The following is a 134,407-nucleotide window of genomic DNA, read 5'->3' as shown; positions in this document are numbered from 1 at the left end:
CACTTCCTTATTGAGGAAGTTAACTGTACCATACAGGATGCAAATACTTCAGATGGCTTTGTTACAAACTGAGGCTTAAGACTCTATGTAGGCCTGTTAACAGAACAACATTTTGTTATCTTTCAAGTCTACCATTGCCTTATTCTATTTGTCTGTGTTATTTATTAGCAGTGATGTAAAGTACTTGTCATGTTCGTCGTACGAATGAGACCAAGGCGCAGCGTGGTATGCGTACATTCTAATTTATTAAAAGAATGAACACTGAACAAACTAACAAAACAACAAAATGAACCGTGATGCTAATATGAATAGTGCAGACAGGCAACTAAACATAGAACAAGATCCCACAAACACCCAAGGGAAATGCCAACCTAAATATGATCCCCAGTCAGAGACAACGATAAACAACTGCCTCTGATTGGGAACTATAACAGGCCACCATAAACATACAAATCACCTAGACCTACAAAACCCTAGACATACAAAACCCTAGACATAAAAAAAATACCTAGACATAAAAAAAAACCTAGACAATACAAAACCCCTAGACAATACAAAAACTAGCGTACCCGCCCGAGTCACACCCTGACCTAACCAAAATATTTAAAAAACAGGCCGCAAACCTGAACCTATAGGGGAGGGTCTGGGTGGGCATCTACCCTCGGTGGCGGCTCTGGTTCTGGAAGCCACCCCCCTCTTTACGCTGATCCCTCCGCCTTTGTAGAACCGGACCGTGGATCATTGCCGGAGGCTCTGGACTGGGACTGTCGCCGGAAGCTCTGGACTGTGGAGGTGCACTGGAGGCCTGATGCATGGGACCAGTACTGGTGGTACCGGGCTAATGACACGCACCTCAGGGCGAGTGTGAGGAGCAGGAACAGGACGTACTGGACTGGGGAGGCGCACGTCATACGAATGAGAGCAAGGCGCAGCGTGGTATGCGTACATTCTAATTTATTAAAAGAATGAACACTGAACAAACTAACAAAACAAACCTTGAAGCTAATATGAATAGTGCAGACAGGCAACTACAGATAGAACAACCCTAGACATACAAAACCCCTAGACCAGTGGTTCTTAACCTTGTTGGAGGTACTGAACCCCACCAGTTTCATATGTGCATTCACCGAACCCTTCTTAATTGGAAAAATAAAATATGATTTTTTCAAATTCAAAACCGAGGTATATATTTTACTGGTGCACAAAATGAACCGTGCATCAACATCACTGTGTTCAAAGAACAAAATCATCAAAACATGATTTTCAAACAAAACCATAATAATGAATATTTGCTGCAAATCAGTGTGACTTCTGCTGTTGCCTTTCAGAGACCAGTTCAGAAATGTGCGGCTTCACCTTGGCAAGTGCCACTCTCATGTCATTTTCGCAACAAAGTCTGTTCCTTTTCTTCGTTTTTATGTCCAGCATCCTCGAAAAGGATTGCTCGCAAAGATATGTTGTAACAAATGGTATGAAAATCTCCAGAGCTTTCTTAGCAATAACAGGGTACGTTACCATTTGTTGACACCAAAACGTTGAAAGCGTTGTTGTTCTGAAGAGTTGCTGTTGAACCTGGCTCTGCTGAATTTCAATGATTTCACCGAGGTATTCATCATTGACATCTGTTGTCTCAACACTAAACGTGAACGGCTGTCTCACCCATGCTGGATATGACTCTCTTGTAGGGAAGTATCCGTCGAGAGACTTTGCAAGCTCATCTAAGTGCGTGGCAATTGCTTGCTTCAGTTCCGCGGGTACAGAAATGTCTCCGATTCCAGATACATCTTCGATCTTACTTACACAGTTGTCCAGCAGGGGAAAGTTTGCGAAGTTATCGTTCTCTGTTTGTCGTTTCCATAACGGTAGCTTTTTTTTAAAAGCCTTGAGGTTTTCCCCCGCTTCGATGATGTTGACTCCACCACCCTGCATCTTTTGATTGAGATGATTGAGAGCTGCGAAGATATCGGCCATGTACGCTAAAATGAGAATGAACTCAGAATTTTTGAAGCAATCTGCATGACAATGTTGGTGCTCTTGCAAAAACAGGGCTAATTCCACACGCACGGCAAAAACACCTGTCCCCGGGGTAACCACCGAATGATAGAATGGTACAGAAGTACATCTTTACAATTTTTAAAAAAGTACAATTTTTAATACTTCTGCCAGTTTTGGAGGCAAGGTTTTTGTTGTCAACGCATGCCTGTGCAGAATACAATGCGTAACAATGATGTGTGGTGCACCGGCTTTCACTAGCGCACCAAAACCAGACTTTCTTCCCAGCATGACTGGAGCTCCGTCCGAACAAACTGCAGAAACCATATCCCACGAAAGATTGTTGTCTTTGAAGAAGTCATCCACAAGTTTCTTCACATCGGCTGCCTAAAAAATCTTCCTTTATCACATCGTCTTTCACATAGCACACGAATACAGCAAGCTGGCTTAGTTTGGAAACGTCTGCGGTCTCGTCGAGTTGAAGGCTGAATTTTGCCGGGCTTGAAATCAGATCTGCAACTACTTGAGCCAAGATGTCTTTGCTCATGTCCTCTATTCTGTCATTGATGGTGTCATTTGAAAGAGGAATTTGGGATAATTTAACTTCAGCCTCTTTTCCCAGCATGATATTCGCCATCTTCAACACAGCTGGTTTTATGAGTGTTTCACCAATGGTGTGTGGTTTGCCCTGCTTTGTGATCAGGTAAGCAACTTCGTACGATGCTGTGAGGATCGGTTTGTTGATGGGTACAAAGCCGAGAACAGGCAGAGTAGCCTTTTCATCGAATCTGGCTCTCTTCACCTTGAATTCAGCGAGCGTTGTGTTCTTGTATTTTCCATCTCCATGCAGCTTAAGGAAGTGTTCTCTTAGTTTTGCCGGTGCTAGACTAGAATTGCTCAACTTGGCATTGCAAATCATGCAGTTAGGACGCTGACTCCCATCACGTTCCGTTATACATGTGAATCCATATTGTACATATTCGTCCGACCACTTTCTTTTTTTGCTCGACATAGTAAGTATGAAGGGATTCAAATATTAAGAAAGAAATCACAAGACGTACCATCACGACAGTCACAAGTCGACTACTGAGCGCACCAAATTCCCTGCAGCACAGATAGGTCTAGCGATGTAGCGTGATCACCTGCAGCCAATGATGGCCAAGCGGGGCATGTCATCACAAATCATATGAGTCGGATGTGTGTCTTGACCTCCGCCGAACCCCTGAGACTGACTCACCGAACCCCTGGGGCTCAATCGAACCCAGGTTAAGAACCACTGCCCTAGGCAATACAAAAACTAGTGTACCCACCCTAGTCACACCCTGACCTAACCAAAATATGAAGAAAACAGAGATATCTCAGGTCAGGGCTTGACTTAAGTAAAAATACTTTGAAGTTCTGCTGCTTAAGAGTTTTTTTGAATATCTGTACTTTACTTTACTATTTATATTTTTGACAACTTTTACTTCACTACATTCCTAAAGAAAATGTACTTTTTACTCTATATCTTTTCTCTGACACCCAAAAGCACACATTACATTTTCAATGCTTAGCAGCACAGAAAAATGGCCCAAAGGTCCACTTCACACACTTATCAAGAGAACATCCCTGGTCATCCCTACTGCCTCTGATCTGGCGGACTCACTAAACACACATGCTTTATTAGTAAATTATGTCTGACTGTTGGAGTGTGCCCCTGGCATACATAAATAAATAAAAACCAGAGAATTGTGCCGTCTGGTTTGCTTAATATAAGGAATAAGACATTATTTATACTTTGACTTGTACTTTTGATATATTTTAGCAATTTCATGTTCTTTTGATATTTAAGTATATTTACAACCAAATGTTTTTAGGCTTTAACTCTAGTATTTTACTGGCTGACTTTCACTTTTATTTGAGTCATTTTCTATTAAGGTATCTTTACTTTTACTCAGGTATGACAATTGAGTACTTTTTCCACCACTGTTCATTAGTGATTCATTAGTGCCGACACATTGGGTTTAAGTTGTGGATACAGTCAAGTTGGAAATCAGGTGGAAACATTCCAAAGCAATTGTAACATACGCTTGCCGATTTCAAGATGTCATCCTTGCATTCTAAATGGGTGTGACAGACAGTATGTTATTTAGTCAACTGAGAGACAAAAGGAAGAATTACACATCTCATTGAAAGGAACTGAGTCCCATGATTATTACAGAGGCTTGCAATGAGACAGACACACAGCTCTGTTGCAAAGACTGTCAGCTCTTTGAGAATGATTGCATGTTGCAAAGATATAGCACCTGTATGACTGATTTGACTGGTGAGATGTTGCTGTTAGTGTACCACGATGACTTGACAAGTTGTTGACGGATAATTATCTGCATTTCCCATCTTTACGATTTCATTAACTGACCCCTCATCTCACTAACCCTCAAGCCCCGCTAGCTGTAACAGTTGTGGTTACAGATGTAGCTGTTTCCTGGTCCACTGTTTTCTGTGCAGGAAACTTATGCAGTGACTTTGTACTTTTTATTCACACATAGAGTGGGGAAGACTGTAACCTACTCCTTTAATGTACCCTCCCCTAACTCAATCCAAACAATGAATGAAATAATAGTTTTGTTTGTGGTGGAAGATTTCCCTTAAAACAGTAGTATAGTATCCCATGTTTTTACATTTACAGTATGTCCCCATGGTAACCAGATAAGAGAGACACGCCTGTGTTCTGGGTTAACACAGACAACAGCCCACACAATGATTTTTATTTATTTATTTTTTATTTTACCTTTATTTAACCAGGTAGGCAAGTTGAGAACAAGTTCTCATTTACAATTGCGACCTGGCCAAGATAAATCAAAGCAGTTTGACACATACAACAACACAGAGTTACACATGGAGTAAAACAAACAGAGTCAATAATACAGTAGAAACAATCTGTGAGCTGCTCTGACAGTTGGTGCTTAAAGCTAGTGAGGGAGATAAGTGTTTCCAGTTTCAGATATTTTTGTAGTTCGTTCCAGTCATTGGCAGCAGAGAACTGGAAAGAGAGGCGGCCGAAGAAAGAATTGGTTTTGGGGGTGACTAGAGAGATATACCTGCTGGAGCGTGTGCTACAGGTGGGAGATGCTATGGTGACCAGCGAGCTGAGATGAGGGGGGACTTTACCTAGCAGGGTCTTGTAGATGACATGGAGCCAGTGGGTTTGGCGACGAGTATGAAGCGAGGGCCAGCTAACGAGAGCGTACAGGTCGCAATGGTGGGTAGTATATGGGGCTTTGGTGACAAAACGGATTGCACTGTGATAGACTGCATCCAATTTGTTGAGTAGGGTGTTGGAGGCTATTTTGTAAATGAAAGTCAGTTCGCCAAAGTCGAGGATTGGTAGGATGGTCAGTTTTACAAGGGTATGTTTGGCAGCATGAGTGAAGGATGCTTTGTTGCGAAATAGGAAGCCAATTCTAGATTTAACTTTGGATTGGAGATGTTTGATATGGGTCTGGAAGGAGAGTTTACAGTCTAACCAGGCACCTAAGTATTTGTAGTTGTCCACGTATTCTAAGTCAGAGCCGTCCAGAGTAGTGATGTTGGACAGGCGGGTAGGTGCAGGTAGCGATCGGTTGAAGAGCATGCATTTAGTTTTACTTGTATTTAAGAGCAATTGGAGGCCACGGAAGGAGAGTTGTATGGCATTGAAGCTTGCCTAGAGGGTTGTTAACACAGTGTCCAAAGAAGGGCCGGAAGTATACAGAATGGTGTCGTCTGCGTAGAGGTGGATCAGAGACTCACCAGCAGCAAGAGCGACCTCATTGATGTATACAGAGAAGAGAGTCGGTCCAAGAATTGAACCCTGTGGCACCCCCATAGAGACTGCCAGAGGTCCGGACAACAGACCCTCCGATTTGACACACTGAACTCTATCAGAGAAGTAGTTGGTGAACCAGGCGAGGCAATCATTTGAGAAACCAAGGCTGTCGAGTCTGCCGATGAGGATGTGGTGATTGACAGAGTCGAAAGCCTTGGCCAGATCAATGAATACGGCTGCACAGTAATGTTTCTTATCGATGGCGGTTAAGATATCGTTTAGGACCTTGAGCGTGGCTGAGGTGCACCCATGACCAGCTCTGAAACCAGATTGCATAGCAGAGAAGGTATGGTGAGATTCGAAATGGTCGGTAATCTGTTTGTTGACTTGACTTTCGAAGACCTTAGAAAGGCATGGTAGGATAGATATAGGTCTGTAGCAGTTTGGGTCAAGAGTGTCCCCCCCTTTGAAGAGGGGGATGACCGCAGCTGCTTTCCAATCTTTGGGAATCTCAGACGACACGAAAGAGAGGTTGAACAGGCTAGTAATAGGGGTGGCAACAATTTCGGCAGATAATTTTAGAAAGAAAGGGTCCAGATTGTCTAGCCCGGCTGATTTGTAGGGGTCCAGATTTTGCAGCTCTTTCAGAACATCAGCTGAATGGATTTGGGAGAAGGAGAAATGGGGAAGGCTTGGGCGAGTTGCTGTTGGGGGTGCAGTGCTGTTGACAGGGGTAGGAGTAGCCAGGTGGAAAGCATGGCCAGCAGTAGAAAAATGCTTATTGAAATTCTCAATTATGGTGGATTTATCAGTGGTGACAGTGTTTCCTATCTTCAGTGCAGTGGGCAGCTGGGAGGAGGTGTTCTTATTCTCCATGGACTTTACAGTGTCCCAGAACTTTTTTGAGTTAGTGTTGCAGGAAGCAAATTTCTGCTTGAAAAAGCTAGCCTTGGCTTTTCTAACTGCCTGTGTATAATGGTTTCTAGCTTCCCTGAACAGCTGCATATCACGGGGGCTGTTCGATGCTAATGCAGAACGCCATAGGATGTTTTTGTGTTGGTTAAGGGCAGTCAGGTCTGGGGAGAACCAAGGGCTATATCTGTTCCTGGTTCTAAATTTCTTGAATGGGGCATGTTTATTTAAGATGGTTAGGAAGGCATTTAAAAAAAATATCCAGGCATCCTCTACTGACGGGATGAGATCAATATCCTTCCAGGATACCCCGGCCAGGTCGATTAGAAAGGCCTGCTCGCTGAAGTGTTTCAGGGAGCGTTTTACAGTGATGAGTGGAGGTCGTTTGACCGCTGACCCATTACGGATGCAGGCAATGAGGCAGTGATCGCTGAGATCTTGGTTGAAGACAGCAGAGGTGTATTTAGAGGGGAAGTTGGTTAGGATGATATCTATGAGGGTGCCCGTGTTTAAGGCTTTGGGGAGGTACCTGGTAGGTTCATTGATAATTTGTGTGAGATTGAGAGCATCAAGTTTAGATTGTAGGATGGCTGGGGTGTTAAGCATGTTCCAGTTTAGGTCGCCTAGCAGCACGAGCTCTGAAGATAGATGGGGGGCAATCAGTTCACATATGGTGTCCAGAGCACAGCTGGGGGCAGAGGGTGGTCTATAGCAGGCGGCCACGGTGAGAGACTTGTTTTTAGAGAGGTGGATTTTTAAAAGTAGAAGTTCAAATTGTTTGGGTACAGACCTGGATAGTAGGACAGAACTCTGCAGGCTATCTTTGCAGTAGATTGCAACACCGCCCCCTTTGGCAGTTCTATCTTGTCTGAAAATGTTGTAGTTTGGAATTAAAATGTCTGAATTTTTGGTGGTCTTCCTAAGCCAGGATTCAGACACAGCTAGAACATCCGGGTTGGCAGAGTGTGCTAAAGCAGTGAATAGAACAAACTTAGGGAGGAGGCTTCTAATGTTAACATGCATGAAACCAAGGCTATTACGGTTACAGAAGTTGTCAAAAGAGAGCGCCTGGGGAATAGGAGTGGAGCTAGGCACTGCAGGGCCTGGATTCACCTCTACATCGCCAGAGGAACATAGGAGGAGTAGAATAAGGGTGCGGCTAAAAGCAATAAGAATTGGTCGTCTAGAACGTCTGGAACAGAGAGTAAAAGGAGGTTTCTGGGGGCGATAAAATAGCATCAAGGTATAATGTACAGACAAAGATATGGTAGGATGTGAATACAGTGGAGGTAAACCTAGGTATTGAGTGATGAAGAGAGAGATATTGTCTCTAGAATCATCATTGAAACCAGGAGATGTCATTGCATGTGTGGGTGGTGGAACTAATAGGTTGGATAAGGTATAGTGAGCAGGACTAGAGGCTCTACAGTGAAATAAGCCAATAAACACTAACCAGAACAGCAATGGACAAGACATATTGACATTAAGGAGAGGCATGCTTAGTCGAGTGATCAAAAGGGTCCAGTGAGTGGAGAGGTTGGTTGGGGGTCACGGCGATTTAGACAGCTAGCCAGGCCATCGGTAGCAAGCTAGCATAGGATGGAGGTCTGTTGTTTGCCACCTCTTGCGTTCGGTCAGTAGATTAGTGGGGTTCCGTGTGGTAGAGGGGATTAATCCAAATCACACAACAACAACACAAATAAGAACAATAGATATAGTTATTGAGGCCCAAGAAGAAACATAATAATAATAAAAATAAATAAATTGTCCGATTGTCTATTCAGATAGCAGCCGGTAAGACAGCTAACGGTTAGCGGGCCGCAGATGGGCGTTCAGGTAACGTCGCGACGGAGGAGCCAGCCAGATCTCCTTCGGGTAGATAACGTCGGCAGTCCAGTTGTGAAGGCCCGGTGGGGCTCCGCGTAGGCAGTAAAACGGGTCCGGATAGGTGACTGCAGCCCAGGAGTGAATGATGGAACTCAGGAGTGATTGACGGAGCTGGCTAGCACCGGAATAATTGATGTTTGCTCCGGAATCGACGAAAGCCGATTGTCACACGGATAGCAGCTAGCTAGCTGTGAGATCCGGGTATGAATGTCCAGAGAGCAGTTGAAATCCAGGGACATGGAGAGAAAAATTGGTCCGGTATGTTCCGTTCCGAGCCGCGCTGCGCCGTACAAAACTGGCGATAGATTTTCGAGCTAAAGGATAGCTGATGACCACAAACCGTGGTTAGCTGAATACTAACGATTTGCCAGTAAAGAAGGTAACTAGCTTCTGGATTAGCTTCTGGGCTAGCTCCTGGCTAGCTTCTGGCTAGCTTCTTGGAGTTTCTGGCTAGCTTCTTGGAGGATTACAGATCTGAGGTAAATAATACTTTTTTATAAATATAAATTGGTGAGGCGGGTTGCAGGAGAGTGTTTTGAAGATGACTTGATGGAAAATAAAAATAAAATGTATGTGAAAAAAAAAAAGTTGTAAATATATATATAAACAGGACACGACAAGACGAGGACAAAATACGTCTGAACTGCTATGCGATCTTGGAATGAAACAAGGCACTTGTCCTTGAACAAGGCACTTTACCCAAATTTTCTCCAGGACTGATGTAGTCATATCATTAAATAATTTATGAATACTGTTATGTGAGACAGAAAGAGACAGTATTCTCTCATGGTCTAGCAAGTCAAGTTTGTTGGGAAGGAGCCAACTTTCTCACAGAATATCAGTCATGTCACCACTGAGTCATAGAAATGTCATAGAAATGTCATGCTAAGTGTTTTATACAGGCCCCAGCTGAGGAAGGACAATTTTCCCTGAAAATGTGGTATATACTGAGCCTACACTCCTTCAATTAAGACCAGGCAGACGCCATAGACTGAAGGGTTTTTACTATTGAGACCAAGGCAAGGCATTCCATTACAACATATTCCTGCATGCAGCCCTCATTTGATGATGATCCTCACACAGTTGTGATTGGTTGAGCTGGTATTGGGTGATGTGGTGCTAAGGTCTCTAAAGTTACTATTCTTTAGAAAGTTAAACTGAACAGTGCTGGAGAAGTGATACACACAACCTACCTTCTATAAACTGCAATAATACAAAATGGTGAAGGAGGAGCTAATGGGGAATCACCTGAAGCACAAACGTAATTGGTCAAGTTGGTGTGAGGTGATTTGATCCTTTAAGTTTGTCAGGAGCTGGTTGTGAAACTGACACACAGACTAGAATAGCATACTCCAAACAAAACAGACATACAAGCAAAATATTAATATAAAACTGGATGGAAATTAATTGGGGTAGTTGCTGAATAACCTAGATTTTGCATGATTTATAAAAGAAACATGCTTATTTGTGATTGGGTGTAGATGCATAATACATACCACCTTTCTCATATTTTAAGAAACTTGCCTGAAACTTGCTTGTTGATGTGGTTTTTGCGTTTCCAACTTCCTGTTCAGCTTAGCTGGCGGACCAGGGAACTTAGCAGTGCATGAGGCCTTTCTAATCGCCCTGGCCCGGGTATCCTGGAAGGATATTGACCTCATCCCGTCAGTAGAGGAGGCCTGGGTATTCTTTAAAAGTGCCTTCCTCACCATCTTAAATAAGCATAAATAAGCATGCCCCATAAGCATGCCCCATTCAAAAAAAATTGAACCAGGAACAGATATAGCCCTTGGTTCTCTCCAGACCTGACTGCCCTTGATCAGCACAAAAACAGTTAGTTAGGAAGTTAGGAATCAATAAACACAGGCAGTTAGGAAAGCCAAGGCTAGCTTTTTCAAGCAGAAATTTGCATACTGTAGCACAAACTCAAAAAAGTTCTGGGACACTGTAAAGTTCATGGAGAATAAGAGCACCTCCTCCCAGCTGCCCACTGCACTGAGGCTAGGAAACACTGTCACCACCGATAAATCAACTATAATTGAGAATTTCAATAAGTATTTTTCTACGACTGGCCATGCTTTCCACCTGGCTACCCCTACCCCGGTCAACAGCCCTCCACCTCCCACAGCAACTTGCCCAAGCTTCCCCATTTCTCCTTCACCCAAATCCAGATAGTTGATGTTCTGAAAAAGCTGCAAAATCTGGACCCCTACAAATCAGCCGGGCTAGACAATCTGGACCCTCTCTCTCTAAAATTATCTGCAGAAATTGTTGCAACCCCTATTACTAGCCTGTTCAACCTCTCTTTCGTATCGTCTGAGATTCCCAAAGATTGGAAAGCTGCCGCGGTCATCCCCCTCTTCAAAGGGGATGACACTCTAGACCCGAACTGCTACAGACCTATATCTATCCTACCACCATTTTGAATCCCACCGAACCTTCTCCCCTATGCAATCTGGTTTCAGAGCTGGTCATGGGTGCACCTCAGCCACTCTCAAGGTCCTAAATGATATCATTACTGCCATCGATAAGAGACATTACTGTGCAGCCATATTCATCGACCTGGCCAAGGCTTTTGACTCTGTCAATCACCACATTCTTATTGGCAGACTCAACAGCATTGGTTTCTCAAATGATTGCCTCACCTTGTTTACCAGGTTACCAGGTTGACCTGGTTTACTTTTCCGATAGAGTTCAGTGTGTCATATCGGAGGGCCTGTTGTCCGGACCTCTGGCAGACTCTATGGGGGTGTCACAGGATTCAATTCTCGGGCCGACTCTCTTCTCTGTATACAGCAATGATGTCGCTCTTGCTGATGGTGATTCTCTGATCCACCTCTACACAGACGACATCATTCTGTATACCTCTGGCCCTTCTTTGGACACTGTGTTAACTAACCTCTAGATGAGCTTCAATGCCATACAACTCTCCTTCCTTGGCCTCCAACTGCTCTTAAATGCAAGTAAAACTAAATGCCTGCTCTTCAACCGATCGCTGCCCGCACCTGCCCGTCTGTCCAGCATCACTACTCTGGACGGTTCTGACTTAGAATATGTGGACAACAACAAATAGACTGTAAACTCTCCTTCCAGACTCACATTAAGCATCTCCAACCCAAAATTAAATCTAGAATCAGCTTCCTATTTTGCAACAAAGCATCCTTCACTCATGCTGCCAAACATACCCTCATAAAACTGACCTACCGATCCTCGATTTCGGCTATTTCATTTACAAAATAGCCTCCAACACTCTACTCAACAAATTGGATGCAGTCTATCACAGTGCCATCCCCATATAGTATTCCCATATACTACCCACCACTGCGACCTTTACGCTCTCTTTGGCTGGCCCTCACTTCATACTCGTCGCCAAACCCACTGGCTCCAGGTCATCTACAAGTCTCTGCTAGGTAAAGCCCCGTCTTATCTCAGCTCACTGGTAGCAGCACCCACCCGTAGCACGCAATCCAGCAGGTATATTTCACTGGTCACCCCCAAAGCCAATTCTTCCTTTGGCCACCTTTCCTTCCAGCTCTCTGCTGCCAATAACTGGAACAAACTGCAAAAAACACTGAGGCTGGAGACTCATACCTCCCTCACTAGCTTTAAGCACCAGCTGTCAGAGCAGCTCACAGATCACTGCACCTGTACATAGGCCATCTGTAAATAGCCCATCCAACTACCTCATCCCCATACTGTTATTTATTTATATATCTTGCTCCTTTGCACCCCAGTATCTCTACTTGCACATTCATCTTCTGCACATCTACCATTCCAGTGCTTAATTGCTATATTGTAATTATTTCGCTGCCATGGCCTATTTATTGCCTTACCTCCCCTATTCTACCTCATTTGCCCACACTGTATATAGACATTTTCGACTGTATTATTGACTGTATGTTTGTTTCTTCCATGTGTAACTCTGTGTTGTTGTATGTGTCTTACTGCTTTGCTTTATCTTGGCCAGGTTGCAGTTGCAAATGAGAACTTGTTCTCAACTAGCTTGCCTGGTTAAATAAAGGTGAAATAAAAATAAATAAAATAAAACACATGTAGTGACTTGGCTCTTTTTATTCATGTAAAAATATTCATTTATTCAGAGCCACGTGCTCTGCCACAGATACAGTTACACACACACGTCACACACACAAACAAACACAAACACACATACCACACACAGACAAATTCACACACACAGTTGTAGGCGCAGTGACCGTACGTACATACCCCAACCAGAAGCCATAGATTACAGGCAACATTCGCACTGAGCTAAAGGGTAGAGCTGCCGCTTTCAAGGTGCGACCCCAGCCACCCCAGTCATAGACTGTTCTCTCTACTAACGCATGGCAAGCGGTACCGGAGTGCCAAGTCCAGGACAAAAAGGCTTCTCAACAGTTTTTACCCCCAAGCCATAAGACTCCTGAACAGGTAATCAAATGGCTACCTGGACTATTTGCATTGTGTGCCTCCCCCCAAACCCTCCAACCCCTCTTTTTACACTGCTGCTACTCTCTGTTTATCATATATGCATAGTCACTTTAACTATACAGTCATGTACATACTTGCTCAATTGGGCCGACCAACCAGTGCTCACACACATTGGCTAACCGGGCTATCTGCATTGTGTCCCGTCACCCACCACCCCCTCTTTTACGCTAGTGCTACTCTCTGTTCATCATATATGCATACTCACTTTAACCATATCTACATGTACATACTACCTCAATCAGCCTGACTAACCAGTGTCTGTATGTAGCCTCGCTACTTTTATAGCCTCGCTACTGTATATAGCCTGTGTATAGTCTTTTTACTGTTGTTTTATTTCTTTACTTACCTATTGTTCACCTAACACCTTTTTTGCACTATTGGTTAGAGCCTGTAAGTAAGCATTTCACTGTAAGGTCTGTTGTATTCGGCACACGTGACAAATAAACTTTGATTTGATTTGAGCGGGAGCACAGCATACCAGGGCAGCGTGTCACTACACTCTGCATTAAAGAAACACAGGGCCCCTCTGATTCACAGTTATTATCTGTTAAGCTGGTATATGCTGATCACTGATATAGTCCTGAGGTCACTATAGTTTACCTTCCCCAGTGAGCCAAACAACCTGGAAAGGAGTGCAGATAAACAAATTCACTGTCAAACTCATTTTTGGTTTAACAAGATTCCCTGTGCCCAAATGTTCCGAGTGTGATCAGTAGGTTTATATTTCATTTTTCTTGGTGTATCTCACGCACTATAGTGTCCCTGTTTTTGCATTCCTCCTCTTCTCTCCCCTCCATGTCCATGGTAACCTGCTGAATAACAGACACATTTCTGTAACCCCAACCCTCCTTAAAGGCTGCACATTCAGGCTATAACCCTGGTTATTTGCCCTGATAGCTCACACAAGTCTGTTATCCACGGCTATCTGCTCACTGTTTCCAAAGTCTCTGGCAATGTGAAAGTTGTGAGTATAATGTTTTAGATCGGGGCTTTCCAACACTATTCATAGAGAGCTACCCTCCGGTAGGTTTTCACTTCAACCCTAATCTAGCACAGCTCATTTTAATAATTATCTGCTTGATAAACTGAATCAGGTTAGTTACAACTGGGGTTGGAGTGAACATCTACAGGAGGGTAGCTCTCCAGGAAAAGAGTTGGAGAGCCCTGTTTTAGATTATAGTCTTGAAGAGTGTTAATTCTTCTTTAGTAGTTCGTATGCATTTAGCTCAGACTGAAGGTACTGTGAGGTGTCATGTTTCAGACTGGTGTCAGAGAGGGACAGCATTGTGATCCAGAACCTTCTATTTAACTAAACAGTCTGGTACATCATCTTGTGTGGGGTGTGTGTGGGAGGGGGAGGCTGAGAGTGTGGCGTGACTGCTGAGAAGAGGGGGGGGGGTGAGGATGTGGATGTGGTGTGACTGCTGAGAAGAAGAGGTGGTTGCTCTTCTCTTCCTGCACCTTGGTTGGAAGGAGAGGTAACAACAGTATTCTTCTTCTCCTGCACAGATTGTTAGCTGGAGGTGGAGTAGTAATGTAACCAGAGGAAAACTGTTTATTTTGTTTGGTTAATAGAGTGTCAGGAATGTTTACGTGCCACAGGGTGTGGTTTTGCTTTGGACATATTTGTGTTGTCAGAGCTTATTTGCTTGACATGCTTGAAGATGCTTCTCTTAATATGCAGTAGTAGAAATATGTTATCCCAAAGGGGAACTGGTTTAGTTGCATTGCTGTTTATTTAATCATTCCCTGGAGGTTTAGTTAATATTTGTATTCCAACTTGTCAGACACTCCTAACCCTCCTCATAGGCTACCCTGTCAGGCTATAACCTGTTTATTAGCCCTGATATCTGACAGTAGTCTGTTGTCCACAGCTGTCTGCTCATTGTTTTCCAAGGTCTCTGGCAAAGTGAAAGTTATGAATCTAATGTTTTAGATTATACTAGTGGAGAGTGTTTATTCTTCTTTAATAGTTCTTATGCATTTAGCCCAGACTGTAGGTGAGGTGTCATGTTTCAGACTGGTGTCAGAGAAGGACAGCATTGTGATCAGAACATTATACTTAACTAAACACTCTGGTCTGGTTGACTTGTTATGCATAATGATCTGGTCACTGTGGCTTTTATGTGAGCTGTAAATGTACAGGATAGAATGATCAGATGAAGTTTTTTTTTTGGGGGGGGGGGGGGGGGGGGCTGAGAGTGTGGCTTCACTGCTGAGAAGTTCACAAGGAGGGGGGGGCAGGGGGTTGTGTTAGGGTGTTGTCTTGAAGACACTTCATCTCTCTCTCTGGAAGTGCTATAATATTCAGTTTGCTTTACATAACTGGTCTGATATTCTGTCTGTTTCTGAGAAATGTTTGAACTGAATGGGGAAGTAAGAACCCACTTGTTCACTGTGTCACTCCAATTCAAACTGTGATTGTTGAACCTAGACTTAAGTTACTGCTTCTTCTGTCTTGTTGATGTGTTATGTTCGTTTCTGACAACACATTTCAGCCTACTGTCTCAACAACCTCACACCCAGTCCTGTCCAGACCCGCTGACCCCAACAAATCCTTACCACATCCAATGAGCATAACTGGGTAGTTTTCCAAATGCACCTCTCTCTCTCTCTCTCTCTCTCTCTCTCATGCTCTAACACATTCTTTCTGTAGGGGTTTTCCTGTGAGGAGGGCTGGATATGCTTTATTTTCTCTACATGCTTTAAGATGCTCCTCTTTAATACATAGTAGTAGAAAACTATTATCCAAAAGGGGGAACTGGTTTAGTTATAATGCTGCTTATTTAACAATTCCCTGGAGGTGTAGTTAATAATTTCATTACAACTTGTCTGATTTCTAACTGAATCCTACCCTTCCTTATAGGCTACACATTCAGGCTATAACTCCGTTAATCGGACCTCTTAAGGTATAGGGGGCAGCATTTTCACTTTTGGATAAATAGCGTGCCCAATTTCAACTTCCTGCTACTCATGCCAGGAATATAAGATATGCATATTATTAGTATGTGTATAGAAAACACTGACGTTTCTAGAACTGTTTGAATCATGTCTGTGAGTATAACAGAACTTATGTAGCAGGCAAAACCCTGAGGACTAACTGTTCAGAATATTATTTTTTTTGCCTCTGACTTTTCCCTGAGTTGTCTTTGCCAAGGGATATTTTCAGTTCCTACCACTTCTACTGGATGTCACCAGTCTTTGGAATTTGGTTGAGGTTATTCATTTGTGCAACGAAGAAGAAGCACATCCTGGAACAACGTTACACTATTGAGAGTTGCGCAAGACGTAAAAAGGAGCATGGTTTGTTTACTTGCTGTTGTCACGGTCGTCCTCCTCTTCATCTGAAGAGGAGAGGCGAGAAGGATCAGAGGACCAATATGCGGCGTGGTAAGTGTCCATGGTAAAATCTTTAATAAAGAAAGACTGAACACTATACAAAAGAGTAACAAAAACAATAAACCAAATTCGACCGTGAAGCTACAAAATGAGACCTGTGCTGACACAAGCCACTAACATAGACAATCACCCACAAACAAACAGTGCAACCCAGGCTACCTAAGTATGATTCTCAATCAGAGACAACTAATGACACCTGCCTCTGATTGAGAACCATACTAGGCCGAAAACATAGAAATGCCCCAAAACATAGAAAAACAAACATAGACTGCCCACCCAACTCACGCCCTGACCATACTAAATAAATACAATACAACGGAAATAAAGGTCAGAACGTGACAGCTGTATTGAACACAGATAGCCCCGTCTACAATTTGATCGATTATTAACGTTTAAAAATACCTAAAGTTGTATTACAAAAGTAGTTTGAAATATTTGGGCAAAGTTTACAGGCAACTTTTGAAATGTTTTGTAGTGACGTTGCGTTTTTTGGCAGCTGTTTTTTTCTGGATCAAAGGCGTCAAATAAATGGACATTTGGATATATATGGACGGAATTAATCGAACAAAAGGACCAATTGTGATGTTTATGGGACATATTGGCGTTCCAACAAAAGAAGCTCATCAAAGGTAATGCATGTGTTATATATATTATTTCAGTGTTTTGTGTAGCGCCTGCAGGGTTGAAATATGCAACTCTCTTTGTTGACATTGTGCTATCATCAGATAATAGCTCTTAATGCTTTTGCCGAAAAGCTTTTTAAAATCTGACATGTTGGCTGGATTCACAACGACTGTAGCTTTAATTACATGTGTGATTTAATGAATGTTTGATTTTTATATAATTATTTGAATTTGCCGCGCTGCATTTTCCCAGTTTTTTTCCCAAGTGGGACGCAAGCGTACCCTATACCATAAGAAGTTAATCGGACCTGATTTCTATTTTTCGTTTTTTTATTTTATTTTTAAAATATTTTTTATTTTTGTTCATGTTCAACATTTTTTATATTTTTTGTACCCCTTTTTATCCCCAATTTTCATGGTATCCAATTTTCTAGTTACAGTCTTGTCCCTGCAACTCCTGTACAGAATTGGGAGAGGCGAAGGTCGAGAGTCCTTCGAAACACAACCCAACCAAGCCGCACTGCTTCTTGACACAATGCCCACTTAACCCGGAAACCAGCCGCACCAATGTGTCGGAGGAAACACCGTACAGCTGGCTACGTGCCCGCCACAAGAGTCGCTAGTGTGCGATGGGACAAGGACATCCCTGACGGCCAATCCTTCCCCTAACCCTGAAGACGCTGGGCCAATTGTGCACCGCCCCATGGGTCTCCCGGTCGCGGCCAGCTGCAACAGAGCCTGGACTTGAACCCAGAAACTCTAGTGGCATCTCTAGTGGCACAGCTAGTACTGTGCCAGTCGGGAGGCATTTGCCCTGATTAGAGTTGTGAAGTGTGTTTATGCTTCATTAGTAATTATTATGCATATATCTCAGACTGTAGGTGTCATGAGGTGTCATGTTTCAGACTGTTGTCAGAGAGGGACAGCATGGGGGGAGGTCTTAATCTTAATGTACATGCTCATTGTATTCTATTCTTTATGGTGTTGAGGGTATGTTTCTGGTTGCTGTTGTGGAGTATCTTCATCACTTATCTATAGCAGGACAGCACACTTTTGTTACAGTCCAGCTTTATGGTAAAACCCTGCTTCAAACTGCTTCAAACTAATCGTGGCCTAGATTGAAGACCAATAACAGTCAGTTGATTAGTTGAAATAGTTGTGTTATAGATAGTTTACCTAAGCAGCCCGTATATGCTACAGCTCAGCGTTCAACACCATGGTGCCCACAAAGCTCATCACTAAGCTAAGGACCCTGGGACTAAACATCTCCCTCTGCAACTGGATCCTGGACTTCCTGACGGGCCGCCCACAGGTGGTAAGGGTACGCAACAACACATCTGCCACCCTGATCCTCAACACGGGGGGCCCTCAGGGTTGCAAGCTTAGTCCCATCATTAAGTTTTCTGACGACACAACGGTGGTAGGCCTGATCACCGACATAGATGAGACAGCCTATAGGAAGGAGGTCAGAGACCTTGCAGAGTGGTGCCAGGACAACAACCTCTACATCAACGTGAGCAAGACAAAGGAGATGATCGTGGACTACAGGAAAATGAGGGCTGAACATGCCCCCATTTACATCAACGGGGCTGTAGTGGAGCGGCTCGAGAGTTTCATGTTCCTTGGTGTCCACAGCACCAACAAATTATCATGGTCCAAACAGACCAAGAAAGTTGTGAAGAGGGCACACCCTTCCCCCTCAGGAGACTGAAAAGATTTGGCAAGGGTTCCCAGATCCTCAAAAAGTTATACAGATGCACCACCGAGAGCATCCTGACCAGTTGCATCACCACCTGGTATGGCAATTGCTCAGCATCCGACCCTAAGGCCCTACAGAGGGTAGTGCATACGGCCCAGTACATCACTGGGGCCAAGTTTCCTGCCATCCAGGACCTACAGTTGAAGTCATAATAATCGGACCTCTATCCACCGGATGTGTACCAAACTCACTAAAAGTGGCAGTAATAAAGCCTCTCTTGAAAAAGCCAAACCTTGACCCAGAAAATATAAAAAAACTAATCGGACTATATCGAATCTTCCATTCCTCTCAAAATTTTTAGAAAAGGCTGTTGCGCAGCAACTCACTGCCTTCCTGAAGACAAACAATGTATACGAAATGCTTCAGTCTGGTTTTAGCACTGAGACTGCACTTGTGAAGGTGGTAAATTACCTTTTAATGGCATCTGTCCTCGTGCTCCTAGACCTTAGTGCTGCTTTTGATACCATCAATCACCACATTCTTTTGGAGAGATTGGAAACCCAAATTGGTCTACACGGACAAGTTCTGGCCTGGTTAAGATCTTATCTGTCGGAAAGATATCAGTTTGTCTCTGTGAATGGTTTGTCCTCTGACAAATCAACTGTAAATTGCGGTGTTCCTCAAGGTTCCGTTTTAGGACCACTATTGTTTTCACTATATATTTTACCTCTTGGGGATATCATTTGAAAACATAATGTTAACTTTCACTGCTATGCGGATGACACACAGCTGTACATTTCAATGAAACATGGTGAAGCCCCAAAATTGCCCTCGCTAGAAGCCTGTGTTTCAGACATAAGGAAGTGGATGGCTGCCAAATTTCTACTTTTAAACTCGGACAAAACAGAGATGCTTGTTCTAGGTCCCAAGAAACAAAGAGATCTTCTGTTGAATCTGACAATTGATCTTAATGGTTGTACAGTCGTCTCAAATAAAACTGTGAAGGACCTCGGCGTTACTCTGGACCCTGATCTCTCTTTTGACGAACATATCAAGACTGTTTCAAGGACAGCTTTTTTCCATCTACGTAACATTGCAAAAATCAGGGCTGATTTCAAGGTTTTACTGCTAACATACAAAGCATTACATGGGCTTGCTCCTACCTCTCTCTCTGATTTGGTCCTGCTGTACATACCTACACGTACGCTACGGTCACAAGACGCAGGCCTCCTAATTGTCCCTAGAATTTCTAAGCAAACAGCTGGAGGGAGGGCTTTCTCCTATAGAGCTCCGTTTTTATGGAATGGTCTGCCTACCCATGTGAGAGACGCAGACTCTGTCTCAACCTTTAAGTCTTCACTGAAGGCTCATCTCTTTAGTGGGTCATATGATTAAGAGTAGTCTGGCCCAGGAGTGTGAAGGTGAATGGAAAGGCTCTGGAGCAACAAACCGCCCTTGCTATCTCTGCCTGGCCGGTTCCCCTCTTTCCACTGGGATTCTCTGCCTCTGACCCTATTACAGGGGCTGAGTCACTGGCTTACTGGTGCGCTTTCATGCCGTCCCTAGGAGGGGTGCGTCACTTGAGTGGGTTGAGTCACAGATGTGATCTTCCTGTCTGGGTTGGCCGTGGCGGAGATCTTTGTGGGCTATACTCGGCCTTGTCTCAGGATGGTAAGTTGGTGTTTGAAGATATCCCTCTAGTGGTGTGGGGGCTGTGATTTGGCAAAGTGGGTGGGGTTATATCCTTCCGGTTTGGCCCTGTCCGGGGGTATCATCGGATGGGGACACAGTGTCTCCTGACCCCTCCTGTCTCAGCCAGTAGTTTATGTGTCGGGGGGCTAGGGTCAGTTTCTTATATCTGGAGTACTTCTCTTGTCTTATCCGGTGTCCTGTGTGAATTTAAGTATGCTCTTTCTAATTCTCTCTTTCTTTCTCTCGGAGGACCTGAGCCCTAGGACCATGCCTCAGGACTACCTGGCATGATGACTCCTTGCTGTCCAGAGTCCACCTGACCGTGCTGCTGCTCCAGTTTCAGCTGTTCTGCCTGCGGCTATGGAATCTTGACCTGTTCACTGGACGTGCTACCTGTCCCAAACCTGCTGTTTTCAACTCTCTAGAGACAGCAGGAGTGCTGGAGATACTCTTAATGATCGGCTATGAAAAGCCAACTGACATTTCCTCCTGAGGTGCTGACTTGCTGCACCCTCGAAAACTTCTGTGATTATTATTTGACCATGCTGGTCATTTATGAACATTTGAACATCTTGGCCATGTTCTGTTATAATCTCCACCCGGTACAGCCAGAAGAGGACTGGCCACCCCTCATAGCCTGGTTCCTCTCTAGGTTTCTTCCTAGGTTTTGGCCTTTCTAGGGAGTTTTTCCGAGCCTGCATTGCTTGCTGTTTGGGGTTTCAGGCTGGGTTTCTGTACAGCACTTTGAGATATCAGCTGATGTACGAAAGGCTATATAAATTGATTTGAAGTAGGAAGTTTACATACACTTAGATTGGAGCCATTAAAACTCGTTTTTCAACCACTCCACAAATTTCTCATAAACAAACTATAGATTTGGCAAGTCAGTAAGGACATCTACTTCGTGCAAGACACAAGTAGTTTTTCCAACAATTGTTTACAGACAGATAATTTCACTTATAATTCACTGTATCACAATTCCAGTGGGTCAGAAGTTTCCATACACTAAATTGACTGTGCCTTTAAACAGTTCTTGCTTGTTTGTAGGTGACCAAATACTTATTTTGCACCATCATTTGCAAATAAATTCATAAAAAATCCTACAATGTGATTTTCTGGATTTTTTTTACTCATTTTGTCTGTCATAGTTGAAGTGTACCTATGATGAAAATTACAGGCCTCTCATCTTTTTAAGTGGGAGAACTTGCACAATTGGTGGCTGACTAAATACTTTTTTGCCCCACTGTATTTCAAGGCCTACCTTGAAAATCAGTGCCTCTTTGCTTGACATCATAGGAAAATGAAAATAAATCAGCCAAGACCTCAGACAAAAAAATTGTAGACCTCCACAAGTCTGGTTCATCCTTGGGAGCAATTTCCAAACGCCTGAAGGTACCATGTTCATCTGTACAAACAATTGTACGCAAATATAAACACCATGGGACCACACAGCCGTCATACCGCTCAGGAAGGAGACGCGTTCTGTCTCCTAGAGATGAACGTACTTTGGTGTGAAAAGTACAAATCAATCCCAGAACAACAGCAAAGGACCCTGTGAAGATGCTGGAGGAAACAGGTACAAAAGTATCTATATCCACAGTAAAACGAGTCCTATATCAACATAACCTGAAAGGCCGCTCAGCAAGGAAGAAGCCACTGCTCCAAAACCACCATAAAAAAAGCCAGACTATGGTTTGCAACTGCACATGGGGACAAAGATCGTACTTTTTGGAGAAATGTCCTCTGGTCTGATGAAACAAAAAATGGAACTGTTTGGCCTTAATGACCATCGTTATGTTTGGAGGGAAAAGGGGGAGGCTTGCAAGCCGAAGAACACCATCCCGACCGTGAAGCACCGGGGTGGCAGCATCATGGTGTGGGGGTGCATTGCTGCAGGAGGGACTTGTGCACTTCGGAAAATAGATGGCATCATGAGGTAGGAAAATGATGTGGATATATTGATGCAACATCTCAAGACATCAGACAGGAAGTTAAAGCTTGGGCGCAAATCAGTCTTCCAAATGGACAATGACCCCAAGAATACTTCCAAAGTTGTGGCAAAATGGCTTAAGGACAACAAAGTCAAGGTATTGGAGTGACCATCACCAAGCCCTGACCTCAATCCTATAGAACATTTGTGGGCAGAACTGAAAAAGTGTATGCGAGCAAGGAGGCCTACAAACCTGACTCAGTTACACCAGCTCTGTCAGGAGGAATGGGCCAGAATTCACCCAACTTATTGTTGAAACGTTTGACCCAAGTTAAGCAATTTAAAGGCAATGCTACCAAATACTAATTGAGTGTATGTAAACTTCTGACCCACAGGGAATGTGATGAAAGAAATAGAAGCTGAAATAAATAATTCTCTACTATTATTCTGATATTTCACATTCTTAAAATAAAGTGGTCCTCCTAAATGACAGGGAATTTTACTAGGAATAATGTCAGGAATTGTGAAATGAGTTTAAATGTATTTGGCTAAGGTGTATGTAAACTTCTGACTTCAACTGTATATACTAGGCAGTGTCAGAGGAAGGTCCCAAAAATTGTCCAAGTCTCCAGTCACCCAAGTCATAGACTGTTCCCTCTGCTACCGCACGGCAAGTGGTACCGGAGCGCCAAGTCTAGGTCCAAAAGGCTCCTTTACAGCTTCTACCCACAAGCCAGAAGACTGCTGAACAATTAATCAAATGGCCAACCGGACTAATTGCATTGATACACACCCCCCCCCCCCCCCCCCCCCATTGTTTTTGCACTGCTGCCACTCGCTGTTTATTATATGTGCATAGTCATGTTTACCCCTTGCCTGCATCTAGCTGATCTAGGGTGTAATCATTAGTCTTTCCAAGCCAAACTTCTTGATCATCTTGATGGTAATAACTTGTATTATAAATCACTACATTCCTCCCTCAGCCATGTGCAGACCAGAAGTGTAATGGTTGTTATAGAACATGTGTAAATTATAATTAATTGGTGGGATAAAGGGCATCAACTTTAGAATAAGCTCATCTCTGCTTGATTAATAACTGGCCATATTTTCCTTTTTTGCCCCATTCAAAATACCCTGGTAGATGCGTCATGGGTAAAACATTTGTTTTTCCATACTTATTCCTAAGAATAAGAGTAGGCTTTAATAGACTGGTGTCAGTATTAGAGGACCAACAATTATCCAAGGCACTGGTTTAATGGTACTGATTGACAAGAATCTGAATGTGAAAATGTATTAAAAGATTACAACTTTAAGAAGAGTTAAAGTGATGGAATTAAGGCAGAGATAATGCAGCAGCATCCTGATCTGGGGGTTTGGGTAGTCCTGAGTGCTGTCCCTGTCTCTGGTGGTTGTGTCCAAATAGCTTGGTTAAGGGATGGGTAGTCCTGAGTGCTGTCCCAAAAAAGGAAAGAGATAGGGAAGAGAGAATGAAAAGGATGTAGCAAGCAGTATTTACAAATGTCTGGTGGTCAGGTCCTCAGTGACAATCACAGTATCTACGAATGTCTGGTGGTCAGGTCCTCAGTGACAATCACAGTATCTACGAATGTCTGGTGGTCAGGTCCTCAGTGACAATCACAGTATCTACGAATGTCTGGTGGTCAGGTCCTCAGTGACAATCACAGTATCTACGAATGTCTGGTGGTCAGGTCCTCAGTGACAATCACAGTATCTACGAATGTCTGGTGGTCAGGTCCTCAGTGACAATCACAGTATCTACGAATGTCTGATGGTCAGGTCCTCAGTGACTTTATAATATATAGGCAAGTCTGTTGTTACAGCCTGATAGAGAACACACTCACCCTTATATGACAAGGTTTTCTATTTTGCGCTTTTTGATACACCTGTAAGCAATGATGCCAATGCAAACAACGACCAGGACGAGTATCAGTAAACACCACCACAGTTCACCCCCTTAAGAACAACAGATAAAAACACACAATTATTGAATAAGTATGTATCATATTACAATTGGAGGACAAATTATTTACAATGAGGAATCATAAAGCAATAATCAATCAAAGGATTAATACAATTACAAAAGGGAGACGGTAACAGTTGCAAAGCCACTGAGGAGTAGATTCGTCTGTCAGAGGGAAATTGTCAGTGTTGAGCAGCATTGCTGCGCTGTGCATTTCTGCACTCACCAGGACGTCCATATTGAGCAGCAGCTCCCGTGAAGTCTGAACCTGCCACCAAGACAAACAACTCAACAGCCAGACTGCAGATGTCTTTGTTAGGGATTCACTCAACTGTACACAGGACAATTAAGTCTCACTAACAAAGCTAGGATGGGAATCAATCTGAGTGTCAATTTGGATAATGCTCCATTTTAAGGTAATTTTCAATTGAGCCACCGTGAATGTGATCTCCACTAAGGCAGAAACATTGCCTTTAAAAACGTGCATTGTGGGCAAAGCTCAATCAGACTGAATCCCGGCCTTAGTGTTCAACTCAGCAAGGGATTCTGCATAAATAGTGCTGTGTAAAATGACCATAACATTCTCTACAGCCAGTTTGTGAAAATAATACAGAATGTTTGAATCAATGACTCACCATTCACAGTAGTTGGTGCGATGCCGATGACAGGGCAATCTGAAATAGCAGAACAGGGCTGATTAGCCTACATGCAACAATTGACAGACGGATCACATATGGAAATGTTTTTTTGGTGATAGATTTTTTTTCTCATACTCTATAATATAGGCGACTGGTAACTTCCTATAGCCCCCTGTGTTTATAGACACCCAGGACCATCGATTTGTTCACTCTACCCACTAGCATTTAGTTCACGTTGTACTATTGTGGGCCATCACAGAGACACTCACTGGCTTGTTCATAGTTGGTAATGGCTGTGCTGTTGGCCTCCAGGGCAGGCTGGATGCTCTCTGAGACGTTTCTGCACACAGTGTAATAATAATCCAGACTACAAATGGTGCACCTCCCAGAAGGAGGATAGGGGGTGGATGTGCATTGCTGGAAAGGACCTGGCATCGTCAGCAGATTCTGGTTCAGGTCACCATTATGATCAAAACATTTCGTCACCTCTGGGCACTTTGTGTCGTTACACAGGAAACACATGTCCTTCATTGCAACTGAGAGAAACAGTGAGATGTATTCACACAAACAGGCAGAGGAGGATTACACTGTTGGCCAGAACAGGGGGGGGGGGGGGGGGGCATTAATACTGATGAATGATAGAGAGTGTGTTAACATAGCTACCTTTTTCCGAATCCAACCTGTGAAATAATGGACCAGGAATATTAGTCGAACTCAAAACAATACAAATTCCTGCAATAATTTGTCATGACATCTCTTCGAGTATGAGTTTCAGGGTGCCATACAAGCTAGAACAGCTACATACATTTGAAACAAATAGTCAAACCGAAAACTGCAGACAAAAATGCTATCTTCCACTAAGATCAGTGGGTTAAACTGACAACGGAGTGAAGAGTAGAAAGGGGGGCAGGGGGGAGATTCTCGGTACAACACCGGGACATGTGGTTCGAAGTATTCTAGTATTATTCTGCAGGTTGGCATTTATTGTCATGAATCTTACCTTGGAGGCAGTTCTGCTGGTTCGCGCCCGGGTATGGGCGAGGGGACGGTCTGAAATTATACTGTTACACATACAGGGCAAGATTCATGACAAACGGCACCCTGCTCCCTATCCTGGCGCGTAAACTCTGAAACCGCAACAAGGTTATCGAGTTAAGATAACTCGATATCGAGTTATCGAAATAAGATAAAATACTCTACGTCTACAAGCGTGGCCGATACAATTCCATAACAAGGTATAGAAACACCATGAAAGACAGCGGTAACAACATTCAACGACCCAACCGACACAATGAAAATAAAAACTCACCTGGCGGTTGTATCCTTTGGTACCGGCGCAGTATTTTCTGGCTACTGTTATCTACCGGTGCGTGCAGCCCTACTTTCTACCCTCTCCGCCTCTAGCCTACTTCAAATTACATGCTGAACAGACAGCAAGCGTGCTTTTTTGTCCACCCTGGTGTCTGGTACCGGTCCAGTATTTTCTGGCTACTGTTATCTACCGGTGCGTGCAGCCCTACTTCCTACCCTCTCCGCCTCTAGCCTACTTCAAATTACATGCTGAACAGACAGCAAGCGTGCTTTTTTGTCCACCCTGGTGTCTGGTACCGGTCCAGTATTTTCTGGCTACTGTTATCTACCGGTGCGTGCAGCCCTACTTTCTACCCTCTCCGCCTCTAGCCTACTTCAAATTACATGCTGAACAGACAGCAAGCGTGCTTTTTTTTGTCCACCCTGGTGTCTGGAAGGTCTGAAGTTACACTGTTACACATACAGGGCAAGATTCATGACAAACGGCAACCTGCTCCCTATCCTGGCTCGTAGACTCTGAAACCGCAGAGTCTGGTGTCAGACAAGCTCAGGACATGCAGGTTGACATATAAAAACAAACTCTGAACCACCTATATTAATTTGGGGACAGATCGAAAATAATTAAACATTTATGGCAATAGCTAGCTTTCTGTTGCTAGCCAATTTGTCCTGGGATATAAACATTGGGTTGTTATTTTACCTGAAATGCACAAGGTCCTCTACTCCAACAATTAATCCACAGATAAAAGGGTAACGTTAAACCGAGTTCATTACTAGCAATCCCTCCTCATTCAGGCTTCTTCTTTGGACTGTATCTACTACTACTCATGCAGGTCCAGGATTTGTTTCAACCTGTGTTCGTTTGCGTTTCACACGTGTTTTATAGCACCAAACGCTCCAGGATGAGATCTAACAAGATATGCGAGAGCACAGTAGCTGCATTGCTCAGGACTCCTGGCAGTTAGTTTTAGCTTCTTTGGTTCTGCTGCCACCTTCTGGTCAGTCGAGCGTTGGAAATGTAAACTGATGTCTTGGCTCTTCTGCCACTGGCCCTGGCTTTGGCTGCAAGTGGTGAGTTGTCCTGTAATGCCATTGCTGCAGACTCTGTAGAATGCACCACTTATTTCGCTACATTGTATGGATACTCAACTATTGTTGTCCATGTTCTAAAGCAGGCTACTGCACCTTGCATGTAGCTTGGTAGCCGTAGCGTTTCTGCTTTAGCCAGCAACTCATCATGCATGACAATGCCAAATAAGTCTTTAAAGCAGGAACAAGCTGGTAAATGTGCTGCAGGTACTGTTCCTTTTCCCAATGAGTGTCATTATTACTGCTAATTAGAGATGGGTCCTGGGGGATTGCAGTTAGCTGGCTTGTTGTTTATCAGGCAGCCTGCTCCATGTGGAGGGTATCTGCTGCTAGGTTTAGGAACAGAACCTTACAACTGGCCTCTCCGTGTGGTAACCTACAGTACCATAGTCTGCTGTGTGTGTAGCCATATGTTACAGTGAGGCAGGGCAGTACTATTGTGTCAAAGTTGTTGGTACACCTAATGCCCAGTCATGATGATTATATTTATGGGATCCTGAGTGGCTCAGAAATCTAAGGCAGTGCATCGCAGTGCTAGAGGCGTTTCTACAGACCCGGGTTTGATCCCAGGCTGTATCACAACCGGCCGTGATCAGGAGTCCCATAGGGCAGCGCACAATTGGGCGGGTTAGGGGAGGGTGTGTCTGGGGTACGCCGTCATTGTAAATGAGAATTTGTTCTTAACTGACTTGCCTAGTTAAATAAATGTATATATATTTTTTTTAAAAGTCAATTTCAGGACCAGTTTATAAAGTCAACATTTTCAGCCTGTGTCATATTTCTAACAAAGAAATTGTTAGTTAATGCAGTGTGGAACAACATTTGATCTCTTTGTTATTAATATGCCATTGTGTTCATATTGTTATGTAATGTTTAGTCAAATATGGCCACGGCTGTTTCCCAAACTCCAGTCATCCTGTGTCTTTTGGCCTGCAACAGGGAAACAGGGAAAGATGGTAGCATTACTTATATTACTGTGAGGCTACTTGATTGAATATAGGGCCTAGTCATTCTGACATTCCCATCCATTGTCCAATCTCTTTATCTTCAGAAATACAAATATTTGTTTACCTGCATCTCACTCTTATTTGTGCAAACATTCCACTACCTCACTGAATGGAGGGAGCTTCTGCCCTAAGTAGTCTTTGATAATCACAAAGATATGAAACAGGACTAAACCTCACTACAAGGTTTTTTTTTTTACCATGTTACAAAGTTGATATGATGCCATAGGGTAATCCCAAGGATTTAAACTTCCATGAAGGTCAGTTAAAGGTCAATGTGTGGAATGGACGTACAATAACAAGATCCACAGGGCCTTGATTGGTGTGCCCACTCACAGATATGCTCCCGAGTGGCGCAGTGGTCTAAGGCATTGCATCCCAGTGCAAGAGGCGTCACTGTAGTCTCTGGTTGTGATTGGAAGTCCCATAGGGCAGTGCACAATTGGCCCAGCATCGTCCAGGTTTGGCCGTGGTATGCCGTCATTGTAAATAAGAATTTGTTCTAGACTGACTTACCTAGTTAAATAAAGGTTACATTTAAACATTAAAAAAATATATATACAAATGTCATGTCTCTCATGTTTGAGTAGGTACAAGTTGCAACTAATCACTGGTTCAGGGTTTGATGTTTTCATGTTAACGTGTATTTGAAAGTTCACCTGTGTTTGAGTCATTTGAAAAGATTACGTAAAAGAGATTTTAAGCCTTTTTCCAAGACACAAAACATTTCTTCTCCGAGAGTGTATTTCTCTCTGATATACAGTCGTGGCCAAAAGTTTTGAGAATGACACAAATATTCATTTTCACAGTCTCCTGCCTCAGTTTGTATGATGGCAATTTGCATATCCTCCAGAATGTTATGAAGAGTGATCAGATGAATTGCAAATAATTGCAAAGTCCCTCTTTGCCATGCAAATGAACTGAATTCCCAAAAAACATTTCCACTGCATTTCAGCACTGCCACAAAAGGACCAGCTGACATCATGTCAGGGATTCTCTCATTAACACAGGTGTGAGTGTTGACGAGGACAAGGCTGGAGATCACTCTGTCATGCTGATTGAGTTCGAATAACATACTGGAAGCTTCAAAAGGAGGGTGGTGCTTGGAATCATTGTTCTTCCTCTGTCAACCATGGTTACCTGCAAGGAAACATGTGCCGTCATCATTGCTTTGCACAAAAATGGCTTCACAGGCAAGGATATTGCTGCCAGTAAGATTGCACCTAAATCCACCATTTACCGGATCATCAAGAACTTCAAGGAGAGCGGTTCAATTGTTGTGAAGAAGGCTTCAGGACGCACAAGAAAGTCCAGCAAGCACTCACAATTTTACCTAAGAACACAGCCATGAATAAAGAATGGTACCAACACATCCTCCGAGAGCAACTTCTCCCAACCATCCAGGAACAGTTTGGTGACGAACAATGCCTTTTCCAGCATGATGGAGCACCTTGCCATAAGGCAAAAGTGATAACTAAGTGGCTCTGGGAACAAAACATCAATATTTTGGGTCCATGGCCAGGATACTTCCCAGACCTTAATCCCATTGAGAACTTGTGGTCAATCCTCAAGAGGCGGGTGTACAAACAAAAACCCACAAATTCTGACAAACTCCAAGCATTGATTATGCAAGAATGGGCTGCCATCAGTCAGGATGTGGCCCAGAAGTTAATTGACAGCATGCCCGGGCAGATTGCAGAGGTCTTGAAAAAGAAGGGTCAACACTGCAAGTATTGACTCTTTACATCAACTTCATGTAATTGTCAATAAAAGCTTTTGACACTTATGAAATGCTTGTAATTATACTTCAGTATTCCATAGTAACATCTGACAAAATATCTAAAGACACTGAAGCAGAAAACTTTGTGGAAATTAATATTTGTGTCATTCTCAAAACTTTTGGCCACGACTGTAGTATGATAATGATTATCTTTGACATAAAATGACTATTACTGTAACATGGCCAACATATCATTCCCACACACAATACTCAGGCTTGTATGAGACACACACACACAGAGCGTATGCACCTGGTGTGACACCTGTACAGGTAACCTCCCAGGAGGGAGGGAGGGAGAGAGGGAGGGAGGGAGGGAGGGAGAGAGGACACATACACTCTTCTCCCGCTGAACATACTGCTGTTACATACTCTACTCCACATCCAAAAAGAAAACACAATTCAGTAAGTACATTTATCTTTGGTTTGGTTGTGGTTAGAACTGTGTTGGTTGTGACCTCCATAATGGTTAGAACTGTGTTGGTTGTGACCTCCATAATGGTTAGAACTGTGTTGGTTGTGACCTCCATAATGGTTAGAACTGTGTTGGTTGTGACCTCCATAATGGTTAGAACTGTGTTGGTTGTGGCCTCCAAAATGGTTAGAACTGTGTTGGTTGTGGCCTCCAAAATGGTTAGAACTGTGTTGGTTGTGGCCTCCATAATGGTTAGAACTGTGTTGGTTGTGGCCTCCATAATGGTTAGAACTGTGTTGGTTGTGGCCTCCATAATGGTTAGAACTGTGTTGGTTGTGGCCTCCATAATGGTTAGAACTGTGTTGGTTGTGGCCTCCATAATGGTTAGAACTGTGTTGGTTGTGGCCTCCATAATGGTTAGAACTGTGTTGGTTGTGGCCTCCATAATGGTTAGAACTGTGTTGGTTGTGGCCTCCATAATGGTTAGAACTGTGTTGGTTGTGGCCTCCATAATGGTTAGAACTGTGTTGGTTGTGGCCTCCAAAATGGTTAGAACTGTGTTGGTTGTGGCCTCCAAAATGGTTAGAACTGTGTTGGTTGTGACCTCCATAATGGTTAGAACTATGTTAGTTGTGGCCTCCATAATGGTTAGAACTGTGTTAGTTGTGGCCTCCATAATGGTTAGAACTGTGTTGGTTGTGACCTCCATAATGGTTAGAACTGTGTTGGTTGTGGCCTCCATAATGGTTAGAACTGTGTTGGTTGTGACCTCCATAATGGTTAGAACTGTGTTGGTTGTGGCCTCCATAATGGTTAGAACTATGTTAGTTGTGGCCTCCATAATGGTTAGAACTATGTTGGTTGTGTGTTGTTGCTCTGTTAATTGCATCATTATCTAATGATTGACAGTGTGTTGATTTTTACATTTTGAAGTAAACAATGATCTGTCTCACAGAATAATACTTATAATACTTTAAAAAAAAAAATGCAATCTATGAATAGTTAATCTGTGAAAAATGCATCACTAATGTGCAAGGACAGAGTATTAACAATTGACTAATGAACTAATTCAAATGAATAAGATATTCAGAATAGACAGGACTGTATTTAGAGGAGACAGTCCCAGGAATTTGTAACCAATGTATATTCATATAGTCAAATAATTATGTGATTGATAATTATGACCATAAACCCCAGAATCACCACGCTCAGACAGGCAGATTGCATGACACACCTCAAGGCCTAAATGAGAAGTCAAATCTCCAGAAGCCATATGCAAATGGATTAGAGAGGAAAGTCTTTTACAGAAGCTATGATAGGAAAGCGGTGGTTTTGAAAGAGAGACATGGAAAGAGAGGAGGAGAGAGAGAGAGGGAGACAGAGAGAGCGAGAGAGGGTGGAGAGAGAGGAGGAAAAGAGTAAGGTAGAAAGGAAAATATAACCGAGAGAAAGATCGAGAGATGGAGAAAGAGCGTGACATAACATATCAATTAAAGTACATGTTTTTCTCAGCATGTTCTCCTTTACCCCCAGTGGGCTTACTCCATGGTGCAGGTAACTAGGTGGATAACTAGGGCGGTAGCTAGGCAGCTGTGAGCTCACAGCCTCAGAGGAGGAAGCCTTAAAGAATATACCCCAGTATCCCTGAGACCTGGCTCACATGGAGACACGTTATCCAACTGACATTTTTCGGACAATAAAAGTTGTCTTTTACTGAGAACAAAGGGATGCACGATAGATAGAAACAATATTAGAATTACGTTTAGCGAAAGGTGTGATATTAGAATGATTCCACTCTCTCCTCACCTCCCTCCCTGCTGAGGAAACAGACACAAACATGGACTCTGCTTCCCGCTTCTATTTCCAGCCCAATAGCACCATGAAATACCCTGACTCTGACCGTGAATGGGTACCTCAGCATTCATCTTCATTTACATAGCTAGATATATTCAAAATATGCAAATACACTGACAGTACTCTAGTTATACACCAGGAGTGTTGCAAACAATTATTTACATAATGGGGATTGTATCCATTTTAGACACAAAGGCCATATTTGGTCTTGTTTTATGTAAAGTTATACAGTGTTTTTTTATTTATTTTAAATCATTTTAAATTTTTACCCCTTTTCTCCCCAATTTCGTGGTATCCAATTGTTGTAGTAGCTACTATCTTGTCTCATCGCTACAACTCCCGTACGGGCTCGGGAGAGACGAAGGTTGAAAGTCATGCGTCCTCCGATACACAACCCAACCAAGCCGCACTGCTTCTTAACACAGCGCGCATCCAACCCGGAAGCCAGCCGCACCAATGTGTCGGAGGAAACACATTGGTACCTTGAGCATGAGCGAGTGCTTAGTCACAGAAATATGACAAACAAACAAGGGAGGAGAGTTCAGAACAGATGTTGGATGACTTACTAAACACGGTACTGAATAGCCAGTAGGGTATTTTACTTAACTCTGACCTATGACCTCTGACCCTTTCCTATCCAGACTAGGCTCACTGGCATGTTTCTATGACGACGCCCCAACCCTAAACTCCTCCTTGAGCCGGCTCCTCCTCTCTCAACTTGATGACTGTAGCAACTCTGGAGTCAACAAGGTATCCCCCAGTCTCTCTCTCTCTCTCTCTCTCTCACTATTTCCAAAGTTGTTGTTGTTTATATTCTTTATAACTCAGGAATCACTAAAGTTGGGATTTTACAGAGAACAATTATGGGAATAATCTGTGGTGTTTATTTTTTAACCCTCCTCTTCCTCTCCCCTCCTCCTCCTTCAGCTGAAGAAGAAGCTCTTCAACACTGTGATGTCATTATCTGTGGATGTTTCCAGTCCTGAGCTGCTGCGTGCGCTGGGTCCCGGTGTTACGCTGCTTTCCCCTTTCCATCTCTCCCAGTTCTCCCCCGACGCCCTCAAGGACACCCTGATGTCACTGGGGTCAGAGGTGAAGTGGGGTCTGACCCAGGCCAAAACACTGGCCAATAAACTACTGCAGGGGAAGCAGGTGAGAGAGGTGTTACTCTTATCAATATGCCTTAGTCTCAGTCAGTACTATTAACAGGCTTCTCAACTGGAATGTTTAGGCGATCCTCTTCTATTGTATGAGGGGCCGAGGTAGGTACTAATGGTCAAATAGACAGCAGCTCTAAAAACTCTAATTTCTGTATCTCTTCTCTTCCTCCTTCCCTTCCTTCCTTCCTTCCTTCCTTCTAGTCGTGGCTGAAAGAGACTCTGTCTGACCTGATGGACAGCCTACCTAGCCCTCCGGTCCCTAACCCTCCTCAGGAGTTTAGTAGGGGTCCGGACCTCTCAGCCCTGCGATGGAAACTCTTCTCTCTCTTCACCTCCACATCTGAAGTAATGCCCATGCGCAGGAGAGCAGGTGAGAGAGGGAGAAACACACACACCTAAGGTGCAGATAAGAATGTGTGTGGGATTATTTTGAAAATGAACATAATAAAGACGCACATTACAATACATTTACCACAACCTCCCTGGACCCTCTCTCTCTCTAGTTCTCCCTCAGGGGGAGGCGGGCCTTACTGTGTCACTGTTGGAGGAACTGGGTGGAGCCAACGTCTACTGGAGCCCAGCCCAGCTCTCCAAGATGGACGCCGGCACAATCACCGCTGTCATGGAAATGCTGGGGGAGGTCCTTGATTACAGCGCGAGCAACTAGTTGTGCTCAGAGAGGAGGCCATCCAGGTAGATGGCCAAGCTCAGGCACAGATCAGTTTACCCTCTTCAAGTCTACGGGGGTTCCGAAACATACCTTAGATCAGTGTCTAAATCTTGGAGCCATTTCATCCAACTCCACAGAAGTTAGAAGAATCTCAAGTGCAGGGGTGAGGATCTTTTTTTTGTTCTGCTATTGAGTGAGCTGTGCATTCTGAGCTGTGCTGTACTATATTGTACTACAGGCCTGGGGTCCAGTGTCAGGTTTGAATGAGAGCCAGGTGCTCCAGCTGGGCTGTGTCTCTCAGGGGTTCAACCTCACTGAGCTGGCCAGCCTCCCCTTCTCCTCCCTGGACACTCTGGAGACACTTTCCCGCTGCTCCTGGACACAACCACAGGTACTGTATATATGAACCTTCACACACACACACTAACTAAATACTAGACTCTAATGGTGATCATGTCTGGTCCCTGGCAGAGGGAGGCTGTGTGGAGCGTATTAATGAGACATTGGGAGAACTGGGAGCTGTGGAGTTGGTGGGACTGGACCAGTTCATCTGTGGTCTGGACACTGAGGAGACTGGTCAACTCAACACTGATGCCTTCAGGTCAGACATGGACAGTGCGTGTGTGTTTGTGTAGCGGGTTTCTTATGTACCACAGGAGAACCAAGAAATGAAGAGCAACACCACGGCTGTCTTTTAGGCTTTTATGTTGATCTGCAATAGTATTGTGAAAAGACAGGACAGGAACACATTAGTCTCCAATGCACCATCTGACTTGTTGTTTTTTCTCTCTTTGTTTTCTCAGACTCACACACATACATAAAGCCATAATGTATACTATAAAATAATAACCAGTCCTTAATACAAAGAATGTATAATCTTAATTCTTAGACAATAGAACCATACCTGCAATAGTATTGTGAAAAGTCTCCAATGCACCATCTGACAAGTTGTTCTACACAGGAGCATGAAGAAAGGTAAAACACATATCCTGTCTCACATCCCCAATACATTGCTAGATGCTTTCAGTGTTGACAGTACCAAAATACAAGAACTCATGTACAAAAACACTGCAACATAAACAAGTTACAACGTGAAATCGCCTCTATTCCATTCAGACCGTAGAGGACCAAACTACATCTCCCATAATGCAACGCCAGCACCAGCTCAGCTAACCTTCTGCATCACAGAAAGGCATGCTAGCTAGCAACAGCAGCACTTTTAGCACTCTGTAAACTATATTAATAACAACAATACAACTCTGAAAGTTACATGTTTCAATAGTCGTTAGTAGGTGACACAAGCACCCAGATGAAATAAAATACATTTAATGAAACAAAACCCGAAGATGTTAACATCATTCAGCTACTGTAGCTGCCTACCTAACATCAACAGGCAGCACCAGTAGCGCTACAATTAAAAATAGACACCAAAAGTAAAGTTCCTGGCGATCATAGCGATCTGACTCCCCCCTTCTCTCTGAACTTGGAATATTCCTGTTCGCGGGCTTTGGCCACTGACCTTCAACCTGGTTGTTCTGTTCTGCGTTGTGTACTATTCTAATAATTTGAAATTTGATGGAATAACCATTTTAACTCTACTAGATTTGCGTGAGATTATTTTATAATGTGTTATATATCTCTATAGGGAGGCAGTACAGTCGGTGGGCGAGGTGCAGTGCCCCCTGGCAGTAACAGAGCTTCTGAAGCAGCGTGCGGTGGCTGTGTTTGGGCAACAATATGGGTCAGATACACTCCTCTGTTCCCCTCTTTTTCTCTCTCTCACACACTATTGCTCTCACTTATTTTGTGAAATACATTTTAAAATGTAAGCCATTTCTCCTCCCTCCTCTCTCTTTCTCTCTCTGCTTTATCTCACTTTTCTCCAGCTGGTTTGAGTTTGTCAGAGTTTCTTTCTCTCAGTCCCTCTGCCTTCTCATTCCTCAGTCCGACCAGCGTTCCCCTCATCCCCCCAGACCGCCTCGCTGTGAGTACACTCTCTCCCTGCCTCCCTCTATCAATTTCAAATTAAGGGTTTTATTGGCATGGGAAACATGTTTACATTGACAAAGCAAGTGAAATAGATAAACAATAGTGAAATAAACAGTGAACATTACACTTACAAAAATTCCAAAAGAATAAAGACATTTCAAATGTCATTACAGTGTTGTAATGATGTGCCAATAGTTAAAGTACAAAAGGGAAAATAAATAAATATGGGTTGTACTGACAATGGTGTTTGTTCTTCACTGGTTGCCCTTTTCTTGTGACAACAGGTCACACATCTTGCTGCTGTGATGGCACACTGTGGAATTTCACCCAGTAGATATGGGAGTTTATCAAAATTGGGTTTGTTTTCGAATTCTTCGTGGATCTGTGTAATCTGAGGGAAATGTGTGTCTCTAGTATGGTCATACATTTAGCAGGTTAGGAAGTGCAACTCAGTTTCCACCTAATTTTATGGGCAGTGAGCACATAGCCTGTCTTCTCTTGAGAGCCAGGTCTGCCTACGGTGGCCTTTCTCAATAGCAAGGCTATGCTCACTGAGTCTGTACCTGTAAAGTCACGGTGGTCAGGTATTCCGCCACTGTGTACTCTCTGTTTAGGGCCAAATAGCATTCTAGTTTGCTCTGTTTTTTTGTTTTCTCATGATTTGGTTGGGTCTAATTGTGTTGCTGTCCTGGGGCTCTATGGGGTTTGTTTGTGAACAGACCCCCAGAACCAGTTTGCTTAGGGGGCTCTTCTCTATCTCTGCTGTGTACCACTGAGGTTTTCTAATTACTAGGTTTACGGAAGAAAAATAGGTGACTTTGGAACCCAGCACTCCATACTCTTCTGTATTCTGATCAGGCACTCTCAACCAGCCAGCTGAAGGCCCTGGGTCCTGACAATGCTGCCATGGTAACTAATGCACAGTGGGCAGTGCTGGGGGTGGCACAACGGGCCGCTCTTGGCAATGCTCTGGGTGTGGCCTATGACCGAGTGGCCTATGACCGCACAGAACCGACTACAAACCCACTCAGAAACCTGCCCCAACTCTCAGGTGAGTAGGAGAGAGGGGACTGGGAGAGGAAGAGATGAATTCTGCACTCATAACAAGTGGGAAACTCAGAAAATACTACTTGTAAAGCGTTCTAGTGCTTTGAACTAGTTGAGAATGCCGATTGGCTAATGGCAAACAACTGAGCTCACAGATTTTTTATTTAGCTAAGTCAGTTAAGAACAAATTCTCATTTACAATGACGGCCTACCGGAGAACAGTGGGTTCAGGGGCAGAACGACCTTGTTAGCTCGGGGATTCGATCCAGCAACCTTTCGGTTACTGGCCCAACGCTCTAACCAATAGGCTACCTGCCGCCCTATTATTGACAAGTGGATATTTCCCAGTCATATGCTGGTAATTACAAATTTACGAGATGTTATGAACACAACATGAGTGAGAGATGGAGATGGGTAGAGATAAAGGAATGCTCCTGTGGTCAGGTAAGAGAAATAGTTGATTAGACTATGAGGAAGAAACTGAAATAAAGATGTATAGGCAGGAGAGAGAAGGTCAGTGGTATAATGTATTTTTTTCCTCCACCAGGAGCATCTATGCTGGGAACTCTGGGAGTTGGAGTCTTTATGCGGCCCTTGTTCCTACTGCTGGGGTTTGTCCTGTAGTGAAACTACACATCCAATAGACACGCATGACATATGGAACTACTCATGCATGTGTTGAACAAGAAGAGAGATTGTTGATAATATGGCATATTTTAACACATTTAACAGTAACAAATATAACTTTATATCCTGCTTCTTTAAAAAAATAATAATAATCTAGATTAAGCCAGAGCAGGCCTTGAGCACATCAAAGCAGATACCTGTGACAATGTAAAAGCACTTACATATTTCTTTAACAAATATAAAGATCTTATCTTTTTATATCTTTGTTGCAATGGGGGGTCTCTTCTAGTAGGACAATGCTGGAACATGTAATGATGTGTGAGTCGGTGTTGTTTGTTTTCTGAGAGTTGGGATCATAAAACGAGGATTATGGGTGCTGATAAAATTGGAAGTGGAAGACTAACTTAATAATAAAGATTATGAACCTACTATCACTTACTCTATGGATTGTTACAACTGACAGAAGCTCAAATAAGACTCAGAATATAATAATCACTTTCTCTGGGTATTTTATTAGAAATGCTCTACGCAAGAAAGAAAACATAGAATTGGGTTACAGGGGGAAAGAGGGCTGTGTGTTAACATTGTAATCTCTGAAGACTGAAGAAACTCTAGCTGGAGACACGCACACAATACCTTTATCAAAAGAGTAGAAGAGAACAGTTAACACCGCTGATTGGGTGACTAACTTTTTTAACTTAATATCTTTTTTTTTTTTACTGTAGTTCAACACGCCTTACATGCTTTTCTTTAGCATACAATCACTGTCCTCAACCCTTCACACCTCCACTCCTACACCAGGAGTTTCACTATCACTCCATCCATATCCATATCATATATGTCTAGTACTCATATTTACATGGTTATGGTTCAGTTGTGGTCAAGTACAACCACACTTTAGTAATGGAAGGGTCCAACCCAACCCCTCCAGGTTATAGAGGGGCATCTTGAGATGGGATGTTTCCTGATGTTACGAGGCCGGATCAACAGGAATACTCTGCCTGACGTCTCTGTGGAGCCAATCTCATCCCTGATCATACTATATGGCTAGACGGACGGGGATGAGAATGGAGAACATTCAACAGACAAAACAAATACCCGCACATACACAAACCCTTAAATCAAAGCCTATGAACAAAACTACAAGAAAATCAATGCAATAGTGAGAATGAGAACTGGGACGGGCTCTACACAGAGAAAGACCAGTGGTGGCTGTCACCAATCCACTGTGAGATTCTGTGCTTGGATGAACCATAGAAAACAAACATTCAAATCAATAAGCAAATCACACCCCCATGTTGACTAGTCTCTTCCAACACCAGTCACATTCCCTGTTGATGACAGACAACAGAAACCTAATAGAACTCAGCTGTAGACTGACTGGTGGTTAACTGTCTCCATTTGAAAAAGTACACTTCTGAATGGAAGTGTTATTTGGTAATATAACCTGTAATAATGCGTTTCATAAGTCATTTACAACCAAAGGAGGTTGGTGGCACCTTAATTGGGGAGGATGGGCTCGTGGTAATGGCTGGAGTGGAATCAGTGGAATGGTATTAACTACATCAAACACATGGAAACCATGTGTTTGATGCCTTTCCATTTGTTCCGTTCCAGCCATTATTATGAGCCGTCCTCCCCTCAGCAGCCTCCAGATGTTAATACTACCTCAGTTTAGACGGGTACAGCACCTGAGGTACTGCGTCCAGAATCAGTCAGACAAACACACACACAGGTTATGGCTGCCATATGACAAATGTGACAGAAAATTAAATAAGCATTGAATGAAAACAACTGTTATCACAATGTGCTTGTGTGTTGGATAAGTAATGACAGGAACACACTGCTGAAGAACAGCTTACAGTGAAGAGCTTTCCTTCCCATATCTCCTCTCTCTTACTAAAATATCTGCAGTTTATAGTACTCCCTCACCCTCCTTCCCTCCAAAATATTATCTTTCTCTCCTCCTTCCACTCCCTCTCTCTTAGACAGGTTTGTCTGTCTTGCGTGCAGTGATGAAGGCCATGCCGTGAGTCCTGAAGTGTGTGTTCAGATCCGAAACCTTCTCAAAGCGTTTCCCACACACCTTACACCCCACCCTGCCCTCCCCGTCCTCCCCCAGCGGTGTGGGGGGGTGAGACGAGGAAGAGGGAGACCCCGGAAGGGAGCCCCCTCTGGGACTCCCGTCACCGTGGTTACCGCCATTGCCGGGCGAGGATGTCAGGGAGCGGTCGTTATGGCCATGACGGCTGTGGTTGTCAGGGGGCGTGTCTCGAACCCTGTGGCTGATGAAGCGGTGGCGGGAGAGGGAGGGGGCGGAGGCAAAGCAGGCTCCACACTGTAGACACTGCAGGCTGACTCCTCCCCCCAGGGCCTCGGAGCGGTGCTGGGGGATGTGGTCCAGGAAGACGGCGCGGTCCTCGGTGGTGAAGCCACACGGAGTACAGTGGAACCCAGACTCTGGCTGGTGAGGGGGGGCCGAGGAGGTGACGCGAGGTCTCTTAGCAGGGATGATGCCTTCGGTCAAATCGTCCTCTTCCTCCTCAGTCTTCAACCCTCCTCCTCCGTCTTCCTCAGCTGAAACAGTGAACGGAGGGTTGGAGCCTCCGTCCTGCTCCGAGGAACTGTCGGCCCCTTCTGCACCCCTCCCTCGCTGACAGACATAGAGAATTAGAGTTAATGACATTTAGCATTAATAACCGGTCTTCCTACATAAAGGCTGCAGTCGGTAGTTGTGAGAGAAAGTGGAACTGTACCTTTGTGTCCAGAGCTGACATGCCGTGTCTCAGCTGGACATGTCTCTCCAACACCAGTCTACTGCTGAACGTCCTCTTACCCTCACCACACAACCTACACACACAAACACACGTTAGGTTTTAGTGTAGGGGTTAAGGTGAGATACAGCTGTTGTAGGGTAGTATAGGGGTTAGCGTGTAGTGTGCATACTTAGTGGGTGACTCATTTAGACTCTGACGTGGGGGTAGGGTATGTAGGGGTTAGGGTGTAGTGTGCATACTCACCGGCAGTGGAAGGCTCGTTTGATGCCCTTGTGTTTGACTCTGATGTGGCGTCTGAGGCTGGACGTGGAGGAGAAGGAGTTCTCACACAGACTACACGGGAACTTCTTCAGGATCTACACAAAACACAGGCACCTTACAGTGAACAGTCCCCTCAGCTCCCCTAGTTTAAAAACAGAAAGGCTACTAAAGACAATGATGCTTACTGAGAAAAACGGCTGAAAATCTGTTCTTCAAAGAAAAAAAAGAGGGCAAACTTTCCTGGATCCCTCCACTTCATGTGAGAGGTGACTGTGCTCCAGAACTTTAGATATACATGATATGACTTTATAACCTATATGATCAGGACCAATCCCAATTTGAGAAACACCTGGGGAGCTCAAAGTTGAGCATAAATAAACTGATCGTATTTTGATGGAAGAACGTAAGTGACGTATTAAGCATAACTTTTCTCAAGTGAGGATTGGGCCTGTGGTGATTAGGTGATTCATTTAAGGGCCGGTTAGGGGTTAATTTTGGGCAGGACTGGGCCCGTGGGCCGGCAGTAGAGTAGGCCTGACCTAGAGGGTCAGAAGATACAATGGATCACTGATCAGTTAGAACCGATTCAGAATCAATCTACTGTACTGCACATCAAACAGTATATCACTACTGCATGAAACATTTAACTGTCTTTATGTGTAGTCTATGTGCAGTCTGTGTTCCTGACCTTGCCATGCTGCTCGGCCATATGGGTAATGTAGTCCTCTCTGTCAGCGTAGCGGGCGTGGCAGGGAGCACAGCTCCACCCTGGGCTTGTCTTATTGGTCTCTCCATCCTTCTCTTCCTCCTCCTCCTCTTCCTCCCTTCCCCACTCCTCTCCGTCAGAGCTCTCCGTCTTCACCGAGCTCCGCACCCGGGGGGGAGGGGCAGGAGAGGGCGCCATGGCAACGGGAACTTCCTGTTTGACCGCAGGGCCTCTGTGAGTAGTCTGAGCGAGGGAAGGGGAAGGAGAATAGAGAAAGGAACACAGCAGATAGGGAGATGGAGGAAAGTTAAGCTACATTTCATATCGACAGAACTGACTGACCCAAACCCAGTCTGGAGAAGGACTGTGTGAGAGGGGAACCCATAGATGTACCTTGATGTGCTCCAGCATGGAACTTCTCTGCGCGTAGAGCTTGGGGCACTCAGGACACTTGAACACGTGCACCTTCTGCTTGACTAGGTGGGTGTCAAAGTGGACGTACAGCAGTGGCTTCTGGGTAAATACCGTGTCACACATCACACACTTGTAGATCATCCTGTAAGGAAAGAGTGAAGGGTATAAGTTTCAATGCCATACAACACTCCTTCCGTGGCCTCCAACTGCTCTTAAACGCTAGTAAAACTAAATGCATGCTCTTCAACCGATTGCTGCCCGCACCCGCCCACCTAGCATCACTACTCTGGACGGTTCTGACTTAGAATACAGTGGGGAGAACAAGTATTTGATAACCTGCAAAATCGGCAGTGTTTCCTACTTACAAAGCATGTAGAGGTCTGTAATTTTTATCATAGGTACACTTCAACTGTGAGACACGGAATCTAAAACAAAAATCCAGAAAATCACATTGTATGATTTTAAAGTAATTAATTTGCATTTTATTGCATGACATAAGTATTTGATACATCAGAAAAGCAGAACCGAATATTTGGTACAGAAACCTTTGTTTGCCATTACAGAGATCATACGTAATTGTAGTTCTTGACCAGGTTTGCACACACTGCAGATTTTGGCCCACTCCTCCATACAGACCTTCTCCAGATCCTTCAGGTTTCGGGGCTGTCGCTGGGCAATACGGACTTCCAGCTCCCTCCAAAGAATTTCTATTGGGTTCAGGTCTGGAGACTGGCTAGGTCACTCCAGGACCTTGAGATGCTTCTTACGGAGCCACTCCTTAGTTGCCCTGGCTGTGCGTTTCGGGTCATTGTCATGCTGGAAGACCCAGCCACAACCCATTTTCAATGCTCTTACTGAGAGAAGGTTGTTGGCCAAGATCTCGCGATACATGGCCCCATCCATCCTCCCCTCAATACGGTGCAGTCGTCCTGTCCCCTTTGCAGAAAAGCATCCCCCAAAGAATGATTCCACCTCCATGCTTCACGGTTGGGATGGTGTTCTTGGGGTTGTACTCATCCTTCTTCTTCCTCCAAACACGAGTGGAGTTTAGACCAAAAAGCTCTATTTTTGTCTCATCAGACCACATGACCTTCTCCCATTGCTCCTCTGGATCATCCAGATGGTCATTGGTACACTTCAGACGGGCCTGGACATGCGCTGGCTTGAGCAGGGGGATCTTGCGTGCGCTGCAGGATTTTAATCCATGACGGCGTTGTGTGTTACTAATGGTTTTCTTTGAGACTGTGGTCCCAGCTCTCTTCAGGTCATTGACCAGGTCCTGCCGTGTAGTTCTGGGCTGATCCCTAATCTTCCTCATGATCATTGATGCCCCGTGAGGTGAGAACTTGCATGGAGCCCCAGACCGAGGGTGATTGACCATCATCTTGAACTTCTTCCATTTTCTAATAATTGCACCAACAGTTGTTGCCTTCTCACCAAGCAGTTTGCCTATTGTCCTGTAGCCCATCCCAGCCTTGTGCAGGTCTACAATTTTATCCCTGATGTCCTTACATAGCAATCTGGTCTTGGCCATTGTGGAGAGGTTGAAGTCTGTTTGATTGAGTGTGTGGACAGGTGTCTTTTATACAGGTAACAAGTTCAAACAGGTAATGAGTGGAGAACAGGAGGGAAAGAAAAAGAAAAACTAACAGGCCTTTGAGAGCCGGAAGTCTTACTGGTTGGTAGGTGATCAAATACTTATGTCATGCAATAAAATGCAAATTCATTACTTAAAAATCATACAAAGTGATTTTCTGGATTTTTGTTTTAGATTCCGTCTCGCACAGTTGAAGTGTACATATGATAAAAATTACAGACCTCTACATGCTTTGTAAGTAGGAAAACCTGGAAAATCGGCAGTGTGTCAAATACTTGTTCTCAACTACAAATACCTAGGTTTCTGGCTAGACTGTCAACTCTCCTTCCCAAACATACTCTCGTAAAACTGACGATCCTTGACTTCGGCGATGTCGTTTACAAAATAGCCTCCAACACACTACTCAGCAAACTGCATGCAGTCTATCACAGTGCCATCCATTTTGTCACCAAAGCCTGATATACCACCCACCACTGCGACCTGTATGCTCTCGTCAGCTGGCCCTCGCTACATATTAGTCGCCAGACCCACTGGCTCCAGGTCATCTATAAGTCTTTGCTAGGTAAAGCTCCGCCTTATCTCAGCTCACTGATCACCATAACACCCACCCGTAGCATGCGCTCCAGCAGGTATATTTCACTGGTCACCCCCAAAGCCAACACCTCCGTTGGCTGCCTTTCCTTCCAGTTCTCTGCTGCCAATGGCTGGAACGAATTGCAAAATTTGCTGAAGTTGGAGACATATCTCCCTCACTAACTTGAAGCATCAGCTATCTGAGCAGCATACCAATTGCTGCAGCTATACACAGCCCACCTGTAAATAGCCCATCCAACAACACACCTCATCCCCATATTGTTTTTATTTACTTTTTTTGCACACCAGTATTTCTACTTGCACATCATCATCTGCTCATCTATCACTCCAGTGTTAATCTGCTAAATTGTAATTACTTCGCTACAATGGCCTATTTATTGCCTTTCCTACTTACGCCATTTGCACACACTGTATATAGACTTTTTTTCTATTGTGTTATTGACTCTGTTTATTCCATGTGTAACTCTTTGCTTTATCTTGGCCAGGTCGCAGTTGTAAATGAGAACTTGTTCTCAACTGGCCTACCTGGTTAAATAAAGGTGAAATTAAAAAATAAATAAATCTGAGAACACAACCAGTGTGTGTGTACATACTTGGCTTGTCCTCCAGTGAGTGTGGGGTGCTGGGTGTTGATGTGGCTCTGGGCGCTGGGGGAGGACTTGAAGGCCATCGGGCAGCTGGGACACTTATGGAACACCTCACAGTGGGCCGTCTGGATATGGGACTTGACCGAGTTTAACCCTCCGAACACCACCTGACAACTAGAACACCTGCAGACAGAGAAATACATATAATTGTTGATGTTGTCCCTAAACACGGATTCAGTGTCAGATATTTCTCCATCCTCCGAATGGTTAAAGCATGGGTTGGTGGTAGGGCTGTTGCGGTGACCATATTACCGACACACTGGCAGTCACGAGTCATGACCACAGTAAAATTCCACGTAATTGTTGAGTCATGGTAATCTCCTCTTATGCACTCTGGACATGTGCATAAGAGTACTCAAGTCGCTAACTACCACCAGGTCCTAATGGCCTGGTACTCAGGGATCTACAGTCCCTCCATCAGGTCCTAATGGCCTGGTACTCAGGGCTCTACTGTCCCTCCATCAGGTCCTAATGGCCTGGTACTCAGGGATCTACTGTCCCTCCACCAGGTCCTAATGGCCTGGTACTCAGGGATCTACTGTCCCTCCATCAGGTCCTAATGGCCTGGTACTCAGGGATCTAGTCCCTCCATCAGGTCCTAATGGCCTGGTACTCAGGGATCCACTGTCCCTCCATCAGGTCCTAATGGCCTGGTACCCAGGGCTCTACTGTCCCTCCATCAGGTCCTAATGGCCTGGTACCCAGGGCTCTACTGTCCCTCCATCAGGTCCTAATGGCCTGGTACCCAGGGCTCTACTGTTCCTCCATCAGGTCCTAATGGCCTGGTACCCAGGGCTCTACTGTCCCTCCATCAGGTCCTAATGGCCTTGTACTCAGGGCTCTATTGTCCCTCCCATCAGGTCCTAATGGCCTGGTACTCAGGGCTCTACTGTCCCTCCATCAGGTCCTAATGGCCTGGTACCCAGGGCTCTACTGTCCCTCCATCAGGTCCTAATGGCCTGGTACCCAGGGCTCTATCTATCATATAAAATAAAAGGCATATATTGTCAGCTAAATGCCAAATTAACAAGCCTACAGCATGGAGCATAGCCAGATAGCATAGGCCTACAGTAGCCCAACTCAAATTTTATTCTTCTGAAATACATTTTCTTCATATCAAAATGTTTTAGACCTGACTAAAATAAATAATCAATTTATTGTGGTGTACATTACATAGATTTATTATACTTTTTTATATATTGATGTTCCAATGGTGCACATGTTTACGTCAATTTCCTTGAGACCGGCAGACTTTTGCAAAATTTCACGACCGCTACAGCCCTATTTGGTGGTAAGGTAATCTGATCCTAGATCAGCGTCTACGGGAGTAACTAGGTTTGTTTCAACCACAGAGGGAGTGAAGGGTTGAAAAGTCACCTGTATCCGATGCGTCGTGTGAAATGGAGACAGGCCTCCTCCAAATGGGATTGAAAGGCTGGCTGCTTGGCCACACCCCCACACTCTGGGCAGACATAGGGGGGGCGGGGGTTGTGGATGCGAGCGTGAGCAGAGGCACTGCAGCCGTTAGGAAGGAGCATGGGAGGAGAACACTCCGTACAGGACTGGCGGGAGAGAGAGATGGGAAAAGGAGGGTGCACAGGTCAGTAAGGCAGGTACTCCTAAAGCCATGAAACAAGCTATTACATACAGTGTCTAGACTGAAAAAGTTCTGTGGATTTTTGAACACACACACTGCTCTACTCACAGTGTTAAGGGCTGGTTTGACCTCTTGGAAGTGGGCAGCTACCTCAGCCTTGCTGCAGAACTGCACCTTACACTCAGGACACTTGTTATTGGTGTACAGCACCGGCTCTGTCGCCTTCTTACTGATGATTGGCTGCTGCAGCTGGGGGGCGGGGCTCAGGGTTGTCGGGGTCATGGCTGAAGTCACAGCCGGAGCAGAGGACGCTGGGACAGAGGAGGTGGAGAGGGAGGGAGAGAGCATGCCTGAAGGAGGCATAGAGAGAGACGGGGAGATAGATAGGGGAATATAGGGGAAGGGGAGTGAAAGGTAAAGAGGGAAAAAAGAGTGAGAGGTAAAGAGAGAGGTGGGGTAGATAGGTACTGATAAACAGCGCTGCACTAGTATTCATAAAGCGTCTCAGAGTAGGAGTACTGATCTATGATCAGGTCCCCCCGTTTATATAATATTCATTATGATCTCGAAGTCAAATCTGATCCTAGATCAGCACTGCTACTCTGAGATCCTTTACAGTGCATTCGGAAAGTATTCAGACCCCTTGTCTTTTCCCACATTATTACGTTATGGCCTTATTCTAAAATTGATTACATTTTTTTCTCCTCATCAATCTACACACAATACCCCATAATGATGAGGTGAAAAAAGGGTTTTTAGAAATAATTGCAAATGTATAAAAAAAATTAAAACAGAAAGACCTTATTTACATAAGTATTCAGACCCTTTGCTATCAGACTCCAAATTGAACTCAGGTGCATCCTGTTTCCAATGATCATCCTTGAGATCTTTCTACAACTTGATTGGAGTCCACCTGCGGTATATTAAATTGATTGGACATGATTTGGAAAGGCACACACCTGTCTATATAAGGTCCCACAGTTGACAGTGCATGTCAGAGCAAAAGCCATGAGATCGAAGGAATTGTCCGTAAAGCTCAGAGAGAGGATTGTGTTGAGGCACAGATCTGGGGAAGGGTACCAAAAAATGAACAGTGGCCATCATTCTTAAATGGAAGAAGTTTGGAACCACCAAGCCACCCAGCCAAACTGAGCAATCGGGGGAGTAGGGTCTTGGTTAGGGAAGTGATGGAGAACAAGATGGTCACTCTGACAGAGCTCCAGAGTTCCTTTGTGGAGATTGGAGAACCTTCCAGAAGGACAACCATCTCTGAGGCAATCCACCAATCAGGCCTTTATTGTAGAGTGGCCAGACGGAAGTAAGAGGCACTCCTCAGTAAAAGACACATGACAGCCAACTTGGAGTTTGCCAAAAGGCACCTAAAGGACTTTCAGACCATGAATGCCAAGCGTCATGTCTGACGGAAACCTGGCACCATCCCTATGGTGAAGCACGGTGGTGGCAGCCTCATGCTGTGGGGATGTTTTCCAGTGGCAGGGACTGGGAGCTTAGTCAGGATCGAGGGAAAGATGAACAGAGAAAAGTACATTGATCTCCTTGTCGAAAACCTGCTCCAGGGCGCTCAGGACCTCAGACTGGGGCGAAGGTTCACCTTCCAACAGGACAACAACACTAAGCACCCAGCCATGACAATGCAGGAGTGGCTTTGGGACAAGTCTCTGAATGTCCTTAAGTGGCCCTGCCAGAACCTGGACTTGAAGCCAATTGAACAGCTCTGGAGAGACCTGAAAATAGCTGTGCAGCAACACTCCCCACCCAACCTGACAGAGCTTGAGAGGATCTGCAGAGAAGAATGGGAGAAGCTCCCCAAATACAGGTGTGCCAAGCTTGTAGTGGCATACCCAAGACTCAAGGCTGTAATCGCTGCCAAAGGTGCTTCGGCAAAGTAAAGGGTCTGAATAGTTATGTAAATGTGATATTTCATTATTTTCTTTTTTATACATTTGCAAACATTTCTAAAAACCTGATTTTACTTTGTCATTATGGGGTAGTGTGTGTAGATTGAGGGGGAAAAACGATTTAATTCATTATAGAATAAGGCTGTAAACAAAAGTAGAATATGTCAAGGGGTCTGAATACTTTCCGAATGCACTGTATGTATACAGTCCTAGGTGAGAAATGAAGGTAATAGCACACAGTCTCTCTCACCGATGGGAGTGGTGTCCTGTTGGCCTATCATCTGCTCTACACTGACAGGTCTCATGACCAGGTGGGAACACTGCATGACCAGTCCCCTCTCCTTGTGTTCCCTGGCGTGGAGCAGCAGGCTGCACTTGTTGAAGAATGCCAGCCGCTTGGCACAGTGGTTACAAGTCACCTCAATCCTCAGGGACCGCCGGTCATAGTGGCGGGCCAGGCTGCGCTCCAGGGCAAACGCATCGCCACACTCCAGACAGCGGTAGCCCTGCGACGCAAAGGAAGAACAACATGAATACAATACCTATGTCGATGACAAGTCTCTAGATACAATGCATATTCATTGGTCTTGTATGTATTGGCTGGCGCAATCAAATTTCCCCTTTGGGGATTAATATGTGCCCTTGAGCAAGGTACTTAACCCTAATTTGCTCCAGGGGTGCCGTAGTACTATGGCGGACCCTGTAAAACAACACATTTCACTGCACCTATCTGGTGTGTGACCATAAAAAATACACAACATCAACAAGAGCGATTTATTGGTCTACTGAACACAAGGTCTAACAGAAATTGGACGTCTGCTTTTACCCCAACCACTACTAGTGCAATATTGAATCCATGCTGATATAGACCCATCAAACTCAACTCTGGACCTCAAAGCCAGTTCCACTGTTTTTTCATTGTTCCCATCTAATCAGGGACCGATTTAGACCTGGGACACCAGGTGGGTGCAATTCATTATCAGGTAGAACAGAAAAGCAGCAGGCTTCGGACCTCGTGGTGTAAGAGTTGAATACCCCTGATATTCAACCTAGGTCTGTTACCTGTGCAGGCAGAGGCAGGTCCCACTCCGGTGGTAGTGGTGTACAGAGGTCTGGTCTGTAGCTGGGCAGCAGGTTCTTGCTGTTGAGGATCTTGTTGAAGGCCTCCACCAGACTGGACTGGCTCCTGGAGATAATGGCTCCTGTACTGTTCACTATGGAGGCTGGTCTACTGCCCCCCTGAGGGGTGAGGAGGGGGGAGGGGGACACAGACACACCCCCATTCAGGGTCTTCTGGCCCAGGCTGCGCACGCCAGCCCCCCCTGGACTGAATCTGGGGGAAGAGGAAGAGGCGGAAGAGACAGAGGGGAGGGCTGCTGACTTGGTGATGCTGACAGCCGTAGCCGACACTTTGGGCTTGTTGCTGTCGGCGGCCATCTTGTTTTGGGCCTTGCTGGCGGCCATCAACATGGCAGTACTTGCATCCTGGAGTGTAGACACAGGCAGGAGGCTGCCACCCTTTGACTTCTGCTGCGGAGGCTGCTGAGATGCCACCCTCTTGGACCGGCTGAGGACCTTACGACCCCCCGGGGAGGGTTTGGAGCCATCTGCGCCTTTTGAGGGGGTCCCCCCTGCTCCTTTGGATGCTACTCGCGTCACTGTCCTGGTGATGCTGCCTGTCGGGGTCTTGACTGTTTTGATTCGGACTTTGAGTGGGCGAACGGGGGCTGTTGATGTTGTCGTAGAATTGGCCGGAGCCGTCTCTGTGTCTCCTGTTTGTCTTCCATCCACAACCTCCATCTTCTCACTGTTGTCTGATCTGCACTCCAGGCTAGGCTCACTCGCCATGGGCTCCTCTCCCTCTCTAGCCCCCTGTTGAGTTGATGCTGAGGTTGGTGCCGGGCTGGAGCTCCTCTTGGACAAAGTGGACATAGCAGAACCTGTCTGGTCAGGCGGGGGGCTCTCTGGTGAATCCCTCTCCTCGATCACATGTTCCGGGTTTCTTTCCTCCATCACTGGGCTAGAGATGGGTCTGGGGTTACTGAGGGCGGCAGCCAGCCAGGACTGACGGGCCTGGGCAGGAGGAGGGGAGGGAGACCTGGGGGTGGAGGGTACTTCATCTGGAGGGGGCGGTTTAGAGCTGGAGGATGTCTGAGAGATGGAGGGAGGGGGTTTGGAGGAGAGAGGAGGAGGGCAAGAGAGGAGAGGAGGGGAGGGGGGAGTTGGGGAGCTGAACAGCTCTGAAGAGGACACTTGGCGGTGTCTGCGTGGAAATTTGGGAGGGGAGCACATGGGAGAATCTGGGCTCTCTTGAATCACTAGCGGGCTTCCCAAATCCGGTTCAGAGTCGTCCTCATCCGAGTCCATGATGCGCCTCACCCCCACTCTCAGGCTTCCGTTGGAGGGAGGGGGGGAGGAAAGAGGCCCGGGAGGGCACAGAGTGTCCTCACTCAGGATGGAGGGAGAAGAGAGGTGTGGGTTGATAGAGAGTGAGGACGACGATGATGATGAGGAGGATGTGGAGGTTATAGGACCAGCAGAGGTATGAGAGGAGAGAGGTTTCCGTCTGTTGAGAATATTAACTGTATGTTTGGTTGTGCAGGCCGACCCCCCTGCGCCTCCAATGCTGCCCCCTCCTTCACTTGCAGTGGGAGGGGAGCAGGTTGACCAGAGTTCCCCATTGGCCTGACCCAATGCCTGGCCCAGCCCCTGGCCTCTCACACTGGGCTCCAGCGTGACTGTGGACCCCTCAAACCCATTCTGGAGAAGAGGTTCTGAGGAGACCAGACCAGGCATCCTAGGAGCCAGTTGTGAATTCAGCAGGCCCCCTTTGACTCCCGTCCCAGTCTCCACCTCAGGGTCTGTCCCACTGCCCCCAGGGCTGTCCCCATCCTCTTCATCTGACCCCTCAGTCTCTTCATAGGAGTCAGGCCTCACCCTGTTCTTAACAATCACACTGACCACTGGAGGCTCACTTTGGGAGTTGGGAGGGGAGTCAGTGGGGCTGGAAGGTCTTGGTGAGGGACCCCTGGCCCCCGACACGCTTCCCCCGACCTTCCCTGACCCCTCCCCACCCTCTTCCGGTGCAGACTGGATGGCCTCTTTGGCATCGATGTCTGGAATGTCGAAGGCTGCCAACAAGTCGTCGAAATCTGGGGTTTTCATGTCCCCCATTCCCGGATTACAAAACCTGCAGAACGGACACACAGGAGTGAGAAATAAACATGGTTGTCCCCAACCCAACCAAAGCCTGAGGCAGGACCGAATACTATGAATCTTGAATAATTCATGACAAACGTAGATGTGACTTCCTGTTTTGAACGTAATGTCGTAATCATCATAATGTTAAATTGCAATGTTGAATAGCCTATATTTCAGGCAGCTATGTAAGTTAATTACTAGAACCCAATAAACCTCAAACCTGGCAAACTTGTTGAATGAGTTAGCAGTTAGAAGCAACCACTTTATTTGGAAGTTAGAAACTTATTTGAAAGTTTAAGTTCCCCTACTGCCCTCGTGTGAACTGGCTACTGAGCTAAAATTAGCAAGTTAGTACAGCAAAGGCAGCTAGCAATACCGATAGCTAGGCCTAGTTTTCAGACAGCGTTTTCCACCCTTGTTGCACATGCTTCATGTAGTGCAGCTGTACTAGCTAGCTAGCCATTCTCGCTGAGTTTGCGAGAACACAAAATGTGGATATTTTATCGTTATCAGGCAGAATGTGCATTTAGCTATGTAGCTAGTTACGACACTGAGCTGTCAACCACCTCAGCACACATACACTAACTAGTTACGTTCCCTTCTAGCATTGCTCCGACCAGCTAGTTACGTTCCCTTCTAGCATTGCTCCGACCAGCTAGCGTAGCTAACATTACTTAGCTAGCTAGAATTTTCTACGTCGTCAACGCAAGGAAGCCTTTTAACGCCTGCTTTTCAGGTATTTAAACCTTACAATTGGAAATTATTTAAGGGCATTCATTTGAATAAGTTGTTTATACTGGTATATGTGACAAGCAGAAATGTATATCTAGTTTTAAATGTGAAGGAAATGTGGTTTGTTTACCTGGCTCTTCGGTTCCCGACTTTCCTTTTTGACGCATGAGTTGTTCGTCACCAGAAACGACGGGGGAGATAGGTCCTGCCAGGTTCATAACGTGTCAACTTTGGAAGCTGATGTGTATGCAATTTGCCAGCTGTTTCCCCACACTCCTGACGTACATACGTGTTATATTGTAATGCCTTGTTCTTGCGAGTGTTGGCTATAATTTCCTGAACATGGCAGTGGTACAATCAAATAACCTTTATGGCACAATGTCCTCCAAAGCCAAGGGCATGCTTTTGTTGCATTTGTGGGGTTGCAGGGACAACATTTAGACAATGTATCTTATGTGTTTCACAAAGCATGGCTTTTCAGAAAGACCTAGTTACACAGGAATAGTTGCAATAAAATCAATGTTTATCTGACATTTTTATACTAAAAGTCAAGTTATGGACTTGTGTAGTCATCAATCCCCTCTTTGGAAGGAGTATGTGTGCAGCATGTCAACATTGGCACAAAACTCCACAACAACCAGCTGAGGTGTTCTCTTGATTTATGTAAATGTATTTATTATTATCAGCACATAAATGTACACTTACTGAATGTGCTTGGGTTGATATAAGGTCCCACTTTAGTACAAACTTTTTAATATTTTTTTTAAAGGCAACATGCATCATCATTAACCTTGACACAACAAAGATAAAGAAAGCCCTGTTCAACTGTTTTGAGTATGGCGATACAAAAAAAACCTAGAGGTAATTTGAGGTTACAGTTTGCACAACTATTATATTAAAAGGAGCCATTGTCAACAGGTCAACGCCAGGGTATCGATTATGTTTACTGTGTAAATGTTCATTTCTTCTTCTCATCGTCTTTGTCTTTCTTGCTGTCAGGTTTGGATCCTGTCTGTGAGGCCAGCGAGCCCATGGCATTCCGGATGGCCTCGTTGTTGGGGTCGACACCCGGTAGGTTCTCCAGGACGCTCTGGAGGAACTCTGGGTCCTGCATCACATCATAGTCCTCCTCATCCTGCAGAGAGAGATTAACATACGCTAGAAAAACAAGAGCATTTGAGCATGTGTAACAAGCGGGATATGTCCGCTACACATGTACACTTTCATCTCAGTGGTGTGAGAGAGTTGGCCGTACCTTAGCACCCTCTGAGTCTACAGGGGCTCCTGTGTCCATGTCCATTGACTCTGCACCAAACTCTGCTGGGTAGGATAGGACAGATGTTACAGACTGACTGTGCCATGTTATAACTGGTTATAACAGGTGTATGTCACTGACCTCCACCCTGCATGGACATCTGTAGAGCATAGGCAATCTGCTCGTCCTCCGTCATGCGGCTGAAGTCGGGCATAGCGGGCGTGGCCGTGTCAGCCTGGGGGACTGACATCTTCAGCAGAGCTTCGTCTGACTCTAGAACAGGAGGTGGTTAACAGTTTATCCACCCATATGCAGTGCCTCCCTTCAGGGAAGATCCAAGTACAGAGAGGGGAGAGAGATAATGGTGTATGGGCATTGGTTGGTTGCCAGTTATAGATGAGTGATTAGTTTGTAGGTGGAGGGTTATTGTTATGTGTACATGGTGTAGATGGAGAGTTGTGTATTTGTCTCACCGTCAGCGGTAGGCGAGGGAACCCCGGCCTCAGCAGCAGACACCACTGCTGCCCTGCGAGTCTCATCCTCCTGCCTTTGTCTCTGCTCCTCCATAGACACCCTCAGAGCCTGGAGAAGGCACAGAGTGCAGAAAAAGTTCAAAGGGGGAAGATTGTAGCATACGATAATAATCATCTAAAAAAGAGGCAGAGAGAGAGAACTAGAAAGTGTAAAAACTAGAGTGAGAGGGGATGATCAACCCATCTAGTCCTCCCCTCTCACCAGTGCCAGCTCTGGGTCTGCACTGGGGTCCACTCCAAACTCAAAGTCACTGGACCCCAGGCCCAGCATGGCTCCTCCCTCCCCAGCAAGGATAGGAGAGGACAGTAGGGCATCAGCCAGACTGGGGCCTGGAGGCACTGTCACAAGGTGGGACCCTGCTCCTTCCTTCCCATTCAGAGTGTTGATGAAGGCCGTCAGCTTTTCTGTGTTCACCTCCTGGAGACCAAAAGGAGGTTATATAAGGGAGACAGTGATGGCTATAAATAAATAATGAGACCAGATACATATTAGGTAAGATATTTGGTACCTCCTCTCCAAAGTTAATGATGTCCACACTGACTTTCTCTTTCTTTAGACGCTTTGCCATTTTCACCAGCTAGAGAGAATGTGACAGGAAATGATGTCAGAGGGGACATGCATGCACCTATCAACACACTGCATTGATAGAACACTCACATCCTTCTCGTTGTCCTCCACTGGGCTGCCCACAAAGGCAATTATACGCATCTTGTGGTTCTTCCCCTGTCTGTGCTTCAGAGCCAACTGGGAGAGGAGAGGACACAGGGTTCAGTGTCGTGACGTACAATAAGATGAAGTTGTATTGTATTATTGTGTAGTATACATACATGAGCCACTCTGATGCCTGTGCAGAAGCTGATGTTTCCACGGGGCTGGACAGCGTGCAGTTTAGACAGTATCCTCCCCGCGTCTGCAGTCAATGTGGTCAGCACCTCACAGTTACTGCGCAGAGAACAATAGTTACTACACATTTCTTACACTCAATCACTAAAAATAAATCACAAGTATCCAGGAATCCTGTAATATCTAAATGATGAATGTTTAAAATGTTTGTTGCGACCATAGGACAAGCACAAAGACACATCTCACACACACAGCTCCTTACTTGGCCATGGTGATGAGGCCCACATTGTTCTCAGGGTTGCTGCGCGTCTTGGAGTGGCACACAATGTTGACAGCATCTTGCTGGGCCTGAAGTCTGGTGGGGAGGAAGTCTCCATTCCTCATATACTCACTGTTGTCCACACTGAGGCACACAGACAACACAGTACATACATACGTTACACAGTGTAGCATGTAGGCCAGGGAGGGGCAACTCTAGTCCTCAGGGGCCAGAGTTGTGTCACACTCCCCCCCCCCCATCCCTATCAAACACAGCTGATTTAAACTAATTGCATTCTAAACTGAAGATCATAATTACTTGATTATTGGAGTCAAGTGTGTTAGCTGGAGCAAAAGTGTGACACCAACTAGGCTCCCGAGGACTGGAGTTGCCCATCCCCGATAAAGGCCCACTAGAGCTGGGTTTCCCAAACTTGGTCCTGGGGCCCCTCCTTGGGTGCACATTTAGTTTTTTGCCCCTACACTACACAGCGGATTCAAACCACCAAAACTTGATGAGTTCATCATTTGAATAAATGAGTTAATGCTGCCATTTGTACGTTTTTGGGCACACAGACCAAATTCACATAGAAATGTGAGTTATGTAATTCTCATTGAAAGCAAGTATTTTACGTTTGGTTTTGTACACCAGCTTCAAAACAACTGAAAATACAATATTTGTGGTTATTGAAAATATATTTCGCAGTGGTTTAGATGGTACAATGATGCTCTACACTATACTTGCTTTTTTGTCACAAATAAATGATAACTATTAGAATTTTAGCAACCAGGAAATGGCGGAGACATTTCTGCAACGTGCATCTAAGTGTCACCTTTAACTGGCAACAGTAACATTCTGCCAACCGTTTTCCCCAACCAGGACTCTCCATTTTACCCCCTTCTCCCATACTACTGCTAATCCCTAGACAGACTGATGGTAAGGGACATATTGAAGTGCATAGCTAGCGAATGTTGTCGATGTTGACATAGGAAGCTTTTATCCAGAACAACTTACAGTAGGCAGAAACAAAGACTGAGGTAATCGTTTACCGAACCTTGTGTTTAAACCACTGCCTTGTTCACCAAATAACAAAGAATACTAGCTAGCTAACGATACATTTCAGGATGTAATGCTTGCTACATTGGCGTAATCCATCACGACCTTACTTGAAACAACTTCTCGGAGAACATCTTGCTAACTAAGCTGCTCTAAATTCTCTGAAATATTTTATTGCAATCACAACCGTTTGCATGCCATAGCGAAGCTAGCATTAGCAAGCCAAAAATGACTCAGGAAAATGGCTAGGATTGCTGGCCGGAAGTGTTTACATAACTCATGTTAGCGGCAATTTCATAATACATTTTTAAAAAAGACGCACGTTCACATTAAATTAAACAAACTCTTCCTCTTACTTAGTTTAAAGAATAATACATATGACAATGTATTTGTTCTTTCCCTTACCAGACCATAGTACTTTCGAGCCCCATCTTGGAATCTTCTTGTTGCTATCTACGTCACCAGAACTGATGGGAAATGCAGTTCAGCCCCAATATACCTGCGCATATATTTGTTGACAATGACTTACACGTACACCACAGGAGGTTGGTGGCACCTTAATTGGGGAGGACGGGCTGATGGTAATAGCTGGAGCATAATTAGTGGAATGGTATCAAATACACCAAACCATGTAGTAATTCAGTAATTAGTGTAAATAACTCATTGTGGAACCAATACCAATACAAAAAATACAAAAAAATACAATCAATTGTGTATGAAAGTGTGTAGATATGTGAATGCACTCCTTAGCGCCCCCACCCCTCTCCCCCTGCACAGTTGTGAGCTATAATTTTAATGAAGTTATCTATTTTTATTTTATTATTTTTTAAAGCAAACACCACAAACTCATGTCGGGAAAAGAAAAAGGCGAAACTAATCTACGCCCGTTCTGATAAAAATCTTAGGGCATCTATCCTCGGGGGATGCCTTGCTTGACCACACCCTCCTTCCTTGCTCCTGGCCTGCCCTGCCTCTTCCACCAATCCATTTGTTTCTTATGGACAGAAAAGAGCACAAGCTCTGAGCTGTCCGATCAGGTCCATTGTTTACTGAGCGGCCACCATCTCCTGTGCCTTTCCTTCCATTATGAGCAGCCTCCACTGACATACGTTATGGACCAAGAGAGGCTGCAATCCACATTTTGGTTTGGTTTAATGAGCAGGTAAGCTGAGCAGGTCTATCAGGGTCAAAGGTAAACACATTAAAAAGAGCACAACTTGAGGGCCATGGTTGTTAATAATATTAACCAGGAATATATTGAGCTTTTTACAAAGAGGATGGATTAGGGAGGAAAAGTAGTGAACGCAAGAACACCTAATATTACATTTTTGGGGGCCCTGCTTAAGGCCTTCTTTGCCTCTCCTGCAAACAAAAACCTAAGTCAATATACTGTAAAATACCATGTCAAGGACAGAGACTCCCCCACTCACAAATAAAGTGATGTGAGTTTGTGGATCTACTGTAGTGTAGACCTACCCTTCCATTCCCTAAACAGTTGTATCATGTTCAGGAATAAGGACAAGAACCAACATTTAGAAAATAAGTTTATTCTAAAATCAGAGCCAATATGAAAAACATTACATCACTGAAAGATGGTAGAAGGAACAGGCAGCATGAGAAGGCATTTCCGTGACTACTATATACATATTTTATACAGGCAGAGTAAAAATAGAGTAATTGAAGCATAGACGGTAACCAGCAACATTGGCTCGGAGGCTGTGTGAAACATTCAACGTAGAAAAGCATGGGACATCCTTGCCCCAGAACAATGGAGAATATATCACTATCAAAATCAAGCATGAAATATAAAAAGTGAAATTGTCAAACAATCCCCTCCCATATGCAATACACTACTTAAGTCTGACATTTCCTGTCAGAAGAATACATTATTATACGTACAATCATCTACATGTACAACTTATGAATCATTTCAGGCTACAAGGTCATAATACAAATACAATAAATACGATTCTTGAAACTTTAAGATGGCAGACTTGTTCATATTGCATTAGTTCATATGTTCTGTAGTGTCTGTGTTGCAAGTGTACCGCCCTTTGAGCACCAAAGGGTGAGGTGTCTGTTGTGCTGTGGTCCAGTCAAGTCACCAGACGCTGCAATGGGTTTAATCCAGCATCTACACAGAAGCACACAGGCTTTAAAACAACATTGTTCTGACTGTCAGATGTTAGTTTGTAAAGTTAAGCATACGCTAAAAGTCATGATCAGCGTTCATGGAGTCAAATCCAGACCCTGTTGTCACACTAAGGCCCTTGTTATAATAAGACACAATACCATCTATTGAAAATGTGATTCAAAACATGGGAACATGGGGCTTGGAGTGTTTTCTTTGGTGGCCAACTGTTCTCAAAAAGCACAAGACTGAACTGAGCTCTTTGAAATGATGGGGAAGCTGAGCAGGGTTATCAGGGTCAAAGGTCAAAACATTCAAAAGAGCACAACTTTTAATTGAGGGCCATGTTTGGAAATTATTTAACCAGGAATACCATATCAGCTTTTTGAAAAGAGGGTGGGTTCGCGAGGAAAAGTAGACGCAAGAACTTGAAATGAATCAAACCATGTAGTAAGTTGTGTAAATAACTCATTTGGAACCAATACCACCCTCTCTTGTGCCCTTCCTTCCTATGTGCTTTAAAATACGTATATTTATCATGCAGGACAGCTCCTCTCAAATGGTGAGCGCTGCAACTCTGAAGGGTCATTAAACTCAGATCCGTTAGGAAAACATCAAGTTCATCAAAACTCAAGTTCTGAAGCATAGGTTTCCATGTAGTTTCCATATGCAGCAAGTTTGTTCAAGTCCATACCATTTTGATTGCTTTTCCAATTTGTCATGACAGTTGATCAGAAAGAGCACCACTTCAGGGCATGGCTGTGTTATTGTACTCCCCCATTCCCTTTAAACATCCCTATTGTCTCAGTGCATCGATGAACATGAATCATTTCCACCACAGGCTGATATCCCCCAGTTTGTCAGTCTGTCCATCTCTCCCTCTCTGCTTTGAACCACATGTGCACTCCCATCTACTTAGAAATGTGTCCTCACAATCAGGCCATGGTGGCCCTTTAAATCACTCTGTTGGAGTGAAATACAAGATCTAGCATAACCAGTAGGTAGTGATATGTGTCTGAAATATCCTACTACAGGATAAATAGTATGAGCTACCACACAGCGCTTGTGTTAGTATTCTACACAATGACTGAGCAAATGGGGGAAAAAAATAAACCCATGTTTATATAAACGCTAATGTACAAGAGGTGTACTACAGAGATGCAAACAAAGTCATTCACACAATGTGGTGAGTCACAAACTCAGTGGGGTGAAGCAGCCATTTCTGTAGCCAGCAGAAATCCCTTGTTGCTTATTAATGAAAGTCAGGTCAGTTAAAAGTATCAAAGTGCTTGAATGACGGTGGTAGAATTACCATTGCTTGAAGAACACTTATAATCTTTGTGCACAAAACAGTCTAAATGGCTGGGTGTGAATGAATGTGATGAAATTGAACTGTTATACAAAGACAGAAAAAGGCAGGTGTAGAGTGTGCGTTAAAAGCTCGCTCTGAATTTTGATTGGCTCATTCCTTTCAACCCTGCTGGTTGATTGGTCAATTTTCTTTCAAAGATACTTTTGATTGGTAGTGAGAATATAAAAACATGCTCAAACAAGAGTTTGAATGTATGTGTAACAGGACATTAAAGAAACAAAAATATGAGAGAGAGAGAGAGAGAGAGAGACACAGCTCAGCAAGACTAGCACCAGACAGACACAAAGGCACAGATATAAAAAGCTAGCGTTAGGTGTGGTCAGGTCACTGTCCTGTCCTTCTGTTACTGCTCCTCTTTGTCTCTTCTCTGGTGTGGTGAACCTCCATTCAAAGGATCATCAACTAGATTCAGCCGTGGGGCGATTTTTTTTTTCTTGAGCGGATGGTCAGGGGGCCGGAACATAATGACAAATAATTAGCAAATTGACCGCAAGAAAGCCCAAACATTAATAATATTTGACAAACAATTTCAAACCTTGCTTTCAAATCACAGATCTCTATTTTGCATAGGAATACTTTAGAACAGATTTCTTAAATTGAAATCATTTAGAGTGGATTTGCTGGTGTTTACCTTTTTTGTCCACCAATAAAAAAAATTGCATCCGCCAGGTCTCCAGTTGGAGAACCCCGCTCTATTCTAAGGGTATGGAGGTGGCGGCCATTACTATGTTCTTGCTCTGGTCTCTCACTCCTAGATCAATATAGCACATGTGGTCTCATCAGAGAGGAAGATTCCAGGATAACCATGGAGACAGTGACAGACAGAGCCTTCCCATCAGCCAGTAACACTGTGTATGGCAGTGGAGGCTGTTGAGGGGAGGACGGCTCATAATAATGACTGGAACAGTGCAAATGGAATGGCATTAATCCATGTGTTTGATGTATTTTATACCATTCCACTCAAGACATGACCATGAGCCCGTCCTCCCCAATTAAGGTGCCACCAACCTCCTGTGGTGTATAGCCTACCCATACTGCCCTACCAAGAAAAAAGGCAGTAACTGCTCATTTGGTCAAAAATGAGTTAGCATGTATTTAATGTAGCAAAAATGACTTAATCATGTGGGCAAGTGTAACAGTATAACTTTAGACCGTCCCCTCGCCCATACCCGGGCGCGAACCAGGGACCCTCTGCACACAACAGTCACCCACGAAGCATCGTTACCCATCGCTCCACAAAAGCCGCGGCCCTTGCAGAGCAATGGGAACCACTACTTCAAGGTCTCAGAGCAAGTGACGTCACCGATTGAAACGCTATTTAGCGCGCTCCACCGCTAACTAGCTAGCTATTTCACATCCGTTACACAAGTATCCTGCCTCGCATTGTTTTTGAGAAAACGGGGTTGATATTAGCAGTAACTCCACTAGGTAACTGTGAAGCTAAGGTAAATAAAAGCTATTTTTCCCAACAGTTACTGCCTTTTTGCTTGGTAGGGCAGAATAGCTCTGGCCTGTACATTCCTGCCCCCAACTCCAGTCAGTCAGCTACTGTATACATCCATAATCTAAAAGAATAGAAGGTCTGTGTGATGAAGTCATATGTTCTGTCCACAGCAGTAATAGTGTGGTCATAATAAAAATAATAAAAAAACACTACATAGAGGTGTGGACAGATGTAGAATGATAACATATGAGATATTATGTTCGAAGTCACTGAAAACGGAACCCTAATACTGTCCACAAGAAGGAATGCACAAAGTAACAGAACAGAGAGTGATATAGAGCATGGTGTTCCTCCTCCACACTGTTGATACAGGGGTGTCTAAGCCCACGTCCCTCTCCCCTTCAGGCTTTGTGATAGGTGGGACAGTGTATGTGGGTTTCGTGACACAGAGACTCCTGTAACTTAGTTGGAGAAGGGTTTCTAGCAGCATACCCATGTGTCTGTCTGGCTGACCAAGCCTTCAGACAGCCACCACCTCCCCACACATATATACACCACTCTCCCTCTTTGTTCCTCTCTCTGGCACCCAGTCACACTCTCCCTCACTTCACCACCCCCCCCATCCCGTTCAGTCAGCCTGAAGTATGTTCCAAACCTCCCCCGCAGAAAAGGAGGGATGGATCGACAGAGTGAGAATGGAGGATGCAAGACTACTCTCCCCCTCTCACTCTTCCACCCACCTCCTTGGTTCCAGAATCACCTTTTCCTCAGATGACTCCAGATCAGTTGTTACTGTGGGGAACACACAGGAGGGAGGCCAGTGAGCCATGGGAAACACCATAGTGAAGATCTTAAGAAGAGGAGGAAAAGGATTGGACCAGACTTACAAAGCAGATGTTAGTCTCTGGGACAATGTCTGATAGTGAGATGGCATCTTCATTACCCGACTGATCACCTGGCGCTTCCACTTCCGCACCCATACTGAGAGACAGAGAGAGAAGACTGATAAGGGTGTGTGTGTGTTCACGTAAGTGGGAATACATGAATCAGTGGTGTAATTCATTTGTGTACCTGTGGGAGACACCGTGGTCTTGGTCTGTGCTTGTTACTGCTCTATGTACCTCAACCCCTACTGACCTAGAGAGAGAGTGAGAGAGAGAGGGCGAGAAACACATGAGAAATGGATGACTTGAAGAGGAGGACTGACTTTGTGGAGGAGAGGGGATGGAGGGATGTGTTACTGTAGCAGAGGAGAGGAGGAGGTGAGTCCTGTGCTTCCTAATGAGGACGTGGAAAAGTTGGCCTCTGCATCCCCTGACCCTCCCGCCAGGGGAGGTGTCCTTGGCACCAGGTCTGGCCTGCCCGACTGCATGCCTGAACAGAAAGAGGGAGTAAAGAGGGGAACTAATGGCACAATTCCAAGTCGACCCCTAATCCCTTGTCCATACGCACTTCATGTAGCTCTGGTCCACCTTGACCTCTAATCCCACATACAATAAATGTTTGTGTTAACTGTTCACTCACCACTGTCTCCCTCTGCGTCAGCCTTGTTGAAGTGTGATTGGTAGACGAGTCGGGAGTCCACCACAGACTGTCCAGCAGCGTGGGAGAGGGGGGTGGGGCCTCCCAGGGTAGGAGCTCTCCTCAGACCCCCCGGACCCCCACCACGAGACTTCTTGGATGGGGAGAGCTTCACTGAGGGGTGGGGAAAACAAAATAACGACAGCACGTTATATCATAAAAAGTTAATATTGAAACAGAAGATACACACACAGCAGTCTTACATGGGATCTTCTTGAACACTGTGTTACACATGAATTGTTGGAAGCGCTCAGCGTAGAAGCCTGGTCTGTGCACCGACACTGTATCCTACAGAGGAAAAGGAATAAACCAGTTACAACCTGATATAGGCCTGACATAAGCAGTGGCAGATCTGACACATGCATCTGTGGCATCTTTCATAATGTACTACAGGTAATGTGTGTGTGTGTAGGATCTTACCCCATCATGGACGAGGGCCTTCCACGAGTGTTCCAACTTCTTGATGAACCTGAAAAACAGTCTTCGTGAACGTAGCTCAGTTGGTAAAGCATGGCGCCAGGATAGTGGGTTCGACTCCCGGGACCATCCATACGTAAAATATAAGCACGCATGACTAAGTCGCTTTGGATAAAAGCATCTGCTAAATGGTATATACAGTGAGCTCCAAAAGTATTGGGACAGTGACACATTTGTTGTTGTTTTGGCTCTGTACCCCAGCACTTTTTGGATTTAAAATGATACAATGACTATGAGGTTAAAGTGCAGACTGTCAGCTTTGATTTGAGTGTATTTTCATCCATACCAGGTCAGTGTATCATTTCAAATAAAAAAAAAACTGGGGTAAAACAAAAAATGTGTCACTTTCCCAATACTTTGAGTACTGTGTCATTATATTACCATGTGAAATTGTATGAAATCTGTACACAAGAACGCACACACACAAAGAAACACAAGCACCTACCTGTAGGACTGCAGAATGTCGATGATGCCGATAAAGACCAGCAACCTCTCTCCTTTAGAGTTCCTGGCTGGGATCCCGCCCATACTGAAATGACATATGCCACACCAACCAATCACCATAAACAAATCCTGATTTATGTGACAATTTGCACTTTTCCCAAGGTAATATTGTGTGATGTATTGATTGACTCACTGGTCCTCAGACTCCAGGGCTCCCTTCCCGCGGGCCTCTCCCTGTATAGACTCCATGGCTGTGCAGTATAGACTTTTCTGGGCCTGGGGTCGGCGCTGGTCTGGGGTCACCGCCCCCTCTGACCCCCCACTGTCCCCCATCTGCCCCCCACCTCGCTCCCTCTCTCTACTAGCCTGCTCCAGGTTATGGATCCCCACCAGTAGACTGTAGTCCATGATTTTAAAACTCTGCAGGAGCTGGAGAACACACACAAACACGTAAGTGTTACTATACAGTAGACCCAAACAGCACACACAGAACACACACACCCACCCTCCCTCCCTCACCAGGCAGTCTCTCTGGATGGTCTTGCTAAGGGCGTTGTAGTTGTCCGTCTCCAGCAGTAGTCCATCAGGCAGGTCCTGGATGAAGTCCAGGTCTTTAAAGGTGGGAAAAGTCTTGTCCCTCTCCTTGGCTGAGGCCCGTCTCTTATAGGTGGAACCCTTCATGTCGTACTTATGGTGCATGTGGACCACGCGGGGCAGCAGGTTGTTCATCACCACCAGGCGGATGTTTTTCCCTCCCGCCTGGATGCAGTACAGACCGTAGAACTTAGGGAGCAGGGTCCGTTTGTTCTGATTCAGGTTCTATAGAGAGGGAAGAGACGGGTAGAAAGGAGAGGAGGAGAGTGAAAAAGACGAGGCCACCACAGACAGCTTGGTATTATATAAACACTAAAACACAGGCCACCACAGACAGCTAGGTATTACATAAACACTAAAACACAGGCCACCACAGACAGCTAGGTATTATATAAACACTAAAACACAGGCCACCACAGACAGCTAGGTATTATATAAACACTAAAACACAGGCCACCACAGACAGCTAGGTATTATATAAACACTAAAACACAGGCCACCACAGACAGCTAGGTATGTGCAACTGCACATGGGAACAACGATTGTACTTTTTGGAGAAATGTCCTCTGGTCTGATGAAACAAAAATAGAACTGTTTGGCCGTAATGACCATCGTTATGTTTGGAGGAAAAAGGGGAAGGCTTGCAAACCGAAGAACACGATTCCAACCGTGAAGCACGTGGGTGGCAGCCTCATGTTGTGGAGGTGCTTTGCTGCAGGGGGTACTGGTGTACTTCACAAAATAGATGGCATCATGAGCAAGGGAAATGATGTGGATATATTGAAGCAACAACTCAAGACATCAGTCAGGAAATTAAAGCTTGGTTGCAAATAGGTCTACCAAATAGACAATGACCCCAAGCATACTTCCAATTTTGTGGCAAAATGGTTTAAGGACATCAAAATCAAGGTATTGGAGTGGCCATCACAAAGTCCTGACCTCCATCCTATAGAAAATATGTGGGCAGAACTGAAAAAGCGTGTGCGAGCAAGGAGGCCTTACAAACCTGACTTAGTTACACCAGCTCTGTCAGGAGGAATGGGCCAAAATTCACCCAACTTATTGTGGGAAGCTTGTGAAAGGCTACCTGAAACGTTTGACCCAAGTTAAGCAATTTAAAGGCAACGATACCAAATACTAATTGAGTGTATGTAAACTTCTGACCCACCGGGAATGTGATGAAAGAAATAAAACCTGAAATAAATCATTCTCTCTACTATTATTCTGACATTTCACATTCTTAAAATAAAAGTGGTGATCCTAACTGACCTAAGACAGGGAATTTTTACTAAGATCAAATGTTGGGAATTGTAAAAAACTTCCGACTTCAACTGTATCTGTCCATGAAGTCTCCCCCCTCCTCCTTCAATGTATCTCCATGAAGTCCCCACCCCTTCAATATCTCACCATAAAGTATCCTGGTAGTAGCTTCTGGAGAAACTCAGCCTCTTTGTGCTGCACTGTCTTGATAATGAACTCATCATCACTGGACACGTAGAAGAGAGAGCCGCTGGCGCCGGAGTTAGACAGCTCTATCAGGCCATCGTTACACAGAGAGTACTGTAGGAGAGGAGTTAGGTAGCATCCTGACCACAGAACTACAACCAGACACAACCAATCAACCATAGAGAACTACAACCAGACACAACCAATCAACCATAGAGAACTACAACCAATCAAACAGATTAAATTAAGTGAATTTTTGTGGTCTACTGACCAGGTAGTCGTCTGGCCGGATGCCAAAGAGTTCTCTGAAGTAGCGGAAGGCGATGGGGGCGTAGGTCTTAAACCTGAAATCACTGTAGTGGTGGGCAGGGGTCAGGTTACTGCCCTCACTGAGACAGAGAGAAGGGTGTTAATGAGTGCTGAATACAGGAAGACTTCTCTCCAGCATAAATGCAAGATGGGCACAGACAAGTGGTGTAGCGCAGTTCAGGGGGAAAAAAAAGATTCTAGCTAATCTCATGCTGTTTTACACATCTGTAATTATTTGCATATGCTACATGTTTCAGTTTTCTTAGCTAATCTCATGCTGTTTTACAGATTTTGCCATGAGGCTGAGAGAACGTGTTTCAGTTTTAAAGCCAATTTCCTGTAATTATAAACATTTCCTTCATGGTTTATGACATGTTCATATAGTATCTGGGGGCCCAACTTATATTTTAGGGGGTGTCGGGTGGCCCCCATACCTCATGCGGGTGCTCAGGGGTTGTGTGCTACACCAGTGACACAGACACACAAAGAGAGACACAGACACACAAAGAGACACACACACACACGTCTAACCTAGGGAAGAAGATGCTCTCGACCACCACAAAGTCCTGCATGAGAACATCTCTCTCAGCCTTCTGACTCAGGCTGCCCACAGTGTGAGTGATGCCCAGCTGAATTGCTCCTTTCAGGGCTGACGACGTAGTCTGGAGGGGGAAGTGGAAGCTTGGTTTGTCAAGAGAGATTGATAAATTCATTGTGTCTGAGGAAATCTCATGTTATAATTAATCTATGACTCTCAAATGCTTGTGTACATTACATTCTGCGAGTCATCATTGGCTGTGGACGAGGAAGGGTTTCAGGCTACGGGTAATTTTAGCACACATGTGGTGTGTGTGTGTGTGTGTGTGTGTGTGTGTGTGTGTGTGTGTGTGTGTTGACCCCATGCTGACCTTCTTATAGGTGGTCTCTCCAGTGTTCGTCTCAACTCCTCTGTGTCCAATGGTCTTCTTCATACTCTGACTGGATCCAGGAATCTGAGACAGAGAGAGAGAGACAGGATGAAAGAGAGAGGAGAGAAAGATGGAAGAGAGGATGGGAAGAAATAAAAGGTATTAAGAAACTAAAGAAATGCACTGTAGAGTTGTGTGTTTGACTCCATTAAAACAAGTTTCAGCGTCACCCTGTTCTCTCCATTGTTTGGTTTTATGACACACGGCTTAAAGATAAACATCAGCCATTGACACACAGAAACCATCAAAACCAGTTCCCCCTCCCTTTCCACATATCCTGCGTCTTCTCCCTAGACAGAGAGGTGATATACAACACATCTTCACCAGGGTCTATAAATGTTGCGTAAATACACACACTGTTCCCTAAACCTAAAGGTAGTGGAAAACACAGTTTCATCAACAGTGCTCCAGCATCATCAGCAGAGTGCTGTAATTAGTGGTTGTGTGAGTCAGGGATGGTGTCCGTCTTACCTCGGGGGATGCCATTTTCCGAGACCCACTGGACCCTTGAGAGGAGAGAGAAAAAAGGAAAACATATTGGAGAGTATAGTGATGTCGGCCTATTTTCGTTAGGCTCCTCCATGTTCCATGCGCAACTCAGTCCTCTTAGAATCGAATAGTTACCGACAGAACTTAGCTAATATCACAGAGCTAGAGTCATGCTAGACAGCTGTAGTGATGAACTTGTCATATAGTATAGTAGTTTATGGAGGAAGGAACCTGCATTAAAGCGTCTGATCGGGTTGTGTGATGTCTGGAATGACACATCGTCGTTGATATACATTGCGCACGGAGGGGTCAATTGGCGGGAAGAACGCAATATAAAAAGACACATTGGTTATACCAGAACTGTGATTTGGGGCATGTCGTCATTGTTCTTATTCAAATTGTTACAAAAGCCACAAACAAGTTCATTAAATCATTGTTCAAAACAATACTTATTATTTCTACCTTGTTCTTGGCTACAGAAGGATTTTCAAACTGGAAGGTGTATTATTCTCTTGTCCATAAAAATACTCAGATATCAGTTATATTAGTAGACCTTTTAAAACAAATATTAAGGCCGTATCCAGTGTATTGTTATTTCATCTTGATCATCTGGAAAAGCACATGTGACATTCTTTCTTCCATTAGGCTACTTTCAGTCAGTTTAAAAAAGTGGATTTCACTTAGTAACTGTAGTGTAGCCTACCGATACAAAATCTGAAGAAAAACTATGGCTGACTTTAAGTGGAGGGAAAAGCACGTCTTCGCCTGTTTGGCAGTTTTTCGCTCAATTTCAGGCCATATGATAAAGGTGAGCCAGCAGACCTTACCCAAGGCATTTGCTGAATATGCTAAAAGATTATCAGGGCAAAGGATGGAGAGACTACAAACCTCAGTCATCCTGCTGAGTTCGATACTCTGGGGGTGAACATGCTGGTGTTCCTTGGTATAAATAATCATTTGTTTTATCGGATTGTATATTTAGGATTTAGCCTAAGGATAATAGGCCTATTCGTTTTAAGCCTAAACCAATGTTCATTCAAGTGTTATAAAGAATGTTAAAGGCTAAATAATAATTTATGTAATCTGATTGATGTTGACTATTATATAAATGCACAATTTGTAAGCTATTCAAAAAAAAGTTGTTTGCGAGACAACTCCGACAGACTCATCATTCATTTATTTTTTGTTCCCGCTTATTGAAAGTGCTGCTGCAGGAGCTTATACCCGATTGTCCGTTGCACAATTCAAGGACATTAATAAACACTTCGACAATATTAGTTTAACTTGTCAAAGTAACGTTTACTGCAATTTATTGACAGTAGCCTATGTGTAGGCCTATATTATTGGTTGTTTGGTTTGCAAAGAGGGATTTAACGGCACAATTTATTTTTCATGCTCTCCGCTCTTTCTACATTGTTCTCTTTCATTGTTAATAATCTAACTACCACATGTATTGAAATTGTAGGCTACGGCAATTAGGGTGTAGGCCATTTGGCATGCCGCCCTGCTGTGTGCTCACTGCACTAAGACTCCAGCGGTGTAGTCAAATTCAAATAGGTTCAACTGTCGATGACATTCAGCCCAAGAGATAACAACCAATAGCCTATTATAAAACATTGTCAATTTGTGCGACAAACATGCCAACATAGAAAAACACAGCAAACACGTGTGTGAAAAATCTAGAAGCAAAATATGTCTGGTATTTTCTCAATGTTATCACATCATCATGACAATGCTTGAAATATGTGCTCCTCACAAAAGGATTCCCCATTTAAAATTGTGTGCGTGTGTGAGATTCGCCTTCTCACCCACTCCATGAGAACTTCAGGCCTGTAACCAATAGCAACTGCTATTTCTGAGTTTCAACATGTGTTGAAATATTACAATATTACAACCAGTTGGCAAAAAACTTGTCTGCTGTTATTGTAATAGTGTGGGCAGGTCAGAGTTATGTTGAGGACAGTGAGAGGCAAGAGGAGGGAGACCTACTGAAAATATATCATGGAAAGGTGGCGTACTGATAGCGAAACAGGAAACAGCCTAATGGCTACCTGTCTGTGATATTAGGCTAGGCCTATTCAAATTGTGAGATGGATGAAATCAATCAATTAAACCAATCCACATTACTTGAGCAAACGCCACAAGGATTCGTTCGTTCAGGGAGTGGAGAGGCACTGTGTCTTGCTAAACCATGTTGTAGCCATTTCACTGCAAAATGCATTGCACACACAATAGAAAGCAAACACGAACAATAGAAAACAACCGTTAACAGCCTGTATTTGGTCCACTCGTCCTTTGCTTGCTCTCAGCTTGCTCAAATGCCACAAGGCCCTGTAATGCCTGTAAGAGGCACTCACAGGAAGGAACGAAGCACACGCTCAGCCACTCTCTCACACACAAACACACACTGCAACACCATGCAGATACCTCTCTGCAAGGCTCTCCTCCAGAACTGAGTCCTAATGTCTATGGAAGAAGATACAAAACAACTACAACCAGTTACACATGAACAAGGCATGCATGCAACCAAATTAGGCCTCAATCACATTGCTCGCCTCTAAATTAGCCTAAATGGACCACATGCTACAGAGTAGAGGTCGATCGATTATGATTTTTCAACGCCGATACCGATTATTGGAGGACCAAAAAAGGCGATACCGATTAATCGGCTGATTTTTTTATTTTTAATTTGTAATAATGACAATTACAACAATACTGAATGAACACTCATTTTAACTTAATATAATACATCAATAAAATCAATTTAGCCTCAAATAAATAATGAAACATGTTCAATTTGGTTTAAATAATGCAAAAACAAAGTGTTGGAGAAGAAAGTAAAAGTGCAATATGTGCCATGTAAGAAAGCTAACGTTTAAGTTCCTTGCTCAGAACATGAGAACATATGAAAGCTGGTGGTTCCTTTTAACATGAGTCTTCAATATTCCCAGGTAAGATGTTTTAGGTTGTAGTTATTATAGGAATTATAGGACTATTTCCCTCTATACCATTCGTATTTCATTAACCTTTGACTAATGGATGTTCTTATAGACTCTTTAGTATTGCCAGTGTAACAGTATAGCTTCCGTCCCTCTCGTTGCTCCTACCTGGGCTCGAACCAGGAACACAATGACAACAGCCACCCTCGAAGCAGCGTTACCCATGCAGAGCAAGGGAAATAACCACTCCAAGGCTCAGAGCGAGTGACGTTTGAAACGCTATTAGCGCACGCTAACTAGCTAGCCATTTCACTTCGGTTACACCAGCCTCATCTCGGGAGTTGATAGGCTTGAAGTCATAAACAACGCAATGCTTGACGCACAACGAAGAGCTGCTGGCAAAACGCAAAGAAAGTGCTGTTTGAATGAATGTTTACACGCCTGCTTCTCCCTCCCACCGCTCAGTTAGATACTTGTATGCCTGTATGCTCAGTCAGATTATACTATTATATTATTATCCTGCAACGCAGGACACGCTAGATAATATCTAGTAATATCATCGCCCATGTGTAGTTATAACTAGTGATTATGATTGATTGATTGTTTTTATAAGTTTAATGCTAGCTGGCAACTTACCTTGGCTTACAGCATTTCCGTAACAGGCAGTCAGTCTCCTTGTGGAGTGCAACTAGAGAGGCATGTCGTTATAGCGTTGGGCTAGTAACTGTAAGGGTGCTAGATCGAATCCCTCGAGCTGACAAGGTAAAACTCTGTCGTTCTGCCCCTGAACAAGGCAGTTAACCCACTGTTCCTAGGCCGTCATTGCAAATAAAAATTTGATCTTAACTGACTTGCCTAGTTAATATATTTTTTTTTTTAAATCTCCCATGGAAGCGAAATCTGTATCCATTCCACCCTAAACTAACGTTACTTAGCCTAATTGATTAGTGACTGCCTGTTTTTGTCAGGAGTCCAAAAGCTGTAGAACAACATTACTGTGTCAACAACAGACATGGCCACCACATTCTATCCACGAAAACAATTGTGCTGGCATTACAAGTAAATATTCAACACACACCTAGTTAGCTAGCCAACATTGCTGGCTGGCCTCCGTTTGTTGGGTTGGCTAGTTAGCCGGCTAACATCAATTAACAGGTGTTTCGTCCTACTACGAGATGCGGCAAATATTACAAAATATCAACAAAGACCCACTGGTTTCGAGCATGGCAAATAGTTAACAGAGGCAGTAAATTAGCCAACTAACGTTACTGTAGTTAGTTAACATTGCTGGAGTTCGAGACTTTGCACCATTCAGGGTGAGCTAACATTAACGACATCTGATTGAAAATAACCAAATTTTCGGGTGTGCGGCTATCCCATCCCAAGCCCTTAATACAAACACCATAAAGTACATAACCCAATTTCAAGCGTGTAACGTTAGATGCCTAGCTAGCTATAACGCAAACCATCCGATCCGTTTGTTGATATTAGCAAACTAGCTAACAGCAACTGTGATAACGTTAGCTAGCTCAGACAGGAGAAATTAAGTCAGTTGAATTCAGACAAAATGACCATATTCAGCTACAGGCTGTGCTGAATCTGTAGCTACGTTAATTAGATTACATTTTCGTGCAAACTACTTCACGGAGACCTAAATTAGTTATTATAGATACCTGTCGGAGCAGTCAATCCCGAATCGACTGGAACGGCGGTCGCCATTTTGGATTGGCCGGTATCGGAACAGATAGAACAAATTTTTGGCATGGGTATCCACCTAGCTAGTAGATGGCCAGCGGCAAAGTCAAAATGGGCTATATCGTAAAAATATATGAAAACCAAAATGTGCTATTTGGTATTAATTTGGGGTTAAGGTTAGAAATACAGTCAGCAGTGTGGTTCTGGTTAGATTTAAAATAAAAATGTAAGAAGATACATTGTAGAAATAGGCTGGTTTATGACTTTGTGTATCTCCCTTAGACCGGTTCGTACATAAAACATTCTAAATAAGGCTGCAAAGACATCGATTTAATGGCAGGGGGGAACAGAGATAATATGCATACTTTCTTTATGAAACACCATTTTCCACCACCATAATAGAGTTGCTAATGCTAGTTCCTGATGTTGCGCTCTTCTTCGATGACGTTTAACGGCGGTTGGCATCCAATAAACTTGCATTACCGCCACCTACTAGACTGGAGTACAACTCCCTTATACTTTGCTTGAAAAAATAAATAAACAAATATCCTACCATCTAAAACTACAAAAAATGAATAAAAATTAACACCACCCTACTCCACTATTTAAATGTATTTAGTCCTACCTCAGGCCAACAACCTTAACACATCCTGTAATTATTCTAATGTCAAGCCCGCACACCCAAATACCTCTCTGCAGCTGCCACCACAACCTCAATTTTCTGTGACTTAGGTTCCATCCCTGCAGTACAGTTGATAACCATTGCTATAAATGCACAAAATCCAATCTTCCAGAAACGTATATTACTTGTTGGCATATCCCTCTGTACTGGTACAGATCTACAACTCACACCACTCCTATCAGGATCCCTCCCCTTGACCTATCTTACTCTACTTTCTTCAATGCCTCAATATATGGCAACTCCTGCACTACTCTAACCCTGGAAACCTCAACCTGCCTCTCTTGCACTGGACATTTTTGATCCTCAGCCCCATCGGCACCCCTACAACTAACACATACCACTACCTTCCCCAATGCTACACATTCCTTTGTCTCATGCCCTTCTGCACACTTCTCACAACTAGGAATCTCCCTCCAACACACTGCTGCCACATGCCCAAAAGCTTGACACCTGTAACAATGTAATGTATTTGGCACAAAATATTGTACAGGATAACTTAAATATCCTCACATCACTTTATTGGGCAAAGACTCAACATCAAAACTCAAAAGAACAGACAATGACTCTTCTGTTTCACCACTTGCCATGTTGTTTGCGTCGCACCAAATGACGAGCATCACAAACACCGGGAATCTTCCCCTTCAGTTGGTCAACTTTTACATTTACTGTTAACCCAGTAATCAATCCTTTCAATGGTGCCATTATCTTGAGAGCAAAACAATTCACATTTCTTGCTCCCGTTCGTTTAATGTGGAATGCCTTCTCCCTCTGAACAGCAGAAACACAAACAATTATCACAAGACCACTTCTGGTTCAACCTCATTCATTTCCATTTCTCCTCCTGTCTTCAGCTCAATCTGCTTACACTTTCTACAATTATTCTTTAACAAATTATCTCCCTTTTTCCCGCCATTTTTAAGCCACTCAAGCTCAGCCTCTTCCTTCCTCTCTCTCTTAGACCTCCTCTGCCTCTCTTTTCCCTCCATTCCTCCTCCGTATTCCAAATATACACCTCCTTATGATAATACTGCACTTCTCCTGACATACATCTTGTTCTTGCATTCTCAAGGGATGCCATTTAGCCGGCTGTCACAATCTCCAGAATCTTCGTCTTGATGTTCTTCTAGCCACTCTAGCATGGTGGTGGAAAATAGTGTTTCATAAAGAAAGCACATAGTTTCTCCATATTTTTCTGCCTTCTCGCCACTAAATCAAATTGAGGAAATCGATGCCTTTGCAGCCTGAATGGAGAATGTTTCATGTAAGAACCGGTCCACCGGGGATACAAGTGTATATAACCGGCTTCATACAATGCCTTTGGACGGTGAGATGAAACCACTCAATATTGCCATCTGCCAGGCTTTGGGGTAAACTCTGTGGCTGTGACAGCTAGTGAGGACCCTGTCTGTCTCTATTAATGCAAGTTCTACTACACTAACTTAGTGGATACATGTCAGTCACACAGTCACTATAACATAAAGTCCACTTCCATCAACGTTTCAGTTTATTCAAATAATCATTTCAATGTTGTTCATGTGTCAGATAATGACAAATTACAATAACTGGCAGTGCTTCACTCCAAAATGATTAAGACATATTCTATAAAGATTTATTTCAAATGTTAGAAATAGAACAGGACAACTGGACTAGCAGTTCTGGAGCTATATGAAAAATACAACTAACAATTCTGAAACATATCTGCTTTACGAAACAAATCACCATTTGAATTACCACTTCTTTTTTATATTCATATCAGCTCTCCAGGTGTTCTAACATTATAACACCCTCTTAATGACAGACACTGACAGTAATACTGAAATATTATGTGCACTCGGATACCATACATTAATTGGTTGTCATCTGGCCATGCTAGACAATATGGAATAAATGGAACTTTCTAACTATAAATTCTGCTTACTCTTACCCACATCCTAACTCCTGTTTGACTAAATCATGCACTTGCTCAACAGTTCTTCTGTATTAGCCAATTGTATCCTTTCTGGCATGGTTATCTAGTGACTACTGCAGAAATGCCCTGACCGCTAATTCAGATTGGCCCACTGCCATCAGAGTAAAACCAAAATCAGGTGAGGAGGAATTTCCTCTTTCTGAGGTGTGGGGACTTGGTTGCCTTGGTGATGGCATTCATGAGCAGTCTGGAGAGGCACATAGGGGAGTCCTGGGAGAAGGAGGAGGAAGGGCAGGACTTCTGCAAGACAGAGGAAGAGGAGGGCTTCCCCTCAAGACAGCGTGTCTGCGACAGCATCACTAGCTGGGTTCACAGTCAAAGAGAGAAGTTATGAAAACAACAATATCAAAAATCCTGCAACATGCAAAGAGCTACAATATATAAAAATAATTGTTTATAACTAACTTAACTTTCAGTCTAAGATCCTGTAGACACTTGATGGCCAATCATGTTCATTTTATCCCAATGGGACAACCTGGTTAATATGAGATATGGGGTTGTCTGTGTGAACCTGTATTATTAAGTGTCGAACTCACCTGTATCTGAACACATGCAGTTCTCTGGTCTGCTGGCAGGGAGCAGCATTGGTCCACTAAGTTCTGGACAGGGAGAGCCACAGGGAAGCTGAGAGAGCAGATTGCAAGATCATCTCAGTAAACTACATCTTTGTTTTACTCGATAATCAAACCAAATCAGTCAAAGGGCTTTGTTAGACAGATATGTACAAATGTCCCTGGATCAAACTAGCTGCTGTAATAAGATACTTGTGAAAGTTATTGTATACTATTGTTTTTAAACTTTTGGTAATGTTTTTTGATGCAATGCAAATCTGGAATTTTAATGTCATTAACCACATTTCCATCCACAGTTTTATTACGAGTAAGGTCATACCGTATCAAATAAAACCACAACAACTGGAATGGAAACAGGATTGTTTTGTAAAATTGTATAAATACTGACAGATAATTTGTTCTTTTGACATGGTGGGATCTTTTCGTTTGTAAAATGAGTTATGTGAGAAATGGCGGTGGAAATTCCTTTATGCGCAACTATTGATATAATAACCATCATATCCACGTAAACTTGCAGTCACTCGATAATATGGTGTTTGGTCCTTCCACTACTACTCAGGAAACTATGCAGTTTATTAGGCTACAGATGAAACAAGTTATGATGAACTTCACAGGGTGGTGAAGATGCACAGTGATGCTCCTTTCCAGTAAATATCGAAGGTTTTATTCTGGTGACATTATGATTGATGCTTGACTGCCATTTAAAAAATGTAATACTGGTCGCTGTTATCCATAATAAATCTCATCATGTAGACTAGCTTACCCACACTGTATCTGCTAGCTGTTGGCTAGAGCGAATGTGCCAAGACCAGAGTTGGCACATTTACTATTTATAACAAACGTTTCTGAACTTTAGATTTTTATTCAATAAAATGAAGAAAAAAATAAATTTCGTGTGCACTACAAAAATCAGTAACAAGTCATTTTGGTGGAAACACACCACTTTTGGGAAAATGCGCAAATTTAAAATCTGTCGCCAGTCGGATGGAAACATAGCTACAGTCACCATCTACTACAGTGAAATGTACCCTTTCTGAAAGGTCTGGTTCTGTCACCCAGAAAGATAAACAATCGGGCTGGGCAGCATAAAAATGTGACTGAGGAGGAAAAAGGTACAATTAAACACACACACACACACACACACACACACACACACACACACACACACACACACACACACACACACACAATCAATAAACCTAAACAAACCCTTACATCTTGATGATCTTGTATGTTTCACAGATGTGTCCGAGGTTGTGGGTCTGTGGTGCGTCAGAAGCAGAGTCAAGCTTTTGTTCATAGTCTGGATGAGGGGCGAGTGAGGAGAAACAGGTATACCTGTCCTCACCTTCTCCCACATCACAACAGGAGGAGTTGTGAGGCCTCCCCTTCTGCTCTTCCTCACAGAACCTGTCAAGCTCCTCACGCCACTAAGAGAGAGGTGGAGAGATGTTCTGTAAACACTTGAATTGATCAACACTCGAACTGTACACACACACACACACACACACACACACACACACACACACACACACACACACACACACACACACACTCCTTACCTTTCCCTCAGCACAGGGTAGCACGTTCTCCAGTCCCTTACAGCAGTGGTTGAACCCTCTCTCCAGGCTGTTCATGGCCTTTGATTGGCGGGCCAGCCAGCCAAAGCCTGTACGTGGCAGGCACTTGGTGGTGGAGAGGGGTCGGCTGTTGTGTAGGCAGCAGACCAATCCGATGTTGTCGAAAGTGGGGCGTCCAGGGGGGAAACTGATGTCAGAGTCTCTGGGAGTAGCTTGGGGGCTCTTGTGCTTCTCCCCTCTGACAGCACATGGACCAGGCTGGGACCTGGGAGGAAAGGACACAATACATGTAGTCATTAGTTGCCAGGGCTGTGGCGGGCATGACATTTTGTCAGCCTGTGATTGTCATGCAAATGACTGCCAGTCTCATGGTAATTGAAGTTAATTAACATCAACACGTTTAACATCTCCTGGCTTCCACACACAGCTTACAAGCCACTGATGCAGACCTTTGGAACATCTACATTTTAAGATGTCTAATAAATCCATTTAATATAGTCTACACCATCACAATAAATCCATTATTTATTTTAGACAGGTTTAAAAAAACATGATATGATGAAAATGTAGTCTATTTCAGAAGAACAGATTACTCTGAGTTGTCCTTATGTTAGGCCCTGATCAGGCTATGCCATATGGCTGTGGGATACACTAGTTCATTTAGCAGAAAAGATTTTCTTAGAATTCCGTGGCATTGTTTTATAATATGAAGAATACAATTGAACATAGCTGAATAAAATAGAAAGGATATTTTCTCCAAATGATTTGAGGGAGTGAACACATGCTGCTATTCTGTGTTGAGCGGTTAACAAAGAAACAGGTCCTCCTGTATGCCTAATGTTTTGTTGTTAATGCACCTTTAGTTGTGATATACAGTACTAGTCAAAAGTTTGGACACACCTACTCATTCAGGGGTTTTCTTATTTTTTTTACTATTTTCTACAGTATAGAATAATAGTGAAGACAGCAAAACTATGAAATACCACATATGGAATCATGCAGTAACCAAAAAAGTGTTAGCAAATCAAAATATATTTGATATTCTTCAAAGTAGCCACCCTTTGCCTTGATTACAGCTTTGCACATTCTTGGCATTCTCTCAGCCAGCTTCATGAGGTTGTCATCTGGAATGCATTTAAATTAACAGTTGTGCCTTGTAGCTTGTGAGGTGTGGAAACACTTTGTTGCTTTTATGAATTTTGTCTTGCTGCTTTTTATTTTATGTTGCTCTGTCTGTATGCTGCGTCTTGCTTGTCCTATGTTGCTCTGTCTGTATGCTATGTCTTGCTTGTCCTATGTTGCTCTGTCTGTATGCTATATCTTGCTTGTTCTATGCTGCTATTGTCTATATTGTAATTGTTTTTAATAACCTGCCCAATTAGCCGGCTGGCTAAAACCGGCACTTTTACTGAAACGTTGATTAATGTGCACTGTCCCTGTAAAAATAAAAAATAAACTTAAACTTAAACTTAATTTATGGAATTTCTTTCCTTCTTAATGCGTTTGAGCCAATCAGTTGTGTTGTGACAAGGTAGGGGTGGTATGCAGAAGATAGCCATATTTGGTAAAAGACCAAGTCCATATTATGACAAGAACAGCTCAAATAAGCAAAGAGAAACGACAGTCCATCATTACTTTAAGACATGAAGGCCAGTCAATCTGGAACATTTCAAGAATTTTAAAAGTTTCTTCTTCCTATCAGGATCCCTCCCCTTGACCTATCTTACTCTACTTTCTTCAATGTCTCAATATATGGCAACTCCTGCACTACTCTAACCCTGGAAACCTCAACCTGCCTCTCTTGCACTGGACATTTTTGATCCTCAGCCCCATCGGCACCCCTACAACTAACACATACCACTACCTTCCCCAATGCTACACATTCCTTTGTCTCATGCCCTTCTGCACACTTCTCACAACTAGGAATCTCCCTCCAACACACTGCTGCCACATGCCCAAAAGCTTGACACCTGTAACAATGTAATGTATTTGGCACAAAATATTGTACAGGATAACTTAAATATCCTCACATCACTTTATTGGGCAAAGACTCAACATCAAAACTCAAAAGAACAGACAATGACTCTTCTGTTTCACCACTTGCCATGTTGTTTGCGTCGCACCAAATGACGAGCATCACAAACACCGGGAATCTTCCCCTTCAGTTGGTCAACTTTTACATTTACTGTTAACCCAGTAATCAATCCTTTCAATGGTGCCATTATCTTGAGAGCAAAACAATTCACATTTCTTGCTCCCGTTCGTTTAATGTGGAATGCCTTCTCCCTCTGAACAGCAGAAACACAAACAATTATCACAAGACCACTTCTGGTTCAACCTCATTCATTTCAATTTCTCCTCCTGTCTTCAGCTCAATCTGCTTACACTTTCTACAATTATTCTTTAACAAATTATCTCCCTTTTTCCCGCCATTTTTAAGCCACTCAAGCTCAGCCTCTTCCTTCCTCTCTCTCTTAGACCTCCTCTGCCTCTCTTTTCCCTCCATTCCTCCTCCGTATTCCAAATATACACCTCCTTATGATAATACTGCACTTCTCCTGACATACATCTTGTTCTTGCATTCTCAAGGGATGCCATTTAGCCGGCTGTCACAATCTCCAGAATCTTCGTCTTGATGTTCTTCTAGCCACTCTAGCATGGTGGTGGAAAATAGTGTTTCATAAAGAAAGCACATAGTTTCTCCATATTTTTCTGCCTTCTCGCCACTAAATCAAATTGAGGAAATCGATGCCTTTGCAGCCTGAATGGAGAATGTTTCATGTAAGAACCGGTCCACCGGGGATACAAGTGTATATAACCGGCTTCATACAATGCCTTTGGACGGTGAGATGAAACCACTCAATATTGCCATCTGCCAGGCTTTGGGGTAAACTCTGTGGCTGTGACAGCTAGTGAGGACCCTGTCTGTCTCTATTAATGCAAGTTCTACTACACTAACTTAGTGGATACATGTCAGTCACACAGTCACTATAACATAAAGTCCACTTCCATCAACGTTTCAGTTTGTTCAAATAATAATTTCAATGTTGTTCATGTGTCAGATAATGAATGACAAATTACAATAACTGGCAGTGCTTCACTCCAAAATGATTAAGACATATTCTATAAAGATTTATTTCAAATGTTAGAAATAGAACAGGACAACTGGACTAGCAGTTCTGGAGCTATATGAAAAATACAACTAACAATTCTGAAACATATCTGCTTTACGAAACAAATCACCATTTGAATTACCACTTCTTTTTTATATTCATATCAGCTCTCCAGGTGTTCTAACATTATAACACCCTCTTAATGACAGACACTGACAGTAATACTGAAATATCATGTGCACTCGGATACCATACATTAATTGGTTGTCATCTGGCCATGCTAGAAAATATGGAATAAATGAAACTTTCTAACTATAAATTCTGCTTACTCTTACCCACATCCTAACTCCTGTTTGACTAAATCATGCACTTGCTCAACAGTTCTTCTGTATTAGCCAATTGTATCCTTTCTGGCATGGTTATCTAGTGACTACTGCAGAAATGCCCTGACCGCTAATTCGGATTGGCCCACTGCCATCAGAGTAAAACCAAAATCAGGTGAGGAGGAATTTCCTCTTTCTGAGGTGTGGGGACTTGGTTGCCTTGGTGATGGCATTCATGAGCAGTCTGGAGAGGCACATAGGGGAGTCCTGGGAGAAGGAGGAGGGAGGGCAGGACTTCTGCAAGACAGAGGAAGAGGAGGGCTTCCCCTCAAGACAGCGTGTCTGCGACAGCATCACTAGCTGGGTTCACAGTCAAAGAGAGAAGTTATGAAAACAACAATATCAAAAATCCTGCAACATGCAAAGAGCTACAATATAAAAAAATAATTGTTTATAACTAACTTAACTCTCAGTCTAAGATCCTGTAGACACTTGATGGCCAATCATGTTCATTTTATCTCAATGGGACAACCTGGTTAATATGAGATATGGGGTTGTCTGAGTGAACCTGCATTATTAAGTGTCGAACTCACCTGTATCTGAACACATGCAGTTCTCTGGTCTGCTGGCAGGGAGCAGCATTGGTCCACTAAGTTCTGGACAGGGAGAGCCACAGGGAAGCTGAGAGAGCAGATTGCAAGATCATCTCAGTAAACTACATCTTTGTTTTACTCGATAATCAAACCAAATCAGTCAAAGGGATTTGTTAGACAGATATGTACAAATGTCCCTGGATCAAACTAGCTGCTGTAATAAGATACTTGTGAAAGTTATTGTATACTATTGTTTTTAAACTTTTGGTAATGTTTTTTGATGCAATGCAAATCTGGAATTTTAATGTCATTAACCACATTTCCATCCACAGTTTTATTACGAGTAAGGTCATACCGTATCAAATAAAACCACAACAACTGGAATGGAAACAGGAATTTTTTGTATAATTGTAAAAATACTGACAGATAATTTGTTCTTTTGACATGGTGGGATCTTTTCGTCTGTAAAATGAGTTATGTGAGAAATGGCGGTGGAAATTCCTTAATGCGCAACTATTGATATAATAACCATCATATCCACGTAAACTTGCAGTCACTCGATAATATGGTGTGTGGTCCTTCCACTACGACTCAGGAAACTATGCAGTTTATTAGGCTACAGATGAAACAAGTTATGATGAACTTCACAGGGTGGTGAAGATGCACAGTGATGCTCCTTTCCAGTAAATATCGAAGGTTTTATTCTGGTGACATTATGATTGATGCTTGACTGCCATTTAAAAAATGTAATACTGGTCGCTGTTATCCATAATAAATCTCATCATGTAGACTAGCTTACCCACACTGTATCTGCTAGCTGTTGGCTAGAGCGAATGTGCCAAGACCAGAGTTGGCACATTTACTATTTATAACAACCGTTTCTGAACTTTAGATTTTTATTCAATAAAATGAAGAAAAAATAAATTTTGTGTGCACTAAAAAAATCAGCAACAAGTCATTTTGGTGGAAACACACCACTTTTGGGAAAATGCGCAAATTTAAAATCTGTCGCCAGTCGGATGGAAACATAGCTACAGTCACCATCTACTACAGTGAAATGTACCCTTTCTGAAAGGTCTGGTTCTGTCACCCAGAAAGATAAACAATCGGGCTGGGCAGCATAAAAATGTGACTGAGGAGGAAAAAGGTACAATTAAACACACACACACACACACACACACACACACACACACACACACACACACACACACACACACACACACACACACACACACACACACACACACACACACAATCAATAAACCTAAACAAACCCTTACATCTTGATGATCTTGTATGTTTCACAGATGTGTCCGAGGTTGTGGGTCTGTGGTGCGTCAGAAGCAGAGTCAAGCTTTTGTTCATAGTCTGGATGAGGGGCGAGTGAGGAGAAACAGGTATACCTGTCCTCACCTTCTCCCACATCACAACAGGAGGAGTTGTGAGGCCTCCCCTTCTGCTCTTCCTCACAGAACCTGTCAAGCTCCTCACGCCACTAAGAGAGAGGTGGAGAGATGTTCTGTAAACACTTGAATTGATCAACACTCGAACTGTACACACACACACACACACACACACACACACACACTCCTTACCTTTCCCTCAGCACAGGGTAGCACGTTCTCCAGTCCCTTACAGCAGTGGTTGAACCCTCTCTCCAGGCGGTTCATGGCCTTTGATTGGCGGGCCAGCCAGCCAAAGCCTGTACGTGGCAGGCACTTGGTGGTGGAGAGGGGTCGGCTGTTGTGTAGGCAGCAGACCAATCCGATGTTGTCGAAAGTGGGGCGTCCAGGGGGGAAACTGATGTCAGAGTCTCTGGGAGTAGCTTGGGGGCTCTTGTGCTTCTCCCCTCTGACAGCACATGGACCAGGCTGGGACCTGGGAGGAAAGGACACAATACATGTAGTCATTAGTTGCCAGGGCTGTGGCGGTCATGACATTTTGTCAGCCTGTGATTGTCATGCAAATGACTGCCAGTCTCATGGTAATTGAAGTTAATTAACATCAACACGTTTAACATCTCCTGGCTTCCACACACAGCTTACAAGCCACTGATGCAGACCTTTGGAACATCTACATTTTAAGATGTCTAATAAATCCATTTAATATAGTCTACACCATCACAATAAATCCATTATTTATTTTAGACAGGTTTAAAAAAACATGATATGATGAAAATGTAGTCTATTTCAGAAGAACAGAATAGAATACTCTGAGTTGTCCTTATGTTAGGCCCTGATCAGGCTATGCCATATGGCTGTGGGATACACTAGTTCATTTAGCAGAAAATATTTTCTTAGAATTCCGTGGCATTGTTTTATAATATGAAGAATACAATTGAACATAGCTGAATAAAATAGAAAGGATATTTTCTCCAAATGATTTGAGGGAGTGAACACATGCTGCTATTCTGTGTTGAGCGGTTAACAAAGAAACAGGTCCTCCTGTATGCCTAATGTTTTGTTGTTAATGCACCTTTAGTTGTGATATACAGTACCAGTCAAAAGTTTGGACACACCTACTCATTCAGGGGTTTTCTTATTTTTTTTACTATTTTCTACAGTATAGAATAATAGTGAAGACAGCAAAACTATGAAATACCACATATGGAATCATGCAGTAACCAAAAAAGTGTTAGCAAATCAAAATATATTTGATATTCTTCAAAGTAGCCACCCTTTGCCTTGATTACAGCTTTGCACATTCTTGGCATTCTCTCAGCCAGCTTCATGAGGTTGTCATCTGGAATGCATTTAAATTAACAGTTGTGCCTTGTAGCTTGTGAGGTGTGGAAACACTTTGTTGCTTTTATGAATTTTGTCTTGCTGCTTTTTATTTTATGTTGCTCTGTCTGTATGCTGCGTCTTGCTTGTCCTATGTTGCTCTGTCTGTATGCTATGTCTTGCTTGTCCTATGTTGCTCTGTCTGTATGCTATATCTTGCTTGTTCTATGCTGCTATTGTCTATATTGTAATTGTTTTTAATAACCTGCCCAATTAGCCGGCTGGCTAAAACCGGCACTTTTACTGAAACGTTGATTAATGTGCACTGTCCCTGTAAAAATAAAAAATAAACTTAAACTTAAACTTAATTTATGGAATTTCTTTCCTTCTTAATGCGTTTGAGCCAATCAGTTGTGTTGTGACAAGGTAGGGGTGGTATGCAGAAGATAGCCATATTTGGTAAAAGACCAAGTCCATATTATGACAAGAACAGCTCAAATAAGCAAAGAGAAACAACTGTCCATCATTACTTTAAGACATGAAGGTCAGTCAATCTGGAACATTTCAAGAATTTTAAAAGTTTCTTCAAGTACAGTCGCAAAAGCTCTCAAGCGCTATGATGAAACTGGCTCTCATGAGGACCGCCACAGGAAAGGAAGACCCAGAGTTACCTCTGCTGCAGATGATAAGTTCATTAGAGTTACCAGCCTCAGAAATTGCACCCCAAATAAATGAAAATGGTGAAAATCTGTCCTTTGGTCTGATGAGTTCAAATTTGAGATTTTTGGTTCCAACCGCCATGTCGTTGTGAGACACAGAGTAGGTGAACGGATAATCTCTGCATTTGTGGTTCCTACCGTTACGCATGGAGAATGTGGTGTGACGGTGTGGGGGTGCTTTGCTGGTGACACTGTCAGTGATGTTTTTTGAATTCAAGGCACACTTAACCAGCATGGCTACCACAGCATTCTGTGGCGATACGCCATCCCACCTGGATGGCGTACAGGACAGTGACCCAAAACACACCTCCAGGCTGTGTAAGGGCTGTTTGACCAAGAAGGAAATTGATGGAGTGCTGCATTAGATGACCTGGCCTCCACAATCAGCTGACCTCAACCCAACTGAGATGGTTTGAGATGATTTGGACCGCAGAGTGAAGGAAAAGCAGCCAAATAAGTGCTCAGCACATGAGGGAACTCCTTCAAGACTGTTTTAAAAGCGTTCCTCATGAAGCTAGTTGAGAGAATGCCAAGAGTGTGCAAAGCTGTCATCAATGCAAAGGGTGGCTACTTTGAAGAATCTCAAATATAAAATATATTTTGATTTATTTAACACTTTGTTGGTTACTACATGATTCCATATGTGTTATTTCAAAGTTTAGATTTTTTTCACTATTATTCTACAATGTAGAAAATAGTCAAATAAAAAATTACGACCCTGGAATGAGTAGGTGTCCAAACCTTTGACTGGCTATATGTTTTGATGTTTAATACAGTCTAAGGCTGCATGATGTGACTAATGATGATTTGAATAAGAAAACACATGAAAGTTATGTGCTCTGCTCTGTTTCTTCCACAGGCTGCACACACTTCATCAGTCTCTCATTCACAATTTGACAAGCACTTGATCATGTTCTCACCCATCAGACTATTCTCAATTTAATATGGTGTGTACATGTAGCCTACCAATATGTGTGAAATTACTTTTGATTAGAATGCTCCACAAAAAAATGCATGTAATCCGTAGCCTGCACTTCAATAGTGAATAGCGAATGGAGGTTATGTGCAGTTACTGTATGTTTTTAAAATGCAAGCATAGGCAGCGCATCCATAAGGCTAGGAGAAGCTTTTCCTAAAGTAAATTGAATTAAATTGCCAAAATGATATAGCCTAATTAGCCTACTCCTGTCTATAAAGAAATACATTAAATCACTCAAAATAGGCTACTAAAGCATGATTTGGCCACAGAGGATATTTATTTTGTTGTGGATTGTTTTAAATAGACTTGCCTACAGTTGGAAGGAAAGGCAACGTGCAATTTGGGCAGATTATTGTTGAGTTGCGACTATCTGTGAAAGTAGAGGCCAAGCCAGGCATATCGCAATATTTAAAAATACAATTGCGGGAAAACATAGTTTGGACAGAAAATGGTTATCGCTGTAAAGAGAAGACAATGCAAGGACTAATCTGTCTTTAAGTTATCAAAATTCTCAATTAAATAAACAACAGAATAGCCTATTTTATTGGCACCAGCTGAGAGCAACAGCAATATCCTTGGTGAGTGCACATAGCGCATATTCACAATTTTTCAGTAATACTTTAAAGTTTGTTTTTGGACAATAATTTCCTCTTCCGACTTACGTCGAAGTTGGTCCCTCTCCTTGTTCGGGCGGCGTTCGGCTAGCCATCGCTGATCCTCTTTTCATTTTCCTTTGGTTTTGTCTTCTATCACACTTGGTTCCAATCCCATCAATTACATGTTGTGTATTTAACCCTCTGTTCCCCCTCATGTACTTGTCAGATTGTTTATTGTAAGTGCTTGTGCAGGTCTGTCCTGGTGTGAGTCGGGTTATGTACCCATTATTTGATTGTTCTGTTTTCCGGTGTTTTTTTTAATATTAAACTGCGCCGTTTGGAAAAGTTTTGCTCTCCTGCGTCTGACTTCTCTGCCGCCAGTACACACCCCTTACAGAATCACCTACCTGACTACGGAGTCAGCAGGAGCAGGTACCCCGGGTATAGGGGTGGAGGAGCGCGTCCGGGAGCACGCCGCAATGCTCCGCCTTCTTGGCACCGCCATGGACCGCGTTGTCCAAACTATGGACCACTGGGAGAGACAGGGAGTTCTTCCAGCACCTACACCAGCACAACCGGGGTCTCTTCTGAGCGCCCCTCTCCCTCCTGGTCCCAGTGGGATTTGTCTCTCCCTGCCCCAGGAATAGGATAGAAAGGCTGCGAACTGCCAGGGGTTCCTTCTTCAACTTCGGGCCGTGAGAGGGTGTCCGCCCTCGTCTCGTGCCTCACCGGGAAAGCCCTGGAGTGGGCCAATGCCGTGTGGAGAGAGGGAGATCGGCGTTGGACCAGTTTGAGGAGTTCACCCGCCTGAGGGTAGAGCATCTGAGGCAGGGGACGAGGAGCGCCCAGGAGTTCGCCCAGGAGTTTAAGACCCTGGCTGCCGGAGCGGGATGGAGCGACAGGGCCCTGATCGACCATTACCGCTGCAGTCTGCGCGAGGACATCTGTCGGGAGCTGGCCTGCAGAGACACCACCCTCACGTTCGACCAGCAGGTGGACTAGTCCATCCGGCTGGACAACCTGCTAGCTACCCGCGGACGTTCTGATTGGGGTTTGGAACCCATCCTCCCGCACCCCCTCTCCGATACCCATGGAGCTGGGAGGGGTGGTGCACAAGGAGACCGGAGGGGTTCCAGCTCGAGCACTATCTGTGGCCGCAGAGGTCACACTGAAGGTCAGTTCCGGGTTGGTTCCTCTGGGGATCGAGGCAGCAGGCAGTGCGCTCTGGTGTCACCCCAGGTGATCCGGCACCATTTTCACCCAGAGCCCTCTGTTGCACATGGTTGTGTTTGTCACTATCCCTGAGTATTCCCTGCATTCCCAGCATAAGGCACTCGTTGATTCAGGCGCAGCTGGGAATTTTATTGATAGAGCTTTAGCCTATAGTTTAGGGATCCCCATTGTTTCCGTGGCTGTGCCTTTCCCCGTTCACGCCTTAGATAATCGACCATTAGGGTCAGGGTTGATTAAGGAGGTCACCGCTCCTTTGGGCATGGTGACGCAGGGGGGTCACAAGGAGAGAATTAGTATCTTCCTTAATGACTCTCCTGCATTTCCAATGGTGCTGGGCCTACTCTGGTTAGCTTGTCATAACCCCACAGTTTCTTGGCCACAGAGGGCTCTCACGGGGTGGTCGCGAGAGAAAAAAAAGCATGTGCTGTTTCTTGCCTTATGCACATACTGGGCACCATTAACATATTATAATATTGTCACCCATTACACTAGTTTAATCTTGCCTTTACATATACTAAATAGGGATGCTCAATATATTGTGGACATTTCGGAATCGGACGATATTAGCTAAAAATGCCAACATCGATATCAGCCGATGTCTAGTTTAACGCCAAATGTGCAAAACCGATGTCAAAACAGGCGTGCATACCTATATAACGAAGGTAAATGACATAATGACGCCACGTAAAAGTTTGCGCTATTTGTGCAACACAGCATTCCTAAACTAGCCCACAATGTATGCTGTGTGGATGGAGCAGTCAACAAGTAAAAATGTCAGCAAGACAACTCAAAGGTGAAATCCATTAAAGCCAAGATAATGGGATTCATTGCCCTTGACAATCAACCGTTCTCTGTCGTTGGTAATGTTAGCTTTTGCCAACTGGTCGAGCACCAGTTAACACTACCAAGTGCGCTATTTTTCTGCCGTTGCCCTACCGGAGTTACACAGTAATCTCATCACTGCTATTATCTTGACGACATACATACTATGGAACGCCGCTTGAGTCTTTGCGTGTCAAAAAATATATAGTAGCATTGTCAAAGCTGTACAAAAAAGTCGGCAAACAAGCAAACATTGGCCACGAACGATGTGTTTACAATACCGCATTGGTAATAAAGCATAATTTGTTCGACCGCAACTTCTGGGGTAGCTAGCTTTAGCTTGGTACATAGCTAGCACCAATTCAACCAGCCTGAACACAATGACCAGTAAGAACTGCTGTCTTTTTCATTATTCTTAGCAATGATTTAGGAATCCTTGTAAGTATTAGCTAGGTTGACACTTGTTGTTCGCCTATTGCAATTGAACATTAACATTAATCAAATAGGAACTGTCTTTAACCCCCTTAAATTAGGGTTATTTTAGATGCCACCTAGCTATATAGTTAGCTAGGTATCTATATAGTTAGCTAGGTATCTATATAGTTAGCTAGGTATCTATATAGTTAGCTAGGTATCTATATAGTAAGCTAGATATCTATATAGTTAGCTAGATATCTATATAGTTAGCTAGGTATCTATATAGTTAGCTAGGTATCTATATAGTTAGCTAGATATCTATATAGTTAGCTAGGTATCTATATAGTTAGCTAGGTATCTATATAGTTAGCTAGGTATCTATATAGTTAGCTAGGTATCTATATAGTTAGCTAGATATCTATATAGTTAGCTAGGTATCTATATAGTTAGCTAGGTATCTATATAGTTAGCTAGATATCTATATAGTTAGCTAGGTATCTATATAGTTAGCTAGGTATCTATATAGTTAGCTAGGTATCTATATAGTTAGCTAGGTATCTATATAGTTAGCTAGATATCTATATAGTTAGCTAGGTATCTATATAGTTAGCTAGGTATCTATAGCTACTGAAACAGATTATGTTGTGTTATTTGACACGTCAAATAGAGACATTAGACGTTTCTTTCTTGACACGCAAAGACCCAAACGGCGTTCCATAGAAATCCTGGTTGAGAATGAAACGACTGAACATATTAACAACGAAACAGCACAGCAAATAAGTGAAAGAAATAGGTTTTGATTATGTTTTACTGGTAGTGGGGACATACATAAATGCCAACAAAATAACATTTTGGTCAGTGTAGGGTGTGTGTAACCTTTATTTAACTAGGCAAATCAGTTAAGAAAGAATTCTTATTTACAATGACGGCCTGGACAGCGTTGGGCCAATTGTGCGCCGCCCTATTGGACTCCCAATCACGGCCGGATATGATACAGCCTGGATTCGAACTATGGACTGTAGAGACAGTCTTGCACTGAGATGCAGAGCCTTAGACCGCTGCGTCCATGTGTGTGTTAACTATTTAACTATACTAGAATGCTTAAGGACGCAAAAAAAATGTAATATCGGTATCGGGTTTTTTTGGGCAAGGAAAATATTGAATATCGGTATCTGCCAAAAATGTAATATCGGTATCGGGTTTTTTTGGGCATGGAAAATATTGAATATCGGTATCGGCCAAAAATGTCATATCGGTGCATCACTAATACTAAATATTATATGTATGAAATTAGTTTGGATTATTATCATGCAGCTATCAGAATAGGGGCAGGGGGAAGAATACATGTAATACATACTCTATGAAGATGGTGCCGAAGAACATGGCTGACGTTTTACTTTCTCCCGACCAATTGTGCTTTTTTGTTTGTTTTTTTTGCAGCTTGAGTAACTTATTTTTTTACTCATTGTGTACATAATGTTGCTGCTACCATCTCTTATGACCAAAAATAACTTCTGGACAGAACAGCGATTACTCACCACGGACTGGAATAAACTTTTCCTTTAATGAGTCCGACGAGAAGGATATCTTTCTTTCATTGGAAAAGGACCAGATCCTCCCCTTTTGTGTGAAGAAAAGACGCAGGAAAAGGTGCTGCAGATCGGGCATCCTTCTGAGAATCAGTAAGCGAGCGAGTAAACTCACACTGCCATCTGTTCTTCTTGCTAACGTGCAATCATTGAAAATATAATGGATAACCTACAATTAAGATTATCCTACCAAGGGGACATTAAAAGCTGTAACATCTTATGTTTCACGAGACGTGGCTGAACGACAATATGGACAATATAGAGCTAGCGGGATTTTCCATGCACTGGCAGAACAGAGACGCTACCTCTGGTAAGACGAGGGGTGAGGGTGTGTGTCTAATAACAGCTGGTGCGCGATGTCTAATATTAAAGGAGTCTCGAGGTTTTGCTCCCCTGAGGTAGAGTACCTTATGATAAGCTGTAGACCACACTATCTACCAAGAGAGTTCTCATCTATATTATACGTAACTGTCTACTTAACACCACAGAACGAAGCTGGCACTAAGACCGCTCTCAACCAATTCTATAAGGCCATAATCAAAGAAGAAAATGCTCACCCAGAAGCGGTGCTCCTAGTGGCCGGGGACTTTAATGCAGGCAAACTTAAATCAGTTGTACCAAATTTTTAACAACATGTCACTTGCAACCAGAGAAAAAAAAGTCCTAGACCACCTTTACTTCACACACAGAGATGCATACAAAGCTCTCTTCCACCCTCCATTTGGCAAATCTGACCATAATTCTATCCTCCTGAGTCCTGCTTACAAGCAAAATCTAAAGCAGGAAGAACCAGTGACTCACTCAGGACTGTTTTGCTAGCACAGACTGGAATATGTCCTATGGTCCTTTGCTGTTGATCTGGGATTGACATAATAAACGGCTCTCTTTCCACCGGATGTGTACCAAACTCACTAAAAGTGGCAGTAATAAAGCCTCTCTTGAAAAAGCCAAACCTTGACCCAGAAAAAAATAATAAATAATCGGCCTAGATTGAATCTTCCATTCCTCTCAAAATTTTTAGAAAAGGCTGTTGCGCAGCAACTCACTGCCTTCCTGAAGACAAACAATGTATACGAAATGCTTCAGTCTGGTTTTAGCACTGAGACTGCACTTGTGAAGGTGGTAAATTACCTTTTAATGGCATCAGACCAAGGCTCTGCATCTGTCCTCGTGCTCCTAGACCTTAGTGCTGCTTTTGATACCATCGATCACCACATTCTTTTGGAGAGATTGGGGAAACCCAAATTGGTCTACACGGACAAGTTCTGGCCTGGTTTAGATCTTATCTGTCGGAAAGATATCAGTTTGTCTCTGTGAATGGTTTGTCCTCTGACAAATCAACTGTAAATGTCGGTGTTCCTCAAGGTTCTGTTTTAGGACCACTATTGTTTTCACTATATATTTTACCTCTTGGGGATGTCATTCGAAAACATAATGTTAACTTTCACTGCTATGCGGATGACTCACAGCTGCACATTTCAATGAAACATGGTGAAGTCCCCAAATTGCCCTCGCTAGAAGCCTGTGTTTCAGACATAAGGAAATGGATGGCTGCAAACTTTCTACTTGGACAAAACAGATATGCTTGTTCTAGGTCCCAAGAAACAAAGAGATCTTCTCTTGAATCTGACAATTAATCTTAATGGTTGTACAGTCGTCTCAAATAAAACTGTGAAGGACCTCGGCGTTACTCTGGACCCTGATCTCTCTTTTGACGAACATATCAAGACTGTTTCAAGGACAGATTTTTCCATCTACGTAACATTGCAAAAATCAGAAACTTTCTGTCCAAAAATGATGCAGAAAAATGTATCCATGCTTTTGTTACTTCTGGGTTAGACTACTGCAATGCAATACTTTCCGGCTACCCGGATAAAGCACTAAATAAACTTCAGTTAGTGCTAAATACGGCTGCTAGAATTTGATCATATTACTCCAGTGCTAGCCTCCCTACACTGGCATCCTGTCAAGGCAAGGGCTGATTTCAAGGTTTTACTGCTAACCTACAAAGCATTACATGGGCTTGCTCCTACCTATCTCTCTGATTTGGTCCTGCCGTACATACCTACACGTACGCTACGGTCACAAGACGCAGGCCTCCTAATTGTCCCTAGAATTTCTAAGCAAACAGCTGGAGGCAGGGCTTTCTCCTACAGAGCTCCATTTATATAGAATGCAGGGGTGCGTCACTTGAGTGGGTTGAGTCACTGATGTGATCTTCCTGTCTGGGTTGCCCCCCCCCCCCCCCCTTGGGTTGTGCCGTGGCGGAGATCTTTGTGGGCTATACTCGGCCTTGTCTCAGGATGGTAAGTTGGTGGTTGAATGTATCCCTCTAGTGGTGTGGGGGCTGTGCTTTGGCAAAGTGGGTAGGGTTATTTACTTCCTGTTTGGCCCTGTCCGGGGGATCATCGGATGGGGCCACAGTGTCTCCTGACCCCTCCTGTCTCAGCCTCCAGTATTTATGCTGCAGTAGTAAGTGTCGGGGGGCTAGGGTCAGTTTGTTATATCTGGAGTACTTCTCCAGTCTTATCCGGTGTCCTGTGTGAATTTAAGTATGCTCTCTCTAATTCTCTCTTTCTCTCTTTCTTTCTCTCTCTCTCTCGGAGGACATAAGCCCTAGGACCATGCCTCAGGACTACCTGGCATGATGACTCCTTGCTGTCCCCAGTCCACCTGGCCGTGCTGCTGCTCCAGTTTCAACTGTTCTGCCTGCAGCTATAGAATCCTGACCTGTTCACCGGACGTGCTACCTGTCCCAGACCTATTATTTGACCATGCTGGTCATTTATGAACATTTGAACATCTTGGCCATGTTCTGTTATAATCTCCACCCGGCACAGCCAGAAGAGGACTGGCCACCCCTCATAGCCTGGTTCCTCTCTAGGTTTCTTCCTAGGTTTTGGCCTTTCTCTGGAGTTTTCCTAGCCAACGTGCTTCAACACCTGCATTGCTTGCTGTTTGGGGTTTTAGGCTGGATTTCTGTACAGCCCTTTGAGATATCAGCTGATGTACGAAGGGCTATATAAATAAATTTGATTTGATTTGCACTTTTTGCACCAAAATACGTGCACCAAAATCTCTAGGAGACAGATCGCGTCTCCTTCCTGAGCAGTATGACGACTGCGTGGTCCCATGGTGTTTATACTTGCTTACTATTGTTTGTACAGATGAATGTGGTACCTTCAAGTGTTTGGAAATTGCTCTCAAGGATGAACCAGACTTGTGGAGGTCTACATTTTTTTTCTGAGGTCTTTTCCCATGATGTCAAGCAAAGAGGCACTGAGTTTGAAGGTAGGCCTTGAAATACATCCACAGGTACACCTCCAATTGACTTAAATGATGTCAAATAGCTTATCAGAAGCTTCTAAAGCCATGACATCATTTTCTGTAATTTTCCAAGCTGTTTAAAGGCACAGTCAACTTAGTGTATGTCAACTTCTGACCAACTGGAATTGTGATACAGTGAAATAATCTGTCTGTAAACATTTTTTCTAAAAATGACTTGTGTCATGCACAAAGTAGATGTCCTAACCGACTTGCCCAAACTATAGTTTGTTAACAATACATTTGTGGAGTGGTTGAAAATGAGTTTTAATGACTCCAACCTAAGTGTATGTAAACTTCCGACTTCAACTGTACATGCACAAATTACCTCAACTAACCTGTACCCCCGCACACTGACTCAGTACCGGTGCCCCTGGTACATAACCTCATTATTGTTATTCTTATTGTGTTACCTTTTATTATTACTTTTTATTTTAGTCTACTTGGTAAATATTTTCTTGACTCTTCTTGAACTGCACTGTTGGTTAATGGCTTGTAAGTCTGCATTTCATAGTAAAGTCTACACTTGTTGTATTCTGCGCATGTGACAAATATAGTTTGATTTGATGTAAATACACTTAAATAGCAAATAGAGGGCGCATTTCCTATGGTTAATATTCATGCAGCCAAGTAGGCTATACTCCTTTGGAAAGCGAAGCAATGTACATAATGTTAGGAACGTTGAGAAATAAAGATAGTCGGCTTAGCCTATAGAAAGCTCTTTTTAAAAGAGGCCCAAAAAATTCCCACAATTGATTAGCCTATAGAACTGTTGCGCAACATGAGCTCATGGGCACTCATGAAGTGTTTGATTTGATTTTCGATTGACATTTCTATTGATGTCAGAGTGATTAGAGAGACAGTACGGTGCTGAGTACCAGCACATTAGCAACTGACTGTTAGCAAGTTTGGTGCTCTACTAATGATCATCAGCACTATCAGAGTGCAGTTTTGGAGAAGCCTAGTTACCGTGACTAAACAGTCACGTGGAATTTGACTGCGGTCATGACTCGTAACCACCAGTGTGGCGGTAATACCGTCACCATAACAGCCCTGCCCTAAAACTAAAGTAAACCTCTCTCCCTCCCTTACTTGTGACAAGTGTTGGGGTTAAAGGTGAAGCCAGGTTCAGGTATGGGGGTGATCGGTATGTAGGTGGGGTTTGGGTTTTCCCTATGGAAACAGCTCAGTCTGGCCCCGCCCTCCTTCTGGCAGCAGTGGTGATGGCGTGTCTTCACTCGGGACTCCTCAGTACAGAATGTGGACAGGGTCTGTTCCCACTGTAAGTGACATATACAAACATCAATTCACACATGAAAAATAGAGATAAAAGAAGTCCTAAAATGGTGAAGATACAACTTTAGTGGGCCTGACTCATGAATGCCTTCCCCTCTACACAGCTACACAGCTATACAGATAGACTCCAAGGCTAATCTGTTGTGTCTGTATGGGCTTTCCTTCTACTGAGTCTCATCCTCCCTGGGCATCCTCTGTCCTCATCACTACTGCATCTGTGCACCTAGAAGGTGGTTCTGTTGGTACACTAGGAGTGAATGGACCTAAACAGAACTGAACACAACACGAAAGGACAGAATCCAATGTTGCCACAGAAACACTCACCGCCTGTGTAACGCAGCACAGCGTCACTTCCTGGTCCTGCTGTGTCCCGTTCCCATGGCAACATGCGCTGTACCAGGACTCTACCCGGTTGACTGCTTCAGCTCGACGACGAAAGTCACTTCCACCGTTTAGGGGGGGGGAGTAGAAAGGGTACCGCGGACGATGGATGCTATGGAGACAGATGGCCTGGAGGTTCTTATGGGAGGGCCGGCCAGGGGGGAAGAGGGTACTGGGGTAGGAATTCCAAAACGAGCGAGGCCCAGCCATTGGCCGAACTCTAGGTGTAAAGTCTGTGTCCGGGTACAGGGTGATCTCCCCTGGAAGACAAATATACACACAGCACTGTGAGGGCATTGAAACACACACACACAGTCACACACACACACAGTCACACACACACACACACACATACACAAATAACAGGTCAGGAAGGGATCTGTTATCTGTGGAAGGGATGAGAGAATGTAAACACACACGCCCACACGTACTAGTTAATAAATAAGCCATAGCATTCTGACCATGTGATGTCAGTACTGCTGTATACCACCTAGATTTGTGGAAATCATGAAATCAGAATACTTAAAGCTAATATGTAACTTTTTGGGTGACCCAATTCACATAGAAATGTGACTTATAGATCTGTTATTCTCATTGACAGCAAGTCTAAGAAGCGGGAGATCTGTTCTAAGTGTACTATTTCTATGATTCCCATTTCTTAAGTTACATTTTTGCTTCTGGTTTTGTATACCAGCTTCAAACAGCTGAAAATATTTTTGCCTATTGAAAATGTATTTCATAGCGGTTTAGATGGTACAATGATTGTCAACACTATACATTGCTTGTTTTGTCACAAACTGAAATTAGGCTAACTATTTGAATTGTATCAAGCAGGAAATTGCGGAGCGACTTCTGCATATTGCACCTTTAATTAACATGGTGTGAATTCTCTAGTCTAGATTTTTGTTATATCTAGAATAATAGTTATACTGTTAGTAGACTTGGACAAAGTTGTTCCACACTAAACTGGTGGAATGGAATGTATCACGTCCAACAAATAATGTTTTTCTTCATGATCTTGATAGGGCATAAAAATTCTGTGCACTTCTAACAGACCATGCACAAACAGAAGGGGAGCCATAAACACATACCAGGACATAAAACAAATGACTACATGCAAAAACCTTGTAGGCTACAAACCTTCAGACGAGCACACCAGCACTAATGCACACCAGCACGCTAGAACCCAAGACCAACCCATTTTGAGTACTGATACGGGAGTTATCCTTGTCCTCTTCCACTGGACTGTTTCAACTCCCTCTGTTTTGCCCTCTTTCACCCCCCACTCTCTTTCCCTGTGTTTAGCAAAGTTGTTCCAAAGCCACGCCAAGTTCAGGAAACGACTTGACAAACGACAGCTGGAATCCCTTTTTTTCAAATCGCTATGACCTTTTGGAGTGGTATGAAACAGAGAATGAGTGTGTGAGAGAGCATAAATACATGTATGGTTGTTCTGTGATTGGAGGGAAAAGAGGGAGGTATTTTCCCACCATTAGTCAGCAGTGCTATGTATTCATGGATGGAAGCCAGTCTTCCCCCCCCAAAAAAATTGGCCAATAACAAAATAAATAATTGTCCTTCATTTCGCAAGAGGTTGAATGTATCACACTATGGAAAGCAACTGATTGTGCAAAACAGCGCCTCTCTGTATGTGTAATATCGAATGCAAGGGAAGCTAGCAAGCATTTGGTCTCCCTTGATAAAACACTTATAAAATAATAGCCAATCAGTGTTGAACTAAACCTAGTGAGCTCAACTGTGAATGGTCTTGGCACACCCAAAAAAGTTTCAAGGAAGCCAGTTTGGATTTGGCTGCAGTCCAATCACATCACATCATGTCACATCCAGAAACAATTTGAATATTTTTGTGTTGTCCTCCAGTGACTAGCTAGCTAAAATTGTCCTAAATTAGCCATGGATAAAGATCGGGATTTGGGCTTGTGGTTTTACTTAACTCTCCATACTGGCCAATGATTATGACAGCGATTCTGATCCAACCATAAAATGTATTGTGTCTCTTGCCTGAGAGGATGGAAGTTCAATACGTAGCCAGATGTAGAAGGCTAATGTTAACCAGCTGGCTCATCGTTTCCCATGAGAGCAAGTTAGGCTAGCGAGCAAGCATTTTTGCCAGGTAGCCTAGGACAACAACAACTAAAAGCGTGTACTGTATGACATAGAGTCATAGACATATGTATGACATAGAGTCATAGAACGTTTCGTCCATATGAAAGGGAGGAGGCGTTGCTAGAAATGTGACTTATAGATATGTTATTCTCATTGGACAGTGCAGTTAGATTAACAAGAATTTAAGCCTTCTGCCAATATCAGATATGTCTCGCATTAGCCTACGTTAGCTAAACCGGTTCATACACATATACATAGGTACACTTCAACTATGACAGACAAAATGAGGAAAAAAAATCCAGAAAATCACATTGTAGGATTTTTTTATGAATTTATTTGCTAATTATGGTGGAAAATAAGTATTTGGTCAATAACAAAAGTTAATCTCAATACTTTGTTATATACCCTTTATTGGCAATGACAGTCTTCACAAGGTTTTCACACACTGTTGCTGGTATTTTGGCCCATTCCTCCATGCAGATCTCCTCTAGAGCAGTGATGTTTGGGGGTTGTTGCTGGGCAACACGGACTTTCAACTCCCTCCAAAGATTTTCTATGGGGTTGAGATCTGGAGACTGGCTAGGCCACTCCAGGACCTTGAAATGCTTCTTACGAAGCCACTCCTTCGTTGCCCGGGCGGTGTGTTTGGGATCATTGTCATGCTGAAAGACCCAGCCACATTTCATCTTCAATGCCCTTGCTGATGGAAGGAGGTTTTCACTCAAAATCTCACGATACATGGCCCCATTCATTCTTTCCTTTACACGGATCAGTCGTCCTGGTCCCTTTGCAGAAAAACAGCCCCAAAGCATGATTTTTCCACCCCCATGCTTCACAGTAGGTATGGTGTTCTTTGGATGCAACTCAGCATTCTTTGTCCTCCAAACACGACGAGTTGAGTTTTTACCAAAAATGTCTATTTTGGTTTCATCTGACCATATGACATTCTCCCAATCTTCTTCTGGATCATCCAAATGCTCTCTAGCAAACTTCAGACAGGCCTGGACATGTACTGGCTTAAGCAGGGGGACACGTCTGGCACTGCAGGATTTGAGTCCCTGGCGGCGTAGTGTGTTACTGATGGTAGGCTTTGTTACTTTGGTCCCAGCTCTCTTCAGGTCATTCACTAGGTCCCCCCGTGTGGTTCTGGGATTTTTGCTCACCGTTCTTGTGATCATTTTGACCCCACGGGGTGAGATCTTGCGTGGAGCCCCAGATCGAGGGAGATTATCAGTGGTCTTGTATGTCTTCCATTTCCTAATAATTGCTCCCACAGTTGATTTCTTCAAACCGAGCTGCTTACATATTGCTGATTCAGTCTTCCCAGCCTGGTGCAGGTCTACAATTTTGTTTCTGGTGTCCTTTGACAGCTCTTTGGTCTTGGCCATAGTGGAGTTTGGAGTGTGACTTTTTGAGGTTGTGGACAGGTGTCTTTTATACAGGTAACGAGTGGAGGACAGAGGAGCCTCTTAAATAAGAAGTTACAGGTCTGTGAGAACCAGAAATCCTGCTTGTTTGTTGGTGACCAAATACTTATTTTCCACCATAATTTGCAAATAAATTCATTGAAAATCCTACAATGTGCTTTTCTGTATTTCTTTATCTAATTTTGTCTGTCATAGTTGAAGTGTACCTATGATGAAAATTACAGGCCTCTCTCATCTTTTTAAGTGGGAGAACTTGCACAATTGGTGGCTGACTAAATACTTTTTCGCCCCACTGTACATATGAGATGAGTCATGTAGGGTATGTAAACATTATATTATATTATACCGGACCACGATACTGCCAGTCTGCAGCTGCACGTGTAAAGTGCTTCAAACTCTGACTAAAGACACAAGGTGGGAAGGAGAAAATCGCATCTTAGACAGTCATTGCTGCATCTGAAAATCTGCTCTGAAAACAGCCCATACAAGCCAGGACAATGTTGGATCCTGTGTTTTACATTATGGCCATTACCATATATATGATTGAATATTATCTGCTGTTGGCTTGTGTGGATGTATGTATGTGTTATGCAACATAGCTGACTTGAAACATTGTTAAAAGTATCAGGGCCATGGGACTTTCTCATGATGGAAAAATACAGAGAAGCATGAAGACAGGAACTGTTCAAATTAGTTGGGAGGGGGGCACATTCAGAGCGGGGTGTTGCGAGAACAAGCGGTCTTTTGTTAGATAACAGGAGCCAGGTGCAAGATAACTGTATGGAGCATGAGAGCCTGGATGTTCTTCACAAGCAACAGTTACATCTATCAACAGAAGCGCCAAGAGGCGGGGACCCGCCTGAGCGCCTGCAATAGGCTGAGCAAGTTTAAACCACGCCCAGTCTCTACTGTGATAGGCCAACAGACGGGTTGGAACTGTCTATCACAGTATAAAGAATACTGTTTTGCATACGTCTTGTCAGTTCTCTGTTCTGCCCTGCGTGGTATTACAGTGAGCCCGTATATACGAAAGTTGCATTTGCCATTTATTACTTAGTTAATAAAAAATACATAGTATAAAATCGGTGACTCATTGTTATATTTATCCTGATACCAGATTTGAATTTACGCAACTCTAACAACAACTAAGAAGGACATTTTGACCTCTGGTGGACAACCAGAGTCTTACACCAATCAACATCTTCCCTGTAGAAGGATTGATTGGTTTCAACAGAGATAGACGACGAACAAAGGCATCCACATAAATACATTCATTACTTATTTTCCCAAAACGGGCAGTTTTAGACGGAACAAAAGTCTTCCCATACACACAACGAAGCTCAGCTGAATGTCAGCCACTGCCACTCTCACACACAGTTAAGAAGTGGTGTCCTGTACCCACATCCAGTTAGGATACTTTCAGCTACGAGGTACTGAAGGTAAAGTCATACAAGAAAAACAGACATCCGCACACTGCTGATACACACAGATGTCGATAGAACACACTCAGCTCATTGGGTAGTCTATGAATCAAACACACACACCGTTGAGGACGGCTCAAAGCAGGAATGTCTGTGTGTGTTTTGTCATAGATGTGTCGTTAAAACATGTCAATTCTACCAGTGTGCAGCTGCATGCACTGAGCTCTCCCCTGCTATGTTTCTTCGAGCTCTTTCCCTTCCTGGCATGCAATTAAACATCCTATTTTGTACATTGGGAAAACAGACAATACAGGAACACCAGTCATTTTTTAAATCATATCAGCAGTTTATTGGAAGCCTTTTCAATGGGAATCACCATGGTAACACTTAGGAGACAAACTAACAGAGAGCATGTTAAAGCAACAAATATGAGACAAATACCTAAGACAACAACATAGCAAGGCAGCAACACATGACAACACAGTATGGTAGCAACACAACATAACAACAACATGGTAGCAACACAACATGGTAGCAACACAAAACATGGTACAAACATTATTGGGCACAGACAACAGCACAAAGGGCAAGAAGGTGGAGACAACAATACATCACGCAAAGCAGCCACAACTATCAGTAAGAGTGTCCATGACTGAGTCTTTGAATGAAGAGATTGAGATAAAACTGTCCAGTTTGAGTGTTTGTTGCAGCTCATTGCAGTGGCTAGCTACAGCAAACTGAAAATAGGAGCAACCCAGGGATGTGTGTGCTTTGGGGACCTTTAACAGAATGTGACTGGCAGAACTGGTGTTGTATGTGGAGTATGAGGGCTGCAGTAGATATCTCAGGTAGGGGGGAGTGAGGCTTAAGAGGGTTTTATAAATAAGCATCAACCAGTGGGTCTTGCGACGGGTATACCGAGATGACCAGTTTACAGAGGAGTATAGAGAGCAGTGATGTGTAATATAAGGAGCACTGGTGACAAATCTGATGGCCGAATGGTACAGAACATCTATCCGCTCGAGAACACCCTTACCTGCCGATCTATAAATAATGTCTCTGTAATCTAGCATGGGTAGGATCATCATCTGAATCAGGGTTAGTTTGGCAGCTGGGGTGAAAGAGGAGTGATTATGATACAGAAAACCAAGTCTAGATTTAACTTTAGCCTGTAGCTTTGATACAGTGCCTTGCGAAAGTATTCGGCCCCCTTGAACTTTGCGACCTTTTGCCACATTTCAGGCTTCAAACAAAAAGATATAAAACTGTATTTTTTTGTGAAGAATCAACAACAAGTGGGACACAATCATGAAGTGGAACGACATTTATTGGATATTTCAAACTTTTTTAACAAATCAAAAACTGAAAAATTGGGAGTGCAAAATTATTCAGCCCCCTTAAGTTAATACTTTGTAGCGCCACCTTTTGCTGCGATTACAGCTGTAAGTCGCTTGGGGTATGTCTCTATCAGTTTTGCACATCGAGAGACTGACATTTTTTCCCATTCCTCCTTGCAAAACAGCTCGAGCTCAGTGAGGTTGGATGGAGAGCATTTGTGAACAGCAGTTTTCAGTTCTTTCCACAGATTCTCGATTGGATTCAGGTCTGGACTTTGACTTGGCCATTCTAACACCTGGATATGTTTATTTTTGAACCATTCCATTGTAGATTTTGCTTTATGTTTTGGATCATTGTCTTGTTGGAAGACAAATCTCCGTCCCAGTCTCAGGTCTTTTGCAGACTACATCAGGTTTTCTTCCAGAATGGTCCTGTATTTGGCTCCATCCATCTTCCCATCAATTTTAACCATCTTCCCTGTCCCTGCTGAAGAAAAGCAGGCCCAAACCATGATGCTGCCACCACCATGTTTGACAGTGGGGATGGTGTATTCAGGGGAAGATGGTTAAACGTTTTGCATTGTTGCCAAAAAGTTCAATTTTGGTGTCATCTGACCAGAGCACCTTCTTCCACATGTTTGGTGTGTCTCCCAGGTGGCTTGTGGCAAACTTTAAACAACACTTTTTATGGATATCTTTAAGAAATGGCTTTCTTCTTGCCACTCTTCCATAAAGGCCAGATTTGTGCAATATACGACTGATTGTTGTCCTATGGACAGAGTCTCCCACCTCAGCTGTAGATCTCTGCAGTTCATCCAGAGTGATCATGGGCCTCTTGGCTGCATCTCTGATCAGTCTTCTCCTTGTATGAGCTGAAAGTTTAGAGTGACGGCCAGGTCTTGGTAGATTTGCAGTGGTCTGATACTCCTTCCATTTCAATATTATCGCTTGCACAGTGCTCCTTGGGATGTTTAAAGCTTGGGAAATCTTTTTGTATCCAAATCCGGCTTTAAACTTCTTCACAACAGTATATCGGACCTGCCTGGTGTGTTCCTTGTTCTTCATGATGCTCTCTGCGCTTTTAACGGACCTCTGAGACTATCACAGTGCAGGTGCATTTATACGGAGACTTGATTACACACAGGTGGATTGTATTTATCATCATTAGTCATTTAAGTCAACATTGGATCATTCAGAGATCCTCACTGAACTCCTGGAGAGAGTTTGCTGCACTGAAAGTAAAGGGGCTGAATAATTTTGCACGCCCATTTTTTCAGTTTTTGATTTGTTAAAAAAGTTTGAAATATCCAATAAATGTCGTTCCACTTCATGATTGTGTCCCACTTGTTGTTGATTCTTCACAAAAAAATTCAGTTTTATATCTTTATGTTTGAAGCCAGAAATGTGGCAAAAGATCGCAAAGTTCAAGGGGGCCGAATACTTTCGCAAGGCACTGTATGTGCTGAGAGAAGGACAGTGCACCATCTAGCCATTCTCCCAAGTACTTGTATGAGGTGACTAGCTCAAGCTCTAAACCCTCAGAGGTAGTAATAACACCTGTGGGAGGAGGGCATTCTTCTTACCAAACCACATTACCTTTGTTTTGGAGGTGTTCAGAACCAGGTTAATGTTGGAGAAAGCTTGTTTGACACAAAGAAAGCTTTGTTGTAGAAAATGTAATACAAAATCCTGGGAGGAGCCAGCTGAGTATAAGACTATCATCTGCATATATTTATGGATGAGAGAGCTTCCTATTGCCTGAGCTATGTTGTTGATGTAAATTGAGAAGAGTGCGGGGCCTAGGATTGAGCCTTGGGGTACTCCCTTGGTGACAAGCAGTGGCTGAGACAGCAGATTTTCTGACTTTATACACTGCACTCTTTGAGAGAGGTAGTTAGCAAACCAGCCCAAAGACCCCTTCGAGACACCAATACTCCTTAGCCGGCCCACAAGAATGGAATGATCTACCGTATTAAAAGTTTTGGCCAAGTGAATAAAAATAGCAGCATAATATTGCTTAGAATCAAGGGCAATGGTGACATCATTGATGACCTTTAAGGTTGTAGTGACACATCCATAACCTGAGCAGAAACCAGATTGCATACCTGAGAGAATAGTACATACATCAAGAAAGTCAGTCAGTTGATTATTGACAAGTTTTTCCAACACTTTTGATAAACAGGGCAAAAAAGAAATAGGCCTATTTTTTTATTTAACCTTTATTTAAACCAGGTAGGCTAGTTAAGAACAAGTTCTCATTTACAACTGCGACTTGGCCAAGATAAAGCAAAGCAGTGCGCCACAAACAACAACACAGTTACACATGGAATTAACAAACATGCTGTCAAGAATACAATAGAAAAAGTCAATATACAATGTGTGCAAATGAGGTAGGATAAGGGAGGTAAAGGCAATAATAAGCCATAGTGGCGAAATAATTACAATAAATCAAATGCCTTTATATAGCCCTTCTTACATCAGCTGATATATCAAAGTGCTGTACAGAAACTCAGCCTATAACCCAAAACATCAAGCAATGCAGGTGTAGAAGCACAGTGGCTAGGAAAAACTCCCTAGAAAGGCCAAAACCTAGGAAGAAACCTAGAGAGGAACCAGGCTATGAGGGGTGGCCAGTCCTCTTCTGGCTGTGCCAGGTGGAGATTATAACACGACATGGCCAAGATGTTCAAATGTTCATAAATGACCAGCATGGTCAAATAATAGTAATCACAGTGAACAGGTCAGGGTTCCATAGCTCTAGACAGAACAGTTGAAACTGAAGCAGTAGCACAGCCAGATGGACTGGGGACAACAAGGAGTCATCATGCCAGGTAGTCCTGAGGCATGGTCCTAGGGCTCAGGTCCTCCGAGAGAGAGAAAGAAAGAGAGAAAGAGACAAGATGAGAGAGCATACTTAAATTCACACAGGACACGGGATAAGACAGGAGAAAAACTCCAGATATAACAGACTGACCCGAGCCCCCCGACACATAAACTACTGCAGCATAAATACTGGAGGCTGAGACAGGAGGGGTCAGGAGACAATGTGACCCCAGCTGATGATACCCCCGGACAGGGCCAAACAGGCAGGATATAGCCATTAAAACACTGGAGTGATAGATGTGCAGAAGATGAGTGTGCAAGTAGAGATATTCGAGTGCAAAGGAGCAAAATAAATAAAATAAATAACAGTATGTGGATGAGGTAGTTGGATGGGCTATTTACAGATGAGCTATGTACAGATGAGCTATGTACAGGTGCAGTGATCTGTGAGCTGCTCTGACAGCTGGTGCTTAAAGCTAGTGAGGGTGATATGAGTCTCCAGCTTCAGTGATTTTTGCAGTTCGTTCCAGTCATTGACAACAGAGAACTGGAAGGAAAGGCGGCCGAAGGAGGAATTGGCTTTGGTGGTGACCAGTGAAATATACCTGCTGGTGCGTGCTACGGGTGGGTGCTGCTATGGTGACCAGTGAGCTGTGATAAGGAAGGGCTTTATCTAGCAAAGACTTGTAGATGACCTGGAGCCAGTGGGTTTGGCGATGATTAGGAAGCGAGGGCCAGCCAACGAGAGCATACAGGTCTCAGTGGTGGGTAGTATATGGGGCTTTGGTGACAAAACGGATGGAGCTGTGATAGACTGCATCCAATTTGCTGAGTAGAGTGTTGGAGGCTATTTTGTAAATGACATCGCCGAAGTCAAGGATCGGTAGGATATCAAACCAAATTAGATTTTATTTGTCACATACACATGGTGAGCAGATGTTAACGCGAGTGTAGCGAAATGATTGTGCTTCAATGCACTAATAACCAACGAGTAATCTAACCTAACAATTTCACAACAACTACCTTATACACACAAGTGTAAAGGGATGAAGAATATGTACACAAAGATATATGAATGAATGATGGTACAGAACGGCATAGGCAAGAGGCAGTAGATGGTATTGAGTACAGTATATACATATGAGATGAGTAATGTAGGGTATATAAACATTATATTAAGTGGCATTGTTTAAAGTGGTTAGTGATACATAGTCGGTTTTACAAGGGTATGTTTGGCAGCATGAGTGAAGGATGCTTTGTTGCGAAATAGGAAGCCGATTCTAGATTTAATTTTGGATTGGAGATGCTTAATGTGAGTCTGGAAGGAGAGTTTACAATCTAACCAGATACCTAGGTATTTGTAGTTGTCCACATATTCTATGTCAGAACCGTCCGGAGTAGTGATGCTTGACGGGCGGGCAGGTGTGGGCAGCGATCGGTTGAAGAACATGCATTTAGTTTTACTTGCATTTAAAAGCAGTTGGAGGCCATGGAAGGAGAGTTGTATGGCATTGAAGCTCATCTGGAGGTTAGTTAACAATGTCCAAAGAAGGGACAGAAGTATACAGAATGGTGTCGTCTGCGTAGAGGTGGATCAGAGAATCACCAGCAGCAAGAACGAGATCATTGATGTATACAGTGAAAAGAGTCGGCCCGAGGGTTGAACCCTGTGGCACCCCCATAGAGACTGCCAGAGGTCTGGACAACAGGCCCTCCAATTTGACACACTGAACTCTGTCTGAGAAGTAGTTGGTGAACCTGGCGAAGCAGTCATTTGAGAAACCAAGGCTGTTGAGTCTGCCGATAAGAATGTGGTGATTGAGAAACCAAGGCTGTTGAGTCTGCCGATAAGAATGTGGTGATTGACAGAGTCAAAAGCCTTGGCCAGGTTGATGAATACAGCTGCACAGTATTGTCTCTTAGCGGTGGCGGTTATGATATCGTTTAGGACCTTGAGCGTGGCTGAGGTGCACCCATGACCAGCTCGGACACCAGATTGCATAGCGGAGAAGGTACGGTGGGATTCGAAATGGTTGGTGATCTGTTTGTTAACTTGGCTTTCGAAGACCTTAGAAAGGCAGGGTAGGATAGACATAGGTCTGTAGCAGTTTGGGTCTAGAGTGTCTGCCCCTTTGAAGAGGGGGATGACCGCGGCAGCGTTCCAATCTTTAGGGATCTCAGACGATACGAAAGAGAGGTTGAACAGGCTAGTAATAGGGGTTACAACTATTTCGGATGATAATTTTAGAAAGAGAGGGTTCTCATTGCCTAGCCCGGTTGATTTGTAAGGGTCCAGATTTTGCAGTTCTTTCAGAACATCAGCTATCTGGATTTGGGTGAAGGAGAAATGGGGAAGCTTGGGCAAGTTGCTGTGGGGGTGCAGGGCTGTTGACAGGGGTAGAGGTAACCAGGTGGAAAGCATGGCCAGTCGTAGACAAAAGCTTATTGAAATTCTCAATTATCACGGATTTATCAGTGGTGACAGTGTTTCCTAGCCTCAGTGCAGTGGGCAGCTGGCAGGAGGTGCTCTTATTCTCCATGGACTTTACAGTGTACCAGAACTTTTTGGAGTTGGTGCTACAGGATGCAAATTTCTGTTTCAAAAAGCTAGCCTTTGCTTTCCTAACTGCCCTGAAAAGCTGCATACTGTGGGGGCTATTCGATACTAATGCAGTACGCCACAGGAAGTTTTTGTGCTGGTCAAGGGCAGTCAGGTCTGGAGTGAACTAAGGGCTATATCTGTTCCTGGTTCAAAATGAATGGGGCATGCTCATTTAAGATGGCGAGGAAAGCACGTTTAAAGAATAACAGTTAGGATAACAGTTAGGATCAGCTTGATCTCCCCTTGAAATAAAGGATGAACCGTGGCTGCCTTCCAAGCAATGGGAACCTCCCCAGAAAGAAGAGACAGATTTTAAATGTTGGAGATAGGCTTTGAAGGCAGGGTCAAGTTTAAGGAGCTCCTTTAGCACCTTGGACTCCGTGAATGCCTGCAGAGACAAACTTTGTAGCGGGGCAGAGGGAAAAGAGTGAGAGGCATCGAGGACAGTCGCATTAGAAGGGGTGGGAGATGAGAAAACGTTGGACGGGCAGGGAGGCGTGGCTGAGTCAAATAGGAATCCTGACTTAATGAAGTGGTGATTAAAGAGCTCAGCCATGTGCTTCTTGTCAGCAACAACCACATCATCAACATTAAGGGACATGGGCAGCTGTGAGGGGGTTTGTTCTTCAGGTCTTTAACCATTTTACAGAACTTCTTGGGGTTAGACCCACAGAGTTCTACACGTTGTATCCAGTGAAGTCATAGAGGGTAAACACCAGTGGTGGAAAAAGTACTCAAATGTCATACTTCAGTAAAAGTAAAGATACCTTAACAGAAAATGACTCACGTAAAAGTGAAAGTCACCCAGTAAAATACTTCTTGAGTAAAAGTCCAAAAGTATTTGGTTTGAAATATACTAAAGTGTAAAAAGTAAGTGGAACTGCTCAAATGTTCTTAAGCATCAAAAGTAAAAGAATAAACCATTTCAATGTCCTTATATTAAGCAAACCAGATGGCAACATAAAAACATCATTTACAGCTAGCCAGGGGCACACTCCAACACTCAGACATAATTTACAAACGAAGCATTTGTGTTTAGTGAGTCCGCCAGATCAGTGGCAATATGGACGACCAGAGATTTTCTCTTGATAAGTGTGTGAATTGGAACATTTTCCAATCGAAATGTAACGAGTACTTTTGGGTATCAGGGAAAATGTATGGAGTAAAAAGTACATTATTTTTCTTTAGGAATGTAGTGAAGTAAAAGTAAAAGTTGGCAAAAATATAAATAGTAAAGTAAAGTACAGACACCCCCAAAAAACTACTTAGTATTTTTACTTTAAGTACTTTACACCACTAGTAAACACTCTCCACTCACTACTCCCTCAAACTTGAATGCTTTTCTGATCTATAACTTTATTGTACTAAGATTATCTGCAGTATCATTTTACAGAATGTGTGTGCATTTGTGTGTCTTACCTGGGTTAAAGAGCACCAGTGAGCTGAAGAGAGCCATCTGCTGCTCAGTCAGTCTCAGGGCACACATTCTGTGAGCGAAGTCAAACACCGCCACCATCAGATCACCACAGCCTGGAACAACACAGTTAGCAGAGTTAGCATCACTAAGACTAGGAACCAATTGGCAAAGTGTTCTCAGCTCGCTGGTCACCATAGCATCTCCCACCTGTAGCACACGCTCCAGCAGGTATATCTCTCTAGTCACCCCCAAAACCAATTCTTTCTTTGGCCGCCTCTCTTTCCAGTTCTCTGCTGCCAATGACTGGAACGAACTACAAAAATCTCTGAAACTGGAAACACTTATCTCCCTCACTAGCTTTAAGCACCAACTGCACCTGTACATAGCCCACCTATAATTTAGCCCTATCAACTACCTCTTTCCCAACTGTATTTAATTTATTTATTTATTTTGCTCCTTTGCACCCCATTATTTTTATTTCTACTTTGCACATTCTTCCATTGCAAAACTACCATTCCAGTGTTTTACTTGCTATATTGTATTTACCTTGCCACCAAGGCCTTTTTTTTTTTTTTTGCCTTTACCTCCCTTCTCACCTCATTTGCTCACATTGTATATAGACTTGTTTATACTTTATTATTGACTGTATGTTTGTTTTACTCCATGTGTAACTCTGTGTTGTTGTATCTGTCGAACTGCTTTGCTTTATCTTGGCCAGGTCGCAATTGTAAATGAGAACTTGTTCTCAACTTGCCTACCTGGTTAAATAAAGGTAAAATAAATAAAATAAAATAAAAAAGTTAATATGAGATCTTGTCCTCCGTAATTAATGGGACAGTGAAGGATTAAAAAATATATTTTGTCTCTATACTCCAAAAGTTTGTATTTGAAGTTAAAGTTCAGAAGGTTAGACACACAAATATCATACAGCCTCCACATTAACGTAGAAGTGTTAGCAAACATATTCTATTCTTTACAATAAAAGTGACTCCAAAATGACACAAAGCATCATTTACCATTAATTTCTATTGGGCACAAAATAATCTGAAACACAACCAAAACAAACAGCAAATGCATCCAATAAATGTTTTGAGTCACAAGCTTGATGTAATCATTGCGTGCTATGAATATGGGACCAAATACTTAACTTTTTGCTATTTTAATACACATATAAATGAATTTGTCCCAATCATTTTGGTCCCCTAAAATGAGGGTGGTATGTACCCTAAAATTTAAGCTGACCATTTGCACTTTAACCTCAGTCATTGTTTGATTTCAAAGAGAGAGAGGGTCAAGAATGTTTAATAATGGCAATGTGCACTTCTTACGGAAATACTTTTATTGAGAGAGGATAGGAGAGTAAGTAGTGATTGACAGGTGGGTTTGGCTCAATAGTCTTGAGCAGGGTGTCTGGTCGTTCTGTCTGAGCCCACGGAACCCTGGGATGCTTTTAGCGAACTCCACCACGTACTGTACCGCACAGTGCTGGTACATCTCAACTACTGACTAGAGAGGGAGAAAGGGAGAGGGGGAGAGGGAAAGAGGGAGGGGGAGAGGGGGGGGGGGGGGCGAGAGTGTCACACCCTGATCAGTTTCACCTGTCTTTGTGCTTGTCTCCACCCCCCTCCAGGTGTCGCCCATCTTCCCCATTATCCCCTGTGTATTTATACCTGTGTCCTCTGTTTGTCTGTTGCCAGTTTGTCTTGTCTTACCTGCGTGCTTTCCCGTTTTCCTGTTTTTCAAGTGTTTGTTTCCTAGTTTTTCCGGTTCTAACCATTCTGCCTGCCTGACTCTGACCTGATTACGAACCTATGCCTGTCCTCGACCTACCATTTGCCCCGTGTTATAAGAAATTATTGAAAACTGTACTATCCGCCTCCTGTGTCTGCATCTGGGTCACATCCTGAGTCATTACAGTACGAACTGCCCATGAATGACCCAGCAGACCCAGACCAGCTCCACAATGTAGTCTCACAACAGAGCCACCATTGGAAGACACGCAGAGTTACAGCAATGCCTTATGGTACCTAGTTCTTGTCCCGGTTCTGGAAGGCCTTCTGCACCCTCATTGGGTCATCAGCCAGCCTGTCCTCTGGTTTCCACCCCCAATCTAACGGCCAGTCAGAACGAGCCAATCAGGACCTGGAGACCTCCCCTCCTTCCCTCCCTCCCTCTTTCTCTCTCCCCCTTCGTTGCCTCGATTCCGCCAACCCCACCACCTGGAGCCAGCAACTTGTGTGGGTGGAATACGCCCGTAACACCTTTCCCTGCTCGGCCGCTGGTCTCTTGCCCTTTGAGTGTTCCTTGGGATATCAGCCCCGCTCCTCCCTGAGTAAGAAGAAGAAGTCAGCATACCCTCTGCCCAGATGTTCATCTGCCGCTTTCGCCGTACCTGGAAGAGAGCCCGGGCCGCTGTTTTGAAGACCAAATTCAGGTATCTTCGACAAGCGGATTGCCACTGGACCCCTGCTCCCAACTATCGGCTCGGGCAGAGGGTATGGCTTTCCACTCGGGACCTGCCCCTCTGGGTGGAGTCCTGTAAACATTCCCCCTATTTTATCTGCCATTTCCCCATCTCTAAAATCCTTAGTCCCTCTGCTGTTCGTCTTCTGTTGCCCCTCACCCTCTGTATCCCCACTACGTTTCATATGCCCAAGATAAAACCTGTGTCTCACTGTACTTTGTCTTCTGACTGGTGTCCCTATAGGACTGCCCGATACTGTCACACAGCTTGTCTATGCGTAGCAGAGGGGGGGGGGGGGGGGGGTAAGGGCAGTAGGGGGCTTCTGGGTCATACGATCTAATTCCCATCCCTATCGTCTGGTCAGGAGATGGCTGACAGGTGTCGAACCATGAAGAAGAGGGAGTGAGAAGGAGGAAGGGGTAACAGATATTAAACAGTGCTAGTGAGATTGTGTTTCGAGTGTGTGTATGTGTCCACTCCCTTACCTCTTTCGTCTAAGTGCCCACTGCCAGTAGACACACAGGAGCCGTGGTAGGCCAGACCTGGAGCCTGGGACTCGCCTGGGGAGCACACCAGGTAGGGGAGCACATCTGTTGTATAGGGTGGCAGCTCTGGCTCTCCAGGGAAGGAGTAGGCCGAAGCCGGGGCCTGGAGCAGGTGGGGTGACCGGTCATGGCATGCCTTGCTGGGGTAGGGCAGGGCGGGGCCTCTGCCTGGAGATGCTGCTGCTGCTGACGGTGTCTCTCCACCTCGGCACGCAGAGAGTACCGCTCACGTTTCAACATCCGACCAAACTTCGTCGCTGGGGAAACAAAAACAGATGGTGATGGAGTTGAGTTGAATTACCCTCATACAAAGTATCTTGACGTGACTCTCATTAATGTGATGACTGTTATTTATCGAATAATTACCTACTATGTTTAATTGTTACTGGATTAAATTAAAATTAATGTAACAATTAACTCATTAGGAATTTGGGGCACCACGGGATAAGTCGTTTACCGAGTTACCGTCTCCCGAATTAACTCAAATTAAATTGAATTAATCCGAATTAACTCAAGAATATATACATATATATATATATATATATATATATATATATATAATTTCCTCATATCAGTCTCATTTTGAACGTAGCAGACCTCGTGAATCTGCACAAACCCGAGTCTTACTAATAATTCCGTACCACACATATTTATTTGATTATTTATTTACTAACAAACTAAATGATAACACAGGATACACACACGGTATAGGTTATTGATTGGAACATTTATACGGGGACAACAGGTCCCTAGCGGACTAACACAATATGACACTTGTTACACAAGATGGAGAGTTAAAGAGAAAGAGAATGCGAGAGGGAAAGAGAAGCACCACTTGGATACATTTGGGAACTACGCTCATAGTAACCCTAATACCTTGCCCCGAACTGCCTCTCTTTTAGGTAAGAAGTAATGCATGTATTTACGTGTTGAAGGTCTCGTCAGTGATCTCTGTTGGGCCCAGGCCTTGGTGGAATGAGTTCCGCATTGTGAGAAGGGTAAGAATTAGCCTTATTCTTTGGATGGCCTTCTCCTTTGTTCTTGGGTGTAAGTCTCTGATTGTCCATAAGAGGTCACAATGTCCTTCTTCTTTCATGTCTGTTTACTTGCACTCGTTCTGGAAGAGTGGTCTTCTGAGAACTTAGCCATGTTGATGATCCCCAGAGTGGGGATGAGAGCAGTGTAGGTGATGATGATTTGAAGAGAGTAACAGGATGGTCTTACTTAAATTCACTTTCTTCGACACAGTACTTAGGACAGCTACTCAATTCCTTTGTCTTCGACAACCTCCTGTTGCGTTTCAGGTTTGTGACTAATGTAGACCTTGCTGCAGTTTGTGGTCAGTTTAGTCTGATATGTTCATTCTTAATCATCTATTCTACCTTTTGGTAAAAAGGGAGAGGGCGGGACTGAGACAGGTAATGACGGGTTGAACGTAGTTATGTAGATAAAATTAGTTTAAAATTAGTTATCAAGATAAAAACGGAATACTTAATATCGGCAAGTTAGACTAAATATTAGCACTACACAATCTGGTGGGTGATAACCTTCAATCTAGTTAATAATACAAAGCAAATCTTAAGACTAGAGACATTTATCGACAAATATTACGAAAACAAGCAACACCCAAACATGACGGAGAGGAAGACAGGGGAACCGATTTCAAAACGAAAACGTGACTCTTCTACAGACACAGACGATTTAATATTTTCACCACCGGGAATGGTAAAGGTCGAAACCGATCTGTTAAAATCAATAAGTGACAAACTGGGTATACTTGAATTAGTCAGTAAGGATATAAAAGAGTTGAAGGCAAGCCTCGAGATGAGTGATGAAAAAGCTGCGACATTGGAGAAGGAAACAAATAAGTTAAAAGTGACAGTCAATCAGATTGAAACCGAAGTGAATGAACTTAAAAAGGAGAACACCGTTCTGAGAGAAGCCTTACTTGACATACAGACTAGATCCACGAGAGAGAATCTGGTACTTACAGGTATCCAAGAGAAAGAAGGAGAAGTTCCTGAATCTGTAGTTAGAGAGTTCCTCCTTGCAGCGCTTCAGATTCCACGTGAAGCTATCGATAAAATCCAACTGGAACGTGTACACCGCTTCGGGCAGAGAGGGCAGATGTATGAACGCCAAATTTGCTTCATTTAAAGATAACATAATGGGTAAAAGACTTGCTGGGACAAAAATGGTCATGAATGACCAGTTCCCGAAGGAAATTGCAGAACGGCGTAAAGTTCTGTATCCAATTTTCAAGGAAAATAGATTAAAAGGGAAACGAGTAGCTCTCGTTGTCAATAAACTATATATTGATAACCAGTTGTTCAGAGACACAAAGACTACTCCATTGATATTTTAAAAATGACAAAGTTCTTATAGATGAGGAAAATAATGAAATCATTCTAGCCCGGTTATGAATTGTAATAATACTGTATATCTTCAAATATACAGAAATGTTTACATACCCTACATTATTCATCTCATATGTATACGTATATACTGTACTCTATATCATCTACTGCATATTTATGTAATACATGTATCACTAGCCACTTTAACTATGCCACTTTGTTTACATACTCATCTCATATGTATATACTGTACTCGATACCATCTACTGTATCTTGCCTATGCCGCTCTGTACCATCACTCATTCATATAGCTTTATGTACATATTCTTTATCCCCTTACACTGTGTACAAGACAGTAGTTTTGGAATTGTTAGTTAGATTACTTGTTGGTTATTACTGCATTGTCGGAACTAGAAGCACAAGCATTTCGCTACACTCGCATTAACATCTGCTAACCATGTGTATGTGACAAATAAAATTTGATTTGATTTGATATAACTAATTGGAACACAAAAGCACTAATTCAACATAGTGAAGATAAAAACTCAGTAAACAAAAGGCACAGTATGTGTGGATGGTGTGGTGTGTGTTTTTTAATGTTTGGTAAAGTGTGGTGTTGAGTGAGAAAGGAAATGGTTGCATATCCCAGAACCAATGTATTGCTGTGAGCAGGGGTTGTGAGAGAGCTTTACAAATGTTGTTCAGATGATGGATATACTTTTTATAATGAATTATACATCGTATTTATTTATTTATTGTCCTATCATGGAGGAACAGTGTTTTAAATTAAATTATACATTTATTATATTTTTTGTCCTATCATGGAGAACTAAATTGTTTAAATAAATTATATATCTAATTTATTTATTTATGATCCTATAAGATGGAACAGTCCACAACCCTATACCTTAGATACCCACCTGAATGACACCCACCTAAATGACCCAGATACTATGGAGAAGTCCCTATCTGTTTTATGTGCCTGCTATAAGCGGTCTGTATGCAGCCAAAATGCGGTCAGAGACCAAGAGCAGCACTGCCCCCTCAAGATTCTGAGCCTGCTTGGCAGGGTTGGTCCTGCAAAGCCAAAGCCCCCTAAAGGGACAGCATACTATACAAGGAAATTCTCAAAGCTGCTAATGAGAACCTTGACGACCTTGTACCTAGCCGGTGGGGATTCCGGTGGGGTGCCCCCACCCAGGTAGTGGCAGTGCTGGCAACACTAGCTGCAGTAACCCATGGGGAGGGGGTCACACTCGGACATTCAGAGAGGGGGTATATTATTGTGGCCCTGGTGGCACAAAATCTAAAGTCTGACTGCATGGAGATGCTTGGGAATATGGTCAATACGGGGGACCGTGTTGTGGGTGTTTCAGGGAAAAGGTGTACATTTGATTTTTTTTTTGCACAGTTTTATCAGGCCTTCTGATACAGCTGCAACTGTATACGCATTCATAAATCAAGACCTTTCTTGAGTTGGGCTCTGAGATGGTGCAACTGTTGAGAATGTGAGTCTATGGTTGTGTGGGGGGAAAGGGTTGAGTGTGTGTGTGTGCATATCCCACAACTGTTGAGAATGTGAGTCTATGGTTGTGTGGGGGGAAAGGGTTGAGTGTGTGTGTGTGCATATCCCACAACTGTTGAGAATGTGAGTCTATGGTTGTGTGGGGGGAAAGGGTTGAGTGTGTGTGTGTGCATACCCCACAACTGTTGAGAATGTGAGTCTATGGTTGTGTGGGGGGAAAGGGTTGCGTGTGTGTGTGTGCATACCCCACAACTGTTGAGAATGTGAGCCTATGGTTGTGTGGGGGGAAAGGGTTGAGTGTGTGTGTGTGCATACCCCACAACTGTTGAGAATGTGAGCCTATGGTTGTGTGGGGGGAAAGGGTTGAGTGTGTGTGCATATCCCACAACTGTTGCGAAGGAGTAAAGATGTTAGGGACAATATAGGATGATTCGCAATAATTGTTTGCTAATATAATAATTGCTTGCAATAATGTAATTTTGGTAATGGCGAGACTGGTGAGAGGTAAAATCCTTTGCATAAATTGCCTACATTACTACAAATATGAATAGCTAATTGTGGAAATTAAGAAACAGGATTCGTTTTAATATATATATTTTTTATGATTGCTGTATATAATGCAAATCGAGGTGAGGGCAATGGAAATGCATTTGGCGGTTGATCTACTTCTGTTCTGTAAATGTCACTGTGTGCTCTTTTCGAAGGATGGATCCCAGTCTTTTCAGGGCTATGGGATAAGGGGGGTCGGGGGTCGTCTGTCGGGCATTGGGATGACAACACACCTCGGGATGAGGAGGGCTTTTAACGGGTGGAATAGTGAGGACCAATTGGAGGTTTACTTAGTAGCAATACAAATATCATGGTACAGCTATATAGACACTCAATCATCATGTTATTTTTTAATGGTACATTTACAAACATATATTTTGATAAATATAATTGAAAGTTGTGTCTCATTATAGTAAGTGGTGAAATAAGTATAGCCAGTTACAACTGTAAAGGCTTAGCAGATGATCAGTAGTTGCCTGGCTAAAAGAGAAGGAATATAATATCTATTATTTACAGGAAACTCATTCAACAATTTTAGATGAAGTTTTGTGGAAAAAGGACTGGGGGGAAATATATTTCTCCCATAGGCAAAGAAATTCAAAAGGGGTGATGGTTTTAATTAACAGTAATGTTGATCCAAATGTGCAAATTGTCCAAACAGATCATCAAGGATGGAAGGATTATTTTAAATACGATAATGGACAATAAACAGATATGGCTTATTAACCTATATGGTCCAAATAATGATGATCCAAGTTTCTTTGAAAATATATATAAGAATTGATCAAGACAAGCAACACTAGACTATATTATTATGGTGGGAGATTTTAATACGGTCTTAAATATCTCTATGGGACCGGAAAGAAAATCACACTACAAACTATCACCCTCAGGCACTTAAGGAAATCATGAATGTCATGGATATATTGGAAGTAGTGGATATATGGAGACTTAAATACCCTGACCTAGTGAGATATACTTTGCGGAGGCTTAATCAAGCTAGTCGCCTTGACTACTTTCTTATACCATTCTCTCTGGCACCAAAAGTTGAAAAAGTGTTGATAGGGGACAGAATGCGGTCGATCATCACATAATTGCCCTATATATTACTCGTACCGAATTTACACGTGGGCGAGGATATTGGAAATTTAATCAAAGCCTACTAGATCATAAATTGTTTAGAAGTAGGACAGAATAATTTAAAACTGAATTTCAGACATAACATAGGTACAGCAGATCTCCTTATTGTATGGGACACTTTTAAATGTGCCTTTAGAGGCCATGCAATTCAGTATTCATCTATAAAACAAAAGTTGTTTAGATCAAAAGAGTCCATATTAACAAAGGAAATTGAAGGACTAACAGTACAGTTAGATAGCAATAAAAACGGTACTATAGAGGCACAGAATAAGTTAGAGGAAAAACAAAAAGAAATTGAGGAACTTATTCAAGAAAGATCCAGTGTAATATATTATAAAAAATAAAGCGAACTGGATGGAATATGGGGGAAAAGGCACCAAATACTTTTTCAATCTTCAATATAGAAATGCTACAATTTTTTTTATTGAAACTTGTTACAAATGATGGAGTCACGCATGATTCACCGAATTATATTTTGAAAGAGGAAGTAATGTACTTTAAGAATATGTTTTCGTTTCAGTCTCCTCCATCTCCACTAACTGAAACTAATTTTATGGATATTTTTCGTAATAATAATGTAAAATGAACATCTGTACAGAAAGACTCATGTGAAGGCCAAATTATGGAGGAGGAACTTCTTGATGCAATTAAAGCCTTTAAGGATGGGAAAACTCCATGGCTGGATGGCATACCAGTGGAAGTATACAAAACTTGATGTACTCAGAGGACCATTATTAGCATGTTTTAACCACTCCTATATAAATGGTAGATTATCAGACACGCAAAAAGAAGGTCTGATATCATTATTATTGAAACAGGACCCAAGTGGTATATATAAAGATAAAGTTCATTTAAAAAATTGGAGACCTCTTACACTTCAGTGTTGTGATGCAAAAATCCTAACATAATACTTGGCGCATAGAATTTAAAAAGTATTGTCAGATATTATTCATCCTAATCAGACAGGTTTTTTACATGGACGATACATTGGAGATAATATAAGACGAAGAAGTATTGGAAATAATAGAATACGATGAAATATCGGGAACACCATGCCTGGTTTTCATAGCTGATTTTGAAAAGACTTTTGATAAAGTTCGACTGGAGTTTATATATAAATGCCTAGAATATTTCAATTTAGGAGAATCTCTTATAAAATGGGTTAAAGTTATGTATAGTATCCCTAGGTGTAAAATAGTTTAAAACTTTCTGAGATGTAGCCATTATTTAGTATCTAGAGGAGTAAAACAAGATTGCCCACTATCGGCATATCTATTTATTATTGCCATCGAAATGTTAGCTGTTAAAATTAGATCAAACAATAATATTAAGAGATTAGAAATCCGTGGCTTAAAAACTAAGGTGTCATTCATGTTGATGTATGTTGATGAATCATGTTTTCTTTTAAAACCACAATTAGAATCTCTCCACGGCCTCATAGAGGATCTAGAGACTTTTTCTATCGGAGATTTGGACATATCGGTATACAAATCCCAAAAGAAAGAAATGATCTCACTCCAATACATTTTTATAGAAAGTTCGCAAAAAATAGATACAATCTTGCTACCATGGAAAGGAAAATACCTGTCTATTTGTGGAAAAAGCACCCTGATTAACTCTTTAGTCATATCACAGTTGACCTATTTGCTTATGGTTTTGTGTACACCTAGTGACCTTTTTAATTTTATGAACAAAAAATATTCAATTTTATTTGGAATGGCAAGCCAGACAAAATTAAAAGGGTCTATTTATGTAACGACTATGAATTCGGAGGGCAGAAATTATTAAATATTAAAGCATTAGACCTCTCACTAAAGGCATCAGTCATACAAAAGTTACACTTAAATCCAAACTGGTTCTCTAGTAAATTGGTACGAATGTCTCATCCTATGTTCAGGAAGGGCCTTTTCCCCTTTATTCAGATTACACCTGCTCACTTTCGGTTGTTTGAAAAGGAAATCTTCTCCAAAATATCTTTATTTTTTAAACAAGCCTTAGAAAGTTGGTTGCAATTTCAGTTAAATTCACCTGAAAAGACAGAACAAATAATACAACAAATACGGTGGTTAAACTCAAATATACTTATTGATAAAAAACATATTTTTTCGAATATTTTTTTTCAAAAGGTATAATTTTAGTGAATGATATCATAAATAGGACTGGTGGAGTTATGTCACACATGCAGCTAACACAGACATATGGAAATGTCTGCTCTACCCAAAATTACCACCAACTAATTGCAGCATTACCACAAAAATGGAAGAGGGAAGTAGAAGGGGGAAAAGGAACTTGTATGTCGGCCCTGTATTGAAGAACATAAATGGTTAAATAAAAGTGTGATAAATAAAAACATATACCAATTTCATTTGGGGACCAAAAAACTGACAGCTGTGACATTTAAATTGCAAAATAGTTGGGAAGAGATTTTCGATATACCCATTCCATGGCACATGGTTTATGAATTGATACGCAAAACAACGCCGGATTCAAAACTTTTTTTCAATTTAAATTTCTATACAAAATTCTTGCAACCAAAATAATGTTATGTATATGGGGGACACAATCTTCCCAGCTCTGCTGTGAGGAGGCAGAGTCATTAGATAATTTATTTGGTTATTGTCCATATGTTGCTCGTTTTTGGTCACAGGTCTAGGAATGGCTGAAGAATTGTAACATTTGCCTAGAACTAACGCTGCAGATAGCAATACTGTGTGATTTGAAAAGCAATAGTCAATCAATCAATAATATAATCATTATTTTAGCAAACATTTTTACTTTTAATTTACAATATGTAGAAGCTATGATAATAGAAAGGTTCAGTACTTATGTCAAGCATCACAGCACAGTTGAAAAATATATGGCAAATAAAAATCCAAAATGGATGGTGTTGAGAGATAGATGGGAGATGGGAGGGCTTGAATGGAGCTGAAGGATTGGACTAATAACAAGATAACCAATGTGAAACTTACGGGGTCTGTAAAATGTATATAGGTTCAGGAATGTTGTGAAATAGCAGAGTTAGAAATAGAAATCAAACTGGATGGACATCAGAAAAAGAGGAAGGACTAAAAACAAACTAAATATAACTATTGTAAACTTTGTATAAGATGTATAAACTGTAGAAGGTAGAAGCCAAAGCATTATTGTTTATTAGTTTACTCCAATTGGGGGAAGGGTGGTAGGGTTTGCGGAATAATAAAGGTATCTTCAAAAAAAAAAGTATATGTGTCTATATAGGTATGTGTATGTATATATGTGTACATGTATGCATATGTGTATGTATATGGTAATATATATTTACCCCCCAAAATATATGGGGGATTGGAAATCATGCAGACAATTACATTGATGGAAGCAACAATCTTTCCAATATTAAGCTGATCCACCCCTTTTTTTTTAAATAAAAATGGGTGAGTTTTCATCATGCTGACACACTCTCTGGGCTCCCTGGGGTGTGGCTTGTAAAGAGGCAAAGTATCCTAATCACTATGATCTCATTAGAGAAGTAAAATCACAATCCTATCATCACAAAAACATTCTCTCCATCCTTGATATTTTCTACACCACGTAAAGGATGTAAACCTGGTGTTAAAACTCCTCATGTTTTCGTTATAATGTCTTTATACATTTTCCATATTCCATCTCTCATCATTCCCAGCATTTTAAATATATTGTCCCAGTGTTCATTGTTTGATGTTAAAGTTTTGGACATACCATTCACCCATACTAGAGACAAGAAAGGAGTCATCTGCTGCGTTACAATTTATGATCTGTAGACGGTGATCCACTGTCCTGATCTGAAAAGTGTGTATTTATTCAACCTTTATTTTACCAGGAGACATCTTTTTTGTATGTGTGCATGGGTGTCTCACCATCCCGGCTCATGCCCTGGGTCACACACTTCTGCAGTCGGCAGCTCTGGCAGCGGTTGCGGCTGGCTCTGTCTATAGGACAGTTACTCTGTCTGGAACAGGAGTAGGACACGGACGGCAGCTGGCTACGCCGGAAAAAACCCTGAGGGGGAGAGAGGACCATTGAAATAACCAATGAAATCCCTGGAAATATGTCATCTGACCACACGGTTAGTTATGTCTGCTTGGTCAGAGTGAAATTAGGTGTGTAGTGCTGCAGTCTCACCTTGCAGCCCTCGCAGGTGATGACTCCTGATGATTTATCACCACAGATCTTTCCTCAAATTTGCTTTGTTGAAGTCCTCAGCTATAATAAATGCAGCCTCAGGATATGTAGTTTCCAGTTCGCATAAAGTCCAGTGAAGTTCTTTGAGGGCCATCGTGGTATTGGCTTGAGGGGGAACATAAACGGCTGTGACTATAACCAAAGAATTCTCTTGGGAGGTAATACGAACATTTGATTGTGAGATATTCTAGGTTGGGTGAACAAAAGGACTTGAGTTTTTGTGTGTTATCATAATCACACCATGAGTAGTTAATCATGAAACATACAACCCCACCTTGCTTCTTCCCAGAGAGTTCTTTATTCCTGTCTGTACAGTGTATTGAGAACCCAGCTGGCTGTATGGACAAAGACAGTATATCCCGAGACAGCCATGTTTCAGTGAAACAGAGTATGTTACAATCCCTGATGTCTCTCTGGAAGGAGATTCTCGAACTGAGCGTGTCTAATTTATTATCCAGAAAACGAACATTAGCAAGTAATACACTAGGAAGCAGTGGATGGTGTGTGCGCCTCCTTAGTCGGACTAGAAGTCCACTTCGAACACCTCTTCTCCGCCGGCGGTGTTTTGGATCAGCCTCTGGAATCAGTTAAATTCCCCTTGGGGTAGGAACAAAGGATACAATTTGGGAAAGTCGTATTCCCGGTGGTAATGCTGGTGAGTTACCGTCGCTCTGATATCCAAAAGTTATTTCCAGCTGTATGTAATAACACAAACATTTCCTGGGCTAATAGATGTAAGAAATAACACACAAAAAGCAAAATACTGCAAAGTTGCTTGGGAACTAGAAGCAGAACTGCCCTATCTGTCAGGCGTCATCTTGCCTATCAACTGTTCAGAGGAGACTGCGTGAATCAGGCCTTTATGGTCTAATTGCTGCAAAGAAACCACAACTAAAGGACACCAATAAGAAGAAGAGAGTTGCTTGGGCCAAGAAAAAATAGCAAAAGACATTAGACCAGTGGAAATCTGTCCTTAGGTCTGATGAGTCCACATTTTAGATTTTTGGTTCCAACTGGCGTGTCTTTGTGAGACGCAGAGTAGGTGAACAGATCATCTCCACATGTGTAGTTCCCACCGTGAAGCATGGAGGATGAGGTGTGATGGTGCTTTGCTGGTGACACTGTCTGTGATTTATTTAGAATTCAAGGCACAGTTAACCAATATGGCTACCACAGCATTCTGCAGTGATACGCCATCACATCTGGTTTGTACTTAGTGGGACTATCATTTGTTTTTCAACAGGACAATGACCCAAAACACACCTCCAGGCTGTGTAAGGGCTAGAAGGAGAGTGCTGCATCAGTGCTGCATCAGATGACCTAGCCTCCATAATCAGCCGACCTCAACCCATTTGAGATGGTTTGGGATGATTTGTAGTCAACAAGTGCTCAGCATATGTGGGAACTCCTTCAAGACTGTTGTAAAAGCATTCCTCATGAAGCTGGTTGAGAGAATGCCAAGAGTGTGCAAAGCTGTCATCAAGGCAAAGGGTGGCTACTTTGAAGAATCTCAAATATAAAATATATTTGTTTAACACTTTGTTGGTTACTACATTATTTCATAGTGTCTTATTTCATAGTTTTGATGTCTTCACTATTATTCTACAATGTAGAAAGAGTCAAAATAAAGAAAACCCCTTGAATCAATAGGTGTGTCCAAACTTTTGACTGGTACTGTATATAGTGAGAACACCCTGTATCATTTGTATGTGTGTGTTCATTGGCTTAGTTCGCAGTCCTGTATTCAGACTTAGATCCCCATAAAGCAATCAGGCTTGTTATTGTTGGACCAAAACAGACCAGTCTATTCTCATGACCTGACTCAAACTGGCTAGCTACTACAGTACCAAGGAAAGATCAACTGTAACAAACACCATAGTCAAGCTGATAAGAGCCTGTACGATGACAGGCTTAGAAAGGTGGAGAAGACTCTCCTGTCCTGACCCAGGGTCACTGGGGTAAGGTATACAGACTTCTGCAACCTGATTGGCTGAACGCAATATGCAACATCTGGGACTAACATTCTTAGCCACTTTGGCATGGTGGTGGAAAATAGTGTTTCATAAAGAAAGCAGTTTCTCCGTTTTTTTTCTACCTTCTCGCAATTAAATTAAATTACGGAGGAAATCGATGCCTTTGCAGCCTGAATGGAGAATGTTTCATGTAAGAACCGGTCCACCGGGGATACAAGTGTATATAACCGGCTTCATACAATGCCTTTGGACGGTGAGATGAAACCACTCAATATCGCCATCTGCCAGGCTTTGGGCTAAACTCTGTGGCTGTGACAGCTAGTGAGGACCCTGTCTGTCTCTATTAATGCAAGTTCTACTACACTAACTTAGTGGATACATGTCAGTCACACAGTCACTATAACATAAAGTCCACTTCCATCAACATTTCAGTTTATTCAAATAATCATTTCAATGTTGTTCATGTGTCAGATAATGAATGACAAATTACAATAACTGGCAGTGCTTCACTCCAAAATGATTAAGACATATTCTATAAAGATTTATTTCAAATGTTAGAAATAGAACAGGACAACTGGACTAGCAGTTCTGGAGCTATATGAAAAATACAACTAACAATTCTGAAACATATCTGCTTTACGAAACAAATCACCATTTGAATTACCACTTCTTTTTTATATTCATATCAGCTCTCCAGGTGTTCTAACATTATAACACCCTCTTAATGACAGACACTGACAGTAATACTGAAATATTATGTGCACTCGGATACCATACATTAATTGGTTGTCATCTGGCCATGCTAGACAATATGGAATAAATGGAACTTTCTAACTATAAATTCTGCTTACTCTTACCCACATCCTAACTCCTGTTTGACTAAATCATGCACTTGCTCAACAGTTCTTCTGTATTAGCCAATTGTATCCTTTCTGGCATGGTTATCTAGTGACTACTGCAGAAATGCCCTGACCGCTAATTCGGATTGGCCCACTGCCATCAGAGTAAAACCAAAATCAGGTGAGGAGGAATTTCCTCTTTCTGAGGTGTGGGGACTTGGTTGCCTTGGTGATGGCATTCATGAGCAGTCTGGAGAGGCACATAGGGGAGTCCTGGGAGAAGGAGGATGAAGGGCAGGACTTCTGCAAGACAGAGGAAGAGGAGGGCTTCCCCTCAAGACAGCGTGTCTGCGACAGCATCACTAGCTGGGTTCACAGTCAAAGAGAGAAGTTATGAAAACAACAATATCAAAAAGCCTGCAACATGCAAAGAGCTACAATATAAAATAAATATTGTTTATAACTAACTTAACTCTCAGTCTAAGATCCTGTAGACACTTGATGGCCAATCATGTTCATTTTATCCCAATGGGACAACCTGGTTAATATGAGATATGGGGTTGTCTGAGTGAACCTGCATTATTAAGTGTCGAACTCACCTGTATCTGAACACATGCAGTTCTCTGGTCTGCTGGCAGGGAGCAGCATTGGTCCACTAAGTTCTGGACAGGGAGAGCCACAGGGAAGCTGAGAGAGCAGATTGCAAGATCATCTCAGTAAACTACATCTTTGTTTTACTCGATAATCAAACCAAATCAGTCAAAGGGCTTTGTTAGACAGATATGTACAAATGCCCCTGGATCAAACTAGCTGCTGTAATAAGATACTTGTGAAAGTTATTGTATACTATTGTTTTTAAACTTTTGGTAATGTTTTTTGATGCAATGCAAATCTGGAATTTTAATGTCATTAACCACATTTCCATCCACAGTTTTATTACGAGTAAGGTCGTACCGTATCAAATAAAACCACAACAACTGGAATGGAAACAGGATTTTTTTGTAAAATTGTATAAATACTGACAGATAATTTGTTCGTTTGACATGCTGGGATCTTTTTATTTTTAAAATGAGTTATGTGAGAAATGGCGGTGGAAATTCCTTTATGCGCAACTATTGATATAATAACCATCATATCCACGTAAACTTGCAGTCACTCGATAATATGGTGTGTGGTCCTTCCACTACGACTCAGGAAACTATGCAGTTTATTAGGCTACAGATTAAACAAGTTGTTTGAATGCTAAATGACGAGACAGAGGCATTGATGCGAGTAACCAGTCTTGTTCAGTACATCACAACCCATCCGGGTATCTCAAGCACCCCGGTAAAACACAAGAGTTGCAGTAATGAACATTTACCAACAGATGGCATCACTGTGCCATCTTACACCCATAACATCTTCCCTTTAATAAAATAGGACAGGAGGTGTCAATTCACTAACAAAACAAACCTAGTAACAATTTCCAACATGAACAGTTTAGTATTTTTTTTTTTTTTTTTTCCAGAACAACAACACATTTTGATATTCTCTTCACTTTTATCTCTGTCAACAATCCCTGATGGGAAACCTACAGATTAAGTCTTTTTGGTGGCTGGGACAGACGCCCGCATCGTGAAAAGACAGGGGGCTTGTCTGCGAGGACTGCGGGTTCCCGCACAGGCGTGTCACCTGAATGTCTAAGGGGAGAATTGATGGGTGAGGGAGCGGCCGACCTGTGATCCCCTGGCTCTTCGCCCAGTGCCTCAGGCCCCATGTGACTTGCTGGGGTTCTGTCTTTTGTCATGCGACCCCTTTGACCATCAGGGTTCTGAGTAGGTGCTGGCTCAGCAATCCGAAGGTCAACCCTGTTACGACGGTACAGTGATCCATTCACTTCGACCAAGTAGGAGCGTGGTGCCACTTTCTGTACACAGGATCCGAGTCTCCAGAGGCCTGTCCGGTCCCCTGGTAGTGGCTTCATTCGCACCGTTTCACCCACCCTGAGCTCAGGTAAGTCTTTTGCTGATTTGTCGTAGATGAACTTGGAGACCTGTCTTCTGTGACGTAGCTTCACCAGCACGTCTGTCACCACACATGGCTCCAGGAGAGTGCTGGCTACTGGCAGAGCTGCTTTTAAGCGCCGTGCCATGAGGCGCTGTGCCGGGCTGCTGTCCATGCCTTCTGTCGGGGTATTGCGCCACTGCAGGATTGCTTTCCAGGCATCTTTGCCCTCTCGCAGAGCCTTTTTGCAGAGGTTCTTTGCGATTTTTACTGCGGACTCTGCCTTCCCATTAGCTTTTGGGTGTCGTGGTGATGAAGTGACGTGCTCGAATTCCCATCCTGCAGCAAATTTTCGGAACTCAACTCCTGAGAATTGGGGTCCATTGTCTGAAATTACCCTATCTGGCTGGCCATAGCGGGCAAACTGAGCCTTGCAGCGTTTGATCGTTGTCTCTGCTGAGAGGTCGGGGAGGAGGTCGATCTCCCAAAAGTCTGAGTAATGATCGACTACCAGCAGAAAGTCTTTGCCACTGTGCTGGAAGAGATCTAGACTTACTATCTGCCAGGGGCGCATCGGTAGCTCGTGGGACATCATCGTCTCTCTCTGTTGCTCAATGGCATATTCATTGCAGATTGTGCATTTACTGACATAGTCTTTAATTTCACTCTGCATTCCTGGCCAATACAGTGTGTCACGTGCTTGTCTGTAACAGGCCTCACCTCCTATGTGACTTGAGTGCACGCGTGCCAACATCTCAGGGCGCAGAGACCGGGGAATAACGACTCTCTGACTCTTGAATATCACTCCGTTTTGAACACTGAGCTCCTCTTTGATTGGCCAATATTCTCTGACGGCTAAAGCAGTTTCATCCCTGCAGTCGGGCCAGCCCATCAGAATCACAGACCTCAATGCCTGGAGTTGCCCGTCCCTGTCTGTGTGCTGTCTGATTTGTATAAAGCGCTGGTCCGTAACATTAAGGTAGTCAGCCTGGTTGATGTGTTCAACATCCACTTGCTCTGTTTGCAAGCTGCACACTGCGTGTTGTTCATGCATGGAGCGTGTGTGAGTGCCTGATGCAGTAGCCCTGCTGAGCGTGTCACTCACATACATCTCTGGCCCTGGCTTATACACCACCTTGAGGTTGTAGTTTTGTAGGGCCAGTAGCATGCTCTGCAGTCGTTTTGGGGCATTCAGGAGAGGCTTGCTGAATATAGCAATAAGGGGCTTGTGATCGGTCTCTGCGGTAATATTGTCGCGCCCGTACAGGTAGTGGTGGAAGCGTTGGCATGCAAACACAATGCTGAGGCACTCCTTCTCTATCTGGGCATAGTTCTGCTCTGTTGGGGTGAGTGCCCTAGAGGCGAATGCCACAGGCTGGCCCTCCTGCATGAGGCAACAGCCAAGTCCATACTGGCTTGAGTCACTCTGAATCGTGACAGGTTTTGACACATTGTAGTATCGCAGTACAGGTGTCTGGGTGACCAGTTGTTTTATTTCCCTCACCGCTGCGTCATGTTTTGGGAGCCAATGCCAGATGGTGTCCTTGTCCATGAGCCTCCTCAGTGGCTCACACACTTCAGAGAGCCGCGGTAGGAATTTGGCCAGGTAGGTGACGAATCCGACGAAGCGCTGCACTCCCTTCACGTCAGATGGGTGGGGCATTTCCAAGACAGCCTTCACTTTTTCAGGATCCGCCTTCAATCCGGTGGAGGACAAGATGTGCCCATGAAAGCGGACCTCTGGCACTTTAAACTGAAGCTTTTTTATGCTTAGCCTTAGCTTGACCTGTCTGCATCTGACCATCAGGGCCAGCAGCTTGGCGTCATGGTCACATTCTGCCTCCTCATCACTGTCCCCACAGCCCACTACGAGAATGTCATCTGCTATGGGTTCCACGCCACTAAGTCCCATCAACAGCTCATGCTGTTTCCGCTGATACACCTCTGGAGCCACGGAGACACCAAACGGAAGCTTCAACCACCTCTTCCTGCCCCAGGGTGTCCAAAAGGTGGTCATGTAGCTGCTGGGCTCGTCGAGCTTGCACTGCAGAAAGGCATCTCTGGCATCCACGAGCGTGAAGACTCTGGCCTTTGGGAGCTTGTAAAGAACATCCTCCAACGTGGGCATAATGTAATGTGAACGTCGCAGAGCCCGGTTGAGGTGTTTAGGATCAATGCATATCCGCAGCTTGTCTGGTTTCTTGACGATAACCATATTACTTATCCAGTCCGTAGGCTCGGTGACGGATATGATGTGGCCATCTGCTTCGTATTTGTCAAGCTGAGCCTTCGTAGCTGCTTTCATGGCCACTGGTACATTGCGGGGTGCACACTGGACAGGCTGGATTTCTGCGTCCAACTCAAAGTGGACTTCCCCAGGAACTGACTCGACCGGTGCGTTGAAGACATCATGGTACTTGCTTAGGAGTGTCTCCTTGCTCAGGGGCCCAGCCTGGACTTTGTCTATAATGTTAAGATCAGCTGGGATGGTGAAGTTAATAAGTCCAAGGCGCTCGTATGTAGAACCTGACAGTAATGGCTGTTGACTAGCCTCAACTATTTCAAACTCAAGGGTGTATTTCTGGCCACGTAAAACACACTCTGTCACAAACAGGCCTAAAGAGGTCATGAACTGGCCTGAATACAGTTTCAGCTTGGTGCTACTCTGTGTGAGTTTGTCTCTGGGCGCGAGCCTCCTTTTGTCTTTAAGGCTCATAACGTTGCATGTGGCCCCTGAATCTAGCTGGCATTGCTGTGGTTTATTATTAAGTAGCAGAGTGACAAACCACTTTTGTCCTTTTGCCCTCACTGCCCCTATGCACTCGCTAGCATATACATCCTCTGTGCTGTCGTTCCCTTCATCTGTGTTTGTTTCCATGGAGTGCACTTTACCCTCCTTTCTCATGCTTTTCATGCAGACCCTTGCGAAGTGATTAGCTGTACCACAGGATTTGCATATTTTTCCATAGGCTGGGCAGTGTTCTTTTCCTCATCCATGAGAAATGCCACAATATCGGCATGTATTGATTGGGGTTGTCTACTGCAGAGTTGGCTGTAGTATTAGCATTAGCTGTGGCAAAGGGGAATTTCTTTACTGGCTGCCTGAATGTAGCATTTACATTGTCCGTATGTTGCCTTTCTAGCTCCATGGACCTCATCCGTATATCAGTAAGCTCTGCTGCACGGCATGTCTCCACTGCCAAGGCCAGCGTCAGGTCACGTTCTCTCAGCAAACGTCTGCGGGTGCCCTCATCCGTTAAGCCAAGCACAATCGTATCTCTGATCAGTTCATCTCTTAAAGCACCATAGTCACATGTAGCTGCCTTTTCCCTTAACCTAGTGACAAAGCTGTCAATGGACTCCCCGTCCTCCTGTTTGCAACGACCGAAAACATAACGCTCGTAGATGACGTTCTTTGCTGGCGTAAAGTAATGTTCAAGAGCATCAAGAATAGCTATAGCGTTACCTTGCTGTGCTGCTGTTAGGTTCAGGTTGTGTTTGTATACGTGTCGGCATTCAGTTCCCATTATAGTCCTCAAAGTGGCAGCCACTACCTCATCTTCCTTTTCCAGAAGTCCCGTTGCTAGCGCATAGTCCTCCCATTCACCTCTAAACGTATCCCAGTTCGTGCTCCAATCCCCACTGAACTTAATAACTGCGGGAGGGGGAATGTTCGCTGCCATGTCTAACCGGTGCTAACAACACTGAAGCTAACTAGCAAACTCACTCTAGCTTAAGGCCAATTCCGGGCGAAATTTTACACAAATAAGCATTTGTTTGTAAACCAGAGCAGGTGACTCTAATTTGCGGAAAGCATGGTTAGTTATCCGACTCTGACACCATGTTTGAATGCTAAATGACGAGACAGAGGCATTGATGCGAGTAACCAGTCTTGTTCAGTACGTCACAACCCATCCGGGTATCTCAAGCACCCCGGTAAAACACAAGAGTTGCAGTAATGAACATTTACCAACAGATGGCATCACTGTGCCATCTTACACCCATAACACAAGTTATGATGAATTTCACAGGGTGGTGAAGATGCACAGTGATGCTCCTTTCCAGTAAATATCGAAGGTTTTATTCTGGTGACATGATGATTGATGCTTGACTGCCATTTAAAAAATGTAAATACTGGTGGCTGTTATCCATAATAAATCTCATCATGTAGACTAGCTTACCCACACTGTATCTGCTAGCTGTTGGCTAGAGCGAATGTGCCAAGACCAGAGTTGGCACATTTACTATTTATAACAACCGTTTCTGTGACAAATCTATCAGGAAAGTTGGAAATATGATGGAAACACACTGATCTTGTCACACCCTGACCATAGTTTGCTTTGTATGCTTCTATGTTTTGTTTGGTCAGGGTGTGATCTGAGTGGGCATTCTATGTTGTGTGTGTAGTTTGTCTGTTTCTGTGTTTGGCCTGATATGGTTCTCAATCAGAGGCAGGTGTTAGTCATTGTCTCTGATTGGGAACCATATTTAGGTAGCCTGTTTGGTGTTGGGTTTTGTGGGTGATTGTTCCTGTCTCTGTGTTTGCACCAGATAGGGCTGGTTTGGTTTTTCACGTTTCTTGTTTTGTTAGTTTGTTCATGTGTAGTTGCTTTATTAAAGAACCATGAATAGTAACCACGCTGCGTATTCGTCCGCCTCTCCATCAACTCAAGAAAACCGTTACAGATCTTTAGATTTTTATTCAGGAAAATGAAGAAAAAAATACATTTTGTGTGCACTACAAAAAAGTACTACAAGTCAGTTTGAAACATAGCTACAGTCACCATCTACTACAGTGAAATGTACCCTTTCTGAAAGGTCTGGTTCTGTCACCCAGAAAGATAAACAATCGTTCTGGGCAGGATAAAAATGTGACTGAGGAGGAAAAAGGTACAATTAAACACACACACACACACACACACACAATAAACCTAAACAAACCCTTACTTCTTGATGATCTTGTATGTTTCACAGATGTGTCCAAGGTTGTGGGTCTGTGGTGCGTCAGAGGCAGAGGCAGAGTCAAGCTTTTGTTCATAGTCTGGATGAGGGGCGAGGGAGGAGAAACAGGTATACCTGTCCTCACCTTCTCCCACATCACAACAGGAGGAGTTGTGAGGCCTCTCCTTCTGCTCTTCCTCACAGAACCTGTCAAGCACCTCACGCCACTAAGAGAGAGGTGGAGAGATGTTCTGTAAACACTTGAATTGATCAACACTCGAACTGTACACACACACACACACTCCTTACCTTTCCCTCAGCACAGGGTAGCACGTTCTCCAGTCCCTTACAGCAGTGGTTGAACCCTCTCTCCAGGCGGTTCATGGCCTTTGATTGGCGGGCCAGCCAGCCAAAGCCTGTACGTGGCAGGCACTTGGTGGTGGAGAGGGGTCGGCTGTTGTGTAGGCAGCAGACCAATCCGATGTTGTCGAAAGTGGGGCGTCCAGGGGGGAAGCTGATGTCAGAGTCTCTGGGAGTAGCTTGGGGGCTCTTGTGCTTCTCTCCTCTGACAGCACATGGACCAGGCTGGGACCTGGGAGGAAAGGACACAATACATGTCATTAGTTGCCAGGGCTATGGCGGTCATGACATTTTGTCAACCTGTGATTGTCATGCAAATGACTGCCAGTCTCATGGTAATTGAAGTTAATTAACATCAACACGTTTAGCATCTCCTGGCTTCCACACACAGCTTACAAGCCACTGATGCAGACCTTTGGAACATCTACATTTTAAGACGTCTAATAGATCCATTTAATATAGTCTACACCATCACAATAAATCCATTATTTATTTTAGACAGGTTTAAAAAAAACATGATATGAAGAAAATGTAGTCTATTTCAGAAGAACAGAGTAGCATACTCTGAGTTGTCCTTATGTTAGGCCCTGATCAGGCTATGCCATATGGCTGTGGGATACACTAGTTCATTTAGCAGAAAAGATTTTCTTAGAATTCCGTGGCATTGTTTTATAATATGAAGAATACAATTGAACATAGCTGAATAAAATAGAAAGGATATTTTCTCCACATGATTTGAGGGAGTGAACACATGCTGCTATTCTGTGTTGAGCGGTTAACAAAGAACCAGGTCCTATGCTTAATGTTTTGTTGTTAATGCAACTTTAGTTGTGATATACTGTACCAGTCAAAAGTTTGGACACACCTACTCATTCAGGGGTTTTCTTAATTGTTTTACTATTTTCTACATTATATAATAATAGTGAAGACAGCAAAACTATGAAATACCACATATGGAATCATGCAGTAACCAAAAGAGTGTTAAGCAAATCAAAATATATTTGATATTAGCCACCCTTTGCCTTGATTACAGCTTTGCACATTCTTGGCATTCTCTCAGCCTGCTTCATGAGGTTGTCATCTGGAATGCATTTAAATTAACAGGTGTGCCTTGTTCATTTATGGAATTTCTTTCCTTCTTAATGCGTTTGAGCCAATCAGTTGTGTTGTGACAAGGTAGGGGTGGTATGCAGAAGATAGCCATATTTGGTAAAAGACCAAGTCCATATTATGACAAGAACAGCTCATATAAGCAAAGAGAAACGACAGTCCATCATTACTTTAAGACATGAAGGCCAGTCAATCTGGAACATTTCAAGAACTTTAAAAGTTTCTTCAAGTGCAGTCGCAAAAGCCATCAAGCACTATGATGAAACTGGCTCTCATGAGGACCACCTCAGGAAAGGAAGACCCAGAGTTACCTCTGCTGCAGAGGATAAGTTCATTACAGTTAACTGTCTCTCATGAGGACCACCTCAGGAAAGGAAGACCCAGAGTTACCTCTGCTGCAGATGATAAGTTCATTACAGTTAACTGTCTCTCATGAGGACCACCTCAGGAAAGGAAGACCCAGAGTTACCTCTGCTGCAGATGATAAGTTCATTAGAGTTAACTGTCTCTCATGAGGACCACCTCAGGAAAGGAAGACCCAGAGTTACCTCTGCTGCAGATGATAAGTTCATTACAGTTAACTGTCTCTCATGAGGACCACCTCAGGAAAGGAAGACCCAGAGTTACCTCTGCTGCAGATGATAAGTTCATTACAGTTAACTGTCTCTCATGAGGACCGCCAAAGGAAAGGAAGACCCAGAGTTACCTCTGCTGCAGATGATATGTTCATTACAGTTAACTGTCTCTCATGAGGACCACCACAGGAAAGGAAGACCCAGAGTTACCTCTGCTGCAGATGATATGTTCATTACAGTTAACTGTCTCTCATGAGGACCGCCAAAGGAAAGGAAGACCCAGAGTTACCTCTGCTGCAGATGATATGTTCATTACAGTTAACTGTCTCTCATGAGGACCGCCAAAGGAAAGGAAGACCCAGAGTTACCTCTGCTGCAGAGGATAAGTTCATTAGAGTTAACTGTCTCTCATGAGGACCACCACAGGAAAGGAAGACCCAGAGTTACCTCTGCTGCAGATAATAAGTTCATTACAGTTAACTGTCTCTCATGAGGACCACCACAGGAAAGGAAGACCCAGAGTTACCTCTGCTGCAGATGATAAGTTCATTACAGTTAACTGTCTCTCATGAGGACCACCACAGGAAATGAAGACCCAGAGTTACCTCTGCTGCAGATGATAAGTTCATTAGAGTTACCAGCCTCAGAAATTGCAGCCCAAATAAATGCTTCACAGAGTTCTAGTAACAGACACATCTGAACATCAACTGTTCAGGGAAGACTGCGTGAATCAGGTCTTCATGGTCGAATTGCTGCAAATAAACCACTACTAAAGGACACCAATAAGAAGAAGAGACTTGCTTGGGCCAAGAAACACAAGACATGGACATTAGACCGGTGAAAATCTGTCCTTTGGTCTGATGAGTCCAAATTTGAGATTTTTGGTTCCAACCGCCGTGTCGTTGTGAGACACAGAGTAGGTGAACGGATAATCTCTGCATTTGTGGTTCCTACCGTTACGCATGGAGAATGTGGTGTGACGGTGTGGGGGTGCTTTGCTGGTGACACTGTCAGTGATGTTTTTAGAATTCAAGGCACACTTAACCAGCATGGCTACCACAGCATTCTGTGGCGATACGCCATCCCACCTGGATGGCGTACAGGACAATGACCCAAAACACACCTCCAGGCTGTGTAAAGGCTGTTTGACCAAGAAGGAAATTGATGGAGTGCTGGTGTGAGTGTTTGTTGCCTCACGGTACTGTTTCGGTTTTTGTTCATGTTCACGTTTATTGTTTTATATTTCATAGTGTTCAGTTTATATCTTAAAATAAACGTTATGGACACTTACCACGCTGCGCATTGGTCCTCCGATCCTTCTCGCTTCTCCTCCTCAGAAGAGGAGGAGGAATGCCGTTACAGTTTCATTGAGTTGTAAGATAGTACTTTTGCACATATAACACACTGTGGCTGAGGTAAGGCACTACTCCCAGTATACACTACTGTTCAAAAGTTTGGGGTCACTTAAATGTCCTTGTTTTTGAAAGAAAGCACATTTCTGTCCATTAAAATAACATAAAATGTATCAGAAA

At 43.3% G+C, this 134,407-nt stretch overlaps 7 protein-coding genes, 3 long non-coding RNA genes and 1 pseudogene across 21 annotated transcripts in view; 4 read left to right on the top strand and 7 right to left on the bottom strand.

Annotated features, from left to right (window-relative positions):
- The first annotated feature begins 14,506 nt into the window (after nucleotides 1-14,506).
- LOC149984434 (uncharacterized) lies at nucleotides 14,507-21,585 on the top strand. Its single transcript, XR_016492445.1, has 2 exons — nucleotides 14,507-14,544; nucleotides 20,729-21,585. It is a non-coding gene; the product is annotated as an uncharacterized LOC149984434 (long non-coding RNA).
- Nucleotides 21,586-23,644: 2,059 nt separating this feature from the next.
- Nucleotides 23,645-27,260, bottom strand: LOC110508400 (uncharacterized). 3 transcript variants are annotated; one of them, XM_090223512.1, is made up of 8 exons: nucleotides 26,338-26,857; nucleotides 26,029-26,155; nucleotides 25,692-25,708; nucleotides 25,298-25,564; nucleotides 25,026-25,064; nucleotides 24,617-24,658; nucleotides 24,272-24,383; nucleotides 23,645-23,861 (listed from the first exon to the last, which is right to left on the bottom strand). In XM_090223512.1, the coding sequence occupies exons 4-7, from the start codon at nucleotides 25,557-25,559 to the stop codon at nucleotides 24,274-24,276; spliced, it is 453 nt and encodes a 150-aa protein (XP_090079638.1). In that variant the 5' UTR covers nucleotides 25,560-25,564; nucleotides 25,692-25,708; nucleotides 26,029-26,155; nucleotides 26,338-26,857; the 3' UTR covers nucleotides 23,645-23,861; nucleotides 24,272-24,273. The 3 variants fall into 3 exon arrangements, with proteins under 3 accessions (XP_090079638.1, XP_090079633.1, XP_090079628.1); XM_090223507.1 differs by lacking the exons at nucleotides 26,029-26,155; nucleotides 26,338-26,857 and adding an exon at nucleotides 27,040-27,260; XM_090223502.1 differs by lacking the exon at nucleotides 26,029-26,155 and having other exon boundaries at nucleotides 26,338-26,875.
- Nucleotides 27,261-30,504: 3,244 nt separating this feature from the next.
- Nucleotides 30,505-33,630, top strand: LOC149984433 (uncharacterized). The gene is made up of 3 exons (XR_016492444.1): nucleotides 30,505-30,614; nucleotides 33,120-33,228; nucleotides 33,406-33,630. It is a non-coding gene; the product is annotated as an uncharacterized LOC149984433 (long non-coding RNA).
- Nucleotides 33,631-33,839: 209 nt separating this feature from the next.
- On the top strand, nucleotides 33,840-35,596 carry LOC149984432 (uncharacterized). The gene is made up of 3 exons (XR_016492443.1): nucleotides 33,840-34,008; nucleotides 34,142-34,699; nucleotides 34,780-35,596. It is a non-coding gene; the product is annotated as an uncharacterized LOC149984432 (long non-coding RNA).
- Nucleotides 35,597-35,798: 202 nt separating this feature from the next.
- Nucleotides 35,799-38,229, top strand: LOC149984431 (uncharacterized). The gene is made up of 4 exons (XM_090223492.1): nucleotides 35,799-36,049; nucleotides 36,195-36,292; nucleotides 37,156-37,348; nucleotides 37,892-38,229. The coding sequence occupies exons 1-4, from the start codon at nucleotides 36,046-36,048 to the stop codon at nucleotides 37,966-37,968; spliced, it is 372 nt and encodes a 123-aa protein (XP_090079618.1). The 5' UTR covers nucleotides 35,799-36,045; the 3' UTR covers nucleotides 37,969-38,229.
- Nucleotides 38,230-38,463: 234 nt separating this feature from the next.
- LOC110508380 (zinc finger protein 687a) lies at nucleotides 38,464-52,740 on the bottom strand. 3 transcript variants are annotated; one of them, XR_016492423.1, is made up of 12 exons: nucleotides 52,547-52,740; nucleotides 49,546-51,673; nucleotides 48,734-48,989; nucleotides 46,673-46,914; nucleotides 46,345-46,529; nucleotides 44,914-45,090; nucleotides 42,109-42,271; nucleotides 41,698-41,958; nucleotides 41,195-41,548; nucleotides 40,992-41,104; nucleotides 40,728-40,821; nucleotides 38,464-40,624 (listed from the first exon to the last, which is right to left on the bottom strand). XR_016492423.1 is itself a non-coding variant. In XM_021588881.3 (11 exons), exons 2-11 carry the CDS (start codon nucleotides 51,655-51,657, stop codon nucleotides 39,956-39,958), a joined length of 4,272 nt encoding a protein of 1,423 aa, XP_021444556.2. In that variant the 5' UTR covers nucleotides 51,658-51,673; nucleotides 52,547-52,740; the 3' UTR covers nucleotides 38,464-39,955. The 3 variants fall into 3 exon arrangements, 2 of the variants coding, with proteins under 2 accessions (XP_021444556.2, XP_036823223.1); XM_021588881.3 differs by lacking the exon at nucleotides 41,195-41,548; XM_036967328.2 differs by lacking the exons at nucleotides 41,195-41,548; nucleotides 52,547-52,740 and adding an exon at nucleotides 52,265-52,346.
- A 325-nt stretch (nucleotides 52,741-53,065) lies between these two features.
- Nucleotides 53,066-57,433, bottom strand: LOC110508390 (26S proteasome non-ATPase regulatory subunit 4). Of its 4 annotated transcripts, none has more exons than XM_021588897.3 (10): nucleotides 56,769-57,433; nucleotides 55,311-55,451; nucleotides 55,033-55,147; nucleotides 54,863-54,949; nucleotides 54,714-54,782; nucleotides 54,407-54,622; nucleotides 54,145-54,253; nucleotides 53,813-53,944; nucleotides 53,672-53,736; nucleotides 53,066-53,551 (listed from the first exon to the last, which is right to left on the bottom strand). In XM_021588897.3, exons 1-10 carry the CDS (start codon nucleotides 56,792-56,794, stop codon nucleotides 53,375-53,377), a joined length of 1,137 nt encoding a protein of 378 aa, XP_021444572.1. In that variant the 5' UTR covers nucleotides 56,795-57,433; the 3' UTR covers nucleotides 53,066-53,374. The 4 variants fall into 4 exon arrangements, with proteins under 4 accessions (XP_021444572.1, XP_021444578.1, XP_090079610.1 ...); XM_021588903.3 differs by having other exon boundaries at nucleotides 53,672-53,733; XM_090223484.1 differs by lacking the exon at nucleotides 56,769-57,433 and adding an exon at nucleotides 56,322-56,616.
- A 461-nt stretch (nucleotides 57,434-57,894) lies between these two features.
- LOC110508369 (phosphatidylinositol 4-phosphate 5-kinase type-1 alpha) lies at nucleotides 57,895-72,705 on the bottom strand. Of its 2 annotated transcripts, none has more exons than XM_021588862.3 (16): nucleotides 72,231-72,705; nucleotides 67,601-67,635; nucleotides 67,070-67,153; nucleotides 66,693-66,823; nucleotides 66,124-66,241; nucleotides 65,814-65,966; nucleotides 64,332-64,631; nucleotides 64,006-64,241; nucleotides 63,814-63,897; nucleotides 63,312-63,360; nucleotides 63,095-63,179; nucleotides 62,835-63,005; nucleotides 62,552-62,684; nucleotides 62,382-62,447; nucleotides 62,198-62,291; nucleotides 57,895-62,102 (listed from the first exon to the last, which is right to left on the bottom strand). In XM_021588862.3, exons 1-16 carry the CDS (start codon nucleotides 72,319-72,321, stop codon nucleotides 62,100-62,102), a joined length of 1,833 nt encoding a protein of 610 aa, XP_021444537.3. In that variant the 5' UTR covers nucleotides 72,322-72,705; the 3' UTR covers nucleotides 57,895-62,099. The 2 variants fall into 2 exon arrangements, with proteins under 2 accessions (XP_021444537.3, XP_090079583.1); XM_090223457.1 differs by having other exon boundaries at nucleotides 70,046-72,284.
- A 1,813-nt stretch (nucleotides 72,706-74,518) lies between these two features.
- LOC149984430 (uncharacterized) lies at nucleotides 74,519-96,612 on the bottom strand. The gene is made up of 11 exons (XM_090230559.1): nucleotides 96,304-96,612; nucleotides 95,107-95,423; nucleotides 94,579-94,766; nucleotides 82,680-82,962; nucleotides 82,365-82,579; nucleotides 81,085-81,172; nucleotides 80,666-80,851; nucleotides 77,038-77,364; nucleotides 76,691-76,905; nucleotides 75,440-75,527; nucleotides 74,519-75,206 (listed from the first exon to the last, which is right to left on the bottom strand). The coding sequence occupies exons 1-11, from the start codon at nucleotides 96,362-96,364 to the stop codon at nucleotides 75,018-75,020; spliced, it is 2,157 nt and encodes a 718-aa protein (XP_090086685.1). The 5' UTR covers nucleotides 96,365-96,612; the 3' UTR covers nucleotides 74,519-75,017.
- Nucleotides 96,613-107,250: 10,638 nt separating this feature from the next.
- Nucleotides 107,251-123,930, bottom strand: LOC149984429 (nuclear receptor ROR-gamma-like; annotated as a pseudogene).
- LOC100135938 (extracellular matrix protein 1) overlaps nucleotides 123,585-134,407 on the bottom strand; it is a 21,071-nt gene continuing 10,248 nt past the window's right edge. For 2 of the 4 annotated variants that reach the window (XM_021588832.3, XM_021588840.3), the window contains 4 exons: nucleotides 131,140-131,422; nucleotides 130,837-131,057; nucleotides 124,506-124,593; nucleotides 123,585-124,272 (listed from right to left, as the gene is read on the bottom strand). In XM_021588832.3, coding sequence (XP_021444507.3) covers nucleotides 124,084-124,272; nucleotides 124,506-124,593; nucleotides 130,837-131,057; nucleotides 131,140-131,422 — 781 coding nt within the window. In that variant the 3' untranslated portion in view covers nucleotides 123,585-124,083. The remainder of the gene's footprint in view (nucleotides 124,273-124,505; nucleotides 124,594-130,836; nucleotides 131,058-131,139; nucleotides 131,423-134,407) is intronic. The other 2 variants (XM_090223468.1, XM_090223471.1) reach the window with 1 other exon arrangement.

This window comes from Oncorhynchus mykiss, chromosome 3, assembly GCF_057628025.1.
Source record: "Oncorhynchus mykiss isolate SJ-2025 chromosome 3, ASM5762802v1, whole genome shotgun sequence".
Classification (NCBI taxonomy): domain Eukaryota; kingdom Metazoa; phylum Chordata; class Actinopteri; order Salmoniformes; family Salmonidae; genus Oncorhynchus; species Oncorhynchus mykiss.
Note: the sequence above shows the minus strand (reverse complement) of the source record. Positions and strands in the feature narration are given on the sequence as shown.

Bases quoted from the DNA above. Each gene is read 5' to 3' on its own strand.
- LOC110508400 (XM_090223507.1), bottom strand. From the start codon at position 25,559: ATGAAGGACATGTGTTTCCTGTGTAACGACACAAAGTGCCCAGAGGTG. The intron at 24,659-25,025 runs GTGAGTCATTGA...TCTTGGTGGCAG, and splicing joins CGCACCAACTACTGTGAATG to GTTCAGACTTCACGGGAGCT. The intron at 24,384-24,616 runs GTGAGTGCAGAA...GTTGTTCTTAAG, and splicing joins TGCTCAATATGGACGTCCTG to GGGGTGAACTGTGGTGGTGT.
- LOC149984431 (XM_090223492.1), top strand. The intron at 36,293-37,155 runs GTGAGTACACTC...TATTCTGATCAG, and splicing joins TCCCCCCAGACCGCCTCGCT to GCACTCTCAACCAGCCAGCT. The intron at 37,349-37,891 runs GTGAGTAGGAGA...TTCCTCCACCAG, and splicing joins AAACCTGCCCCAACTCTCAG to GAGCATCTATGCTGGGAACT.
- LOC110508380 (XM_021588881.3), bottom strand. From the start codon at position 51,657: ATGGGGGACATGAAAACCCCAGATTTCGACGACTTGTTGGCAGCCTTC. The intron at 46,530-46,672 runs GTGAGTAGAGCA...CTCTCCCGCCAG, and splicing joins TCAAACCAGCCCTTAACACT to TCCTGTACGGAGTGTTCTCC. The intron at 41,105-41,697 runs GTCAGGAACACA...TGTTTTGTGTAG, and splicing joins TGGCCGAGCAGCATGGCAAG to ATCCTGAAGAAGTTCCCGTG.
- LOC110508390 (XM_021588897.3), bottom strand. From the start codon at position 56,794: ATGGGGCTCGAAAGTACTATGGTCTG. The intron at 54,950-55,032 runs GTATGTATACTA...CTCCTCTCCCAG, and splicing joins CAGGCATCAGAGTGGCTCAT to TTGGCTCTGAAGCACAGACA. The intron at 54,623-54,713 runs GTACCAAATATC...TTTGGTCTCCAG, and splicing joins TCATTAACTTTGGAGAGGAG to GAGGTGAACACAGAAAAGCT.
- LOC110508369 (XM_021588862.3), bottom strand. From the start codon at position 72,321: ATGCCAAAAATTTGTTCTATCTGTTCCGATACCGGCCAATCCAAAATG. The intron at 65,967-66,123 runs GTCAGTAGACCA...CCTCTCCTACAG, and splicing joins TCCGGCCAGACGACTACCTG to TACTCTCTGTGTAACGATGG. The intron at 63,006-63,094 runs GTAAGACTGCTG...CCCACCCCTCAG, and splicing joins AGTGTTCAAGAAGATCCCAT to TGAAGCTCTCCCCATCCAAG.
- LOC149984430 (XM_090230559.1), bottom strand. From the start codon at position 96,364: ATGGGTTGGTCTTGGGTTCTAGCGTGCTGGTGTGCATTAGTGCTGGTG. The intron at 77,365-80,665 runs TGATTTTGGTTT...TGCCCGCCACAG, and splicing joins AGAGGAAATTCCTCCTCACC to CCCTGGCAACTAATGACTAC. The intron at 76,906-77,037 runs GTAAGGAGTGTG...CCTCTCTCTTAG, and splicing joins TACCCTGTGCTGAGGGAAAG to TGGCGTGAGGAGCTTGACAG.